General features: G+C 43.8%; 2 protein-coding genes across 2 annotated transcripts; one reads left to right on the top strand and one right to left on the bottom strand.

The window, feature by feature from the left end:
• Positions 1-23,397: 23,397 nt before the first annotated feature.
• LOC126236632 (SPRY domain-containing protein 7) lies at positions 23,398-111,209 on the bottom strand. Its single transcript, XM_049946079.1, has 5 exons — positions 110,751-111,209; positions 110,556-110,672; positions 56,065-56,225; positions 55,880-55,982; positions 23,398-25,241 (listed from the first exon to the last, which is right to left on the bottom strand). The coding sequence occupies exons 1-5, from the start codon at positions 110,860-110,862 to the stop codon at positions 25,144-25,146; spliced, it is 591 nt and encodes a 196-aa protein (XP_049802036.1). The 5' UTR covers positions 110,863-111,209; the 3' UTR covers positions 23,398-25,143.
• Positions 111,210-111,321: 112 nt separating this feature from the next.
• Positions 111,322-116,764, top strand: LOC126236633 (THAP domain-containing protein 6-like). The gene is made up of 3 exons (XM_049946080.1): positions 111,322-111,468; positions 111,571-111,769; positions 113,267-116,764. Exons 1-3 carry the CDS (start codon positions 111,392-111,394, stop codon positions 113,540-113,542), a joined length of 552 nt encoding a protein of 183 aa, XP_049802037.1. The 5' UTR covers positions 111,322-111,391; the 3' UTR covers positions 113,543-116,764.
• Positions 116,765-144,179: the final 27,415 nt, after the last annotated feature.

Below are 144,179 nucleotides of genomic sequence, written 5' to 3' on the forward strand. Positions count from 1 at the left end.
AAATTTAGCTTAACTTTCATTTCTTTTAAATACAAAGCATAGTTATTTTGCTTTTAATTTGTCTGAGAACTTGCCGCTGTCACTACTATTTACGTGAGAAGACGACACCGCCAACTGTCAGCTTGGTTTTCACGCGTTTGTTTGTTCCGAGCTTCCCTTGTTCACACGCATCTTCCACTTGACTGCCATCTGGCGGTCGTAATCATTCGGCACGACTCGGCATGATTCGGAAGTTGCCTTCGAAGCACAGCGTACTAAGAATCGATGAATCGTTGGAACTTGGAATCGTCGCGACTCGGAAAAGCGCAATCGTTCTTACGATTCTTTTGTACGACGATTCGTCCGTATCACGATTCGATTCTTACGATTCTTTATTTAGAGTCGTTCAAATGAACGACTCATTCACGAATCGCCACAACTCTACTACGTATAATGCCTCGTAGAAAATGTAACAGATCTACTACGGAGACTGCCTACACTACGCTTGGCAGTCTTGCAGAACAATGAAATTTTTGTCGGTTTGCTAAATAAATGTGGCTTTTATTAATCTTTTCCCCAGAGGCAGTCAATTTATTAGAAACGAAGTGTTTCATTGTGCACTATTGGCTAATTTTAACAGTTCACTGAATTTCAAGTGCACCTTTTTCATCTTTTGGCGCGTATGGCATTATGCCATAATAAAGAACCAAACATGAGACAGTACAGCACTGGTACTCCAAGAAAATTTAGATCCCGAAAACAGCACTGAAATCTTAATATCAGGGTGGGGCCTACTTCATTGTAAATCAGGACATATGATTGTGCACTTTAAGCCGAATTATGCATTTTAGTATTGTGTACGAAATTCCGTTGCTCTTAGAGTATCATATTTCTTTTATGCAGTGGTCTCCATAGTAGTATAGAGATCACTGCTTTTATGGCGTCGTGTAAGATCTCTTAATACTATATATGCACGAACATATGGGCTTCCTAGGCCTTTGTAGCTTCGTACACCATTGTAGCTGCCCACGCGCAGAGACGCCAACAGGTCGCGGGAAAACATTGCGAATGGTGCTTTGAAAATCGCTAGTTTCAAACTCATCTTCCTTTTACACAAGATGAATTATGTTACGTGTGCGAATGGGCAATGAATTTCTTATACCACAGAGCGTTTGAGTCTCATTTAAAACTTGACACATCGAGGACTAGACACGTAGAATAATTTCTAGTCCAGAAGACCAGACAATGTCATCATTTAAAATTTTACTGGCACATTTGTGTGGTGTATCTTAAAAGAATAACACAGGCAACAAGGACCAATATTATATGTGAAAGTTTAGCTTTTCTTGTAGCTACACTATGTACATCAATTTAAAGTTAACTTTTGCTTTTTTGTGTGTTTTCGTTCTCTGAAGTTCCACGTTGGTGTATAAAAATTTCACCATCCGAGGATTTATATTTTTAAAGCTACAAGGGAAAGTATACTTTCACTTATCAGTGGAAAAGTGTGTTTTTTCATTTTGGAAGAAATGTATTTTGACTAGGGAAAAGTGCGGTTTGAACTGGGAAATCCGGGATTTTTTTTTTATTTTTTTATTTTTTCCTCTTGTCCACGTATACGCCTTGTTTTAGCGCAGGTTGAAAGTTAAAGTCCACAATAGCAAACTAGCTAAATTAATGAGTGCAGATCACGTGCAAGATAACCATAGTTAAGTCTTATAGTTCAGAATAGCTTGCCTAATGCGAAACATTAACTAGTTGAATTCAGAAAAATTTTGACACATTCAAGACAGTGATCTACACCTACTGCCGATTCATATTTATTTGCCTGTAGACAACTGTTGTGTTGTATAGGCATCGTCAGATGGTTATTCAAATCATTATACATAAGGTCAGTAGTTACATAGTTATAAAGACTGTGTTACAAATGATTACACAAAAGTTAACATATGGTATATGATTATACAAAAGGTCAGTATGGTTGTATGACATAAATTAGTTTCTTTGATTACAATCACATTTATAATAATACAGAATCATATTTTTTTCATTATGTAGGAATTCACTAATGCTATAGAATGCTTTCTCTTTCAACCATGTCTCTACCACCATTTTAAATCTATTCTCATGCAATTCCCTCATTACATGTGATGTATTGTTGTAAAATGTTTTGCCAGCATGTAAAAAATTATTTTGGGTTTTATTCAATTGTGTCCAAGGAATGTCTAATAAGTTCCTATTTCTGGTTTCATATGAGTACATCCGACCTGCTTTCATACATGTGGGCATTCTCTTTGGCATGCTTAAGTGCTTTAAGTATTTATAGACTGGGAACTGTAAGAATTTTGTGCTCAATGAAGTACTGTCTGCTAGAAGTTAAATTGCTCACACCAAAAATACATCTAATGACTTTCTTCTGCCAGAGGAAAAATCTTTTGCCCCAGCAGAGTTTCCCCAAAGAAGTATTACATAATGCAGATGAGTATGAAAAAAGGCATGGTATGCCATAAGTATGCACTCCTTACTGACACAATCCTTCAGTTTCCTAAGGAGATATAGAACTCTTGCCAACTTACTGCACAGCTTTTCTGTGTGGGTATTCCAGCACAATTTGGTATCAAGATAAATGCCTAGCAATTTTACTGAATGTCGGAGTTAATTAGGTCCATCATTAATATCTCTAAGGGAAAAAGAGGATGTGTTCAGTTTTATTTTTATTTAATGACAGCCTATTTTCATGGAACCAATGAGCTGCCATTTCCATCATGGATTTGTTCATTTGTTTGACAACATTCACATCATTATGTGACGTGATAAAAGTTGTGTCGTCAGCATACATTACAGATTTATATGGTAATGTGTTGGGCAGGTCATTCACATACACAATGAATAAGAAAGGTCCTAGTACAGATCCTTGTGGGACTCCATATTTTACCTTGAGGTCAGATTTGTTGTTTGTATTTATATAGACCATTTGGTCTCTGTTTGTCAAATATGATTTCAGCAGTAATAGTTCTGTTTCTGTTATTCCATATTTTTCTAGTTTCTTAATTAAAATGCTATGTGAGACAGTGTCAAATGCCTTGGTTAAATTAACTAAAGTTGTATAGGTATGTTCCCTATTTTCAAAACCTTGTAATATTGATAAGACAACTTACTGAACTGCTTTTATTGTTGATAGCCCAGTTTGGAATCCATACTGAGCCTTATTGAGAAGGTTGTGACACTCAAAAGAATCATTAAATTGGTATGTCATTAATTTTTCAGTAATTTTAGATACTATTGGTACTATTGCTATAGGTCTGTAATTTTGGGGTGAATTTCTGTCTCCCTTTTTGTACATGGGCAATACAATTGTCAGTTTAAGGTGGTCTGGAAATGTTCCCTCTGTAAACATCCTATTTATTAAGTAAGACAGTGGAATGCATATAGTGTCTGTTATTTTCTTTATGGTAAAATTAGAAAAACCATGGATGTCCTCAGTTCTGGAGTTGCTTAGTGTTCTGACTACATCCAGTATATCCTTAGGATAAATCGTACTCCATTCAAATTTTGGCAAGTCTCCTGTCAACTCTGTTTCCTGCAATTTGAGAAGTCGGTCCTCACTATCATCTAAATTACTTTCATCTGTCATAGCTAATACTCCAGTATTTATGAAACTATTATTTAGTTCAACTGCACTTAGAGGAACAGGTAAATTTTCTGCAATTAGCCCTGTTTCTGCTTTATCTATTTTCCATACTGCTTTATATTTGTTGCTGGACTGATAAATACAGTTATCATTAGCTTTTTTTCTTTGCAGAAATGATTTCTTTTTTGTACCGCTTTTTTAAATTGGCATAGGAGTGTCTATACTCATTATTCAAGCAAGATTTATCATAGTAAATTCTTAACAGAATCCTTAAGTTATTCATTTGTACAGACTCCTAGATCTCAAAGCTGACTGCTCCACGAATCCGAATGCTTCGCGCAAGGTGGCTGTCACTGTCACTTATCCATCTCTCACTTTGGCGTTAGTCGAGCGCGCACACTTCCGCAACGTACTTAAAAAACTACAAATATAATGTCGTGCAATGTATCGTACATCATTTTGTGCGTACATGTTCTCAGCTTTCCATTGCTGTTCTTAGATTTTTTCTAAGTTAAATAGTGTGTACGAAAATAAAGATTTTGTCACGGTAAACAATTCTTCACATTGTATGGTTGTTAATAAGTATAAACCATTATATGTATGTTTACTTGTAACATTGCCGCTGATTTTACGTGAAAATTTGTTGCACACAGAATGCACAGTCTGACCTGTATTTTACAGTAGGCAATGTTTATTTGAATTCTACGATGATATACCAATTGTTTCCTGTCTGTAGACTCTTTGTTTGTGAAAATCGCTTAAGGTGGTGGGTTTTTTTTTTTTTTTTTTTTTTTTTTTCAAAGTTCATTTTATACGTAAAACATTTAACATTAAATAACTTAAAAACTATGTTTCCAATCAAGGGCATGTTTTTACCTTTGCTCTCATCTTTCTTTTTGCTCTTGCAACGATGTTGCCCCCTTCTCTGTAACTAGTCCCTCAGTTTTTTATTGGATTTTGTCCTATCTAATATTTATGCTGGTCACTCAGTTTAGCCATGGTAGTCCCTTTCCATGTTGCTCACCAAGGCCATAATGCCTGGGTTTTCCTAATCGCGCATTTAGCTAGTAGAGTCATTCCATGTCAAATCAACACACATATTTTACCTCACCCTCTTAGATTTTGCTGAAAGTTGGTATACTTATAGTGGGCACTGAGACTAAGAAAAAAAAATCAATTTTTTATCTGAAACCATTCCTGAAAGATGGATATGTAAACTTTTCAAAAACCAGCAAAAAATGTGTGAATGGGCTTTTTTTAAATTGTCCTAGGAGCTGCCCTAGTTGAGCTAGAGAACTGGGAAAGGTGTCATTTTGCAGCATTTTGCTTGCTCTTTCCAGGGATATACAACAAAACATAGTTTCTAATTAATAACCTTTTTCAAAATACTAATTAATATTTTGATTTAATTTTAATTTTTTTTACAAAAAGTACATAATTGAAAATTTTCAAAATATTTCCATAACTACTTCATACTGTTGTAAATCACATGGCAAAATATATATCTGGGATGATGATGGGTTCATTGTTTAAAAAAATTATTCCGGACTCTTTGTTTTTCACTATTGACCAAATTGACCTTTAACAAACAGGAATTTCTTTAAAATATACTGAAAGGTAAGTAAAAAAGGTATTAGAAATATCAAAACATCACCTTATTAAACCAAAACTAATCAGCATATTTTATAATTAAGTTGATTGCTTATTTTAATTTCATACAACTTCACTAACAGTATACTAACCGATATAACAAAAACAAGAAATTGAGCATTTATCTACAAACTGAAATAAAGTATGAATAAGTACAAGTATTTACATAATAGTTCTGGTCTAAATTGTTTGAAATGGAACTACTAAACAAATTAAATACGTTATGCTTGTTTTTGAGTAACAGGTATCTGTATATAGCTAAATTTAGCACAATAGGTACTAACAATAATTTTGAAACAACTTTCTATAAAATATACATTAACACTAACCTGAGACAAAAATTAAGTTTTGAGTTGAAAGCAGTTTCCCAATAAATTGTCTTGGAACTTCACATATTACATTTTAATAAAGCTGACTGGGTTTGGTTTACATCACTTTCATTAAGAATGTATTTTCTCCCTGTCGGAGTAAATGTATTCACTTTTGTGAGAACATCCACAACTGACACCCACAGGACATCTGCATGTGCAGGATAAGAGAATGACTTAGCAGGTCCACATGGATGAAGAAAAGTTATTTTCACTTCATCAAGTTCTTCGTTTTTTTCTAAAATGTACCCAAGCCACCAGTTTCTGCCATATACAGTGGTGACATAGCCTGATACATCTTGTAACTTCAGTTTGTCTGGTGATGTAGTTACTTCCCTCTCCCAACTCTGCATATCACCTGAGAAGTATTTGAGTATTAATTTTGATGTAGTGTTGGGAATGAAAGCGTGAAATTGCTGTGTTCCTTTGATTGTCAATGCCTCTTCAAGTCGGCTTTTTAAGAATATTTCTGAAGCAGCGTAGTCTTCTTGAGTGGAATATGCAAAATCAACATTTGTGATATTATCTACTGCCCACTCAAATAGATCTCGTGCGGTTTGGATCTAATTTTGGTATGGCCTTTGCAAACTTGCACGAGCTGCCAGTCTCTTTACTGAACCCCCTACTCCATCACAAGGCCCTTTCCCATGTGCTGTGGCTGAAAAGTGCCACTCAGCTTTTATGTTGAAGTCTTCCTTATGAAGGCACAGGTTCAGGAAGTTTTTCTTATTTTTATACTGAGCGGCAGAACCGTCAGAATAATAGTATATATTTTTTGGAATCTTTTGAAATTTATTTGTTAGATATGAAATTAGCTTCTTTTGAAAGGTGTAAACCGCAGTTGTATTGTGCTCCAGGCAATCAGAAACAATGACAAAGCTCATATGCTCAATTTTGTCTTCCTGTTTGTAATATATGACAAAAGGATGAATGGTAATCTGTTGTCTTGTCCAGTGGAAACTCTGAGATTCATCCTGCAGAACTATACTATAATTTTCTGAAAAATCACATATGGCAACAAATTCAGATTCCATAAGGTTTTCTCTTGTGGGGTTAAGGGATGTTCATTGTTGCTTGGCAAATCTATGAATTCTTCAGAAGTTTTCTGAACAATTTCCAGATTACATCTGTCAACTGACATCCACTGTCGGAACTGAACTTGTTCAATTAAGTTTTCATGAAAAGAGTCTTTTAAAATTTTACGTATGACAATTTCTCCTGGGAGTATTCACAGTTTCCCATGTTGTAATCAACTGATGAGGGGTTGCAAAGCATTTTTGCAATGCACTGCTTATAATTTTTTAAGCTGCTGTTTGTTACTGTATTTAGTTTGGCATTTTCTATCATTAATTTTATGTTTTGGTGAGTTGTGCACACGTAGACAGTGTGTGTGCCACTCCGGCCAGCTAATACACAATGTTTTGGTCTCAAATCAACAAATTTAGAGAAACCGATATCAATATAATAGAGGGAAACATTCCACGTGGGAAAAATATATCTAAAAACAAAGGTGATGTGACTTACCGAACGAAAGTGCTGGCAGGTCGATAGACACACAAACAAACACAAACATACACACAAAATTCAAGCTTTCGCAACAAACTGTTGCCTCATCAGGAAAGAGGGAAGGAGAGGGAAAGACGAAAGGATGTGGGTTTTAAGGGAGAGGGTAAGGAGTCATTCCAATCCCGGGAGCGGAAAGACTTACCTTAGGGGGAAAAAAGGATGGGTATATACACTCGCGCACACACATACATATCCATCCACACATATACAGACACAAGCAGACATCTCACAAGCAGACATATTTAAAGACAGACATATTTTTGGCCCAAACTCTTTGTCTTTAAATATGTCTGCTTGTGAGATGTCTGCTTGTGTCTGTATATGTGTGGACGGATATGTGTGTGTGTGTGTGTGTGTGCGCGCGAGTGTATACCCGTCCTTTTTCCCCCCTAAGGTAAGTCTTTCCGCTCCCGGGATTGGAATGACTCCTTACCCTCTCCCTTAAAACCCACATCCTTTCGTCTTTCCCTCTCCTTCCCTCTTTCCTGATGAGGCAACAGTTTGTTGCGAAAGCTTGAATTTTGTGTGTGTGTTTGTGTCTATCGACCTGCCAGCGCTTTCGTTCAGTAAGTTACATCACCTTTGTTTTTAGATATAATTTAGAGAAACCTATTTTTATGTTAGGAAACTTGTCTTTAAAATGCTTGTAAGCTTCTTTAAGGTTACACAAAATAAGTCTTTTTTTATATTTTTGTTTTATTTCCACTTGTTTCTGTAATTGTCACACAATCTTTAATACTTGGCATTGCCCTGCTAACTTCATCATTTTCATAAAATGAATGTACAGTTTTGACAGTTTCTGTTGGTAAACACTTCCCTGGTTTTGGGTTTGGACCTTCCATGAATCCTTTCTCTTTCAAAATTTTTTTGGACTGCCAAACAATGTAATTAGGAGCATTAAATTCCCTCATTATTTTCCTGACACTCCACTTTTCAGATAAACTTGTAAGAATCATTAGTTTTTTTGCTCTACTTATAGAATTTTTAAAGTTTCTTTTAAGATTTTCAAGAACGGATTCATCAGTATCTGACGAAGAAGTTTCAGGAGCAACAAAAAGTTTACGTGTCATTGATGAGATTTTCTTCACTTTTGATTTGGCGTAATGCCTAGATGTTAGTTTTCTCTTGTCAATTGGGGTTAACTTAGTTCTTGAAGTGTGTTAAATGTTTTAACAGCTACTGAAGTTGGAGTGAAGTCAGGGTCTTGGTCTCGGATGATCTCTGATCCAGAAGATTCTTCTTCAACACTTTCATCACTGATGGGCTCTGGTGTATTTTTCAATTTGGTTACATCTTTCCTACATTTATCACAAATCTTGGCACCACTTGGTATTTGAGGAAATAATTTGGGCATCCATGTTGTGACATTTCTCAGTTTTTTTCTGTCTCTAATAAAATGATTTGACTTCTTCAATGGATTACAACACTGCACTCTTACAACACTCCACTTTTTACTTTGTTCCATATTTATACAAAAACCACTTATAAACTGTCCTTCAATGTATAGATTTACATGAAAATTAACTATTAAATATAATAGATACAGACTGGTCAACACAGAGGTAACAATTTATTTGCACTAAAACCACAGTGCACAATAATGCTGTAGGCACACAAAGCCTTAGAAGGTAACAATGCAGACTACATCATCTCAGCAATGGCTCCAGTCTCTGAATTATTGTACAGACATCAAGCCCTATGTATACGGTCCTCTACTGACGTACTACCTTAAAGGTCAGTTTGGTCAAACTAGGGCCGTTAGTGAAAAAACAAGAGTCCGGAATAATTTTTTTTTAACAATGAACCCATCATCATCCCACATTTATATTTTGCCATGTGATTTGCAACAGTATGAAGTAGTTATGGAAATATTTTGAAAATTTTCAATTATGTACTTTTTGTAAAAAAATTAAATCAAAATATTAATTACCGTTTTGAAAAAGGTTATTAATTAGAAGCTATGTTTTGTTGTATATCTCTGGAAAGAGCATGAAAAATGCTGCAAAATGACACCTTTCCCAGTTCTCTAGCTCAATTAGGGCAGCTCCTAGGGCAATTTAAAAAAAGTCCGTTTACACATTTTTGGCCAGTTTTTGAAAAGTTTACATGACCATATTTCAGGAATGGTTTGAGGTGAAAAATTGAAATTTGGTATTTTTCTTAGTTTCAGCACCCACTATAAGAGGGTAAGGTAAAATTTTTATTTAAAGTGTGTTGATTTGACATGGAATGACTCGGTAGCCATTTTGTGGTGTTGGTAATACTTGCAGTATTGCTAATCACTGAGGCTCAAAGGATGTCACCACCTACTGATGACACCATGAGACTCGTGCAGCTCGCAGTGTTCAGCTCATTGTGTCCTTCATGCTGCCTCAGGTGACAAAACAAGCACCAGCCCAGCTGCACCTGCTCCTCATGTCACAACAGGGCACGAGTGCAAAGCCATGTCTGTCTTAACAGTTAGCGATCATTCCTATAAGGATCTACCCTCTCAAAGCTGGCATTTTACATTATCATATTCCCATTTTTTTTAGTTTCCATCATCATCTTAATGTGTGTTTATTTTAATTTTAGATTCTTCAGATCACATTACGAGCATTACCACGGAGGAATACGAACAACAGATTCAACCATCAATTTCCTTCATGACAGCTTTAATCTAGACTTGTGTGAGGCTTTAATGTCAACTAATGTGCCACGAAATGTGCTAAAGACCCTACTTTTAAGAGGTTCCTGGAGAGCATCACTGACCGTATTATAAATCCATCTACAGAGACCTGGTGGTATACCAGCTGGGTCGACAACGCTTAAGTCATTTGAAACAAGTGTATGAAATGGCTATTCCTGATATTAAAACAGATATGGGTGACCACTAAATCAGGCTTTCAGTCTGCGAGACCAGTGACAGATTTATAGTTAATGATGTGGTGGGGAAATTATATCCTCCGGCAACAGGAAGATCCCACCTACTACTGAGTCAAGAATTGGAGCAGCCGAACCAGAGCACTATAGCCCAGTGAGACGGATACCCTATGCATCCTATGGCCAGGAGAAGATGGATGAGAATTTTTTGCTGTAGATGACTGACTGTGCTATCTCTAAGTTAAAAGTGGTAGCAACAAAGAATTCGATCCAAATGTGATCCACTGCACCTGCTTTTCCACAGCCTACATCAGGCATGAAAACATTTGAAGATCCATGGGTTCTTTCACCATGTGACACAACAGCAGCACTCCTAGCACACAAAGTAATAACTGTAGCATCCTGTGACATGGTATGAGGCACCCTATGAATGGCACCCTTTTCCTGACTCGCCACGGCAACAAATTATTATGCCTCAAAACACTTTTTTTTTAAACAAAATGCAGACACACACACACACACACACACACACACACACACACACACACACACACACTGAAATAATTTTCCTCCGGGTTAACAGTATCATTTCCTCTGTTGAGGAAGTATTTCTCGAAGTTACTACCCACTCTCAGTCCTTTAAGGAAATAGCTCCATACATTCCCATCCCCCCTGAACCCTTACTTACACGTTGGTGCACCTGGCTCTTGGTAGCTTTATATTGTGCCAAACACTAATGAAAAGTCAGAGGCACAAGACAAATTTGGTCTAGTCAGTCAGCTTTGGTTGAAAAAGTCAACATGACACTTAAGAATAACAAGAATGTTGCATCCTTTGCATTTTTAAAGAGCTCATTTCCAACATCTACATGTTGAGATTCAATGCCTAGAACTACATCTCTGCCACTGAAAGATGCTGTAGAAGTGATCTCAGAGATGTAGATGTACCTGGTGCGAATACCTGGTTCATTAAGTACAGCGTGCATCAATAAACTGAAGAATTCTGGCTATGAGGAATGTGTCCACCTTTATCCAGGCAGAGAAGCTAGTAGGTGGATTGTATTGGGGACCATGAACAATGACATCTATGAAATATGCTGCCTTGTCTTCACACTGTAGAAAGATCTTGCTCAGCCTACAAAAATATATGGTGAGATAACAGAAAAAGTTCCACAGTTATCTGTTTATTTTCTATGAAGAATTAGGATAACTGTATCAAAATGATATTGAAATTTTCCATGTTAATATTAGTGTTAGTTGTATTTTTCATTAAAGTGCTTCAAAAAGGCTAAAACAGTTTGTTCAAACCTAAGGAGTTACTCCACGAAAATAAAGTCCAAAAGTCCATTTTATGAAAACCTAAAACTCTCGACCCTAGTTTACAAGTATTTTCCACCTTCCTCAGGGTCCTCCACATCAATCTGCTCTAACTCAGTAAAAGCCATACTGAAAAGGATACAATGTATATCCTGACCCCTCTTTTTTTTTTTTTTTTTTTTTTTTTTTTGTTAAAGACACAGCTGTTGGCTGTTAATAGCAGGAAAAGATGTCCAAATAGTAACGGCAATTTACCAAATGATTGCCAACCAGCAGATTGAAGTTGAGTAAAACAACAATTCAGTAGCAATATCGAAATAAATGATATGAAAAATATAAGAAATTTTCAACAATTGTGTAATCACAAAAACAAAAGGAAACGAGTTACACCACCTCCCACTCACAGTGTCTTGTCTGAACTGTTAGAGAAAGTAGCTGTGTTGCTATTTAACCTGGCAGAATCTCTCTCTGTTATATTACATATATGGCAAGTGTACTCATTATATTACAATAATTTTCAATATGGCATATGTACTCACAGATATGGAATTCACAGTGTGGACACACAAAATAGTCCTGTAATCTTTTGTATTTTCTTAACTGACTATGTATTATGTACACCAAATTACTGTTGATATGTATAGCTCATCCAAAGCAGTAAATTCTAACCTGACAGTTTTTCAAACAAATATCTAGTTTTCGAAATCCAAAAGCATTCACATGCAAGTTTTTATGTAACTGCCTCACCCAAAATTCTTCAGTCCCATGCAAGCTAACACATGAGCAGCCATTATGTAACAAATCTGCCATCCGTGGTCATATGATCAACATCCATGTAGTGACTTGTACTATCTTTTATTATCTTCTTCGAGTCAATTAGTGGATAACATTCATTCCAGTTGCGTCTTTCTGTAAACATCATGAATGCTTGTGCGTTAGTGTCATATACCTGGAAATCTGGTTTGGAAACTGAAACCAATGTGATAGTAATATATCAAAATTCAAATGTGAAAGTGCCTGCCTGTGAAAAAGATTTTTATATGAGAGCTGTAATGGCCATTGTGTTGCTAATAGTGAAAATAAATGTGTAATGAGTCACAATAAAATTAAAATTTGTATATTGTATGTAACTGAAATATTCCTCATAACACCAGTTTTACAGCAATCCTCAATGAGACACTGAGTGCAAAACAGAATTCACAGGTAGGTAAACTTTCATGTGGTGCCCTGGGTGACAAAGCATTCCTGTTTTAGCACAGCAGACAGTGCGTAAGTGAACATACAGCACACAGGATAATGATAGAAGTGAAAGTGCTATTTAGACTATCTACACATGACACGGAAAAGACAATCTACACGACACGGAAAGACATTGAAAGAAAGATGCCAGTTTGGGCCTCAGCCAATGGAAAAATTAGGAAGCAAGTGCCATGCTGGAGACAACTCCAGGTGAAAGAATGGCAAGAAGAACAAAGCCATGAGGAACCAGTTGGAAATTCAGATGGGAACTTTGCAAGCAAATGTGGACCTTTGGATAAACTGGCTGCAGTGGTGAAGTAACAGCAGTCGAATTGAAAAAGAATTGAAGGCTGTGGTGTAATGTGGTGATTCTACAGAATAATATGTACTTTTAACGACTTAGGGCAATGAAAGATGTTTGTGGAAACTGAAAACATAGTTTTAGGTAGTTGTTAAGTGTGGCGCATCCAACTTTGTGAACCCTCATTTGATGCATGTGCAGATGGATACAGAGAAAGCTAGCATAAAAGATGTGGTGACTGCAAATGCATATCTCCACCTGCTGTGGAGGACTGCTCATGGTTTGGCATCGTAGTTTTCTCGTGCCTTGGAAGCCACACAGCAGAAAGCACTGATGATAATGTGAATGCAAGGAAACAACTGAAGAAGCATTGAGACATGTAATTTGGTTATGTGCTGTCTATTGTGTGACAGGAGTACATGAATGTATGTTGTAATTCATTATGAGCTATGAAGTAAGAGATTTGTTTACCTATTGTTGTAACTGGAGCTGTACATGAAAAACATTGTGTATAAAATACAGAAGAGTTACTGCAAAGCTGTACTCTATTTAGTAGCTTGGAAAGATCAGATCTCTCTTTCAGCACCCACCCAAGCTGCAAAAAGTGAGAAGTCCCACATTACAGTCAACTGGCACTGCATAGCAAATCTTGAAAATAATTAACTTCAGGAATGGCAACTGAAAATTATTAATAAGGGAATGTTGGCATGTACACACACACACACACACACACACACACACACACACACACAAACTGGATGACAGATCACACACAGAGTGGAACACATCATAACCATCCCCTCGTAACATTCCATTTTGGCGCTCTAGTGGAGGACACTAATTAGTGCTACAAAAAGAAGAGAGCATTTGTATTTTCAAGAATTTCGATGAGAGTAATAGAAGAAGACATGATGTTGCTCACAGCAACCCAAGTCAATAACCAAGAAAATATAAGCAGGCACATGCAGTGCTGTTGCCGGAACTGATTTGTTTAATCAAGAAGAAATTAGTTAATTTTTTTTACAAGTGAATAAATATTAAATACTTTTAAACAATGGACAACAGGAACCAGTTGACCATAGCAATGGGGTCAACAGCTAACGATATTCGTGAGCTTAAGTGACCTTTGGCATGTAAATGAGGAAGAATCTCCTTAACTACATTGAAAAATTCCATTTTGTGACTACAACTGCAACAGAGATCTCCAGCAGCATCTCTGCAGTAGCCAGAAAGCACAATTGCAGTGCAGCAACACTTTGAGTGCAGTGGCAGATCAGCTGACGATGCAACAGCTCATTGCAAAGTCACTTTGCCCGTGCCTAATACATCCGCAGCACACTGAAGCTTGTTGTGCACCCATATTAAGTGAGTTGTGAACAGCCCCCAAACAGATTCTTTTTATTAGTAGTTCATTTTGTGAAAAGTAGTAAGGAGTGATACTATTTAAATACAATCAAGGATATACCGGTTACAGTTGAAGTTAGATGTCCATTTGGACTAGGAAAATGGAAGAATTAATAGCTTTTGTTAAGACTCAAGCTGAGGAGTTAAGTAATTAGCTGAATTACATAATAGTATGACAGCCATCAGAAAACAGTTGTCTAACAGTATCAAAACCCAAGGCAAGTTGTTTAATAGTATTACAAACTCAGGACAAGCATTAGAGGAAGTAGCTAAAAGATTAGATAAAATTTCTAATGTGCAAACAATAATATTAAATTTACCTAAGAAGTTACAGACTGAAGTAAACAAATAGTGTAACCTGGTAGGAAACAAAGTGAATGAACAGTTTGAAGAGATACACAATGAAACTACGAAGTTAAATAATCACATCACATATACCCAAAATGGAGGATTTGGTGAAACAACTACTGCCTCACACATTTTAATTAGTTTAGAGGAATAGCCACAGGAACTAACTGAACAGAAAGTACACGGGACTGTTGAGTCTACCAGCACTACACCTAATTTTATGGTTAATACAGCAGGAAACCAAAGAGAATTTATATGTCCTAGTAAATAAACTTAAATGTATGATGATACAAAACCTAGTTTCAAAAAATATTTGAAACATAATGAATATGATGACAACAAATTGAGCTTTGAAAGTATTAATTGACCACAATATTATTGCACCTGAGAGTGATGGACACTTTGAGTTGTTATTGTGATATTCCACAAGGGGATACTGAAACACTTGATAGCATATGCACAACCATCTTGAAATCATTCACAATATGATGCATTTTCCTTAGTCACAACTGTACTTGTTTACTGTGAGGTCACCATGTGTTTTGGATAACAACCACAGGAGGCCAAGTGCAATAACAATGTGGTCGGATAATAGTATACCTGGAGGTCGTATGAGTACATGTAGAGAGAACAGTAGGTGTTTGTGTTCTAAATTTTACTGCAATAAATGTGTGTGCCTTAGGTTATAATTACATAGTACGTAAGCTATTATGTAAAGTGATGTCTTGAGGAAGGAAAGTTGTTTGTGATAGTGGATGGTACATCATACCATGCTTACTATAATTTGCAGATACTATTAATTTCTAAGTGCAAAGAGTATTATTTCAGAGATGTGGGAGGTAAAGATTTAATAGTCCAAAACCTGGTGGTGGTTATATTACTTCCTGTTCAGAGCACATAGAATCATTGCTGATGTGTATCTCATGTAACCAGGGTCATAACTTTGGGCAAGACTTGTTTACTTTGTTAGTCAATTATTAAGATTTATACATTTTTCATTATTTTTTATTTACATAAGCCATACTAGCCTTATTATGCACTCATTTATTTACTGACAATTGAAGTAAATGAAGTTGTAGAAGTTTTATTAGTAATGTTATACCAAGAAAGTTATTTGTTTTGCAATTGTCTATTAACTGCTGCAGCAGAATAATGGTGTTGTAACAGGATCGCTAATTCAACAACACAATAAGATTAACATTCAATATATTCCTTACACGTGCTAAGGCATTTCTGCAAAATAGAATATCATATTCAGTTTACTGAAATCAAACATTAAATTAATATTATTAGTGTTGGGACAACTACATTCATTACTTTATTATATTATTAATTTAAATTTGTTGCTAAGTACCTGAGGCAATTTACTTACTTAATATTAAGTGACCCCCCCCCCCCCCCATGAACCATGGACCTTGGCGTTGGTGGGGAGGCTTGCGTGCCTCAGCGATACAGATGGCCTTACCGTAGGTGCCAACGCAACGGAGGGGTATCTGTTGAGAGGCCAGACAAACGTGTGGTTCCTGAAGAGGGGCAACAGCCTTTTCTGTAGTTGCAGGGGCAGCAGTCTCAATGATTGACTGATCTGGCCTTGTAACACTAACCAAAACGGCCTTGCTGTGCTGGTACTGCGAACGGCTGAAAGCAAGGGGAAACTACAGCCGTAATTTTTCCCGAGGGCATGCAGCTTTACTGTATGGTTAAATGATGATGGTGTCCTCTTGGGTAAAATATTCCGGAGGTAAAATATAAGATGAACATCAACAAAAGCAAAATGAGGATAGTGGAATGTAGTCGAATTAAGTCGGGTGATGCTGTGGGAATTAGATTAGGAAATGAGACACTTAAAGTAGTGAAGGAGTTTTGCTATCTGGGGAGCAAAATAACTGATGATGGTCGAAGTAGAGAGGATATAAAATGTAGATTGGCAATGCCAAGGAAAGCGTTTCTGAAGAAGAGAAATTTGTTAACATCGAGTATAGATTTAAGTGTCAGGAAGTCGTTTTTGAAAATACTTGTATGGCGTGTAGACATGTATGGAAGTGAAACATGGACGATAACTAGTTTGGACAAGAAGAGATCAGAAGCTTTCGAAATGTGGTGCTACAGAAGAATGCTGAAGATTAGATGGGTAGATCACATAACTAATGAGGAGGTATTGATTAGAATTGGGGAGGAGTTTGTGGTACAACTTGACTAGGAGAAGGGATTGGTTGGTAGGACATGTTCTGAGGCATCAAGGGATCACAAATGTAGCATTGGAGGGCAGTGTGGAGGGTAAAAATCGTAGAGGGAGACCAAGAGATGAATACACTAAGCAGATTCAGAAGGATGTAGGCTCCACTAGGTACTGGGAGATGAAGAAGCTTGCACAGGATAGAGTAGCATGGAGAGCTGCATCAAACCAGTCTCAGGACTGAAGACCGCAACAACAAGAGGACATGTTAGAACACTTGAGCTAATGAAGTTGAACGTAAAGTAATGTATAATGGATTAGCTGCAACTAGCTGCTTTCATAGGCATTTACTCTTATTTTCAGATGTTTACATTTGTGTGTCATGAACATTATTTAGTAACTAACTGAAGTTTACAACTATTGTAAAACATCACAAATAAAGAAACTATATTCATGATACGTAATAAGAAATATTTGTTTGTTTATTTTGCGTATCCTGGGTTTAGATAATACAAATTAATAACAAAATTCTTCCGGGCACTGCTGATTTTCTGTTACAAGGACCATAAGCTCCAGAATTCCAGTTTTGTGATTGATTTATCAGCTGCATACAGGTTTTCTGTGGTGCAATGATCAGGCAAGTTTCCGCACACCATATGATGTGGATTCTGCAGATCACCATGTTCACAGGACTCATCCTCAGTCATGAAGCCCCACTCCCTGAGGTTCACCTTGCATCATGACACTCCTGTCCTCAATCAGTTTAGTGCCTCAAGCCATAAAGGCAGATGAAAGTTGGCAGCAGGCTCCTCTTATGTTCTCCTCATCCCTTTTGGTTAATGAATTTCATCATAGCTCTTTCCAGGCACTGACGGAATTGCTAACGTCGGGCACAAGAAGCCCCTCCTCAACCTCAATCTAAGTTTTTGAGGCTCATATTCAAACAGACGTATCTGGGGTCAATTTCCTGCTTTTTCCCATTTCTGTGCACGTCATGTGGCACTAAATCCATAATTTGCTAAATTTTGGTGACAAGGATTGGTATTACACAGCCAGTCACAAAGTGTCCAGTCTCATTCAAAGCTTTATCCATTTGTTTGGCATGTGTAGAGTTTTGCCAAACTAGTGCTGCGTATTCTACTGCAGAGAAGTGCAGTACCATTGCAGGTGTAAAGACCTCTTTCAGCTGTGATCACCATGTGACACCAGTATGTTTATGGATAATGTAGACTTCTGAACATGGGTTGAACGTTAAAGCAATGTACGACCAAAAAAGTGGGTTTTGAGGAAAAATTTGCTAACATGGCATGTTGAGAAATGGGTGCCACTGATTTTAGCCTGTTATCACACCATGCAATCAGGTGGCCCGCGAATATAAGTAAATACATGAATCGAACCCGTAGGTCACCAAAGATTTACCATGTCTGATTAATCAAATGAAACTATATGGTTCCAAATAACAGTAATTCATTCAGAACATATCGTATCACATTACAGCAGTTTTCCAGTGCAGCTTATTTTACCTTATTTTATAAAACCTGACACCTAGTCAGAAGAAACTTGCCTTGGTGCGGTGATATTGCCTCAATGGCTACAAGGTTACCGCTGTGCAGTACAGCTTACTGCTGCCCTCGGCTGCCCTGGCTTCGCAACCCACGGGTGTGGGTCTTATTGTAAGCCACATGTTGCCACAATGGTAGCTACCAGTAGATAGATGGCAGTTAACTCAACACTCCATGGCATTTCTACACTACTTCTCATTACTTTTGCTAAAGATTTATAATCTTTCTCGAAGACTAGGTAGCAGCACTATGTATCCTTACCTAAAAATAGCTGTTAAACGATTTCCAACTACTCCTCTTGAGCAAGATGTAATATTCTCAAGTTTTATAATGTGGGAGACTAATGTCCGTTTGACTTAAGGTGCTCGGCAAAAGCAGAATAATGTTTAACCTGGCCTTTCTTAGTTAACAAATGCTCACTGAACCTAGTCAAACATTCTGCCAGTCTGGCCTATACAGGATGAGTCACGAGGTTTTCCCCTGGTTGCTCCTAATGTTATTTGGAGCAAAAAATGTAAATACAGTAATGTGATCAGATCCATAATTAAGGAGCTACAACAGAGTTCTGAAACATTGTGAGGTGTATGGACTGCTACACTTGTGTTCACAAGACACACTATCACTCTTAGGCAACTGCAGCGAGTGGTACGTTTGCATAACAACCACATTGCTGATACTGCAGCCACTGTTTACTGTTATTGTCTCCTGTATACAGTACACTTTGCTGAGCCATACACATTTTCATCTCAGGAGTATGGAGAGATGATGTACATTTTGGGCTTATGTGATGTTAAATTCGAAAGCTGCTATTGCCGAATATCACCGTTGGTATCCTAACCATAGGATTCCAATTGCTGAAACATTTAATTGAACATATCAAACACTGCTAGTAATTGGTACTCTTCGCAGTATTGGTATTCACCCCGAAAGACATCGTGACGTTCAAGAAGAGGAAAACATTCTTAATTCAGTAGAGTGCAGTCCTCATTTAAGTACTAGATCCCTAGCTACCCAATGAAATGTTTCACAATCTAAGGTATGTAGGATTCTTCATGAGAATGGACTGTATCCTTTTCATGAGCAGAAAGTTCACCGTTTACAGCCACATGATTGTGCGAACCAGTTGCATTTTCTGTAACTGGTTAAACGGAAATCGGCAGCTCTATTGCTTCATAATGTTCAGTGATGAGGCAACCTTTAGAAGAATAGGCATGAACAACTTGCATGTCTTAGCAGACGAAAATCCCCACCCCACGGTAGTATCTCAATTACAATGTAGATTCAGTAACAATGTTTGGTGTGGTGTTTTGTGTGACCAGTTACTGGGGCCATTTATTCTCCCGGGAAATTTAAATGGTCAGATGTACGGTAACTTTTCACGAGAAGACTTACCACAGCTTCTTGAAGATGTTCCTCTGGAAACAAGACACCACATGTAAGTCCAACATGACGGGGCACCTGTACACTTCCACCATGTGGTAACAGCTTATCTTAATCAGCAATTCCCACATCGATGGATAGGTCACAGGGGCTCTATTAACTAGCCTGCTACATTTAACACCCCTAGATTACTGCATCTGGAGGTGGATGAAATACATTGTGTACGAAGTGAAGGTGGAAACACGAGAAGAATTGATACAACACATTTTCGATGCCGCAACGTCAATAAGGAACGAGCATGTGAAATTACTAAATGCTACTTGCGTAGTTCATACCCGTACAAATCTCTGCCTTCGTTTTTTCAGCCCTTTTCCTGAGTTTTTCAATTACCGTAGCTCCTTAATTATGTATCTGATCCCATTACTTTATTTACATTTTCTGTTCCAAATAACCTAAGGGGTACCCTGCGGAAACCCGGGGGGGGGGGGGGGGGGGGGACACGTCATTTCACAAGCACTGCATTCCAATTTATAGACACCAAATCCTGGATATTCATCACTGCAGGGGCACTCATCATGAATTTACAATCTTTAACATGACTGATGTATCTTCATCAGAATAAGTTACAGACAGCTATATAAATTATTTAAACAACATATGAGAATAACAACAAAAGCCTTAAGAAAAACTAGTAGAATTAAAAGCAAAACAGTATTAGTTACAAAGAATCACATTGGATGGAGACGTGATAAAACGTGTGTTCAAGCACTCGAGGCAGATAATTAAAAGTTACCGTTTAATGCCAGCATTAAAACCTTGAGTATAGCAAGCCACTCGGACCGACAGCAGACTGAAAAGATTGTCAACTGACATCACTGCTATGTGGAGAATGCACAGTGTGCACCCCCTATGGGGCATGAATAGCACAAAGGGTTCAAATTAAGAAAACTGTTATATTATAAATGAAAATAGCTGTAACAGGACACCAAACTTAATAACAAAAGTATAGATGCACAGGTAATGCTGTAAAATGAAACAGCAATTTTACACACCATCCATCTAGTGCAGATAGCATTAAAGTGCTTAAAATGAAAAGGGAGTAAACAATTTTCAGATCTGTGTATAGAGACTTGAGGCAAAAAATGTCAAGTAGTTGCAAATAGCAGTTTAAAACCTATAAGCAAATTTTGCAATTTTAGTTGTTTATTGAGAATGAGAGCATCATTAACAGACAAATGCTTAAAAATTTCCAGTTCATGAAGAAAATCAAAGTTATAACCTTTCTTTTTTTTATGGAAGATAGTAACTTTATAAAGTCCCTTTGGTTCGTGGCCTGTGAGTAGCAAATGATCCACAGAGAATGGATTATGCACATCAGCACCCTTTCTTTCTAATAAATAAAATAAAAACATTATGAAAGTAATTGTGCTGATGTTGATAAGGACAATTCGCTCAATGATCAACTGATTAGTAAACATCGAGTTTATTATGATTCCATGTTACCAATTTTTTACCCTGTTGGTGCAATGGTGATTTCTGGTTTCTGTTTTAGGTCATCTCACAAGAGGATATTTTAATATTGCCCTTTTGGTATGATAGAAGTTGGGGGAGGATAGTTCTGGTTCTTTTAGAGGATTTATTTTATCATGTGATATTTTCTTTTTCACATTTTTACACTGCTCAGCCAGAACATTACGACCACCTACCTAACAGCCGGTACATCATCTTCGGCATGGATAACAGCAGCAACGCAATGTGGCAGGGAAGCAGTGGCCTTGCTGGTCATTGGAGGGAAGGGAGATGGCACCACATTTGCACACACACAACTAACCTAGTTCCCATAAATTCCGGGGAGGGGGGGGGGGTGATGAGTTCTAATGGCACGTTCAATCACATCCCAGGGAACTTGCCACTAGGGTCCTTGAACCACTCCTGGCATTGTGACATGGTGCATTGTCTTGTTGAAAAAATGCCACTGCCATCAGGAAACATGATTCTCATGAAGGAGTGTATGTGGTCGGCAACCAGTGTATGAGACTCTTTCGCCATCATGCTGCCTAGCACAAGCTCTGCTGGACACAAGGATGCCCACATCAATGTTCGCCAGAACATAATGGAGCCACTGCCAGCTTGTCTTTGTCCTGCATTTCAAGTCTCAAGGAGCTGTTCCCCTAAAAGACAATGAATTCATGCCCTCTCATCAGCATAATGTAGAAGATATCAGGATTCATCAGAAGATGCAACACACTGCCACTGCACCAATCTCCAGTGCCAATGGTCAAGTGCCCATTTGAGTCTTGGTTGCTGATGTGGTGTTACATTGGCACATGAATAGGTTGTCTGCTGCAGCAGTCCATCGTTACGGGGTGGTCAGTTACTGTGTGTTCAGACACAGTTGTACTCTGCCCGGCATTAAAGTCTGATGGTACTTCAGCCACAGTTCACCACCTGTCCTGTTTACCAGTCTGCCCAGCCTCTGATGTCTGACATCTGTAATGAGGAGTGACCGCCCAGTCTCAGGATGTCTAGATGTGGTTTTGCCTTGCTTTTGCCACATGTTAGATACTTGCCGTAGCACTTCTCGAACACCCGACAAATTGTGGAGTTCCCAAAATGCTTGTGCCAAGCCTACAGGCCATCACAATCTGATCTCTGTCAAACTCAAATAGGTCATGTGCCTTCCCCATTCTACACAGAGACAGCATGCTCACTGATACCGCATGCATCTTGCGCATGTGACTTACAGTCGCTCCTCACCATCTGATTCTGCTATTGCCTGGATGGGTTTATATCAATAATAGATTGGTGGTTATAATGTTCTGGATGATCAATGTATATTTCTTTATTTTCAGCGGCTATGGATAGAACCTTCTTCCTGAAACTCCTGATTCTGGTGCTTGATGTTTGTATTTGTTGGTTATTGAATGTGTGCGCTGTACGTTTTATCCAATTTATTGTGCATAACTGAGCCTTTATGACATACTTTACTTGCTATGTATCATGCTACCATCTCTGTAACTTTTATTTTGCTCGTATATGGGCACCTTAACCCATATTTGGCTTTATATCATTTGCATGATTTCTTATGTTTTGCACGTACACATTTTAATTATTTGTTTTGCATAGTTTTGTATTCATGTAAGTACCTATTGGCTAGTTTAGTGGGCCATCTGGTTATCTTCTGCCACACCAGCACTGTACGTGCTTAATAGTAAGTCAGTCAGTCGTAGTCATATTGTGTTAGCACTGAACCGACCTACTGTGCCACGAACAGCTGGTGCTGTGTTTACATGTTTGTAAGTGTGGTCCTATGTTGTGCTGCTATGGCAGTGTGTGCTTTGTGCTTAAGGCGACAATTTTTTGAGACTTTTGAAATTTTTCTGTCTTTTTCATACACGAGGTTGTTTATTGTTGTACAAAAGTATTTCAGTTTTTTTTCTACTGCTCCACACAAGGAGCAAGGGAGAGGTACCAATTGTTAGATAAATCAAAATAAAACGAAAAATCAACTGAAAATTAAGTAAAAGTACTATTTCAGCAGAAAATAATAATTATTAATTAATACTGTCTCCTAATTTGTACAGTACACATCAAGAAGTAGATTGACTTTGTCATTTTGATTTTAAATACATTATTTGTATAAAAATAAGGATCAATATTGCTGTAAGGTAATAAAAATAACAAACACAAAGATAACACAGCTGATTATATAAATTGTCATAACTAAGTTACAAACAATGTACATTGTTTTTAAATAAAAATGAAATTAATAGACCATAAATAATTGGACTGATAAAGCTAGTCAATGGCTACACATTGACAAATATAAATTATGTTACTGTTTAAATAATACATTTACTAAGAAGCAGAGATTCACTTTTGCCTGGCTACTAATCTGCAGATAAGAGACAGCTAGTCTACTGGAATGAAGAAGCTCTGCCATAGTGCGCAAACCTAAGAATACACACGGAATAATATGTAGAAAAATACTATAATAGAATAATTCATGTGGTAAGAGAGGATGAAAGATTTTGTTTAGAAATGCTGTGTTGAAAACAAACAACATTAATAGAATGTATACACATAGAAAAAATGTTAAAAAGAGAGTAAACCTTGAAGAGGCCTGTCTTTGTGTAAAGAGGAAATGAGTGAAACATAGGAGAAGGGTTTGTCACTGGATCTGGAAGAAATACACACATTCACAACCAGCCAAAACAACACACATTATGAAAAGAAGTGATATTCACCAACATGGTCATAGATGGAAAAAAATTAAATGAAAGTAAAATTAAGGTAATTAAAAATAGGTACATAAATTACTTTGGAAATTTGTAACCATAAAAGTGAAAGAATAATATTTCACAACAGGGGTGATAAGAAAAGATGTTATGTTAGAGAGAGAAATATCAATGTAGATAATGAACAACGTGAGAACTGAATTAAACACTAACACTGTTTTATAGTACACAGCAATGCGAATTGTTAGCTGAGGAACCTATTTGGAATGGCACGAGTGAGGGAGAGACTGGAGGGAAAGGTGAAAAATGAAACTAACAGAGTAACACTCAAAAGGCTGCAGGATTTTAGGGGGAAAATAAATTGTGTCTTTCCTGTAAAACTGTTTCTCTAGTTAATACTGACTGGTCATCACATCCAGAAATAGTAGGCTCAGTCTTCATTCCTTAGTTATGGGTACGTCGTATTTGTTCATTGCACTCTTAAGGCTACAATGTACAGTAACATATTGTCTGTATCACGGTGACTCACTGCACTTACCTACAGAACACTATTTTGTTTAAAAACTGCTTCACTGGCTGTTTTCCTCTACTTTCTATTCACAAATTATTTTGGTTTTTTGATCATCCTGTTATTTTCTCTTGCTCTTTTGTTTCAGTTCTTTTAACTCCTTACTTACAATGATCAGCCTATTTGTTTCATATACATGGAATGATATATTTAGAAGTTCATAGACTTAGTTATCTGAAACCTTACGTTTCTATTAACATAAATTTTCCTCTTATGTCTTGAATCACAATGCTCGTTTAAGCTGATTCTATTCAACTTCGGGGAAGATGTATTATGTTAAGTATATCTCCCCCCCCCCTCCTCCCCCCGTCCCACAGACACACATTCTAACAGCTTTAGCTAGGTCCCATTCTTTAAATTGTTGATATTATTTGGTAATGCAGTGGGCATTTCAAGAGATTCTCGTATCTGAAAAACTTAAGCTCGAATCATGTTCTCCACTTTATTAAAGTTCTCTTAACTCAATGAAGTCTTATTTGCTGTGTAAAAATGATGAATAAAGGTATCAGTGCTTCATGGCCACTTCTGAAGACCACCACTGGCACCAGAAGTGCTCTAAAGTAAGGACTGCTCCAACATAATTTTTTCAAAACCTTGAGGCGGAGGATAATTGAAGTTGTCCAACACAATGTCTAAAATGGCACCATCATCAACTGAAAAACATAAGACAAAATATTAATTTTAATGCACTATAATTCTAATGCCAGACAAACAGAGAAACAACTCATGCAGACTATCAAATTATCTTATATACAACCATAATGAATGTAATTTTAAAAAGTAACAACTTTTCATTTTAAGAGAGTCCCTAATTACTTCAGCATTTGGCAATCTTATCTCAAATTATTAAATACATTGAGGAAGATTATCTTGATTCACCCAGCGAAATGTGGGGAAAAAAGGACGGGGAGGGAGAGGACATTGTGTACTGTGTACTACATAACACAAATCATTCTTTAAAGAGGATATATATTTTTAACTTTTACCAGATTGCTATAATACCTTAGCTGTTTGATCTTTCTTAGCCTGTTGACTGTAACTTGGCACAAACCTCTCATTAAATTTCGGAAAATGAAAAGTTATTATAGACTCAAATGCAAAAGTTAGTGCCTATGGAACTAATAGTTTTGCACAATCAGGTTGTTCATTTGAAAGACAGAATATGAAAGGCACAGAAAAGACATAGGATGGATATAATAAAAATTCATGAGAGTGACACCAAAAAGAGTAATTTTTGTTGTATAAGGGGGTTGTAAAACTTTAAAGACATTACCAAAGTAAATGATGGATCTCTCATACTCTTACTACTTTCTTATATAGGAAAGAAATGCTTGAAAAATTAAATTTTGTTAATTAAAGCTGTAACTTAAAGTAAAAGTTTATTAAAACAAAGAACAAATATATGCATGACTGACTACTGTTCAAGCACATGACCACATAGTTACATAAAATTAAGTTATGTCTTGAAATAATGTTATGTGAAATTAAGGTTATCTGGATAAAAGACGCTAAACCTTTCCTAGAAATAAATATAGCTTGTTAACATCTAACACAAAAAATGAGTAGTCAGCCATTCAAACATTAATCTGCTCCCTAACATCTTAGCGAGAAATTCAGAGTCTTCACAAAATTTTAAAACTTATGCTACACTCATAACTGTCACTGAAGACAGGGAACATGTCTGTGATCGGACCTTTAATCTTTCTCTCATCAACATACAAACAACATCCATCTTAAACATGCCACACTGCAATACTGTTATGCATTCTGGAGGCTCTTCATGAGGCAGCAGGATTGGTTGATGGTTAAAGGACTAAACAGTGAGGTCATAAATCCCTCCATCAAAAGGTAGTTCAGTTGGAGTTAGTGACATTCACCAGAAATTTGAATTATGAAAGTCCGCAGGAGTAGTAAAAACGGAACACTGAAAGCAGTATCGAAGCTAGACCTGAGGAAGAATTTAAGTAGAAAAAGAATTGGGACAGGTCAGTACATAACTCAGAGCAGACAAGGCATCTCCCATGGCTCATCTGTTGACACACACACACACACACACACACACACACACACACACACACACACACACACACACACTACCTGCATCCAACCCCCCACCCCCTGGGATGCCAACATGACTTGGAACCCAGTGAGAGAGAACTTAGCAGGCAGTAACACTATGGTCAGAGAGAAGGCCATAAATAGCGGATATCACAGGATGAAGAGTGACACTGAACTGCTTGGAGCTGCTTAGAGTCACTACATATTAAAATGCGGAAAATAGGGGCATATTACTGGCAACAAAAGTTGTTCCTGACCAGCAGGAGATGTAAAAGTGTATCTTGTGCTATACAATGCATTCAGTGTAAATTATGGTAGCACCTTGATGCTCCTGAAGAATGGTGAGGAACACACATCAAAAGGTCAAAGATGCAACTGAAACTTTCAGTCCTTGAAATAGATTGGTACTAACAAAGGGCAGGGGGGGGGGGGGGGCAGGGGTGGTATTCTAATGGGGCTACGCTGAGGTTCTAGCAGAGGACCTTGAGGCACATTCCAACTGGAAAAACTGGCAATCCCACCTGATAGCAGGCTTCAGGAGACGGTGCACCTGCATGCAAAAAGAACTTGGTAAGTTGAATGATTAGGAAACTGTCTGAAGGCAATTGCATAAGTAAGCAACAGCTGGTACTGTTGCAACCGAAGAGAAAACATCCTCACTCCAACAAGGGGACTGTCTATGGAACTTGCCCAGAAGGCAACAGTGACCAATCTTACTCAACAATGATGGACTGGGCCCAACACTGTCAAAGCTGTACGCAGCTGTAAGCCACAATCTTCGCAACCACAGTCCACTCGGGATGAGACCAGAGCTCAGTAAATATGGGAGAGAGAAGCAGGATCAACATCCCAAAAGGTGTGGGCAATAAACAGAATGTTGATCTTTCACACTGTGACAGTCTTTAGTAGACAAAAATGTGTGAGCATTGTCAGCTTTCTATCAAAGGGATGGCCCAAAAATCTGGCCTGTGCAACAATGTCAAAGTGCTGGGTAGCCAGATAGGGATCTGGTCAAAATGGATTGTGGTACAGCAACAGAAATGCATAGACATGTTTTCGCAGAGGAGAACTGGAAGTAAGGGGAAGGGGTACAAGCAGAGGCCCTGTGGATGGTATTCAGTCCAGACTATAGACTGGGGTCTATACAAAAAGTGAAAAGCCTTGACACACAGTGTGGGGATGAGCAGTGATCTGACTGAGGCCACTAGCCCATTGATGCCGATGAGGACGAGTATTCCGACCTAACCAGATAGTCAATTTGGATCATCCCTCCCAGAAACAACAGTAATGGGGGGTGGGGGGGGGAGACAAAAGATGTCATGATTTGAGAACCTAGCATAATAGTCGGGCTACCGCCTTTTAAAGCAGGTTGCAGAGCACAATGTTGAGGCTAACTGGTCAGTAACTGTAAATGGATGTGGGGCTTTAGACTGGTCTAAGGAGTGTGAACACCCTCTAGCCACAGAGTTGAAGACCCCGAGTAGATGAAATCTTTGAGTAATTGTCAGATACTAAATCAAATCTGAGCCTTGGGCAGTACTGTGTGATCAGTCAAGAGCCTGAAGCATTTCCCAATCAGTGAAATGTTCATCATATAATTTGGAGTTGCTGGGGAGGTGTGAAGAATGGGAAGATGTCTTCAACTTGCCTTTCATGCATTCGAAATATGATCAGATAGGAAGAGGTGCCAATGTTGTCACAAAGTGGGCCGCAAGATGTTCAGCAAAGATCAATGCATCAGCACAAATACCACCATGAAGGGACAGACCTGGGACAGTTGATTCTTGGCAGCCCAGAACACTACAGAACCTGGCAGACACCTGGGATGAAAATGTGTATATTTTTAATGGGGAGACTAAGCACTCTCAGCTTTCCTTCTTACTGCATTGCAGGGACCTTTGAAAATTCTGAATAGCTGTTGCAATGTCTTTGGTCCATCATGGCACTGGCTGGTAGTGAAGTCATCATCATCATCATCATCATCATCATCATCATCATCATCATCATCATCATCATCATCGACAGTTTCCAGCCTCTGGCAGGGTATGTATGGAACATAGGCCTCTCCATCGTCTTCTGTCTTGCCACCATCTCTCCATCTTCACCTTGGTCCAGTCTTCTCCTTTCTTCTGGACGCATTCCTCTACTCCTTTCAGCCATCTGTCTCTCGGCCTTCCTCTTGGTCTCTCTTCTTCGAGTTTGACCCTGTGTATCCTTCTCAGTATCCTCTTCTCCTCCATTCTCAGCCTTTATATATCTACCTCCTCCTGTAATGTTTCCACCTTCATTAACTCTCCGATCCCATTTCTTAACCTGTCTATCTTTGTCACTCCAATACTGTTTCTCAGGAATTTCATCTCACTAGCTTGTACTTTGCTTTCCTCTCTTCCTTTCATAACCCAGGTTTCTAATACATATGTCAGGACTGAGACATATGACTGGTATATAACCTTTTTACTGATTTGGGGTACATACTTGCTCCATATCAGGCTTCTAACACTCTTCCGAAATGCTTCTGCTTTCCTCCCCTGCTCGTTTATTTCTCTGCCGTTTTTTCCCTCTTCCTGTATCAGGCTTCCTAGGTACTTTAAACTCTCCACTCCCCTCAATCGTTCCTCACCAACTGTTATTACAGTTGTTCCTCTCTCCTCCTTTCTTGTTGTTATAATCATCTCACTCTTACTTATACTGAATTTCATCCCATATTCTTGCACTGTTTGTTCCCATACATCCAACTGCTCTTGTGCTACTTCCTCCTTATTCCCCCAAATCATCAGCTCATCTTCAAACACCGTAGCTTTCATCTTCCTTTCACCAATTACTTGTGCTACTGTACTCATTATTTCATCCATCACTACAATGAAGAGTAATGGTGAAAGTGTACTTCCCTGCCTCAAGCAATTCTTCTGTTCAATCCAAGCTGATATCTCTCCTCCCACTTTCACACAGCTCATATTTCCATGGTAAATTTGCCTTATCCTCCAAATAATGTCTTACTGCTCCTCTGTTCTCCGGGGCTTTCCACACTTTGCTTCTACGCACACTATCATATGCTTTTTCCATGTCCAGGAAGCCCATTAGTAGATCTATTCCACATTCATAGTGCTGTTCCTGCAGTTGTCTTACAGCAAAAATTAGATTCACTGTAGACCTTCCTGTTCTGAAGCAATGTTGCTTTTCTCTCATTCTTCCTTCTAATTTTGTCCAAATTCGTGCTTCCAAAATCCTCAAAAATCTTTGCACAATGACTCATCAATGTTATCCCCCAATAATTCTTGCACTCTTTTCTATTTCCCTTCTTAAAGACTGGGACAATTATTCCCTTCTTCCAGCCTTCTGGGATCATCTATCTCCACACAATTGTCATTACTTGATACAGCCATTGTATCCGAACCTCTCCTGCTGCTCTCACCATCTCTACACTTAGCTCATCCAGATCTGGTGACTTCCCTCCCTTCATCTTGCCCAATGCCTCTTCCACTTCTCCCAATGTAAGGTCTTTTTCTATTTGCTGTGGCTACTCTTTTTACTCCTCAGCTTGTTCCTCCTCATCCAGGTCCCCATTCAGGTTCAGGAGTTCTTCAAAATCCTCCTTCCACATATTCTTGAGTTCCTCCTTATTCTCTACATCTTGTCCACTTTTGTTCACCATTCGAGCATAATCTGTCATATCGCACTTCTTCTTACATTTAATCATTCCATATAACACCTTTTTTTTGAACCTCCACAATCCTCCTCCATCATTCTGGTCCACTGTTCCATCCACTTTCTTCTTTCCTCCGCCACCACTCTTTTTGCTTCTTTCTTTCTTGTCTGATACTCTTCCCTTGTCCCTACTGCTCTCTTCTGGAACTGTACCCTAAAGGCTGTATTATTCTTTTGTACTATATCCTTTGTTTTATCATTCCACCAGGGGGTTTCTTTCCATCCCTTTCTGTTTCCAGAATGAGATTTTCACTCTGCAGCGGAGTGAGCACTGATATGAAACTTCCTGGCAGATTAAAACTGTGTGCCTGACCGAGACTCGAACTCGGGACCTTTGCCTTTCGCGGGCAAGTGCTCTACCATCTGAGCTCCCGAAGCACGACTCATGCCCGTTCCTCACAGCTTTACTTCTGCCAGTATCTCGTCTCCTACCTTCCAGGACGGGCGTGAGTCGTGCTTCGGTAGCTCAGATAGTAGAGCACTTGCCAGCGAAAGGCAAAGGTCCCGAGTTCGAGTCCCGGTCGGGCACACAGTTTTAATCTGCCAGGAAGTTTCATCTCTTTCTGTTGCTTGTCCTCCCACATACTGCTTCTGCCACCCTTACTAATGTTCCCTTGAATCTACCCCATTCCTCTTCTACTGTTTTTGGTTCATCCTTTGGGATGTGTTCCTTTACTACTTGTAGGTACTCTAGCCTGCTTTCTTCCTGTAATCCAACTTCCATAACCTTATACGTCTTTCCTGGTTTTCTGTCCCTTTATTATCCTTAGTCTCTCTCAGGTTCATTACCAGCAAACAGTGGTCGCTATCCAAGGCCTCTGATGGTAATACCTTAATGTCAATGATGTTCCCATACATCTCACTATCATAAAGGAAGTAGTCAACTATCGACTTTCTCTTTAAGTCTTGACTGTACCAGGTAATTTTGTGGCTCTCCTTTTTCCTGAACCAAAGTTCCCAACCAGCAAGCCATGCCTTTGACAGAACTCCAATAGTCTTTCACCTTCCTCATTTGTGCAGCCCCAACCCTCTGGTCCAAGCACACTTTCACAGGCTTGTCTCTCTCTTTCAACGTGTGTGTTTAAATTCCCCATTACTATCATATTCTTCCTTCCCATCTGCTTCTGCATTTCTTCAAACTCTTGTTTCCCCTTAGAAGTGCAATCCACCTGCAGTGCAGTGAAGTGTGCCTGTAGAAAACAGCACAATAGTTCCAGTGGCTTGGGTGATTGTGGCTAAGAGGTCTCCACCAACCTTACCAATGCAAGCTGAAAGGAAGTGGAGGTAACAGCAGAGGTATAAAATTGTCAGCTGGCTCTTAGAAGAGCCCGACATGGTAGCTGGGGTGAATAGATCTTAAGGTAGATAGCCAAAATAGTGCCATGGGCAGCACAGAAGTGGGCAGCAGTACTGTCACTGAGAAGCGACAGATCAAGATTGGTAAGAAACTAGTCAATCAATAAGTCTTTACCATACAAATTGGTACTTTGCCACAGGAGCTGGTGCACACTTAAATTTCCAAGAAGAAGAAAAAAGGGGAAGGGGGGGGGGGGTGAGTTGTAGTATGAAGGTGGTCACAGCCTCAGGAAAGTAAGTACCCAGCCTGAAAGTAAATAAACATCACAAGCAGTGATCACTGGATCAAAGGCACATGAAGCAAATGAATTGTGTAGATCTTCACCAAAGTGTTGAAATTACTCAGGTGATCATCCCATGTAGAACAGAGATTTTAGTGATTATGAATAAACTGAAGGGAACTTTCAAGGTGCTGTAACATCAAGCATTTTCATCTTCTCTGCAACAGCCCTTCAAAAACATGTTACCAAAATCAACGTGTCAATTCACTCATTAGAGTGACACAAATATATGTACATGCTGCTGTACCTGCAAAGGGAAAGCTTACCATAAACCTTACAGCACTCTGAAGTCAACTAATCTTGTAAACAAAAATATTCAGTACCAAAAAGCTAAACAGTCAGCATCCATGTCCATACAAACTACACTACCCACAACTAAACAGAAAAGTTCACAGGAAAGAGTATTAAACCCATTGGATTGTCCAGAACTGTCACTTTCTAATGGAGGTAATGTTGGGGCCATTGACGTCTTCATGGAAGAATCAAATAGTTCAATGACTTTTTACCCCTATCGCTGCTGCTGCACAAGAGTGCAGGTTGTGGGAAAGGGGGAAAATGTAAACACTCAATAATCAATGGATCCCCATAATGCAGTGGAATGTGAATGGATTCTGGAAGGACATAAATGATTTCAGAACTCATAACGAGAGGCTCAAACTATTAGTACAGTAAAAAGCACTGTGCACGTGTCTTCAGAAGACACACATGGAAACTCCTGATACCCTCGTGTTACAACGTACTCTCTCCAAAAGAAAGATGATTGTCACAGTGACAGGACTGCAGGTGGAGTGATGGTATTTGTTAGTAACACAGGCCAGCCTCACCTCTCATCACCAGCTTGCAGGCAGCAGCTGTTTTCATTCACGTATCATTGAAAATCACAGTATGCACAGTGTATGCTCTACTTCATGACCCACTTGGTAAAGAGACTCGCACCTAATTATGCGCACCATGCACATTACGATTCCAGCACTACCTGTCCCAGGGATAGGGCTCTCAAGAGGCTCATTGTACCAGAAGAGATCTCTCATCTGAACAGAGGCCAACTGATGTACTGTAGCTCAGCCACAGGTTTGTCGTCGGCCATTGACCTACGATCTGTTCACTGAACTCACAGATGTTAGAGCATGGGAAGTGGATACAGATCCATATTCAAGCAACCACTTCGGTCTTTTGTACTCTTCCCCAGCAGAAAAGAGCTCAAAAGAAACCCACTAAGTGGGTTCTACACATTCAGTTAGCTAGGTTTGAATGGAAAGAAAATGCCTACGACTTTATGGTTAATTTTAAAAATGTGGTCCACTGTGTGCACGAGACACCCAGACCAAATATCTCTGAACACTTTGAGGGGTGCTCTGTTCCTTGAAGGAACAATAAATGATGCACTGCCATCAGCGACTGGTGGGTGGCACTGAAGGCTCAAAACCTAGCAGCCTTTAGGATTACAGGAGAAAATCATGTCAAACAGTAGAAAAGCATTGTACCAAGAGCTTACTGAAATCCATCATTCATTCAACATAAGCCACAAGAGTATAATAATCAATTGAGAGTGTCTCTAATGCCCCCCTGAGCCTCTGATTCAGACCCTCCACTTGGCTCTGTAACAGAGGTCCGCAACCAGTCCTGTTGACTATGCTGCAAATGGTCAGCTCTGCTATCATCTCGCAAGCAAGACTAACAGCCTTTACTACTTCTGTTAGCCACTCGAAACCAGAGAGAATCTCTTCCAATATAAAGTGACACATCGTTGGTACTGGCGTGAGCCACCACCTGCAGTCCGCTAAACTCTGTGCTCTTCATGGCATTCGGAAGGACCCATTCCACATCGGGAATAATTCCACCCGGTATGCATATGGAGCGCACATTGGCTTTCTTCTTATCCTTGGCAGCCATGACCGTAAGGGGGGCCATAACGAGCCTAACATTTGTGCTCCCAACTACCAATAATACCACTCTTTGTGACTGCCCAGATCTTGCAGGCTGAGAGTCCTGGAGGAAATAACAAAATATTGTGGATTGCTACTCACCATACAGAGCAGGCATTGAGTCGCAGACACACAGAGTACTAAATGTTTACGCTTTCAGCCAAAAGGCCTTTGTGGGAAATAAAAAGCACACACACAAGCACAACTCTCACACAGATGGCCACTGTGGCCTAATGTGTGTCAGTTGCTCTTCCTATTTCTGAAGAACACCTTTGGCTGAAAGTTCAAATGTTTAGTAGTCTACAACTCGACACCCCTTCTACATGGTGAGTAGCACTCTATCCTTTTCAGAATACTGTTATCTTTCCAATTTCTATAGACAATGGGTGTACCATTTATGGTTAATCCTGAATATCATATTTAAGGATATTGGACACAATACACCATGCAGCCATCAGAATGACAACAGGAGCTTAGATAACTGTGCCAAAGTTAGTAAGGAAGCACTAAATATCAGACAGCAATTCCTGACCTATAACATGCTTCTAAATCTAAGTCAGTCAAAAAGTTTCCTGTGACCACTGAAATTGCTCACCCTCTAACAGACAGATTATTTCTGAACTGTAAACAAACCAAAAAAACCATTTGGGATCTGGGCACAACACTTTGTAACAGACAACTGCAATTATAGCATGTATCAAGAGTCTCCCACAATTTAGGAGCAGTCATCTTGACTGATAGAGAGACGAAGGACGAAATGTAAATTACTTGCATGCAAGATGAATATGGCAGATTTTAAACCAGTGTTGTAATAGAGTGATCCACACACAAGCATCCAATGAAGGTTATCTAGTTTCCTGTTCCATTGTTTTGCCTGCCAACAGATGTCAGCATCTATGACTTGTTATATATGATCTTGATGGCTGTCATGGATGAGATGTGCCCATACAAAGACCTTCCTAATCTGCTCCCTAGAGTGCCTTGTACAGCATCCAGATAATGTATCCAGCAGATTTTGTTCAGACATTTTGCACAGAAGTAAGTTCACGAGATATCATTCTGTTATATTCTGGGGCACTTCAGATCTTGAGTAAAAGAGACTGCAACCCAGTAGCCAAGGAGGCTTGTCGTGATAATTCACTGGAGTCATGGGACATGATCTTGCAAGCTGTTTCCTCTTGTCATTCCCCTAAGAGCCTTTCTATTCTTTTGTGAGTAGAGTGTGGCGCACATGGGGACCCAAGCCATTGCAGTATTTCTTCCTTTCTTGTGCTGCAAATTTACTCCTTGACTATATCTTTTTTCCAACTTTTTCCTCTAGGACAGATTCCAGCTGACAACCAAGCTCATTTGTAGGATATCAGTTCTGGCTTCATCCACTTTGTTCCCTGTATTTTACACCAATTAGAGGTATGACAAGTGAGAGATAGGGAGGACAATGAAACTGTATGGGAACATTGGTAAGGACATGAGAAAGAGAAGGAATGAATAAACAACTAAAACAAACATTTTAATTTCCACACGAGTTTGTAACATTTGTCAACTGTGTAGCATGTTTATATTCCACGTTACCATCATCGCTCAATGTGATGACTATCTGTATCCATGAGAGCTTGGAACCACACTAGAAATTGGTCTACCATTGCTCGAAACAATAATGGACCAAGGAATGTTCAGCTGTCATAACAAAGCTTGTGCACTGCTAGAAGACTGCACTCTGCATCCAGCATTCTCAGCCACAGCAGCAATAACTTCAATAATTTGTGGCGCAATTTGCTGTCTGTCTCTCCTCTGCTTCTCCCAAAAGAAATGCCAAAACTGCCAGTTCCATTTGAACTTTCAAATCATGTTCTTCAACCCCAGTGTGTAAACAGGACCTCCCCATTCTCCGTTAATGTGTCAATAATTATTATTGTTTCAATACAACAGCTTTACTCACTTTGTCCAGACCCATGGTGACTGACTGGAACTGTACCTAACAGCAAGTCATGACACTAACACTATTAACAATGCAGTTCCTGCAGCCCACAATCTGATCATCATTCCTATATAGTTGGGCACAAATATGGTAAATAGTTTTCCATCTACAATGACTCAAGTAGTTATAGTTTAATTATAACCACCCAGTATTTCAGTCAAATTATGTTCCATCCTCACATCCGAGTTTGACCTCCATATTCAAAACTTTACAGTGTTTAGGCCATGTGGGGAAGGTCACCTAATATCCAGCATTATAGCTGGTCCTTTTGGAGAAGTCATCAGATACCTATACGGTGACAGCCTCCTGACCACTCACTCAGGGTTTCATATTATTGATACCCGGGCTGTCGCCTCCCCGCATATGTTATTGAGTAGGTACCTATCCATTTGGGAACACTGGCCATCAGACTAGGTGGCTTTTTCTCTGGCTGGGTGACACCTGTGGAGAGTACCCTTGTTTGAAGCATGCAGCATCATGGCAGATATTTCATGTCATAAAACGACCAATTTTATCAACCAATGGCCACGAGGTTTTGGCATACTCTTCATATGAATCAAAATTTAGAACGATCTTTACGAGCCAACAAAACTTTCTCTCCTTGGCTAAGCCATGGAAGGAAAACAAAACAAAGTGATTTGCGGATATGAAACTTCCTGGCAGATTAAAACTGTGTGCCGGACTGAGACTCGAACTCGGGACCTTTGCCTTTCGCAGTCAAGTGCTCTACCAACTGAGCTACCCAAGCACGACTCACGCCCTGTCTCAGAAGTAAAGCTGTGAGGACGGGGCGTGAGTCGTGCTTGGGTAGCTCAGTTGGTAGAGCACTTGCCTGCGAAAGGCAAAGGTTCCGAGTTCGAGTCTCAGTCCAGCACACAGTTTTAATCTGCCAGGAAGTTTCATATCAGCGTACACTCCACTGCAGAGTGAAAATCTCATCCTGATTTGCGGATAGTTACTCTTCTTGGTTATCAGTTCACCCAAGCCAATGGTGGGTCCTATCTCTCTACTAAATGTATGTTCTTTGCAGGGAATATTGCAAACATATTTTCAGACTTTTTTCCCTTAGTAAATTATGAAGTGGTTCCATCTTCATTAACATGCAAATTCTATTCGTCTAAAGTGTTACTCTCTTGTAAACTAGGTAGTGGTGTACCTATTACCATCACACCCTGCAAGACCCTCAACATGGTACAGGGATTCAGTCTCCACCATAACCAACTGCTAGAGACTGATGAAGAACTAACCAATGAAAGAGAGGTCCTTGGGTGTGACCTCCTCCTGGCCCACTTCCCATTTAACAAGGACATCACCTATTGACAATCCAATTGAACTGCAAGCCAGAACTTCAAGATACAACACTAAATTATTCTTGTTCTGCAATTTGTGTTGCTGTCCAAGAAACACTTCATTGTTGATCATTCTCCAACTCTGAGGTTACTGCACAATGTCTGAGTGGATTTCACTCCAATGCGACATTACATTCTTTTTTCTTTTTTTAGTGATGCATTTAGTTTTTTCAAAATGTTCTTCACCTCAGTAATGCTCCCATCTGATCATTCTTCCTCCAATTCCTTGGGGGTTAATTTTCATTATATTGCAGCAGCAGGTGATTACCTTCTTCCTGAAATAAAGGGTGTAATGTATCTCACAAGGGAACCTCCCCATCGACCCCCCTCAGATTTAGTTATAAGTTGGCACAGTGGATAGGCCTTTAAAAACTGAACACAGATCAATCGAGAAAACAGGAAGAAGTTGTGTGGAACTATGAAAAAAATAAGCAAAATATACAAACTGAGTAGTCCATGTGCAAGATAAGCCACATCAAGGACAGTTTGAGCTCAGGAGCGCCGTGGTCCCGTGGTTAGTGTGAGCAGCTGCGGAACGAGAGGTCCTTGGTTCAAGTCTTACCTCGAGTGAAAAGTGTACTTTCTTTATTTTCGCTAAGTTATGATCTGTCCGTTCGTTCACTGACGTCTCTGTTCACTGTAATAAGTTTAGTGTCTGTGTTTTGCGACCGCACCGCAAAATTGTGCGAGCTATATTTGCTGGATTCATATTGCCCACGGAATACATCTCACGTATTTAATTCACTCTCATCCAAAGTAGCGAACAGTCAACTGCCAGCCAGGGAGCCTCATTAGCAGGAATACTATCTCTTCCGTGCACTGTAATCGACTGACGTCTTGTGTTTCGACGTTTGTTTAGGTGTAGCGTCCCCATACTACGGCGCAGTTGCCTCGCATCAGACGGACAGATAATAATTGTCTGAAAATAAAAAATTATACTTTTCACTCGAGGGAAGATTTGAACCAAGGACCTCTCATTCCGCAGCTGCTCACTCTAACCACGGTGCTCCTGAGCTCACACTGTCCTTGATGTGGCTTATCTTGCACATGGACTACTCAGTTCGTATATTTTGCTTATTTTTTTCATACTTCCACACAACTTCCTGTTTTCTCGATTGATCTGTGTTCAGTTTTTCAAGGCCTATCCACTTTGCCAACTTATAACTAAATCTGAGGGGGGTGCGATTGGGAGGTTACCTTGTCAGTAGCCACAAAACTTTTATAAATAATATGAACCAATCTGAAAATCATGATGAAACAAACCTCTATTTAAGTGATTTAATCAAAGTGGTTTTGTTTTGTGGTGCAAAAAACAACTGGGGTCATACATGACCAAGTCAAAACTATAGAACAAACACAGAGGTGAGGGAAACAACTATATGTCAGTCCCAATGGACAGAATAGGACACAGCTAAAAATGGCACATGGAAAAAGGGCTAAAAAAAACACCACACAAAGATGGAGGTCCAAAACTAAAAATTAAATGGCCTTTGCCATACTGCTTCTGTGGATAAAAAGGAAAATGTGGTCGACAGCTTGCGCGTCATTCACTGAAACGGCTGATAAATCGGATTGCAAACCCAAGCTGGAATGTAAATTGGAAAAAAAGGCATTCCAGCAGGAAATGGCGGACAGTTAAATTTTGGGCGCAATTCGTACAACATGGTGGAGCAGCGCCACTGAGCAAATGACGATGGCTAAAAAGACAGTGACCAATACGCCGCAGAGTTAAAATAATCTCCTCCTGGCGGGAGGGCTGAGAGGTTGTCCAAGGCGCCGGGAGAGACTTAATAAGCCGAAGTTTATTCCCATGAAGGGAGGACCAAGGGCGATAAAGGGACGCCACCTCCTGACAGATGGCAACGCAGAGATCATCGGTGGGAATAGAGGTACTCGCGGGCTGAGGTACAAGGACTGCAGCCTTGGCAGCAGCGTCAGCAGCCTCGTTTCCTGGCAGACCAACATGTCCAGGGACCCACAGAAACACGACATTGGCTCCACCAAGAGTGAGCAAGTGACAGTTTCCCTGGACCCGCTGCACTAAGGGATGAGTAGTGTACAGCACACAGACTTTGGAGGGCACTGAGTGAGTCAGAGCAGAATACACAATTGGGAAGGCTGTGTCGCTGGATGTACTCTCTGGTGTGATACAAGGTGAAAAGATTAGCTGTAAATGGTGAGGAGTGTGCCAGAAGCTGATACTGAAAGATACGAGTGCCAATAACAAAGGCACACCCGACCCCACGGTCAGTCCGAGAGCCATCAGTGTATACATAGGTACTATCGCTAAGTTCCATGCGAAGGTCGTGAAACTGAAGGTGATAGACCAAGGCTGGAGTAGTGTCCTTAGGAAGCGAATGAAGTCCAAGGTTAACATGGGCCGCTTCACGAAGTACATGTCAGAAAGAACGGACGACTCAAGATGACGGGCAAACTGGGCAGTGCAAAAGGATAGGTCCAAATGGGAATATGTGTGCGAGGAGTCAGAAAGGAAAGTGGGTGCTCCAGTGTTAAGGCAGAATGGCTTGAGTTGGTTAAGAAAGTCAGCCAAGAGGGCACGTATCTGGCAGGTCCTGGGAGAACCCCAAAGGAGATGATGCGCATTATGGTCACCGAGTATTAAAAACAGCAGAGGTAGCTGCCCAATAAGCTGAAGCAAGTCTGCCCTGGTGACATCGAAGGATGGAGGTACATAAATGGTACAGAATGAGAAAGTCAGGTGGGGAAGGAAAAGGTGAACATGGGTTGACCATTAAGGTCATCCCATGTGAGCATCATGACACCCCCATGAGATGGGATGCCAACCTCAGGGGGAAGGTCAAAACGAATCAGTACATAATGTGAAAGCTCAAAGCAGTCTCGAGGGCGCAAATTTGTTTCCTGAAGGTACAGTACAAGGGGATGCTGCAATGCTAGAAGCAGCTGTAAATCCTCTTTGTGGGACTGAAGGCCACGAATGTTCCACTGAAGGACAGTCTTGAGAAGGAAGAGATGTAGGGGTGTCAACTAGGTGGCCACTGAGGGACAGCCAGTGGAGAGTCGCTGCTACAGGGCACAGAAGCAAGAGGATCCTGCTCCATGGGGACCACAGAAGCATTGGCGTGCTTGTGCGGTCAGTCTGTGGAGTCCAACGCTGAAAAATGGTTGGTGGTGTGCACCAGCGAGACAGAGGCTGGCTGGGCCAAATGACGACACTGTCGAGCAGGATCTTTGAGTTGGCAAAGGAGAAGAACATTTGTCTTTAGTGGACTTCTTTGAGCCCTTCTGGTTAGAGGAAGACATGGGTGTTGTTTGACTGGCGGGATGAAGGAAGTCTTCTCGGGAGAACTACTCCTGTCCTATCCTGCCTGCCAGTTGTACAGTGTGTAACTTCACCCCTTTAGGCGAGAGGCTGACAGTTTGTTGCACAGTGGGATGGGGGGATGACGATGCTTTCTTGACACTGGGCGACTTCGACTTCACAACCTCAGAGCCAAATTTTAGGTCGCATGTCCTTCATGAAGCGAGGGGTAACAAGAACTAAATTATAGGTGCCAGACAGGAGAAAACAGGGTTTGCGACTAGCCAGTAACTTGCGAGCTACTGGGTAAGGCACTTTTTCCTTTACCCGAATCTCTTGAACAGCCTGCTCATCTAGATACACGGGACAATCCTGGAAGGCGGAAGCATGGCCGCCATTGCAGTTGATACAGCGGGTGGAGGAGGCGGACATTTGCCCTCGTGTGCAACCCTGCCACAGGTTACGCATGTGGCTGGGTGTCGACAAGACATCCTAGTGTGACTGAACCGATGACACTGGTAGCAGCGTATCAGATTCAGAATGTACAGCTGGACTGTGATGATTTCATAGCCTGCTTTAATCTTGGACGGCAGCACCACCATATCAAAGGTGAGTAAAAGAGTGTGGGTGGGCACCAAGGAGGAATCGATCTTTTTCATTACACGATGGACAGCAATGACATCCTGATCAGAGATGAAATTGTATTTCAGCTTCCGTTAGACCATCGAGCAGCCTGGTGTAAATTACACCACGGGAAGAATTCGAAGTTCTATGTGCCTCAACACAGACAGGGTAGCCGCAGAGAAGCGAGGCAGCAAGTAGTAGTTGTACTTGAGAATCAGAAGCCATCTCCAAAAGCAAAGTGCCATTCCGTAAGTGAGAGCAGGATTTCACAGTGCCAGCAATGGCATAAACACTTTTCTGAATAATAAATGGTTGACCTTGGCAAAGGACTGACTGTCTTCAGTATGTGATACCACAAGGATCCACAGTGCAGTGGGAAGTGTCTTCGAATCAGTAACCTCATTATGTTTATGTTTCATCAACGTCAATGGAGAGGATGATTGACACACTGTGAGGAAATCCCACATGATTGTCAGCATCTCTGATTGTGTGCTCCTTCCAACTGGGGGTCCCCTTCACAAGGGGGTGCACCCACCTTAGGTGATTGTCCACACCTCAGGTCACACCTCCCAAACACCTGATGGAGGGACCAATCCACAATTTGGGAAGGTTACAGTTCAGGCAATCACCCCTCCCTGGGCCTGGCCTGTACCAGGGGGTACGTGCGAACCCTACCTGTCGACCTGGGGCTGGGAATTACGCATTACCCGGTCACCTTTTATGCGTCAGATGCACAGGCCGGCCTTCAGGTGTGCACATGGAGGAAGAAGGAAAAAAAAGAGGATCCTCAAACAATGAAACGGAGGAATGAGACGAGAAGGGAAAAGAAGAAAGGAAAACGGAGCCAAAAAGAAAGTTGAGACTGTTCGCACATCAGCGACAGAATGCAGAACATTCCCAATAATACCCCACACATGTTCCCCAAGGGAGGGGAAAAAGAATAGTAAGAGGAGGGACATACAGCACGGAAGGGAAAAAGTGCTGCAAAGGCTGGGGGCCCATGATAGCCAAGCACGAACCCGCCCAAAGAGTGGTGAGCCCCTTGAGGGACACACACATCAGTGAGGCATTGGATCATCAAAAGAAAGTATCCGGAAGTATAGAAGGGAAAGAGTGCTGCAAAGGCTGGGGTCCCATGGTAGCCAAGCACAAACCCGCCAAAGAATGGTGAGTCCCTGGGGGGAATCAAAGAAGTCCCTGTACAGTGCAGATGTTCTAGAAGAGAAGAGCAGGAAGCACAGTTTTGTGATGCATCTTATAGATTCTGTGTTTGTATTACCCTTAATGGTACTGTCAAAGAAATACATATATTCACGCAAGAATTTATGTCATTACATGGGATAAAGATGGTCAAGGTAGATCATTTACTAAAGAAACAAATCTGGAGACCAACCTCTGTGAGATGGCCGAGGGAAACATAAAACCCACCCACAGGCTTTAATGGATGAGAGACGTGAAATAATAAGAGGGCACACTGTTTGATGACAAGTGAAAAAAAATTACATACTGGAGCCTCTCAATATAAAAAATTATGTTCACTATGTTGAAGGAGAAATTTAAGGATCAGAGTTGCATCATAATAAACAGCACAATATTAAATTCCAATTTCACTATAAGTTTCAGATATTCAAAATACTTGTGCTTTCTGCAATGAGTATCCAGCCACGAAGAAAAATTTGCAGAAGAAACTGACTAACATCGCCTGATGAAAATAAAGAAAAGCTCCATTCTGAACTTCGATCCAATGAAACAGCTCATGAACTGCATCTAAAAAAAAAAAAAACAAAAAGTGTTCTATAACAGGAAGGAAAAAGCAAAGAAGGAATTTAAAAAAAATCCATCAAAGGTTACAATAGCAATGGAGTACAGAAAAAATTTCCCTTGTCCAAATAAAAGAGAAATGGAGTTTATTATAAATGGCAGTTGTCTGTATTTACTTTTAATGTTTACATTTTGACAACAGGGGACAGTTGTTTTTTATATGTATCCAGAGACCACAGTCAAAAAGGAGCAAACGAAGTTTCATCATTTCTTCTTAATTTAGTACACAATTTTCTAAAGCTGTAAGTCAGAAATCTGGAGATCTTTTCTGACTCCTGTATAGGGCAAAACAAGAATGCCACTGTGTTCAGATGCCTTCACCATATTGTCCATACAGAAAAACAACCGGATTTTGTAAGGATGGCATTTCCCATACCGAATTGACAGCACTGGTTCGATTTAGCAGCTACAATAGAGTGTACAAGCAACCTTCATTACTTCTTCCAGGAAAAAGAAGGCGAATTCAACCTCCCATATGTTTGTTATGACTGTACAGCAATTCCTTTACAACAAGGTGTATTGGTAGCATTTTTAGTTCTTAAAGTAAGTTTTTTTTTTTTGTATTAGGTATATTAATATTTGAATTTAGGTGTCCTGATTGCTTTACAGGTGAACTTAAACATCTACTGAGAAATAGAGAGATCTATGGGACTTGAAGATTTTGCTGTAGCGGATTACAAGTGTAGTTCTATCATCTTCAGCATTAGTCACACTCACTGAAAGAGGTCACAATATTTCATAGTGTATTATTGGAAGATTATCTAATCTGTTATAATGAAATTTTAAATAAGTGTAAAGTCTTTGAAATCTTGCAGCTACATGCAATATGTTATGGACTTGACATACTGTTCTTCCGTACGAGCTGTATTCATGATAAAAATCATCGTAGCTGTAAACCTTAATCAGATGTGTATAATTTCAGCAGTTCCATTTGTCTGGAGTATATGTTAGTACCTTACACAAAAATAAAAGATAACTTCAACAACCACAATTTTATGAGTCTCTGAACTTTCAGTTTTGTCCCCTGAATGAGTCTCACTTTTCTTACATTGATCCTCGATTTGAAACTTTTTAATTGTATGGTACTGTGCAAGGTAACTGTTGTGCCATGCATCACTACTGTTTTGGGCTCAAATTAATTGTAGTCATAATTTTTAATCTCTAGAGAATTTTCAGCCATTAACTTAGATTTAGTTTTTTTTTTGTTTTTGGTTTTAGGGCGCAAAACTTCTATGGTCATTAGCGCCCAGCCCGTGACTTAGGAAACAGTAAAAAACCGAAATTGAAAACCAGCAGCAATGGGAACAAAGTCATAAAATTGGAGAAACTAAAAACAGAAGGAACACTTAAAAATCCACTACAGAAAGGGGTTGGTTGTCCCCAAAAAAGGCTTCAAATGACTGACGTCATTTCACTGTCACTAATAAACTGGAGAACGCGGTCGGCTGAGCGCGTGTCGTCTGCTAAAATCGACGAGAGATCAGGCGATAGCTGTAGACGGGAGCGTAACGGATTAAAATAGGGGCATTCAATTAAAAGGTGTCGTACCGTCCACAGCTGAGAGCAGTGGGGACAGAGTGGGGGAGGATCGCCGCTTAAAAGATGTCGATGGCTAAAAAGACAGTGCCCTATCCGGAGTCTAGCTAAAATCACCTCCTCCCGACGACGCATTCGGGAGGAAGAGGTCCAAGCGCAAGGAAGGGCTTTCACTTCCCGCAATTTATTATGGGGAAGTGTTGACCAATGTGCATGCCATAAATGAGCAACTTTGCGACATAAACCGCTCCGTAGATCGGTGAAGGGAAGAGACTGAATAGCTGGCCGAGGAAGAGAGACTGCAGCCTTGGCCGCTATATTGGCCGCCTCATTCCCACAGATACCAGCATGTCCCGGGAGCCAGAGGAACGCCACCGAGACGCCCCCCAGGTGGAGCAAGCGCAGACAGTCCTGAATCCGGTGGACCAGAGGGTGCACAGGGTAAAGAGCTTGGAGACTGAGGAGTGAGCTGAGAGAATCTGAGCAGATAATGTACTGTATCCGCCGATGGCGGCGGATGTAGTGGACAGCCTGGAGAACAGCGTAAAGCTCCGCAGTATACACCGAACACTGGTCGGGAAGCCGAAATTGATTTGGGGTGTCGCCAACAATATAGGCACTCCCTACACCTAACGATGTTTTCGAGCCGTCGGTGTAAATAAATGTGGCGTCCGTCATTTGTGCACATAGAGCAGCAAATGCCCGACGATAAACAAGTGTAGGGGTACCATCCTTGGGAAATCGACAAAGGTCACGGAGCAGGCAGATCCGGGGACGGAGCCAAGGCGGTGCTGTACCCCAAGTTGTCAAGAAGGTTTTAGGAAAGCGGAAGGAAAGAGAATGGAGCAGTTGACGGAAGCGGACTCCCGGGGGTAGTAGGGAGGAGGAGCGGCCTGCATACCCTACATCAAAGGAGGCATCGAAAAAAAGGTCATGGGCTGGATTAGCAGGCATGGAAGACAGATGGCTAGAAGGACTGCTCGCCGATTGGACAGCGGAGGTTCAGCAGTCTCAGCATAAAGGCTTTCCACAGGGCTGGTGTAAAAAGCTCCAGACAGTAAACGTAATCCACGGTGGTGGATAGAGTCGAGATGCCGAAGAATAGATGGCGGAGCAGAGGAGTAGACTATGCTTCCATAATCTAATTTCGAGCGCACTAAGGCCCGATAGAGGCGAAGAAGGACCACTCGGTCCGGTCCCCAGGAGGTACCATTCAGGACACGGAGGGTGTTAAGCGATCGCAGACAGCGAGCCGAAAGATAGGAAACGTGGGAGGACCAGCACAGTTTTCTGTCAAACATAAGACCCAAGAATTTAGCGACATCTGAAAACGGAAGGTTGACAGGTCCTAGATGTAAGGAGGGCGGAAGAAACTCCTTACGTCACCAAAAATTAACACAAACGGTCTTACTGGGAGAGAAACGGAAGCCTGTTTCGATGCTCCAAGAGTGGAGGCGATCGAGACATCCTTTAACACGTCGTTCAAGAAGGCTGGTCCGTTGAGAGCTGTAGTAGATCGCAAAATCTTCCACAAAGAGGGAGCCCGAGACATCAGGAAGGAGACAATCCATAATTGGATTTATAGCGATGGCAAACAGTACAACACTCAGCACGGAGCCCTGGGGTACCCCGTTTTCTTGGGAGAAAGTGCGGGAGAGAGTAGTGTTCACCCGCACCCTAAATGTGCGCTCTGCCATAAATTCGCGAAGAAAAAGGGGCAGCCGGCCTCGAAAGCCCCAAGAGAACAGTATGCGGAGGATGCCTGTCCTCCAACAGGTATCGTATGCTCTCTCCAGATCAAAAAATATTGCTACCGTTTGGCGTTTCCGGAGAAAATTGTTCATGATATAAGTGGAGAGAGCAACAAGATGGTCAACTGCAGAACGATGCTTTCGGAATCCGCATTGGGCAGGTGTTAAAAGACTGCGGGATTCCAGCCACCACGCTAAACGGTAATTCACCATACGCTCCAAAACCTTACAGACACTACTCGTGAGAGAAATGGGGCGATAGCTAGAGGGGAGATGTTTGTCCTTTCCAGGTTTCGGAACAGGAACGACGATAGCTTCCCGCCATCGTCTGGGAAAAGTACTGTCGGTCCAAATTCGATTATAAAGGCGAAGGAGGTAACGCAGACTATGGGTTGATAAATGCAGCAACATTTGGACGTGGATACCATCCGGTCCTGGGGCGGAGGAGCGAGAACAAGAGAGTGCATGTTGGAGTTCCCGCAAGGAGAAAACAGTATTGTAACTTTCGCGATTTTGAGAGGAGAAAGCAAGATGTCGCACTTCCGCTGCACGTTTCTTCGGGAGAAACTCTGGCGGGTAATTTGAAGAGCTCGAAATCTCGGCAAAGTGCTGACCCAACGAGTTAGAAATTGCGACGGGGTCCACTAATGTGTCATGCGCGACAGTGAGCCCAGAGACCGGGGAGAAACTAGGCGCGCCTGAGAACCGTCGACGCCGACTCCAAACTTCCGAGGAGGGAGTGAAGGTGTTAAATGAGCTAATAAAGAATTTCCAGCTTGCCTTCTTGCTATCGCGGATGACGCGACGGCATCGCGCTTGGAGCTGCTTATAGCGGATACAGTTGGCCAAAGTAGGATGGTGGCAGAAAACGCGGAGAGCACGTCGCCGCTCACGTAGTGCATCACGTCATGCCTCGTTCCACCAAGGAGCTGGGGGGCGCCGGGGCAATTCGGAGGTGCGTGGTATTGAATGTTCCGCAGCTGTAAGAATAACATCGGTAATATGTGTGACCTCATCGTCGACGCTGGAAAAGTGGCGGTCATCGAATGTCGCTAGAGACGAAAAAAGTGTCCAATCGGCTTGGGCAAACTTCCAGCGTCGCGGGCGCATATATGGCTGTTGAGGCTGCAGTCTAAGGACACATGGAAAGTGGTCACTTGAGTGTGTATCATCAAGGGCGAACCATTCGAAGCGCCGAGCTAGCGGAACAGTACCGACCGCAAGGTCCAAATGAGATAAATTTGTCGTGGAGGCAGACAAAAACGTAGGGACCCCAGTGTTGAGGCAAACTAGATCTGCTTGGTGGAAGACGTCTAGCAATAGTGAGCCACGTGGACAAGGATGTGGAGATCCCCAAAGCGGGTGGTGGGCATTGAAGTCCCCAACCAGCAAATATGGGGGTGGAAGCTGACCAAGAAGATGAAGGAGATCAGCTCGTGCCATTGGTGTGGACAATGGAATGTATACAGTACAAAGAGAGAACGTGTATCCGGAAAGGGAAAGACGGACGGCGATAGCTTGGAAGGAAGTGTTTAAATGGATTGGGTGATAATGGAGAGTTTCATGGAGAAGAATCATGAGTCCTCCATGTGCTGGAGTGCCTTCAACAGAGGGGAGATCATATCGGACGGACTGAAAATGAGGGAGAACAAAGCGGTCATGGGGACGCAGCTTTGTTTCCTGAAGACAGAAGATGACCGGCGAGTAGGATTGTAAGAGGATCGACAATTCATCCCGATTGGCTCGAATACCGCGGATATTCCAGTGGATAATGGACATAGGGTGAACAGAAAATGGAGGAATGTGACCAAGGTCGCTGTCAACTCAACGACTGCTCTGAGCTTGCGACCGACAGCATGGAATGGCATTCAGCCGAAGGCAGAAGAACCTGATCCATAGGTTGGTCAGGAGCAGCTCCTGCCACCAGCGACCGGCCGGTTGATCGGTCGCCAGCAGTGCGCATCGGCGACACAGAAGACGGCCGAGGGCGACTTCCGCCAGGTGGTGCTGTAGATGGGACACGCCTTGGCGGAGAAGGAGAGGAACTGGGTTTCTTGGTAGCCTTCTTGGAAGTATGATGTTTAGATGAAGGAGGAACCGATGGTTGGGAAGTGGCCATACGTAAAAACTCTTCACGGGTATGCTCTTTTTTCGAAGTCTTGGTGTCTGACTTTTGGGCTCGAGATTTAGCAGAACTCGACGAAGGGGGAGCCAGAGAGTGAGCAGGCGAAAGTGGTGAGGTTGAACGGGCGATCTTTGCGCTGGCCGATCTGACGACCGTGGCACTAAAGGTGAGGTCGAAAGTCTGCGTGGCCGCCTCCTTTGTTGGCCGAGGAGAAGCAAGGACAGTGCTGTATTTTCCTTTCTGAGGCACGGTGGGCTGTCGACTGGCGAATAATTTTCGAGCAGCAAAGGTCGACACCTTTTCCTTTACTCTAATTTCCTGGATGAGCTTTTCGTCCTTAAAAACGGGACAATCTCGAGAGGAAGCGGCGTGGTCACCCATACAGTTGATGCAGTGAGGGGATGGAGGTGGACAAGCACCCTCATGGGCATCCCTGCCACACGTAACACATTTGGCCGGATTGGACCAGGACTGGCTGGTGTGATTGAACCGCTGGCACCGATAGCAACGCGTAGGGTTTGGGACGTAATGGCGAACGGAAATTATCGCATAGCCGGCTTTGATTTTCGATGGTAGTTGAACTTTGTCAAATGTCAAGAAGACAGTGCGGGTTGGAATGATGTTCGTGTCAACCCTTTTCATAACCCTATGAACAGCCGTTACGCCCTGGTCAGACAGGTAGTGCTGAATTTCTTCGTCAGACAGTCCATCGAGGGGGCGTGTATAAACGACTCCACGCGAGGAATTTAAGGTACGGTGCGGTTCCACCCGGACAGGGAAGGTGTGGAGTAGTGAGGTACGCAGCAATTTTTGTGCCTGGAGGGCACTGACTGTTTCTAACAACAGGGTGCCATTCCGTAATCTGGAACAAGACTTTACAGGACCTGCAATTGCGTCGACACCTTTCTGAATAATGAAAGGGTTGACCGTGGAGAAGTCGTGACCTTCGTCAGACCGAGAAACAACAAGGAACTGTGGCAACGATGGAAGAACTGACTGTGGTTGAGACTCAGTGAACTTACGTTTGTGAGCAGACATAGTGGAAGGTGAGGAAACCATTGTGGAAGAATCCCCCATGATTACCGGCGTCTCCGATGGCGCGCTCCTCCCTTGTGGGGGCCCGGGCCCTCTCTGAGGGCACTCCCGCCTTAGGTGATTGTTCACACCTCAGGTCACACCTCCCGACAAACGGACGGAGGGACCAATCGGCACTTTTGGAAGGTATCAGCTCAGGTAATCACCCCTCCCTGGGCCTGGCCGTTACCAGGGGGTACGTACGTGTCCTACCTGTCTACCCGGGGCGGGGAATTACGCGTTACCCCGTCACCGGCTACGCATGGAAGTGCGTGGGTCGGCCTTCAGACACGCACAGGGAGGAAGAAAGAGAAAGGGAAAGGGAAAGGAAAGAAGAGGCCTCAAACGCCACAACGGAGAAAAGGGTAGAGAGAAGAGGTAAGGAAAAGAGAAGGACAAAGGAAGGATGAAGACTTACAAGCAAGGAAGGCGAAGAATGTGGTACATTGACAAGCGTCCGTCTCCGGACGTAGGCACAAACCATACCCCCAGAGGGGGAGAAAGGGAAGGAAAGAGCCAGAGGTGAGGGGGGGGGGGGGGGAGGCGAAGATGGGGGATGGGGAAGGATGCGGAAAGGGAAGGTATGCAGCCCGGAAAGGAAGGAAGGCCACATCAGCTCGGGGTCCCGTGCTCGCTACGCACGTGTCCACAAAAGAGTTGTGGACCCCCTGGGGGGTTAGATTTAGGTCTACACATGCTAAGTGCTTCATGATAGTGACCTACCTACTTACCATCAAGTAACAACACGAAACTCTCAATACAAGTATATTTTTCTAACTCCAAAATTCATTTGACCGATTCAGTACTTCTTGGAAACTATCAACTGGATGTGCACAACTTTGAACCTTATTTAAACCTTGCCATAGGATGAAATCACATATTTAGGTATTGCCATACTGGGTAATTGATCATTTAAGCAATGGTTTTCCGATCCCGTTGACTGCAGCTATTCTCCAGCCCGAAGGTAATGGGCTCAGTTCCACTAATCTGGCTAAAGTGTGGTGGCCTAGCCCAGCTGGGTGGTCTTCAAAGGCGAGTGTTTTTCTCACAGAATGGTTGATGTTCCCTAGTATCTTTTAGAAACAAACTTCTGAAAGTGTCAGCAAATAGCAGCATGTTACAGATGAACTGACAAGGGGAGGCCGCCAATTGTGAAATTCAGATTCGATTCATACTGCGCATAATAAAAGCTCATGGCCACAGGTGTAATGTGGCAAAGCACGAAGATGCACTTCTCAGCCGTTGTTGAGAAAATCGACAGTTAAAAGAAACGGTTGCGGTTAAATACTCTCTACGATTAATAATTTTCCATAGCGTCGTGGCGCAGCGGTAAGCGCTCGGGTTTGTAATCCGAAGTTACAAAAAACAAATACTAAAAAAAAAAAAAAAAATTGCATGGTGCGAGATTCTATCCGGCGACCTTCGGATTACGGACCCGAGCGCATATATAATTCCCGGCAATCAGTTGCAACAATTATGCATATAATAAGTTGTTGAAAGTCGTTTGTCGTGGAAAAACTGGCGACTTCTAACATCATTATGTTTTCCGCAAAGAAAGTTGTATTTCACAAATGTTATTAATTGTCTTCATAATGTTAACCACGTATAGTTAACGGAAGACATAGAAACGATATTCCGAAACGAATACGTATAGCGTAAGTCGAGCGTTCGAATTAGAATAGAGACCCCACGAACACAAATTCGCTGTGGCAGGTATGAAATATAAACTCCGTTACTCGCTCGTTACACTTGAAGGACAGATGTTGAATGGGCCGAAACGAGCCGCCGCATAACAGCGTAGTTGCCTGCTAACTTCGAAAGTAGGTAGATGCGGTCCCTAGCGCAACTTATAACATCGTCGAAAATCAGTGCGGACGGGAGAGCTTCGGTACACCCTGTCAAAAAAACGGAAAAATGGAGGCGGTACAATTGGAGAGCGATCCGCCTTCACCAACATGCATAAGCAATTCATTATATATATATATATATATATATATATATATATATTCCACGTGGAATGTTTCCCTCTGTTATTTTTATATATATATATATATATATATATATATATATATATAATGTGACTTACCAAATGAAAGTGCTGGCAGGTCGACAGACACACAAACATACACACAAAATTCAAGCTTTCGCAACAAACTGTTGCCTCATCAGGAAAGAGGGAAGGAGAGGGAAAGACGAAAGGATGTGGGTTTTAAGGGAGAGGGTAAGGAGTCATTCCAATCCCGGGAGCGGAAAGACTTACCTTAGGGGGAAAAAAAGGACGGGTATACACTCGCGCGCACACACACACACATATCCATCCACACATATACAGACACAAGCAGACATATTTTACCGCTGCGCCACAACGCTGTGGAAAATTATTAATCGTAGAGAGTATTTCACCACAACGGTTTCTTTTAACTGTCGATTTTCTCGACAACAGCTGAGAAGTGTATCTTGGTGCTTTGCCACATTACACCTCTGGCCATGAGCTTTTATTATGCGCAGTATGAATCGAATCTGAATTTCACAATTGGCGGCCTCCCCTTGTGAGTGTTAGTAGGAAATGGCCAACCGCAGTGACTACTTTCTGCTCTGGAGGCTGATTGGCTGATATGTCAGCATGTGTAATAACATTGTGGAGCTGCGGGCAGCTCGAGAAATTGAGAGTCGGACTGCAGCAGTGGTAGGGTGGAGGAGCCAAGTTAAGCCCTCTGGGATGGAGGTGGTGTGGAGGCTTTTTTGGAATTCTTAGCCAAGGAGGAGTAAGGTTGTGGAAAATTTGAAAGTGTTCAGAGGTATGTTCTCTTTAGCATGTGTGAGAAATGTCTTAACCTATCGCTAGTTTTTGAGGTATGTGTTGATGTCAAGGAGCGTACAATGACTTACGTAAGAGACTACCTAACAGTGTGTTGAGCAAGTGGCTAGCTGGAGACGTGTGTAACGAATGAAGCAGACTTTGTGAGGGTTATTCGAAGAATAAATTTAATTTTGTTCCAATATAAATTTGAAGTGTGGAGTTCTCATGTATGTCCTTATCCTCTTTGACCTTAGACTGTGTTGTTTGCACAAAACATGGGAGGAATTGGCTGGTGGCGGTGTGGTGACCAACTGCAGTGCTTGTTGTCCAATCTCTTGGTCAGACTTGTGAACTTCTGAAGGTGCTAAGATGGCTTCAGGGTACAGAATAGTGGTATAGTGGAAGTGACTGTTTTAACCCTGTCTCCTGAGTCTAAGTGATGCTGGCAACCATCAAACAATGGAAGATCCAGGATGAAATGTAACAATATTATGAAAAGGAAAGTTGCAACTCACCATATAGAGGAGATGCTGAGCCGCAGATAGGCACAACGAAGAGAGACTCTCAGAGCTTTCGGCTGATGGCCTTCGTCAACAATACCGTGCACACACAACTGAAACCACACTCAGTTGTCTGAGACTGCAGTCGAGTGTGAGCATGACCATCATTGACAAATGCCGATGGCCAAAAGCTTTAATTATGAGAGACTTTTTGTTGTGCCTATTTGTGACTGGGCATATCTGCTATACGGTGAGTAGCAACTTTTGTTTTCATAATATTGATTCTGGCAACCCGTATTCGGCTTTATAGCATAGATGTAGCATGGGCCGCAAATTATCCAGGTCTGCCGACAAACAGTTGAGTGGAAGTCTAGCGAACAATACATCGCACGATTCGTCTTGTGCACTGCACAGCACTAAGAGTTCACAAACTCTAGCCATGACCACAACAGGACTTCAGATGCTACAGGAGGTCCAAGGTGACAGACAGTGAGGAATGTTTCAACTGAGTATGCTATGACAAGTTGCAGTCATCGAGAGACCCTACACACTACGGAAGTGTGTTCCTCATTCAAGTATTTATTCACCTATACGAAGTAAGTTCTTCAAATGTCTTTGCTTTATATAGCCTCAATAACTTTGGATAAATTCTCCTGCACTTTCACATGATCCTGCTCTTCACAAAAATGCTAAGTTATCTTTGATTCCAACTTAGTCTCTTGGCCTCATATACATCAGTATGACCCAATTCAGAGGTGGCTCATAGTTTCTATACCAGACAAGGGTATAAATCTGTTAGCAATGTGGTCAAATCCTAGAGTGGCAGAGTGTCGTCTTGATTTTTGGGTCTCAAAATAAATGTTTCTGGCAGTTCCATCCAATGCACACATTGCGAAAACCATCAAATGCACAAAAAGGACACCACACTTTTTTAGCAAAAAAGGATATTGTTAACAATTTGAAGTAATTGAATATGTTTTGTGACATTGTTTCATCTTCATTCATGAAATCTTACTAGGTGGTAACAAATTACTGTATTCTCCTGCACTCTAGCAAACAGTAAAAAATTTAGCATGGCTTTGCTACAGTGGACAGGTGGACAGAACTCCAAAGACTAGAAACAAAAAAGTATATTTAACACTATCAAAACAGTTATATTAAATGTCAATGACACATCAAAACATAACATGGAGACAGAGGCAAGAGTGTGACAGAGATGATGTGCTGCTCTGTAGAACATTGTAAGCAGAAAATACGAAAATTGTGTGAAAGTTGGCATGATTCTCTTAAGTTCAGCTCACCAAGCCTTCTGAGAGCCCTTACGAGCTCTCTACTCCACTAAAGTCTAGCTACCACCCATTTACAAAATGCCCCTCAGTATCAACAGTTCTAGAAAATTGACTGTCAATGTTAAAACTGTGTAAATGTAATTGACTGCTTCCTGATAATTTAACTTATGTTGTAGGTTATTAAAATATATCTTTTGGAGTGGCTCATCCTCAGAGCTTCTAAATAAAAGCCACAATTGATTTACCATTAAAAAAAAATCAACATATTTACGAATCTAAAAGGTTTTTCTTTTAGAAGATGAAATAAAATACAGGGTGATTCAAAAAGAATACCACAACTTTAGGAATTTAAAACTCTGCAACGACAAAAGGCAGAGCTAAGCACTATCTGTCGGCGAATTAAGGGAGCTATAAAGTTTCATTTAGTTGTACATTTGTTCGCTTGAGGCGCTGTTGACTAGGCGTCAGCGTCAGTTGATGCTAAGATGGCGACAGCTCAACAGAAAGCTTTTTGTGTTATTGAGTACGGCAGAAGTGAATCGATGACAGTTGTTCAGCGTGCATTTCGAACGAAGTATGGTGTTAAACCTCCTGATAGGTGGTGTATTAAACGTTGGTATAAACAGTTTACAGAGAATGGGTGTTTGTGCAAAGGGAAAAGTTCTGGACGGCCGAGAACGAGTGATGAAAATGTAGCACGCATCCAGCAAGCATTTGTTCGCAGCCCAGGAAAATCGACTCGCAGAGCTAGCAGAGAGCTGCAAATTCCACAATCAACTGTATGGAGAGTCCTACGAAAAAGGTTACTTATGAAACCTTATCGTCTGAAATTGGTTCAAGCACTGTCTGCAGTTGATAAGATTAAAAGAATCAATTTCTGTGATTTTATCCTTGCTCAAATGGAAACAGATGAATCTTTCGTTTCAAAGATTGTGTTTAGTGATGAAGCAACTTTCCACACTAACGGGAAAGTCAACCGTCACAATGTCTGTATATGGGGCACTGAGAATCCGCGGGAAACAACTCAGTATGAACGTGACTCGCCTAAGGTGAACGTTTTCTGTGCCATTTCAGCCAATAAAGTTTTTGGTCCCTTTTTCTTCGAAGGTGCTACTGTAACTGGACTACAGTATCTGGAGATGTTAGAGAATTGGCTGTTCCCTCAGCTCGAACAAGAAGCACAACAATTCATATTTCAGCAGGATGGAGCACCACCACATTGGCACTTATCTGTCCATAACTACCTGAACGTCAACTATGCCGAAGCGATGGATCGGCCGCCAGGCAGCCCGTGACAGAGCACTTCATCACTGGCCTCCAAGAAGCCCTGATCTTACCCCCTGCGATTTTTTCTTATGGGGGTATGTTAAGGATATGGTGTTTCGGCCACCTCTCCCAGCCACCATTGATGATTTGAAACGAGAAATAACAGCAGCTATCCAAACTGTTACGCCTGATATGCTACAGAGAGTGTGGAACGAGTTGGAGTATCGGGTTGATATTGCTCGTGTGTCTGGAGGGGGCCATATTGAACATCTCTGGACTTGTTTTTGAGTGAAAAAAAACCTTTTTAAATACTATTTGTAATGATGTATAACAGAAGGTTATATTATGTTTCTTTCATTAAATACACATTTTTAAAGTTGTGGTATTCTTTTTGAATCACCCTGTACAATAGGAAATTTTGTTAAATGAAAATCATTTTCCACAGGATTAAATGTTAATATTTTTAACTTTGTTCTTTAGTAATTAAAAACACATTGTGAGTGAATAGGTATTGTCCTTTACACAAATTTAACTGTCAGTTTTTTTAATAGTACAGCAAGACTCTTAACTCACCAAATAATACTGGAAAAACATGTCCTTTGACCCCTGTTACAGGACTGTCCATATTTTTTCCATTCAGATAAAAGTTGAGTTCCACATGATCATACGAGACACCCTGAAAACAATTGCTGGTTATAATGTACATAACATACATTCATGACTAATGAATAATTAACTAACTAATACTGCCAGCTCACCAGAATATCACCTTCATTAGCATGCTGCAGAGCTTTTTGTATTTCAGTGTTGTTATGTCTGAATACTCCATCCCAACAAAATACCCATGATCCTGCATCCATTCCTCCAGGTGACCTGTTTAAGTCAGTGTTGAGAGTTGCCAACCCTACGCCCCATACACCTAGGGGGGAGTAAAATTTATTATTGTATGAATAACCAAGCATTTTTTAAAAACAAATAATCTCAATACAACAAAGGCTGCCACAGAAACTAAAGTATAAATTAACTCAGAACACCTACTAAATGCAGAAATAATGTGTATGCTAACAGCAGCAACACAGACAAGAGAAATTAAAATATAATAAATAAGTCTCACAGTGCAGCAAAAGAAGCTGCACTACAAGCTACTGGGATATGATGACAAAGGAATGGAATGGATTGGAAAGGAAAGCAAACATTTTATGCATTTATTTGACACGCATTTGCAAAGAAATTAAGACAATCCCTAATATTACAAAAATAGTTCTTAGAATTAACACCCATGTCGCTCCTGTATATTTTCTAATGTTATCTACACAGAAGTCTGGCCCATTTGTTTGTTTTCCAATCTTACTAGTAATTCCCAACAAGCATCTTGTTATTGCTATAGTCAAGTTGGTGTATGAACTTCCCCGACATCTAAAAGCACTAATGCCAGCTTTCAACTACAATGTACTAACTGCTGAGGGCAAACACAGTAGCCATCTATAGAGCTGTGATAACACTGAGGCACTGCCATAGACAGATTTACAGAACCAAGTTACACAATTGGTTGATGTAGATGCACAAAGCTGACACACCCAGGTCAATCAACTTCCGCCAACTCAACTACAGGTGAACAATCCTTGGTCATGGACTGTAGCAGCACCCGAGCACAGTAAACAGTTTTGCGTTAGACGGTCCTAGTCAAAACTGGTAAGATGCTGATTGTAAACTTTCTTTTCCATGCATGATGAAAAAAAAATCATACAGGATATTTCTCATCAGTACACTAAGTAAAATTCACACCAGTGAAGCGTTATCAGTATAAGGAACACACACACACACACACACACACACACACACACACACACACACACACACACACCACATTTTGACCTCAGAGACAGTCCGGTAACGAGAAATAACAAGGAGAGCATCCATCACCGTCCACACACGGTGATAATGTACCACAACATCACCTCAACTGTTAGTCACCCGCTGAGGCATCACGAAGTGGTACAATGTGACAATGAGCATCACAGTGTAAAGGCTCCCCTGCTTATGAAGTTTAGAACAAATCTCATTCAACTATATGCTTAAGTAAACTCAACTGAATTAAAAATGAAAAACAATATAATTTGGAATTACTGAAAGAAAAAACTAACATTTAGAGAGAAACTGACAAGCAAATTAATTTAAATATATACCAAAACACACACACACACACACACACACACACACACACACACACACACACACACACACACACAGAGAGAGAGAGAGAGAGAGAGAGAGAGAGAGAGAGAGAGAGTGTACACAAACAAAAACAAACAAATAGGGAGGAATAATGCTAAAAAATGGGTCGGGAAATCCAGTCAAAATAATTGTCCGTCCTGGTCACCATTTACATTTTTTATAAGTACGCTTATACACTAACGCATTTCAGCCACAATCACCGTCAAAATCTGTCAAACAGGATAAATGATACACAATTGCTACAATTATTACACTAATACATTTACACAACAAACCAATGACATACCACATTTAAATCTTGATACACAGTATCTCCTCAGTTCACATGTTCACTTGTACCATGACTGATGCAGCTGACTACCGCAGATGAACTCCGGCAACAATATGGCTGTCAGGTGGTGTTAATGTGTTTGGACTTGTCAAGTTGAAATGCAAATTCATGTATACAAAATTAGCATACAGCCATTTCATAAAATAATCTATAAAAATAATAAACTGGAACTCTTATGCTAAAATTCAAATTACCATTTACAAACTGAGCATACAGTTATTTTATGTAAAATAATCTATTAAAATGGATTGGGCTTATGTTAAAAATTGAAATGACCTATAACATAAGGCACACAGCTATTTTGTAAGACAAAATCTATAAAAATAATAAAATGAACAAATGAGAATGAAAATATTTAACAGGTGGCTTTAAAATTATTGAAGGCAGAGCTTTGCTTAACTTCACTGCAAGCCATGTAAGGCTATACATCAACCTCTTTCTTTTTATAAAATGAGAATATAACAATGATATTATAGTGCGAAAGGAGGACATTAATATTTGAAGAAATGTACACTCTGGTATCCTCTCCATCTAGTGACTTGTGTTTACTTCGGATTAATGATCTAAAACAGGTCCATTTATATTGCACCTATTTTTTTTAACAAACTGGAGAACAGATTTTTTATTCAAATCCCGACATTTTTGACAAAGTTATTTATTATGGAAGATGTGTCGATTATGTCATATGGCTCTATAAAGGGGATAAGAACAAGGTTTGCAATATAGCTTGAAAGATGAGCATAATCCATCCAAAAATTACATTCAGGACACAGTCAAAAAAAGAAGATACTACCAATTTTCTCAATCTTATTGAGGCCCAAAAAGGTGCCAAACATTTATTTTGAATGTCTAGAAAACCAACAAATGCAGATACATTTATAAATATCAGCTCTAGACATCCAAGTAGATATAAGTGGGCTTAGTGTAGATAAGCGATCCATATTATACTTCAGCTTCCACTCGAAAATGATGAAATCACGAAAGAACTCGGCTTAACTAAAACAATAGAAAGATATCGTCAGTAAACTGCAAGGCATGTTTGAAAAGCAAGTACCATTTTGGAAAAAAAAACTCAAAAACATTTTCAAACCAAAACTTATTTTCCCGAGAAAGAGCATTTCTTAAATTATTTGTCTACATAGTTGCCAACACTGTTCAGATATTTGTCACATCAGGGAATCAACTTTTTTATGCCCTCTTCACAGAAACACACACCAGTGAGGACATTCACAGCGGAACACTGGTTTCTGTACTATCACTGTCGTCAAAACACCTTCCTCCAAAATCGACCTGATCAAAATGCTCCCAACCAAACTTTATAAAGCTTTTAAAAGACACAAACTGGAGGAGATGTGCACTGATTGAACATTCCACAACTTTTCTTTTGAATTGTGTGCCAAAGTTTTCTTAATGTTTCACAGAATCTTAACACACTGACAGTTTCACCTCTGGGAAAGAACTCAACAGGCAGGCTGTTCTGTCGGTCCAAGAACACAGTGCACATGATAGATTGTGCTGGCAATGCTGTTTTGAATTTTTGCTTTTCTGGGGCTCATGAGTGCCTCCACTTCATCAATTGCTTTGAGTCTGGAGTGACATAACAAACCATAGTTTTATCACTGGTGACAATTCTGTTTCATCTCCCACATCACTGTATGAGCAAAAAATTTCAAGGCACTGTCAAGTCTCTTCCTTTTGTGGGCATCTGTATCCATTTGTGGAACTCAAAGGAAACAATTTGTGAAAATTTAATGATTTGTGACAATCTCATGTTACACAGTTTTTGAAATTTGTGGAAACTCATTGCAAAGCATTCTTTTTGTGAACTTTGTTTTCATGACTTTTCTCACACACTTACTTAACCAAACCATCATTGACAAGAGACTGCCACTCTCTATGCTTCAGCATCAAAACTGGTTTGTCCATCAGATATTTGCAGATCCAACACCCCAGCAACCATGATCACATCCTGAATGATACAAAGGGCTACAAGGTAGGTTTCAAATTATTATTATTTACCAGAATGGAGTTTTCAGGGGAACCGTTTTCAAGGATGAAATTGTCATGGAAGACAATTTTTATGTCCATTCTGAACCCCAATGACCATCATCCAGTATTGATTGATGTGAACATGATTCCCAACAAATTGCTTCAGGATTTCCTTAACTGACCTGATCTCTACTAGATTTTGGAGCTCACAGGCAATGGCATCAGCCTCATTACCACCAAAACCAACCTAAGGTAGTGAGATGTGCCAATGCTCTTCGTAATTTAAGGAACTCGTTCCAGAAACCCCGATATCTTTCTCTCTTATGTCACATTGATCCAGAGCTTTTTTGTTCTTTACCTGTTGTCCACTTTCTGAGTTTTGCAACAGATTTAGATCATCATTCAGACCTATTTTGAAGGTCAATCACATCTATTTTAAACGCAATTTGTTTCTATAAAACTTCCCATTTGACAAATTTTCTCATTAATTCTATGACCACAGATGGGAGAGAAGTGTAGATGAAAGCAGTCAAACTTGCATCTGTCTGAAATTTAATCAGAAATAACAAACTGAGCAGCGAGTCTCAAAAAGGGCAATATGAGCTCTCTGCAGCCTTTCCTCAGAGACATTTATCTGTTTTTTTTATTTTTATTTATTTGACGTTCCCAACATATACTATGTGATCAAAAGTATCCAGAAACCCCAAAAACGTACATTTTTCATATTAGGTGCATTGTGTTGCCACCTACTGCCAGGTACTTCATATCAGTAACCTCAGTAGTTATTAGACCTCGTGAGAGGTATGGGGGCTCTGCAGAACTTATGGACTTCAAACCTGGTCAGGTGATTGATGTCACTTGTGTCATACATCTGTATGCAAGATTTCCACACTCCTAAACATCCCTAGCTCCACTGTTTCCGATGTGAGAAAAGTGGAAACGTGAAGGGACATCTACAGCATAAAAATGTACAGGTCGACCTCGTCTGCTGACTTACACAGACAGCTGACAGTTGAAGAGGGTTGTAATGGATAATAGGCAGACATCTATCCACACCATCACACAGGAATTCTAAACTGCATGAGGATCCATTGCAAGTACTATGACACAGGTGAGAAAACTTTGACTTCATGGTTGAGCGGCTGCTCATCAGCCACACATCACGCTGCTAAATGCCAAACGACACCTCGCTTAGTGTAAGGAGCGTAAACATTGGATGACTGAACAGTGAAAAAACTGTTGTGTGGAGTGGCGGATCAAGGTACACAATGTGGCGATCCGATGGCAGGGTGTGGGTACGGCAAATGCCCAGTGAACGTCATCTGCCAACGTGTGTAGTACCAACAGTAAAATTCGTTGGTGGTGGTGGTGGTGGTGGTGGTGGTGGTGGTGGTATGGTATGGTGTGGTGTGGTGTGGTAGTGTTTTTCAAGGAGGGGGCTTGCACCCCCTGGTTTTGCGTGGCACCATCACAGCACAGGTGAACATTGATGTTTTAAGCAGCTTCTTGGTTCCCATTGTTGAAGAGCAATTTGAGGATGGCTTTTATTGCATCTTTCAACATAATCGAGCACCTGTTCATAATGCATGGCCCATGGCTGTGTGGTTACACGACAATAACACCCCTGTAATGGACTGCCCAGCAGACTGTCCTGACCTGAATCCTATAGAACACCTTTGGGGTGTTTTGGAACACCTTTGGGGTGTTTTGGAACACCTTTGGGGTGTTTTGGAACACTGCCTTCATGCCAGGCCTCACTGACCGACATCAATACCTCTCTTCAGTGCAGCATTCTGTGAAGAATGGGCTGCCATTCCACAAGAAACCTTCCAGCAGCTGATTGAACATATACCTGCAAGAGTGGAAGCTATCATCAAGGCCACGGGTGGGCCAACACCATATTTAATTCCAGTATTACCAATGGAGGGCACCGCGAACTTAACTCATTTCCAGCCAGGAGTCCAGATACTTTGGATCACGTGGTACATGTTGAAATACACAATTTTACATCACATTTAATGTTTCACATCTTATTGTGAGAAATTTGCTTAGTATTGTCAAATTATTGATGTGCACTTGGAACTGCACTATACACACTATGTTTTTTTGCACACACATTCTGAGAAATAAAAAATATTGAAATTTTATTTTCTTCTCAGCTTAATTATACATTAAGTGACGAGTTTGAACAATACATGGGGATGAGAAGATTTACTGTGTACAATCAAATTCCTTAACATTGTAAATACACTTAACTAACAATTTTCAATTCTTGTGATTGATGCTATACTGTAGCTTTCGTCGGCCACAGCGACACAGTCTGAGTACCAGGAGAGTTGCCATGTAGTTTTATTGCATGTTGCAGATTAGATTGAAGAAAATCACATAGTAAGAAGACAGTAGTAGTTTATTAACTGTGTTTAATTCACTAAACAAAAATGACAGCTCTAGATAGAGGGTGTGATCAATAAGTAGTAGGACTTAATTTCTGTTGTGCGAACGGAGTGGTGGAGGGGGTCGGACCGCCTGGGCACGATAGTGGGGAGTCTTCCAGAGTACCAATATTTTTTCCATTCACCTGCAGGGAAGTGGAGAGTGAGAATGTCTATTTTTGAGGTCCACCATTCAGTAGAGCAGTTGCATTTCAAGATTAAGAAAAATCTCCAGCAGCGCTATGCCATCAAATTCTGTGTGAAGCTCAGGAAAACTGCAACGGAGCCCCCTGGAATGATTAAGGACTCCTACGGGGATGCTGCCCTGAGCTGCTAAACAGTGTGAGTGGCACAAGCTGTTCGAGGAGGGACCGGAGCTCGTCGATGAAAATGTGGCCAAAGTGAAGGTACTCCGACTGGTGCTTAAACATTCGTCTGATAGTTGTTGAGTTGGGGATTTCATATGGTACCATGCAAAAAATTGCTATCCACGATTTGGCCATGCAAAAGGTGTGCACCAAGTTTGTTCCTAAAATCCTGAATGACAAACAAAAACCGAATTGTGTGCAAATTTCCCAGGAAATTTAGAACTATGCCTAAGGAAACCCAAATTTTCTTCACACTGATTACTGGTGACAAATCGTGGTGTTTCGAGTATGACCGACCAAATGCCAGAGCACTGTGTGGCAAACTGCCAATTCACCACGTCCGAAGAAAGCCAAAATAAGCAAGTCAAGGGTCAAAACCATGCTCATCTGCTTTTTCTGACTGTTGTGGCATGCTTCACAGGGAGTTTGTGCCCCCTGGACAAACTGTAAATGCTAAATTTTACATGGAAGTCTGAAAGGTTGTGCAAACGCATCCTCCAAGTGTGGCCAGACATAGCTGTGCTATGACACCACCACTGTGTGCTGCGGGTGTTGGAACACCTGGCCAAGTACAGGTTTGCCACGTTACCTCACCCTCCCGACAGTCCAGATCTGTTACTGGTGGACTTCCTCTTTCCTAGGACACCGATTCGGCTCCGTAGAAGACATTCAAAACGCCATGATGGCATCTCTAAAGAAGATCACGAAAAAAGTTCCAGAAGGCATTCATGTAATGGGAATCTCATTATAAGTGTTGTGTCAAAGCACAAGGGTGCCACTTCAAGGAATACTAAGGATTTGTACCTGTTAGTTCAATAAAAATTTAAATTAATTCAGTTCTACTACTTATTGATCACACACTGTAATTTAGTGCATAACTGTTTGGTGTGACTGTTCCAAGTCAGTTTGGGATCTAGATAGCTTTCAAGAAGTCTAACGGAGTCATACTCACTTTTTCATTTAGTTTGTGCAGGAAAAGTACATAGTTTCTGTCTTGATTTTATTTACAATAAGCTTGTCATTATTAAGATATATGACACACTTTTCGAAGCATTGCTTTTGTTTTTTCCTCACCTCTGAGGTAATCAGGGTAATGTATCAGCATCAACACCACAAAGGAATTGTGTAACAAACTAAAGTTGGTAGGCATGTTTCTACATCTGAAAGATTATGTCTATTCACATTTCACATGAGGGTGGCACTGGTAGAGCGTCATCACTTTGATAATGCAAATCAGGTTTGCTTTAAATAATGTTGCAATGGTTATGAACATTAGTTATCTTTGAGATTAGACCTGGTGAGTTGACATTAGTCAAGAATGCATCCAAAATAATAATGATGCCATTATCAACAGCTCAGCGAGTTTCAATGAGGTCATGTAATAGGTTACAAAAAGCCGAATGTTTCTTCTGTAATATTCCTGAAATACTTGGTAGGAATGCAGCCACTATACATGACTGCTGGCAGCAGTGGTCATGAGAATGTACGGTCGCAAGAAGACAGAGCTCTGGGCAGCAACGTGGCACTAACGAGAGGGAAGACAGTCATGTTTGGTATATGGCTCTGGCACATCATACTGCATCTGCGGTAGTAATTTTGGAGCAGTTGGCACCAGTGACAATGAACTGTTACAGACTGGTTACTTCAAGGACAGCTCTGAGCCAGATGCCCTGTAGCATGCATTCCACTGACCCCAAACCACCACCATTTGAGACTTCAGTGGTGTCAAGTGAGAGCTCATTAGAGGGCAGGGTGGAGGTTTGTTGTGTTTTCTAATGAAAGCTGGCTCTGCCTCAGTGCTAGTGATGACTGTGTGTTGGTTAGGAGGCGGCCAGGTAATTGTCTGCAGCCAACCTGTTTCTAGCCTAGACACACTGGGGACCCACATTTGGAGTTATAGCCTGTAGCGCAATTTTGTATGACAACAGTAGCACTTTGGCATTATCCCACACACCCTGACTGCAAAATTTTGTATTAACCTGGTGATTCATCCTGTTTAGCTGACATTAATGAACTGCTTTCCACAGGGTGTTTTCCAACAGGATAATGCTAGCCCATATACCACTGTTGTAACCAAAGATACTCTACAGTGTCTCGATACATTGCCTCAGGCTGCTCAATTACCCAATCTGTCTCCAACAGAACACATACGGGACATCAGATGACTACTCCAGCATCCTCCACAAATAGCAGTAAGCATCCCTATATTGACTGACCAATGGCAACAGGCATGGAATACCACCCCACAAACTGACATCCAACTTCTGTAGGACAATGCATGCATGTTTGCATGCTTCAATTCAGTATTCTAGTGGTTACACCAGTCATTAATTTACGATCATTTCACATTTGCAATGGCTTACATATCTCACTCCCATTAACGTATGATCTTGCAATGCTAATCACTGAAAAGGTATTTACAAGGGGAGGCCGCCAAATGTGAAATTCAGATTCGATTCATACTGCGCATAATAAAAGCTCATGGCCAGAGGTGTAATGTGGCAAAGCACCAAGATGCACTTCTCAGCCGTTGTCGAGAGCCTGGAGCCACGGTGGTGTCGGGCTCTCACCCTCTCTGAAGGTGGTAGGGAGGGCAAAATCCAATTGTCGAAGCAGGCGACAAAAGCAGACTCCAGGGGGCAGCAGGGCAGACACATACAACCCATACTGACGGTCGAGAGAATCGGCGAAGAAGGACTGATAAAAGGGGTGGTCAGGCATTGACAACAGCCGGCAGGCATACCGGCAAAGCAGTACGTCGCGCCGGTAGGTCAACGGTAATTCGGCAGCTACAGCATAAAGACTCTCGACGGGACTAGTGTAGAACGCTCCGGTCGCAAGGGGTAACCCCCAATGGTGGATGGAGTTGAGACGGCGTAAGAGGGATGGCCAAGCAGACGAGTACACGAGGCTCCCATAATCCAGCTTCGATCGGACTATGGACCGATACAAGCAAAGCAGGACAGTGCGATCCGCTCCCCAAGATGAACCACTAAGAACTCTGAGGACATTAAGGGAACGTGTACAACTGGCCGCCAAATAAGAGACATGCGGAGACCAACAAAGTTTCCTGTCCAATGTGAGCCCTAGAAACTTAGTTGTTTCCACGAATGGGAGAACAACGGGACCGAGATGTAAGGATGGCGGAAGGAACGCTTTATATCGCCAAAAGTTGATGCAAACCGTCTTCTCTTCAGAGAACCGGAAGCCATTTGCCATACTCCACGAGTATAGGCTGTCTAGACAACGCTGAAGGTAGTGCTCCAGGAGGCATGTTCTCTGCGCACTGCAGTAGATCGCAAAGTCATCGACAAAAAGAGAGCCTGAGACATTAGGTGGAATGCAATCCATAATTGGATTGATCGCTATGGCAAAAAGGGCTACGCTCAAGACGGAGCCCTGAGGCACTCCGTTCTCCTGGAGGAAAACGTCGGACAATACGGAACCCACACGTACCCTAAACTTTCGATCTGTTAAAAAGGCATCATTAAAAAGCGGCAGGCGACCGCGTAGACCCCACCTGTGCATAGTGCGGAGGATACCTCCTCTCCAACAGGTATCATAAGCATTCTCCAAATCGAAGAACACGGCTACCGTTTGGCACTTTCGCAAAAAGTTGTTCATGATGAATGTCGACAAGGTCACAAGGTGGTCAACAGCGGAGCGGCGGCGACGAAAGCTGCATTGAACATTGGTAAGTAGCCGTCGAGATTCAAGAATCCAAACTAACCGAGCGTTAACCATGCGCTCCATCACCTTACAGACACAGCTTGTAAGAGAAATGGGGCGGTATCTAGAAGGAAGATGTCTATCCTTCCCGGGTTTGGGTATAGGAACAACGACGGCATCACACAAACGCATGGGGATTCGACCTTCGGTCCAGACGCGATTGTAGGTACGAAGAAGGAAGCTTTTGCCTGCCGGAGAAAGGTGTGCCAGCATCTGAACGTGAATGGCATCTGGCCCCGGAGCAGAGGACCGGGACAGCGCAAGTGCACGTTCGAGTTCCCGCATAGTAAAGGGGGCATTATAATTTTCCAGATTCAGCGAGTGGAAGGAAGGTCGCCGAGCCTCTTTTGCCTTTTTTCCTGGGAAGGAAGGCAGGGTGGTAATGGGCGGAGCTTGAAACCTCCGCGAAAAAGCGGCCGAAGGCGTTGGAGACATCCACAGGATCAACAAGGGCCTCATTACCTGAAGTCAGGCCAGGTACCGAGGAGTGGGCCTTAATGCCCGACAGCCGGCGCAGGCCACCCCAGACGACAGAAGAGGGAGTAAAACTGTTAAAGGAGCTGGTGAAAGAGGCCCAACAAGTTGTTTTGCTGTCTTTGATGACTCTACGGCATTGCGCTCGGAGTCGTTTGTATCCAATACAATTCGCCAACGTAGGATGGCAGCGAAAGGTGCGTAAAGCAAGTCATCGAGCACGTATAGCGTCTCTACAAGCCTCATTCCACCAGGGGACGGAAACGCGACGTGAAGAAGAGGTAGTATGAGGAATGGAACGTTCGGCAGCATTGATGATAACAGCCGTGAGGCATTTGACCTGACTGTCACAACTGAGAAAATCGTGGTCCGGAAAGGTCGCCAGGGAGGAGTAAAGTCCCCAGTCAGCTTTCGGTATGTTCCAGCTCGAAGGACGTGGGGATGGGGTGTGGTGCAGGAGACGAACGACACAGGGGAAGTGGTCGCTCGAAGAGGTGTCAGGAAGGACATACCACTCGAACCGACAGGCAAGAGTGGTAGAACAGATCGAGAGGTCCAAGTGGGAGTAGGTATGAGTAGAGTCCGAGAGGAAAGTCGGGGCGCCAGTATTGAGGCAGACAAGATTGAGATGCTTGAAGACATCCGTCAAGAGGGAGCCTCTCTGACAGGATGCAGGAGAGCCCCAAAGGGGATGATGGGCATCGAAGTCACCAAACAATAAAAACGGCGGAGGAAGCTGAACAATCAGGTGCATCATGTCAGCCCGACTAACTGCGGATGACGATGGAGTGTAGACGGTACAAATGGAACAAGTAAAGGCAGAAAGAGTAATACGGACAGCTATTGCTTGGGGTGGGGTGGTCAATGGGATGGGATGGTAATAGACATCGTCCCGAACAAGCAACATGACCCCACCATGAGCTGGAATACCGTCCACAGGGGTGAGGTCAGACCGCTCTGAGGTATAGTGGGTAAAAGCAATACGGTCATTTGGGAGCAACTTGGTTTCCTGGAGACCAAGGACGAGTGGACAGTGCAGGCGGAGGAGCAGTTGTAATTCCTCCCGATTAGATCGAATACCTCTTATGTTCCAATGTAACAAAGCCATCGCTAATCAGAAAAAAGGGGGAACGAAACGGGTGAAGAGCTGGTCACCTCGACGGCCGCGGAGGGCCAGGTTTCGAGGGAACAACGCTACAACTGGCGGGAGATGGATCCTGTTCCATCGAGTCGTCGCCAACTGCGGCCGCTTTCCCTGGTTGCGTAGGAGGGGCAGCATCATTCGCCGACGAGAGGCCAGCTGAGCGCCTGGCAGCAGAGCATCCCGGCGAAACTGAGGACGGCCGGGAGCAGTGACTCACGGATGGAGCGTCAGACGAAACACGTCGGGGTGGAGAGGGGGATAGAGACTACTTATTGGAGGCCTTCTTGGAAGTCCGATGAGGCACGGGGATGGTGGGCTGGACCTGAAGAAGGTCCTCACGTGCGGGGTCCGTTTTGGAACACCGGACCTCGGTAGCCAGGGTCCGGAACGTTTCCCCGATGGACGCCTGAGAAGAGGATCGCTTCTCAGGCGGCGGAGGGGGAGGAGGAGGAAGGGTGGCCCCTGGGGCAGAGGGGGCAGGGGCCGCGAGGGAGGAGGATTTGGAAGGGAGGGATTTGGGAGGTGGAGGAATAGACCCCAGATGGGGTGAGGAGGTGGAGGGGGGACAGGATACGGGTGAGGATACTGTGGAAGGAGTGGACACGACCGAGGCAAACGAAGTTGTCAACGTCATGGGATGGAGGTGGTCATACTTCTTCCTGGCCTCAGAATAAGAGAGGCGATCCAAAGTTTTTAATTCTTGAATCTTCTTCTCCATCTGATACGCGGGGCAGTCTAAAGATCTAGGCGAGTGGATGCCAGGACAATTGACGCACCGAGGTGGTGGGGTGCATGTATGTTCCTCACGAAGAGGACGTCCACAATCGCCACAAAGGGGCTCAGCCTCACACCTTGACAACATGTGCCCAAAGCGCAAACACCGAAAGCAGCGCATAGGAGGTGGGACGTAAGGTCGCACGTCGCACCGGTAGCACATCACCTTTACATTCTCCGGGAGAACGTCCCCCTCGAAGGCGAGGATAAAGGCCCCGGTGTCGATGCGACGGTCTTTGGGGCCGCGCTGGACTCGCTGGACGAAATGCACGCCTCGGCACTCCAGGTTGGCCCTGAGCTCCTCATCAGATTGCAGCAGGAGGTCCCGATGAAAAATAACCCCCTGCGTCCTATTCAGTGCCAGATGCGGGACAATGGACACTGGGATGTCCCCTAGTCGGTCGCACGCCTTGAGCGCCGCCGACTGAGTTGCGGAGGTGGTCTTTATAAGAACGGACCCCGAACGCATTTTACTGAGAGCCTCGATTTCCCCGAAGATGTCCTCGATGTGCTGGACAAAGAACATGGGCTTGGAGGTGGCGAACGTCCCCCCATCGGTCCGAGAACAGACTAAATAGCGGGGGAAGTACTTCGCCCCAAGACGACGGGCCTGTCCTTCCTCCCAGGGAGTGGCCAAGGGGGAAAGGGCAGGAGAACCAGAACCAGAGACAGTACCTTTCTTTTTAAAAGACTCGGCCGCAGAGCGACCCGATACATGTTGACGTTTCATCTGCGAAACGTCCGCCCCGATACCACCCACTCCGACCAGGGGCTCTCCCCACGGGCGCCACCCAGCCTCAGCAAGGGCCACCTGGCAGGATGACCGTTGCCGGGAGTCTTGATGCCCCAAGGAGATGGGCATCTACTCCTTGGCCGACATGGGGAGGGTGCAGCTCAGGTATCGGCAGTACGATCCCTGTGTTGTCAGGGGGCTACAACCTAGAGGGTACATGACGACCCCATCACAACGGGCTGGCTACCGTGCTGGATTTCGGGTGCCATGGAAAGTCCATCATGATCGTAGGTGCAGATGGGGACGCACTATGGGTGTAACTTGTACAACCCATCAGGTGTTTAGGCCCAATTTGAGGAATAGCGGGTGTGGTTACAACGCCGTTACAATGCTGAGTGACAAGGTCTTAGTGCACTGAGGACCAGTGAGACACCACGTAAGGTGTCCTTCCCCAGAAGTCTCGTACTTCTGTAGAATTTTGAAAAATGGAGGTCAAACCCCAAGGGGGACCATCACATGGAAGGCCGAAACGGTTGAAACTCCTTTTAGTCGCCTCTTACGACAGGCAGGAATACCTCGGGCCTATTCTTACCCCGGACCCGCAGGGGGGAAGAGTGAACAGTGATCACAGCACTGCATCAAGCCATGCACAAGGCAAACAAATGCCTCAGCCAAAAATCAAATCAGGTATCATGCCTGTTCCAGAGTTTTTAGCCAAATGCAAAAATTCTCCGAGTTTTCCAGAACAAAAGAGCTCCCTGTTTTTTAGGACTCTGTACAGTCCTTGCTATGAATTTTAGTAATACAATCAATGTTTTATATCTTCATTTTACAAAAAGAGAGATAGCAATACAGCTTGCTTACCTTACAGTACAAGTCACGTTATGTTAAGATCTGCCTTGTAAAATTTTAAATCCACAAGTTAAATCTGCTTTTACCAACACAACTGTCCATTTTATAGAGTACGGTTTATTAAGCTACTGTTTGATTTAGTAGATAATATTTTGAATTTTTAACATGAGTAAAATTCATTATTTTTGTAGACCATTTTCACACGAAGCTACTGTATGCTCAATTTGTAGATATTAAATGGAACCTTAACATGAGAAGTCCAGTTAAATTAACACCACCTAATGGCCACAGCTTGTTATTTAACATAGTCTGCCTCACTCAACAGCATTGGTCACACTAGAAGAACCAATGTGAACTGAACAGAGAGAGTATCAAGATTTAAATGGGGTATGTCATCAGCTTCTTCTATAAATGGAATATTGAAATTCTTACAGAAATTATTTCTCATTTGTGTTTGTGTGAGATTCTGGTGATGGCTGCAGACGAAATGGGCTCACAAGTTGCCAAGGTTGTTTTGCCTATGCTGCAGAAGTTTCGCATGAAAGCCCTTACACATCCTTAATACAACACTGATCTTTCCCCATATGATTTCCATATTTTTGGAGCCCTCAAGAAAGACATTTTTGTGGCCATCTATTTGCTTCAGATCCCTGGGTACAATCATGGTTCTGTAGACAACCACAAACATTTTTTCATTAAGGCATTGACCGTCTTGTCTCACTGGGATAAAGATATTAACAGCTGTGTAAATTACTTCTGAAATAATAAACAGTTGACTTGCTTGATTTCCACCCATGTCTGTCTTCTGACTGCACCTTATACATGGATGTGAATTTTTATCGAAGTGAGACTGCTGAAAATCGCATCATGGTCCAAACTTCGAATCACGAGGTATTTGAAGGTTGATTGACAGTGTAGTAAACAAAATTCACGGTAGCCAGCATCGGATATGAGAAGTCATTGCCATGTAAGATGGCTTAGGTAGGCATAAAAAATGCACGTCAGCACAATGAGTGTTCAAAGTACTGTGTCCAGAGGCCTGGTGTAAGAGTACTAAAAGGACCAAAAATAAAAATAAGGCACAGGGTGCAGGGGTGGACAGCTTCCAGCTACGACATTTTTTAACAGTCCTAAGTAGTGCAAAAGGGAGGAAAAACGGTCCATCATAAAATTATGTACTGTCAAGAGTTAGATGTAGGAGAAATTATACCACGTGTCATTCAGAGAGTCTCCATTCGAGCCATTGGGTTAAGCCAATACATTACAAACAGCACCAACACTCCTCAAAGAGGATTTACTGATGTCACTGCAGACCAGAACTGCTAGCAGAGGCGTGGAAAGCCACTGTTCAGAGAGAAAATGTCGGGTGTTGGAAGAGGTTGGATATGTAACAGATTGCAGATTGACCTCTATGGCATAAGCAGCTTCATTTTCGCTCATGCCGAGTTAACAATGTCCGAGTACAGTCATGTCTGAAGTGAATATGGTTGGTGCTGATGCAATATATTTTGGTTGGGGACAATCTACACAGACAATGATAAACCGAGCAAAACTTATGCCATGTGATACACCATCACACCAACTGATGTCAGTAAGTGGGGTGATGTGGCCTGTCTAGTAGTTTAATGTTTGAATGTTGTGATTATTTTGTCACTGATTACCTCTTTCTTGGGTTAAGACTATTTTTGTGTCTCTGAGAATTATAGGATTATTGATTGCCAGTAGATCCTGAAGCATCCTGACGTGGTGTTAAGTCCCACATGGCAGAGAGCATAAAACATATGCCACAGAACACAGCAATGCTGTGGTAGTTTAGAATTTTAATTCATACACGAGCAACTGTTTCATTCAAGGGGGGTAGTGCCAAGTTGACTGCAGGTAGCTACTGGTGTGTGAGCTCAATTTCTGATAAATGCACTTTTAATTTTGCACAATTGATGTAATGAATGTACACTGAGCAAATTGGACACTGAACCTCACCAATATGTTAAGAATTTACCAGATTTGTTGGCTACTCTTCCTTGGTCATGTTAAGAAGCAAAGCGTACTAGCAACTGCACTACAGGTCAGGGCAGGTAACTTTAAGAGGACGAAGATGTGCATATGGACTTTGAAGATGCAGTACTAACAAGCAGGTCTGCATTGTAATTGAGTCATGCACCCAATATGCTTTTGCTTCCTGGTACATTGTTGGTTAGGATTCATGAAGTTATTTTCTCTCTATGTAAACTGGAGTGTTTTGTTCCAATTATCATCCAAAAGACAATCAACTGATTTCAAACATGAAAGGAAATAATGGTAGTTCAGAGTCATCAAGGAAGTAACTGGCTATGGCAGGCTAGAAGTAAACTAATACTGACAGGCCACATCGGCAACATAATTAAGATTAAAATTTCACATTTAAGTTGTTTTGGAAAAATTTTCTGCTGCACTATCATCTACCAGAGAGCAAGTCAATGATGGCTAGCCAACGAAAGACTAGAAAACATAAGCCAATTGTTTGTTTGTTGTTCGTGGATTGAGCTCACTCAGCAGCATAGTCATAAATGTCCGTCCAAAATTAGCATCCAATTACAAAACAGACATTAATAACAAAAATAGATAACTGTAGAAAAAGTAAACTGAATCAATAGCAAACATCAAAGTAAAACGAGTAGAAAAATAAATTATGCTACCCAAAATATGCATTTCAATTCAAAACTATGTTTGTAAAAACACCGCAATTGCCTGCCCAAAATTTTTAAGGATGAATTTTATTCTCCACATAATTTTAAAAGATATCCAACACCTGTAGTGTCACAATCCAAAATAAAGGGAGTACCACCAGCTAATGTACTTATTGTCTACTAACCAAAATGCGGCACACACATCAAGCACTGGTGGCGCCTTTAGACAGACAAGCAAGATGTGCCCCATACAAATGTGATCTAGACTTACCTTGTACCATCTACGTGAGTAAATGGAGGCATACCATGATCATTTAGTTAGTGTAACAGTATAATAACAGCCAATCTCTTTCTCTAAAATCAACAACTATCATTTTCAAGAAAGACATATTACTGAATGAAAGCAAAAACCATATTCATCCATGACACTTCCCTTACAGACCTCTGTAGTTGCTATCTTGTTACCATAAATTTGATATGCCCAGTACCACACAAAGTGATAACACTATCCTTTTACAAGGGAGAAGGTGTCCTGAACAGATTTTTCTCCTGGTAATTGTGCCAGATACTTTGAAGAACACTCAGAGAATCCAAGCTGATGCAAAATTTTATCTCCTTGAAAGTTCTCACTCATAACTACGCATCAAATACAGTGAATCCCCCTAGGCAGATGTATTCTTATGATTTTATCTGGCAAAATCACAAAACTGCATAGAAAGTACTCATGCTTGAGGTCATCATGCTGTACCATTGAACAGTCAAGATGCATACTGAAAAAATAATGGAAAGCATTCTGACAGCACAGTCCACCTCTGCAGCTGTGTGGTCAGCACAGATGGCTGCCATGCTTAGAACTTGGGTTCAATTCCTGGTACTGCTAAGGGTGTTTCCTTTGACTGATACGGAGTGCACTCAGCCTCGTGATACCAATAGAGGTGCTAGTTGATGGGAGTAATAGCAACTCCATGGTTTGGGAAGTCTGCAAAAACGACCGGGAGACAACTGGGGAGATTATGTGGCCAGTTAGTTTTTAATCTGCATTTCTTGATGATAACCTTCCACCAGTTATTTAAGAAATTTCTCACTGGATCCTACACAAATGCTTGGGTAGGGCTTGTCCTAAGAGTCTGGTACAACTGTGCTTGCTTCATCACCACTAAATTAAAGATTTTTGAATAAGATGTTGGGCAAGCCCAAGATGCTACGTGCATCCTCCACTTGGGAGTAAACAAATAATCAGGAAGGAAGTAAGTCAGAGTTTAATGTCCCATCAATGACGTCACTAGATGATAGAGCCCAAACTCAAAACAAGCTCTGTTCTTTTAAAGAAAGCCATCCCAGCACTCACTTGAAACTACTTAAGCAATCTTTTATATTACTTATGACTAAATCTCGTACCCAGACCAAATTGCAGACTGCTTATGTTAACAGTTTCCAGAGGGTAACAAAAATTTGATTTGAATATTTTATACAATTACTGAATAATATTTAAAATGTTGTCATAACTTGCTCGTTAAGACGTATAATGTTATGCTAAAGGTTTAACACAGTAAGATAACTATTGCAGTCAGAAACAGTGTGCATGCCTAGAGGCAGCATAACTCATGTTGCACAAATTTCCAAGATTATATTCATCCAGTATTTGAGAATGAGATCACTTTGCAACTACCAACAAAGTTTAAACATGAAACTTTCTGGCAGATTAAAACTGTGTGCCGGACCGAAACTCTAACTCTGGTCCCGAGTTAGAGTCTCGGTCCAGCACACAGTTTTAATCTGCCAGAAAGTTTCATATAAGCGCACACTCCGCTGCCGAGTGAAAATCTCATTCTGAAACTTTAAACTTAATTTTGAACCTTTTCTTTCTTACAAACTTAATATCAAATATTTAACACATAACTACACTGTAAAGCAGTAAGATTTATAAATACCTGGGAGTTCAATTCTTTAAAGAAACAGGGGCGGGGAGGGGGGGGGGGCAGTTACTGGTGAAAACCTAACTATAAATAGCTGAGTAGGTATTTGAAACCCACTTCTCCCAAATGAGATTCTGAACTACTGAGCCACACTGCACAATAAAATTTTAGTACTTATGACACACCTGCAGTCCATCTTCTCCCAATGATTATAGTGTAACAAACCTCTCTGTTAAAGCTGCACAAGGTATTTAGGAACGATGAATGATGATCATTAACAGCTGAAGAAAATTTATTTAATGTAGTTTGGAAAGCGGGGAAACCCTTGCTGAGCTGACAGGCTAACATCTGAATGATTAAAAGTATGAGAATAAAGTACTAATATGTACAACAAATGATGCATAGAAGTAATAAACAGGAACAATGGATAGAATGGATGAGATCATAGGAGTGCAGGGTAATTTCAGTCCTGTGAAACATAATTTGAGCAACAGGAGTGAGTCAATTAAAAGAGCATTTAAGGTAGTGGAGGATAAAATATTGGGCAGGGCAATGCACCCATATCAGGAGAAGGATTGAGTGTGTGGGGGAACCAAAAGTAATAGGTGACACAAACTAAAAGGAGAGTATGTGTAAAGAATATGTATCAGGACACTATCTGTGTCAGGCATTTATATAAGGATGTAGGAGTTGGCCTTCTGTTGAAGGCAGTGTATGGCTGATGTCTACAGAATTAGGCTGCCAACAATTCGTTTGACTGACTCCCGAATTGCGAGGTATAAATGCATTTTACTGATTTTTGTAGTTCACCTGTAAGTCCAGGTACTCCATGAATGATGTGAAGGAATGTGTCTGAGCCTTGTGTGTACTAGTAATAATGTCAGAAGAGGAATTTGGCAAGTAGGGGCAACAAGTGGTGGTGGTTGGTTAGAAGCATGCAACTCCTTGGGTTCAGTGTCTAAGGGATTGAAACCGACTGACGGCATAAGAGTGTGTACCGAAATGCATGACTTATAGTTACTGGATGACGGCAAACAAAGAGAAATCTACCTTCATCCTAGTGTAAAGTTTTATGTGGCTTTGTGGTCAAGTAGCATATTGTGCATTTGTAAGGAAATTTTATACCATGCCCATGGATACCTATAATTATTCGTTTGTATTTTAAAAACACCATGACTGGTTTGTAGTGGAGGTTAGTCTAAGATGAATTCAGTTAGAGGACTGGAAAAAATCTGAACAGCTTAAGCTCATTGTGCCACACATATAATCAGAAACAGTCATTATACATATGAATGCATGAACTAAAATTTAACAAACATGTTGTGTAATGGATTAATTAAGAATTTTCCGACAAGAATTGTTCGTCTAATGGTTATGTAGATTTGTACATTTTATAATGGAAAGGACATTTATTCAAGGTGGGGCATATACAGGGTGGTCCATTGATCGTGACTGGGCCAAATATCTCATGAAATAAGCATCAAACGAAAAAACTACAAAGAACGAAACTTGTCTAGCTTGAAGGGGGAAACCAGATGGCACTATGGTTGGCCCGCTAGATGGCGCTGCCATAGGTCAAACGGATATCAACAGCGTGGTTTTTTTTTTTTTTTTTTTTTTTTTTTTAAATAGGAACCCCCATTTTAATTACATATTCATGTAGTGCGTAAAGAAATATGAATGTTTTAGTTGGACCACTTTTTTCGTAACAACTCAGGACAGCTCGCCTACTGGATAGTGGAGGTTCAGCAGTCTCAGCATAAAGGCTCTCCACGAGGCTAGTGTAAAAAGCTCTAGATGCTTAATGCAATCCACTGTGCTGGACAGACTCTATACATCGAGGAATAGACAGCCATGCAGAGTAGTAACTTATGCTTCCAACATCCTATTTTGAGCACACTAAAGCACAATATAGGCGGAGGGGGACCACTCAGTCCATTCCCCAGGAGGTACCACTCAGAACACAGAGTGTTGAGGGATTGCAAACAGCGAAACGGAATATATGAAATGTGTGAAGACCAGCAGTTTTCTGTCAAACATAAGTCCCAAGAATTTGGCAACATCCACAAATGGAAGGTCAACAGGGCCTAGATGTAGGAAGGTGGATAAAACACGGATGGTCTTACTGGGAGAAAATCTGAATCCGGTTTCGATGCTCCGCAAGTGGAGGCGATCAAGACATCCTTGAAGACGTCGTTCAAGAAGGCTGGCCCATTGAAAGTTGTAGTGGATAGTAAGATCGACAAAGAGGGAGCCCAAGACACCTGGAAGGAGACAATCCATAATTGGATTTATGGCGATGGCAAAAAGTACAACACTTAGCTGGGAGCCCTGGGGCACCCCATTTTCTTCGGAGAAAGTGCGGGATAGAGCAGTGTTCACCCACACCTTAAATGTGTGCACTGTCATTAATTCATTGATGGAAAGGGACAGCCAACCTCAAAAGCCCCAAGGGAACAGTGTCCGGAGGATGCCTGTCCTCCAAGTATCGTATGCCCTCTCCAGATCAAAAAATATAGCTACCATTTGGCATTTCCTGAGAAAACTGTTCATGACATAAGTGAATAGAGCAACAAGGTGGTGAACTGCAGAACAACACTTTCAGAAACCATATTGGGCAGTTGTACAAGGTTTCGGGATTCCAGCCACCAGCCTAAACAGCAATTTACCATACACTCCAAAACCTTACAAACATTACTCGTGAAAGAGAGTTTTGTCCTTTCCAGGTTTCAGAACAGTAAAGGTGATAGCTTCCCGCCATCTTCTGGGAAAGGTACTGTCGACCCAAAGTCAACTGTAAAGGCAATGGAGGTAGCACAGACTAGGGTATGATAGATGCAACGACATTTGGACATGGATACCGCCCAGTCCCAGAGCAGAAGGGCAAGAGGAGGAGAGTGCTTGTTTGAGTTCCTGCATAGAAAAAAACGGCATTATAGCTTTCACAATTTTCAGAGGAAAAAGCAAGAAGTTGCTCTTCCATTACCCGTTTCTTCACGAGAAAGACTGATGGGTAACTGGAAGAGCTTGAAATCTCAGCGAAGTGTTGACCCAATGAGTTAGCGATTCCGAATGGGTCCACTAAGGTATCCTGCATGAGAGTTAGCCCAGAGGTCAGGGGAAAACTAGACGTGCCAGATATCTGTTGGATTCAACCCCAAACAACTGATGAGGGAGTGAAGGTATTAAAGGAGCTGGTAAAGAAATCCCAGCTTGCCTTCTTGCTTTCATGTGTGACGCAACGGCATAGCGCACGTAACTGTTTATAGTGGATACAGTTGGCAAATGTAGGATGGTGGCGGAAAACGTGAAGAGCATGTCTCCACTCACGTATCGCGTCATGGCACGCCTCATTCCACCAAGGAACTGGGGAGCACCAGGGCAAAGGGAAGGTATGAGGTACTGAACGTTCTGCGACTGTAAGAATAAACTCCGTAACATGAGTGACATGATCGTCGATGCCAGGAAATTGATGGTCAATCAGTGTTGCTAGAGAGAAGAAAAGTATCCAACCGTCTTGAGAAAACAAAGCATCTTGGGCACGTAGATGGCAGTCGCAGCTGTAATCTAAGGACACATGGAAAATGCTCACTCAAGTGTGTATCAGTAAGAGTGAACCATTCGAAGCACCGAGCTAGCCGAACAGTACTGACCGAAAAGTCCAAGCAAGAGTAGGTTGACTTGGAGGCAACCAATAAATGTAGTTTCCCCGTGCTGAGACAAACAAGACCCGCTTGGTGGCACAGGTAAAGCAATAAGGAGCCTCTCAGATAAGGATGTGGGGATTCCCAAAGTGGGTGGTGGGTCATGGAGTCTCCAACCAGGTAATAGGAGGGTGGGAGCTGACCAAGGAGATGAAAAGAGATCGGCTTTTGCCATTGGTGTGGATGATGGAATGTATATCATACAAAGAGAGAAGGTGAATCCAGAAAGGGAAAGACATATAGCGACAGTGTGGAAGAAACAATGTAAGTGGATTCGGTGAAAATGGACAGGTCATGGAGAAGAATTCTAAGCCCCCACATGCCGGAATGCCAGCAACAGAGGAGAGATCAAACCGGACTGATTGGAAATGAGGAAAGACAAAGTGATCATGAGGACATAGTTTTGTTTCCTGAAGACAGAAGATGACCAGGGAGTAGGATCGTAAGAGGATTGACAGTTCATCTCGACTGGAGTGAATTCCGCGGATATTCAAAAGGATAACTGACATAAGGTGAACAAAAAAGGAAAAATCTCACCACGGTTGCCATCAACTCTGTGACCACTGAGAGCCGGCGGCCAATGGCGAGGAATACCATTCAGCCAGAGGCAGAAGATCCCGATCAATAGGTTGTTTGGGGGTAGCTCCTGCCGCCAGTGATCGGCTGGTTGATAGGCCGCAGTGAGTCTTTGTGACATGGAAGACTGATGAGGGTGGCTACTGCTGGGGGGCACTGTAGAAGGGACATGCCGTGGCAAAGGAGAGGTGGTGTTTCTTAAGAACCTTCTTGGAAGCAGAATGTTGAGATGGAGGAGTTGATTGTTGTGAGGTCTGGGGGACGTAAAAAATCTTCACAAGTAGGCTCTTTTTTGGAAGTCCAGGCATCCGATTTTGGGGCCCTTGATTTAGCAGGAGCCAATGAAGGTTGATCATTAGAGTGAGTGGGTGGAAGTGGGGAGGCTGAACGGGCCCTCTTTGGGCTGGCCAATCTGGCAACCGTAGCGGTGACATCACAAATCTGCATGGCCACCTCCTTAGTAGGTCGAGGAGAGGTGAGGACAGGTGAGGACAGTGCTATATTTACTCGCTGGCAGCACAGTTGGCTTTCTACTGGCGAACAACTCATTTGCAGCAAAGGTAGAAACCTTTTCCTTCACTTAGATTTCCTGAATAATTCGTTCATCTTGAAAAATAGGGTAATCTGTAGAGGAAGTAGCATGGTCGCCCATACAGTTGACGCAACAAGGGGATGGGGGTGAACAATCACCCTCATGGGCATCCCTGTCACAGGTAACGCATTTGGCTGGATTGGAACACGACTGACGGGTATGATTAAACCTCTGACACTGATAGCAATGCGTAGCATTGGGGATGTAAGGGCAAACTGAAATTATCTCATAGCCTGCTTTAATGTTCAATGAAAGCTGAACTCTGTCAAACATCAAGAAGAGAGAGTGGGTCGATACCAATGCCTTTTCAACCCTCTTCATTACTCAATGTACGTCCGTTACTCCTGATCAGACAGGTAATTTTGAATGTCCTCATTTGATAATCCATCTAGTGATCTTGTATAAACCAGCCCGCGCAATGAGTAAAGTACGGTGCACTTCCACCCAGACAGGGGAGTTGTGTAGCAGTGTAGTTCGGAGCAATTTGTGTGTCTGGACGGTACTGTGTTTCTAACAACAAGGTGCCATTTTGTAACCTGGAACTAGACTTTACAGAACCTGCCATTGCATCGACACCTTCCTGAATAATGAAAGGGTTTACTGTTAAGAAATCTCGACCTTCGACAGATCAAGAAACAACCAAGAACTTTGGCACTGATGGAAGAATTTTCTGTGGCTGAGGCTCATCTAGATTTCTCTTGTTGGCAGAAGTTGAAGTAGAAGAAACAATTGCGAATTTACCCCCATCCCCAATGATTACCTGCATCTTCGATGGCACGCTTTTTCCTAGAGGGGGCCATCTTCCAGAGAGCACTCCCATCTTAGGTGACTCTCCACACCTCAGGTCAAACTCTCCACCCCACCTCCCCTCCCCGAGAAACGGACAGAGACCAATCGGCATGTCAGATGTTTGGAAGGTACCAGATCGGGTAATCACCCCTCTCTGGGCATGGCCTTTACCAGGGGTATGAAAGTGTCCTACTTGTCTACTCTGAGCTGGGAATTATGCATTACCCTGTCACGGGCTGTGTGTGTGTGTGTGTGTGTGTGTGTGTGTGTGTGTGTGTGTGTGTGTTGGTCTTCCGACATGCACAGGGAGGAAAAAAAAGGAAATTGGAGAAACAAAGAAAATGAAAGAAGAGAAGAATTCTCAAACTCCAGAGCAGAGAAGAAGGTAATGAGAAGAATCACAGAAAGATAAGGACAAAGTAAGGACTGATACTTTACATTGTAGAGATAAAAAGAAGAGAAATCACTTCATTCATTCACAAGTGACCATCTCCGGACGTAGGTGCAAAACATACTCCCAAAGAGCGGGAGAAGGGGAAGGGATAGGGCGCAAGGGGGGGGGATCAGAGACAGGGAGAAATGTGGAAAGGGAAGGTATGCAGCCCGGAAAGGAAAGAGACCCCTCATGGGTCCATGGATTCGTGACATCTGCACCCACTAACCCTACCATCAGCTCTACCAACTGAAATCAGGACTCATCTGACCAGACCACAGTTTTCCAGTCATCTTAGGGTAGAACCAATATGGTCACAAGATCAGGAGAGGAGGTGCAGGTGATTATGTGCTGTTAGCAAAGGCACTCACATTGGTCATCTGCCGCCATAACCCATTAACACCAAATTTTGCCGCACTGTCTTAATGGGTACATTAGTTCTACATTCTATGTTTATTTTTGCGATTACTTCACGCAGTGTTGCTAGTCTGTTAGCACCGACAATTCTACACAAACGCTGTGCTCTCTGTCATTAAGTGAAGGTCATCTGCCACTGTATTGTCCATGGTGATATGGCCACTTCATTGTCTGTGGTGATAGATAATACCTGAAATGTTGTATTCTTGGCATACGCTTGACACTGTGGATCTTGGAATACTGAATTCCCTAACGATTTCTGAAAAGGAATGTCCCATGCATTTAGCTGCAACTACCATTCCACGGTCAAAGTCTTAATTCCCATCGTGCAGTCATAATCACAACAAACCTTTTCACACAAATCACCTGAGTACAATTGACAGCTCCGCTGATGCACTGCCCTTTTCTACCTTGTGCACACAATACTGTCATCTGTATATGAGCATATCACTATTCCATGACTTGTCATCCCAGTGTATATGTGCAGCTGTCGATATAATGTTTCGAGATCAAATAGGAGAGGTTCCTGATTCGAGCAATTCTGGCTGGCTTTATGGGATACTGTGCTGCTGACATACTGTTGGTGTTATCCTATTTGGCTGTGTGCACTGAGACTGGTATGAGCAAAAGGTGTGTTGGACCAGTTTTTTTGTCATTAAGTGTGTGCCGAGTTTGTTAAGTATAGCTGTTTGGGTGAGCTGATGATAGCTGTAAAAACTGATGACTCTTAGGTTAGAAATGCTAAGAATGTGTCTAGATCATCCTATGGGAACATAGGTGAGGGAGACTGTTGTTTCTGGGGGTGGGTATTTTATGTGGTTTTTAGGATGGTGGGCAGATGCAAGGGGTTAATAGAGTTGTGTGTGTGTGTGGGGGGGGGGGGGGGTTACCTTAACTGATTTCTGATTGTCCTCTTGATGGGGATTTGGACCTTAGAGGTTTTTGCCATCCGACTGAACTGTAGCGTAGAGTTTAAGGATTATTCAACAGGGGCTTGCACTAATACTGCAGGGGATTATTTGGGGGGAGAGGGGGCTGGTAAGTCTGTTATAGGGAGGGGGAAGAGGCACACTTCAACACTACAATCTCATTCTGACTGGTATTGTTGGAGGAAAAGTGTACCCAATAATTTATGTTGGTTTTTGTTGGGGTTGGGCATTGATTGGGAACGACTGAGGGAGCATGGTTTGGGGGTTAGCACCGAGTTGTATGTGGGACGATCACATCACTAGCTTTGTTGAGATACACAGATTAAGCTAAACATACGATACCAACAGTGTTTTTCTTGAATTTTTTGGTTCTGTTAACCAAAGAATTCGCATATATCATTTTTCAGTTAATATTTGTTTTAGTATGACTTATTATCGTATATTTAGTTTACCTGCCCAGAACTATCAACTTCCCGTAGCTGTCCCATGAATTTAATTTTATTGTTTGAGTTAAATATTTTGCATGTTATTTATGTTTGCTCGCAGGTGTAATGAGTGATGGTGTGGTTGCTAGAAATATGGGTGACTGCCAGCTTGATGATGCCATGGGTGAAAGTAGATAGGAAGAGGGAACTTCCTGTAATCCCAATATTTAGATTACTCTATTTTTATAATTATTTTAAGTTACTGGCACACTATTGTAGAAAAAATACTCATTTCTTAAAACTTTAAAAACAAAAAGTAACTTTGGTAATTAGGTAATAATATATCAATTCATTAAGCGTAAAATATGCATTGTTACGATAACTGTGAAATTAAAAATGTTGAATCAGAACAGCTGTGGACCCAAGGAGTGGTTTTGGGAAGAAGGGCATCACATTTTGCTACTGGCTCCATTGTGCCCCCTCCTCTCACCTTACACATATAACTCGCTGTCACCCCAATATTCAATGTGTCACAGAAGCCTGTGATTTTAATTACAAAAGTAAAATAATAACTATAATTTGTTTAGAGTGATATTTTTTTACATTACTGTAATATAGCTCTTAAGAAACTGCTGATCACAGAAATACATATTTCAAAAAGTGTTTGTCAGAAAATCTGAGAAGTTTGCGTATCATACAACCGAATAAAAACTGATAGTGACAAACACACTTAATTTTGACAATGTCTTAACTTACAAGATAGAGGGTACCTCAGGAGGAATGGTCAACATTCAGGTGTATGACAGGAATAATCATTTGAATCAAAGAAGTCTAATAAGCATTGGTTTTAAGATGCATACCTTAAGGGCTAAGAGCACTTTTTCATCTTCACTAGTCTGAAACACCTCTCCTGCTAAACAAGTGTTCATAGCTCATAACATATGCATTTTACAGTCTATGTTCACTAGACAATTTTTTTTCTTGCTCTGGCCCACATTACCAGAAAAACAGAGTTTGCAGTAGAAGATATTTTTCACTGTTTGAAGATGAAGTGTTCATAGCTCTTCAGATATGCATTTTAGAGCCCATGTTTACTATTCTTTTTACTTTGAATGATTGTTCCTGTCATGCCCCTAATTATTTCCTTGGGACATGCTGTATGAAGTCTAAGTGCGCATTCACCATTATCAGTATTTCATTAGTCTGTGCAATAGTAAACACGGGTCTGAAGTCTACGCACAAACATAGGAAATGCAGCTACTTTCATTCATTCCCATCTACATTTAAGAAAGCCAGTCTTTATTACTAGGTTTTTCTTCATGGAGGGTCTTTTATGGTTTCTGTCTGGCTTGATTTACTGTGAATTGCCAGTTCTACTTCTGGAACACACAGAGTGTGCAGAGCTTACTGGTGGCAGAAGCCATAGTTACCCTGTGAAGGTGCAATAGCTTGTGACAAATCTAGATATGCTGAAAGTCAGTAGCTACACAAGAAGTTTTTAGGATATTATAAGGACATACAGTCTCCGGTTTCATGTAACACAGAAACAACTAGCACATTACTAGACCACGTTCGATCAAATACATCAACAGACAGACAAAAGGTACATGTTATAAATACCATTGTTGCAGACCATTTTGGACAAACAACTGAACTGCGAAACTGAGAATAATGTAGTGACTGAATTCAGACAAACTAACCTTAGAAATTTGAGCAGGCTAGAATTTTTGCTAAACGAAGAAAAGTGAGATGATATGCACATAGAGGACAGTGTAGAAAAGAGCTGGGAATCTTTCTGTGGTGTATTAAGACACCACATAGATACAGATTGTCCTAAAATATGCAGAGCTATCAAGGGCAAACCAAACAAAAAACTGTTCACCACAAAACCTAAAAAAAGCAAATGATGAACTGATTGAAGTCTTTGAAACATATAAGAAAGGAAAAGTTCAGTTTTTTTCTTTTTTTTTTTTTGTGGGGTTTAAGGGCGCTCAACTACTGAGGTCATCAGCGCCCAGTCACAGTAGTTAGAGCACATGGAATCTAGTAAAACTCAAGGGGAGGGGGGGACATCAGAAAGTCCTGACAAAGATGCAGATAAAGGACGTAAAAAAGCTAGATGTCTTTGGACAAGCCAGTCAAAGTAATAAAACGCAGAACACGAGCAGCTGCTCGAGCGTCATCAGCTAAAATATCCGGTAAAGTAGATGGCAGGGACAAGGACAACACGAGATTGACTAAAACGGGGACACGACAATAAAACATGGTGCACTGTTAATGCTTGACCACAAGGGCACTGCGGGGTTGGGTCACCGGAGAGCAGGTAGCGGTGGCTAAACCGGCAATGCCCAATCCGCAACCTGGTCAGAAGGACCTCTTCTCGCCGAGATGGTCGGGAGGAGGATGTCCAAGCAGTTGGGAGCGGTTTTACTGCCCGGAGCTTGTTTCCTTGGCGGGATGACCAAGCATCCCACCACAACGACACAAGCCTCTTACAAACAACCCCAAGAACGTCAGATGACGGGACACAATGGGAAGCTGGCCGAGGCAGGAGGACTGCAGCCTTGGCTGCAGCATCAGCAGCCTCATTCACAGGCACTCCTACATGTCCGGGAACCCACAGAAAGCTGGCAGGAGAACCATTATCAGCGAAAGAATGGAGGGACTGCTGGATCCATTGCACCAAGGGATGGACTGGATAGGGAGTTCCAAGGCTCTGAAGAGCACTGAGGGAATCAGAGCAGAGTACATACGATGAATGGCGGTGGCGGCGGGCATACTGAACGGCCTGATGGAAAGCAAAAAGTCGAGCACGAAGTTTGACAAACCGTGAGCAATACACTGCAGCCGGAGTACCCTCCTTCGGGAGTGAGCTGAGGTCGAGATAAAGATGAACCGGAGCCTGCAGCCAAGGTGGTGTCGGGCTCTCACCCTCTCTGAAGGTGGTAGGGAGGGCAAAATCCAATTGTCGAAGCAGGCGACGGAAGCGGACTCCAGGGGGCAGCAGGGCAGAGACATACAACCCGTACTGACGGTCGAGAGAAACGGCAAAGAAGGACCGATAAGAGGGGTGGTCGGGCATTGACAACAGCTGGCAGGCATACCGACACAGCAGTACGTCGCGCCGGTAGGTAAATGGTAATTCGGCAGCTTCAGCATAAAGACTCTCGACGGGACTAGTTTAGAATGCTCCGGTCGCAAGACGTAACCCCCGATGGTGGATGGAGTTGAGACAGTGTAAGAGGGATGGCCGAGCAGACGAGTAGACGAAGCTCCCATAATCCAGCTTCGATCGGACTATGGACCGATACAAGCGAAGCAGGACAGTGCGATCCGCTCCCCAAGATGAACCACTAAGAACTCTGAGGACATTAAGGGAACGTGTACAACGTGCCGCCAAATAAGAGACATGCGGAGACCAACAAAGTTTCCTGTCCAATGTGAGCCCTAGAAACTTAGTTGTTTCCACGAATGGGAGAACAACGGGACCGAGATGTAAGGATGGCGGAAGAAACGCCTTATATCGTCAAAAGTTGATACAAACCGTCTTCTCTTCAGAGAACCGGAAGCCATTTGCCACGCTCCATGAGTATAGGCTGTCTAGAAAACGCTGAAGGTAGCGCTCCAGGAGGCATGTTCTCTGGGCACTGCAGTAGATCGCGAAGTCATCGACAAAGAGAGAGCCTGAGACATTAGGTGGAATGCAATCCATAATTGGATTGATCGCTATGGCAAAAAGGGCTACGCTCAAGACGGAGCCCTGAGGCACTCCGTTCTCCTGGAGGAAGACGTCGGACAATACAGAACCTACACGTACCCTAAACTGTCGATCTGTTAAAAAGGAATCAATAAAAAGAGGCAGGCGACCGCGTAGGCCGCACCTGTGCATAGTGCGGAGGATACCTCCTCTCCAACAGGTATCATAAGCCTTCTCCAAATCGAAGAACACGGCTACCGATTGGCGCCTTCGCAAAAAGTTGTTCATGATGAATGTCGACAAGGTCACAAGGTGGTCAACAGCGGAGCGGCGGCGACGAAAGCCGCATTGGACATTGGTAAGTAGCTGTCGAGATTCAAGAATCCAGACTAACCGAGCATTAACCATGCGCTCCATCACCTTACAGACACAGCTTGACCTTACAGACACAGCTTGTAAGAGAAATGGGGCGGTAACTAGAAGGAAGCTGTCTATCCTTCCCGGGTTTGGGTATAGGAACAACGACGGCGTCATGCCAACGCATGGGGACCAGACCTTCAGTCCAGACGCGATTGTAGGTACGAAGAAGGAAGCTTTTGCCCGCCGGAGAAAGGTGTGCCAGCATCTGAACGTGAATGGCATCTGGCCCCAGAGCAGACGACCGGGACAGCGCAAGTGCACGTTCGAGTTCCCGCATAGTGAAGGGGGCATTATAAGTTTCCAGATTCAGCGAGTGGAAGGAAGGTCGCCGAGCCTCTTCTGCCTCTTTCCTGGGAATGAAAGCAGGGTGATAATGGGCGGAGCTTGAAACCTCCGCGAAAAACCGGCCGAAGGCGTTGGAGACATCCACAGGATCAACAAGGACCTCATTACCTGAGGTCAGGCCAGGTACCGAGGAGTGGGGATGGGGTGTGGTGCACGAGACGAACGACACAGGGGAAGTGGTCGCTCGAATAGGTGTCAGAAAGGACATACCACTCGAACCGACGGGCAAGAGTGGTAGAACAAATCGAGAGGTCCAAGTGGGAGTAGGTATGAGTAGAGTCCGAGAGGAAAGTTGGGGCGCCAGTATTGAGGCAGACAAGAGTGAGCCTCTTTGACAGGATGCAGGAGAGCCCCAAAGGGGATGATGGGCATTGAAGTCGCCAAACAATAAAAACGGCGGACGAAGCTGAACAATCAGGTGTATCATGTCAGCCCGACTAACTGCGGATGACGATGGAGTGTAGACGGTACAAGCTGAAAAAGTAAAAGCAGAAAGAGTAATACGGACAGCTATTGCTTGGAGTGGGGTGGTCAATGGGATGGGATGGTAATAGACATCGTCCCGAACGAGCAACATGACCCCACCATGAGCTGGGATACCGTCCACAGGGGTGAGATCATACCGCTCCGAGGTATAGTGGGTAAAGGCAATACGGTCAGTTGGGCGCAACTTGGTTTCCTGGAGACCAAGGACGAGCGGACAGTGCAGGCGGAGGAGCAGTTGTAATTCCTCCCGATTAGATCGAATACCTTTTATGTTCCAATGTAACAAGGCCATCGCTAGTCAAAAAAGAGGGGGAACGAGACGGGGGGAGAGCTGGTCACCTCGACGGCCGCAGAGGGCCAGGTTTCGAGGGAACAACACTACAACCGGCGGGAGGCGGATCCTGTTCCATCGAGTCGTCGCCAGCTGCGGCCGCTTTCCCGGGTTGTGTAGGAGGGGCAGCATCATTTGCCGACGAGAGGCCAGCTGAGCGCCTGGCAGCAGAGCGTCCCGGCGAAACTGAGGACGGCCGGGAGCAGTGACTCACGGATGGAGCGTCAGACGAAACACGCCGGGGTGGAGAGGGGGATAGAGACTACTTATTGGAGGCCTTCTTGGAAGTCCGAGGAGGCACAGGGATGGTGGGCTGGACCCGAAGAGGGTCCTCACGCGCGGGGTCCGTTTTGGAACGCCGGACCTCGGAAGCTGGGGTCCGGAACATTTCCCCGATGGATGCCTGAGAAGAGGATCGCTTCTCAGGCGCCGGGAGGGGGGGGGGGAGGGGGGGGGCGGGGAGACCGAGGAGGAGGAAGGGTGCCCCTGGGGCAGAGGGGGCGGGGGCACCGGGGGAGGAGGATTTGGAAGGGAGGGATTTGGGAGGCGGAGGCATAGACCCCGGATGGGGGGAGGAGGTGGAGGGGGGACAGGATATGGGTGAGGATGCTGTGGAAGGAGTGGACTTGACTGAGGCAAATGAAGTGGTCAACGTCAGGGGATGGAGGCGGTCATACTTCTTCCTGGCCTCAGAATAAGAGAGACGATCCAAAGTTCAGAGTTCTTGAATCTTCTTCTCCTCCTCCTGATACGCGGGGCAGTCTAAGGATCTAGGCGAGTGGATGCCAGGACAATTAATGCACCGAGGTGGTGGGGTGCATGTATGTTCCTCATGAAGAGGACGTCCACAATCGCCACAAATGGGCTCAGCCTCACACCGTGACGACATGTGCCCAAAGTGCAAACACCGAAACCAGCGCATAGGAGGCGGGACGTAAGGTCGTACGTCGCACCGGTAGCACAACACCTTTACCTTCTCTGGGAGAACGTCCCCCTCGAAGGCGAGGATAAAGGCCCCGGTGTCGATGCGACGGTCTTTGGGGCCGCGCTGGACTCGCCGGACGAAATGCACGCCTCGGCGCTCCAGGTTGGCCCTGAGCTCCTCATCAGATTGCAGCAGGAGGTCCCGATGAAAAATAACCCCCTGCGTCCTATTCAGTGCCAGATGCGGGACAATGGACACTGGGATGTCCCCTAGTCGGTCGCAAACCTGGAGCGCCGTCGACTGTGTGGCGGAGGTGGTCTTCATAAGAACGGACCCCGAACACATTTTACTAAGAGCCTCGATTTCCCCGAAGATGTCCTTGATGTGCTGAACAAAGAACATGGGCTTGGAGGTGGCGAACGTCCCCCCATCGGTTCGAGAACAGACCAAATAGCGGGGGAAGTATTTCGCCCCAAGCCGGCGGGCCTGTCCTTCCTCCCAGGGAGTGGACAAGGGGGAAAGGGCAGGAGAACCAGAACCAGAGACAGTACCTTTCTTTTTATAAGACTCGGCCGCAGAGCGACCCGATACATGTTGACGTTTCATCTGCGAAACGTCCGCCCCGATACCACCCACTCCGACCAGGGGCTCTCCCCACGGGCGCCACCCAGCCTCAGCAAGGGCCACCTGGCAGGATGACCATTGCCGGGAGTCCTGATGCCTCAAGGAGACGCGCATCTACTCCTTGGCCGACGTGGGGAGGGTGCAGCTCAGGTATCGGCAGTACGATCCCTGTGTTGTCAGGGGGCTACAACCTAGAGGGTACATGACGACCCCACCACAACGGGCTGGCTACCGTGCTGGTTTTCGGGTGCCATGGAAAGTCCATCATGATTGTAGGTGCAGATGGGGACGCACTATGGGTGTAACTTGTACAACCCATCAGGCGTTTAGGCCCAATTTGAGGAATAGTGGGTATGGTTACAACGCCGTTACAATGCTGAGTGCCAAGGTCTTAGTGCACTGAGGACCAGTGGTACACCACGTAAGGCGTCCTTCCCCAAAAGGCTCGTACTTGTGTAGAATTTTGAAAAATGGAGGTCAAACCCCAAGGGGGACCATCACATGGAAGACCGAAACGGTTGAAACTCCTTTTAGTCGCCTCTTACGACAGGCAGGAATACCTCGGGCCTATTCTTACCCCGGACCCGCAGGGGGAGGAAAAGTTCAGGTCAGTCATGAGGCTTGCAGGTGTAAGAAGAAAGCATACACTACAATAAGAGAAGCAAAGGCCAGCCACCAAAAACCTGAAATACTATCTTCTTCTAACATTTCTAAAACAGTTTGGAACTACATAAATGAAATCAGAAAAGAATCACATACCTTGAAAGACAAATATAGCACTGACAAGGGAAGGGAAAGAAGTGACCGATCTGCAACAAGTGAGCAATATTTTCAACCAGCACTATATAGCTATAATGAGAAACTTTTAAAACAAAACATATTAGTACCAAAAAGACTGGAAAGTCCTAAAAAGGTGGCCAAGAGTTTGTATCTCCTGCCTACAGATGAATCAGAAGTTCTTAAAAAACTGGGTGGTATCTCTGCAAAAAACAAACACTGTGCTGGATATCTTGCTATGCCTCTAGCATTCATGATAAATTTAGTAATGAAGCAAGGAGTATTCCTGAAATATTTAAAGATGAGTAAAGTTGGGCCAGTTTTCAAAGGAGCGGATAAAGGAGACCCTGGAAACTATATGACCATAACAACCACACCTGTTCTGCCGAAAATAGTAGAAGCAGTTATTAAATATAGATTTATAAACTTCATAGAGAAGCATAACATTTTAAATGAAGCACAACATGTATGTAGAAAGGGAAGATCCACCAAGACCACAGTGAGAAACTTCATAACACACGTCAGTTTTTTGTTTTGTTTTAGGGTGGAAAAAACAACGGGGGTCATACGCACCCAAAAAAGAGATGAGGGAAACGGCTATATTCAGTCCCAATGGACAGAATAGGAGACAGCTAAACAAGGCATGCGGAAAAAGGGCTAAAAACATCATACAAAAATGGAGGTCCAAAACCAAAAATTAAATGGCCTTCGTCATATTGCTTCAGCAGATAAAAAGTAAAACAGGGTCGACAGCCCGCACATCATTCGCTAAAACGGCTGATAAATCAGATGGTAAACCCAAGCTGAAATGTAAATTGATAAATAAAGGGCATTCCGGCATGAAGTGGCAGACAGTTAAAATTTGGGTGCAGTGGGTACAGCATGGTGGGGCAGCGCCACTGAGCAAATGACAATGGCTAAAAAGGCAGTGACCAACACACAGATGAGTTAAAATAATCTCCTCCTGGCGCGAGTGCTGAGAGGTCATCCAAGCCGCAGGGAGAGACTTAAGCCGAAGTTTATTCCCATGAAGGGAGGACCAATTGGCGATACCAAAGGGACACCACCTCCTGACAGACTGCAACACAGAAAACATCAGAGAGAATAGAGGTACTCGTGGGATGAGGTACGAGGACTGCAGCCTTGGCAGCAGTGTCAGCAGCCTCGTTTCCTGGCAGACTGACATGTCAATGTATCCACAGAAACAAGACATCGGCTCCACAAAGAGGGAGCAAGTGACATTTTCCCTGGACCTGCTGCACTAAGGCATGAGCAGTGTACAGTGCTCAGAGACTTTGAAGGGCACTGAGTGAGTGAGCACAGGACACAATTGGGAAGGCTGTGTCACCAGATGTGCTCCCTGGTCTGATACAAGGTGAAAAAATCAGGTGTAAATGGTGAAGAGTGTGCCAGAAGCTGATATCTAAAGACATGGGTGCCAATGACGAAGGCACACCTGACCCCATGGTCAGTGAAGGTGGTAGACCAAGGATGGAGTAGTGTCCTTGGGAAGCGAATGAAGGCCAAAGTTAACATGGACCGCTTCACGAAGCCAAGGTGGTGAATGGTTCACACCCACCCAAAAGTTGCAGGTAGTGTGACGTTAAGCCGCCGTAGCAAGTGGCAAAAGGGTACTCCAGGAGGTAACAGAAGAGGGACAAGCCCCATACTGACGACCTATGGATTCATCAAAAAAGGACGCATAGGAGGGGTGGTCACAAAGTACAGACAAACAGCATGCATAACTGCTGAGGAGAAAGACATGGCAGTATGACAGTGGTAGTTCAGCAGCTTCAGCATGCAGACACTCAACCAGGGTGCTTTAAAAGGCGCCTGTGGCCACAAAGATGCCATGATGATGGCTAGTGTTGAGACGGCGTACAAGGGATGGACATGCAGATGCATAAACGAAGCACCCATAGTCTAGTTTCGAACAGACAAGGGACCGGTAAAAACGGAGGACAGTGGTTCGATTGGCACCCCAGGAAGTACCATTGAGGACACGTATGACATTGAGGGACTGCGTACAGCGGGCTGCCAGGTAAGAGACATGAGAGGACCAAGAGTGTTTCCTATCGAGCATGAGTCCCAGGAATTTTGTAGTGTCAATGAACGGAAAGGCAACAGGCCCAAATGCAGAGATGGTGGGAGAAACCATTTGTGCCTCCAGAAATTCATACACACAGTTTTGTAAGTGGAAAAGTGAAAGGCACTGGTGATGCTACAAGAGTGCAGACAATCAAGACAGCGCTGAAGACGCTGCTCAGTGAGACAGGTCCATGGAGAACTGCAATAGATGGCAAAATCATTGACAATAAGAGAGCCAGAGATGCCCTGCAGGAGACAGGCCATTATAGGGTTAATGGTGATAGCAAAGAGGATGACGCTCAGGACGGTATCCTGAGGCACACCATTTTCCTGAATAAAGGTGACCGACAAGCCAGAACCCACATGCACCACGAAAACTCGGTCTTGTAAAAATGCCTGAAGAAAACAGGGCAGGTGCCCACAGAAGCCCCAGGTGTAAAGAGTATGGAGGATACCAGTTCTCCAGCAGGTGTCTTAGGCCTTCTCCAAATCAAAACACACGGCCACAGTCTGTAGAAAACCATTCATGACATGAGTGGACAAAGTAACGAGACGGTCAACTGCAGAACGCCGTGGTCGAAATCCAAACTGTGCATTCATGAGTAAATGGCGAGACTCGAGCCACCACACCAGCTGGGCTCGAATCGTATGTTCCATCACCTCGCAAACACAGCTGATAGGGAGATGGGTCAGTAGCTAGAAGGAAGGTTTTTGTCCTTATTAGGCTTAGGTATAGGTATGACGGTGGATTCACGCTAGAGTCCAGGAAATGTGCCCTCAGCCCAGATGCGGTTGTATGTGTTAAGGAGAAAGTGCTTGCCCGCAAGAGAGAGCTGCTGCAACATCTGAATGTGGATAGCATCTGGCCCTGTGGCGGAGGACCGGGACAAACAGAGCATGATCTAGCTCCCTCATAGTGAAGGCAGCATTGTAACACTCACAATTTGGAAGAGAAGGTTATCACCCGAGCCTCCTCCACTCGTTTCCAATGGATGAAGGCAGGGTGATAGCGGGAAGAGCTCAAAACTTCCGCAAAATGGCAGCCCAAGGTGTTGGAGATAGCAACAAGATCCATGATGACATCAGCACCTACTGTCAGGTCGGAAATGGGTCCAAAGAGCCGTCTGAGGCTGGCCCACATGACAGAGGAAGGTGTGGAACTGATAAAAGAATCAGTGAATGAAATCCAACTAGTTTTTCAGCTATTCCGAAGAACTCGACAATACTGTGCACCCATCTGTTTATAAAGAATGCAGTTTTCCAGCAGAGGGTTGCAGTTTTAAAAAAGCAGAGAGCACATGTTTGTGCACGAATTGTGTTGTAGCATGCCCCAGTCCACCAATGGACTGGGACACGAATGGTAAAGAGGTGCGAGAAATGGAATGTTCTGCAGAAGTAAGGATAATGTTGGTGAGATAGTCCACCTGGTCATCACAACTGAGGAAATCTTGTTCTGCGAAGTTTGCCAGGGAGGAGTAAAGCTGCCAGTTAGCCTTAGTAAGCTACCATTTGAGCATGCATATGGATGGAGGAGCCAGCAGACGGAGAGCACACGGGAAATGGTCGCTCGAGTAGGTGTGAAAGAATGGATGACTCAAGATGATAGGCAAGCTGGGCAGTGCAAAAGGATAGGTCCAAATGGGAATAGGGGTTGTGAGGAGCCAGAAAGGAAAGTGGGTGCTCCAGTGTTGAAGCAGAAGGAGTAGAGTTGGTTAAGAAGGTCAGCGAAGAGGGCACCTTTCTGGCAGGTCCTGAGAGAACCCCAAAGGGGATGATGTGCATTAAAGTCACCAAATAGTAAAAACAGCGGAGGTAGCTGCACAATAAACTGAAGCAAGTCTGCCCTGGTGACATGGAAGGACAGAGGTACATAAGTGGTACAGCAGGAGAAAGTCAGGTGGGGAAGGAAAAGGCGCATTCACCTTTTCCTTCCCCACCTCACAACTTGAAGAGATGGGTAATCAGGGAGATGGGATGACTATGAATGTCGTTCCGTATGAGCAGCATAACGCCTCCATGAGATGGGATGCTGACCTCAAGGGGAAGGTCAAAATGAATTGGTAAGTAATGGGAAAGCTCAAAGCGGTCTTGAGCATGCAGTTTCGTTTCCTGAAGGCAAAGTACAAGGGGATGCTGCGATGCTAGTAGCAGCCGTAAATCCTCTTTGTGGGACCAAAGGCCACGAACATTCCATTGGAGGACAGTCATGAGGAGGAAGAGATGTAGGGGTGCCAACTTGGTGGCCGCCGAGGGACAGCCGGTGGAGAGGCGCTACTACAGGGCACAGAAGCAGGAGGATTCTGCTCCATGGGGTCCACAAACATCTGCGTGCTTGTGTGGTCGGCCTGTGGAGTCCAACACTGAAAAACAGTTGGTGATGCGCACCAGCAAGACAGAGGCCGGCCATAATAAGTGACCACATGGTGACACCATTGAGCAGGATCTTTGATAATCTTTTTTTTTTTCTTTTTTTTTTGTGGTTTTAGGGCGCACAACTACAGTGGTCATTAGCGCCCAGACTAAGTTATGAATGCACTGCGAGGCACAAGGTTAAAACAGCAACTAAAAAGGACAACACTATAAAAGGCACATTAATAGGCAAGGTATTAAAAGAAAACAGCATAATCAAATGTCCTTAGACAGGTTTGTCAAGTGGATAAAACGAAGAACGCAAGCAGCTGCTCCTGGGTCATCCGCTAAAATGGCGTCCAGAGTACATGGCAGGCCAAGATCAATGCGCAGTGTATTAAAATTCGGACAGGACGTTAAAATGTGGTGTACCATCAGCAATTGCCCACATGGGCAGAACGGCGCCGGTGCAGCCATCAGCAGATGGCGATGGCTGAACCGGCAGTGTCCAATTCGTAACCGGGCCAAAACAACCTCCTCCCTCTGAGAAGGGCGTGAAGAGGTCATCCAAGGCGTGGGGAGAGGTTTCAAGGCCCGAAGCTTGTTTTCAGTAAGTGTAGCCCAATCGGCATGCCACAGCGATAAAATGTGCTGACAAATGACCCAGCTAAAATCAGATGAAGGCACACAACAAGAAGCTGTCCGAGGCTGGAGGACCGCAGCCTTGGCTGCGGCATCTGCAGTTTCGTTCCCAGGGATACCAACATGGCCAGGAACCTACATAAAGGTAACCGGAGAACCATCGTCTGCCAGCTACTGAAGAGAGCGTTGGATCTGGTGCACGAAAGGGTGAACCGGATACGGATCACTGAGGCTCTGGATGGCACTCAGGGAATCAGAGCAGATGACAAACAGAATGTCTGTGGCGGCAGATGTAAAGAACAGCCTCGTAGAGGGCAAATAGCTCAGCTGTGAAGACCGAACAATGGCCATGCAGCCGGTATCTGAAACTGTGTGTCCCAACAATAAAAGAACACCCGACACTGTCATTGGTCTTAGAGCTATTTATACAAATGAAGATCGTATTAACGAAGTTCGACAAACCGGGAGCGGTATACCGAAGCTGGGGTAACATCCTTTGGGAGCGAGCTGAGGTCAAGGTGAACGCGAACCTAAGCCTGGAGCCAAGGTGGCATTTGGCTCTTGCCCACTCGAAAGGTTCCAGGGAGTGAAAAATCAAGGTGCTGAAGGAGGTGACAAAAGCGAACTCCAGGGGGTAGCAGGGCAGATACATACAATCCGTATTGACGGTCAAGACAGTCATCAAAAAAGGAACGATAAGACGGGTGGTCGGGCATTGACAATAGCCGACAGGCATACTGACAAAGCAGTATATCGCGCTGGTAGGTTCGTGGCAATTCACCAGCTTCAGCATGAAGACTCTCGACAGGACTAGTATAGAACGCTCCAATCGCAAAACATAACCCCCGATGTTGTATAGAGTTGAGGCGGCGTAAGATGGACGGCCGTGCAGAGGAGTATACAAAGCTCCCATAATCCAGCTTTGAGCAGACGATCGACCGATATAGGCGAAGTAGGATGGTTCGATCCGCTCCCCACGACGTACCGCTGAGAACACTGAGGACATTTAGAGAACGGTTACAACGGGCAGCCAAATATGACATGTGGAGACCAGCTAAGTTTCCTGTCAAATGTAAGACCTAAAAATTGTGTTGTCTCCATGAATGGGAGAACAACGGGACCGAGATGTAAGGACGGTGGGAGAAACTCTTCGTAGCACCAGAAGTTAATACAGACCATCTTCTCGGCAGAAAAGCGGAAGCCATAGCCATTGGCGACACTCCAGGAGTAAAGACTGTCAAGACAATGCTGAAGACAGCGCGCTCCAGGAAAGATGTACACTGCGCGCTGCAATACATGGTAAAATTGTCCATGAAAAGGGAGCCAGATACATCAGCTGGGAGGCAATCCATTATTGGATTGATCGCTATGGCGAAGAGAGCGACGCTCAATACTGAGCCCTGTGGCACCCCACTCTCCTGGCGAAAGGCGTCTGACAGGACAGAACCCACACATACCCTGAACTTGCAAACCATTAAAAATGCATGAATAAAAAGAGGGAGGCGACCACGAAGGCCCCATGTATGCATGGTGCAGAGAATGCCCGCCCTCCAACAGGTGTCTTAAGCCTTCTCCAAATCAAAGAACACAGCCACGGTCTGGCGCATCCGCAAGAAGTTATTCATAATGAAGGTTGACAAGGTAACCAGATGGTCAAAAGCAGAGTGGCGTCTACGAAATTCACATTGTACATTGGAAAGTAGGCATCGAGATTCGAGCAGCCAAACCAAACTAGAGTTAACTATTCATTCCATCACCTTACAGACACAGCTGGTAAAGGAAATGGGTCGATAACTGGAAGGCAAGTGTTTGTCCTTCCCCGGCTTAGGAATCGGGACAACAATAGATTCGCGCCAGCATGTGGGAACATGACCCTCAATCCAGATGCGATTATAAGTATGAAGAAGAAAACCTTTACCCGCAGGAGAAAGGTTCTCAGCATCTGAACAGGAATAGAATCAGGCCCCGGAGCAGAGAACCGTGACCGGGCAAGTGCATTTTCCAGTTCCCGCATGGTGAATGGGGCATTTTAACTTTCATGATTAGACGAGCGGAAGTTAGGTGGCCTTGCCTCCTCTGCCTGTTTTCGGGGGAGGAAGGCAGAGTGGTAATGAGCTCGGCCGAAGGCATTGGAGACATCCTCAGGGGCCACAAGGACGTCATTCGCGACTGTCACGCCAGAAACTGGTGAGTGGACCTTAGTGCCAGATAGCCAGCGCAGGCTACCCCAAACAGAAGGAGTAAAACTGTTGAATGTGCTTGTGAAAGCAGCCCAGCTGGCTTTCTTGCTTTCTTTAATAACACGACAACACTGCACACGTAATTGTTTATAATTAATACAATTCACCATCATAGGGTGGCGTTTAATGGTGCGTAAAGCACATCGACGAGCACGTAAAGTGTGTCTACATGCTGCGGTCCACCAGGGGACCGGTACGCGACATGGAGAAGAAGTAGTATGAGGGATGGAATATTCAGCAGCAGTGAGAATGACTTCCATGAGGTGTACGACCTGACTATCGCAGCTTGCGAAGGTTTGATTCTGAAAGGTCGCCCTGAAGAGAAGAGCCCCCAGTCTGCTTTGGAGATGTTCCAACTAGTTGAGCATGGAGAGGGGGTATGATGCAGGAGATGGATAACACAAGGGAACTGGTCACTCGACTACGTATCAGAAAGTGCGTACCACTCAAACCAGCGTGTAAGTTGGGTAATACATATAGAGAGGTCTAAATGGGAATAGGTGTGAGTTGTGTCCGAAAGAAAAGTATTGAGGCAGATAAGATTGAGGTGGTTGAAAAGGTCTGCTAACAGGGAGCCTCTTGGGCAGGATGCTGGAGAGCCCCAAAGGGGATGGTGGGCATTGAAGTCTCCAGTCAACAAAAATGGTGCAGGTTGCTGAGCAATAATTTGCATCATGTCTGCCCTAGTAACGGCAGATGACGATGGAGTGTAAACGGTACAAATGGAAAATGTAAAAGTGGGGAGAGTAATACGGACGGCAACTGCCTACGGGTCAGTGTGCGATGTGATGGGATCGTAGTAGATATCATCCTGGACCGGCAACATAACCCCTCCGTGATCCGGAATACCTGCCACGGGGTAGGTCAAAACGCACATAGGCATAGTGTGCCAAGTCAATTTGATCGCATGGGCGTAGCTTCGTTTCCTGGAGTGCTACGACAAGGGGACAATGCAAGCGTAGCAGCAACTTTAAGTCCCCTCCGTTGGAGCGGGTGCCGCGAATATTGCAATGAAGAACTGCCATCATGAGAAGAAAAAGAAAAAGGAGAAGCAAGACGGGGTCACCTCGAAGGCCGCTGAGGGCCTGGCTTCGAGTGAGCACTGCTGCCGCTATCAATAGTCATCGTCCATTTGTTCAATAGGTTCGTCGGCCATCTTGTTAAGATGGCCAGGAGGGGGCGCTTCCTCCGCCGGTGAATGGCCACCAGCGGTGCAGCCAGGTGAAACGGATGACTGCCTGGGGCGGCAACCACTGGGTGGCGCAGGAGAAGAAACGCGCTGTGGTGGAGAAGGAGAACTTTGCTTCCTATTAACCTTCTTGGAAGGTCGTTTAGTCGAAGTACTGGTCAATGGCTGGGAGTTCGGGGTATGTAGGAAGCCTTCATGGGACGGTTCCTTCTTGAAGGCCCGTGCATCTGACTTCTGGGTCTTAGTCTTGGCAGAAGCTGATGAAGGCGCTTGTGCCTTATGGGTGACGGGAGGAAGAGGAGACGTTGACCAGGCGATCTTAGCACTGGCCGAACGGACGACCGTAACGCTAAAGGTTAGATCGCATGTCTGCGACGACACCTCCCTGGCAGTCCGAGGAGAGGCGAGGACAGTACTGTATTTCCCCGCTGGGAGCAGCGTGAGCTTCCTACTAGCAAATTGCTTGCAAGCAGCCGAGTGGACACTTTCTCTTTGACCCAAATTTCCTGTATACAGCGTTCATCCTTGTAGATGGGACAGTCGCGAGAGGGCGCTGCATGGTCACCTTGACAGTTCACGCAACGAGGAGACAGAGGTGGACAGTCACCCTCATGGGCGTCCCTGCCACAAGTGACGCATTTAGCCGCATTAGAACAAGACTGGTGGGTGTGATTAAAATGCTGACACTGGTAGCAGTGCGTAGGTGTCGGGACATAGGGACGAACAGAGATAACCTCATAGCCTGCTTTGATGTGCGACGGCAGCTGAACACTATCAAAGGTCAAAAAATTGTCCAGGTCAGTACAAGGTCATTGTCAACCTTTTTCATGACCCTATGGACAGCCGTCACACCATGCTCAGCAAGGAAAAACTGAATCTCCTCATCAGTCAACCCCACCACGTGACGAATTCAGAGTGCGGTGAGCCTCCACCCGCACAGGGAACGTGTACAGGAGTGTGGCCCAAAGGAGTTTTTGTGCTTGAAAGGCGCTCTCAGTTTCCAACAACAAGGTACCGTTACGCATCCTGGTACAAGACTTGACAGGTCCGGCTATGGAATCTACGCCCTTCTGAATAATGAAAGGGTTGACAGATGAAAAATCCTTTCCGTCCTCAGATCTAGAAACTACTAGGAACTTTGGGGCAGGTGGTAATACTTTTGTCACTGGTGGTTTCCATTTTTGGGCAGAAGTCTAGAGAGAAGAAGGAGAAATCCATTGCGGATGAATCCCCCATGATTGCCAGCGTCTCCGATGGCACGCTCCTTCCTTGTGGGGACCCTCTCAGAGGGCGCTCCCGCCTTAGGTGAATGTTTACACCTCAGGTCACACTCCCCGAGAAACGGACGGAGGGACCAATTGGCATGGTCAGAAGGTGTCAGCTCAGGCAATTACCCCTCCCCAGCACTGGACTTTACCAGGAGGTACGTGCATGCCTTACTTGTCTACCCAGGGTGGGGAATTACGCGTTACCCCGTCACCGGCTACACATGCTAACGCGTGGGTCGGCCTTCAGGCATGCACAGGGACGAAAGAAGAATAGGAAAAAAAAGGGTGAGAGGGAGAGAAAGGACTGCCTGTCTCAAATGTCGAGGAAGAGACCATAGGCAAGAAGAAGAGGGGTGTGAGAAGAGGGGTGGGCCGGGTCAAGGGAAGGGGAGAAGATGTGGGGGGCCGGGGCAAGGGGAGAAGAGAGGAGGGGGGGAAGGGAAGAAGGGGGGGCAACGGGAGAAGTTTTCTTTTTGTTTTGGGTTAAGGGCACTCAACTACTGAGGTCATTCGCGCCCAGTCACAATTGTTAGAGCACATAGAATCAAGTAAAACTCAAGAGGGGGGGGACACCAGTAAGTTCTTACAAAGGTGCAGATAAACTAAGTGAAGGAGTTAGATGTCTTTGGACAAGACAGTCAAAGTAATGAAACGAAGAACACGAGCAGCTGCTCGAGCGTCATCAGCTAAAATATCCTGTAAAGTAGATGGCAGAGACAGGACAACACGAGATTGACTAAAACGGGGACATGACAATAAAACATGGCGCACTGTTAATGCATGACCACAAGGACAATGCGGGGCTGGGTCACCGGAGAGCAGGTAGCGGTGGCTAAACTGGCAATGCCCAATCCGCAACCTGGTCAGAAGGACCTCTTCTCGCCGAGATGGTCGGGAGGAGGTTGTCCAAGCAGTTGGGAACGGTTTTACTGCCCGGAGCCTGTTTCCTTGAAGTGATGACCAAGTATCCCACCACAAAGACACAAGCCTCTTACAAACAACCCCACTAATGTCAGATGACGGGACACAATTGGAGGCTGGCCGAGGCAGGAGGACTGCAGCCTTGGCTGCAGCATCTGCAGCCTCATTCCCAGGCACTCCTACATGGCCGGGAACACACAGAAAGCTGACAGAACAGCCATCAGCAGCAGAAGAATGGAGGGACTGCTGGATCCGTTGCACCAAGGCATGGACCGGATATGGAGCTCCAAGGCTCTGAAGAGCACTGAATGAATCAGAGCAGAGTACATACGATGAATGGCGGAGGCGGCGGGCATACTGAACGGCTTGATGGAGAGCAAAAAGCTCGGCCGTAAAGCTGGAACACTCGTCGAGGAGCCGGTATTTAAAGGTGGAGGCCCAGACGACAAAGGCACAGCCGACACCGTCGTCACTTTTGGGGCCATCAGTGTAAATAAAGGTGTGACTGGCAAGTCACACACGAAGTTCGACAAACCGTGAGCAATACACTGCAGCCGGAGTACCCTCCTTCGGGAGCGAGCTGAGGTCGAGATAAATATGAACCGGAGCCTGGAGCCACGGTGGTGTCGGGCTCTCACCCTCTCTGAAGGTGGTAGGGAGGGCAAAATCCAATTGTCGAAGCAGGCGACAAAAGCGGACTCCAGGGGGCAGCAGGGTAGACACATACAACCCATACTGACGGTCGAGAGAATCGGCGAAGAAGGACCGATAAGAGGGGTGGTCGGGTATTGACAACAGCCGGCAGGCATAATGACAAAGCAGTACGTCGCGCCGGTAGGTCAATGGTAATTCGGCAGCTTCAGCATAAAGACGCTCGACGGGACTAGTGTAGAATGCTCCGGTCGCAAGACGTAACCCCCAATGGTGGATGGAGTTGAGACGGCGTAAGAGGGATGGCCGAGCAGACGAGGCTCCCATAATCCAGCTTTGATCGGACTATGGACCGATACAAGCGAAGCAGGACACTGCAATCCGCTCCCAAAGATGAACCACTAAGAGCTCTGAAGACATTAAGGGAACGTGTACAACGGGCAGCCAAATAAGAGATGTGCAGAGACCAACAAAGTTTCCTGTCCAGTGAGAGCCCTATAAACTTTGTTGTTTCGACGAATGGGAGAACAACGGGACCGAGATGTAAGGATGGTGGAAGGAACACTTTATATCGCCATAAGTTGATGCAAACCGTCTTCTCTTCAGAGAACCGGAAGCCATTTGCCACACTCCATGAGTATAGGCTGTCTAGACAACGCTGAAGATAGCGCTCCAGGAGGCATGTTCTCTGGGCACTGCAGTAGATCGCAAAGTCATCGACAAAAAGAGAGCCTGAGACATTAGGTGGAATGCAATCCATAATTGGATTGATCGCTATGGCAAAAAGGGCTACGCTCAAGACGGAGCCCTGAGGCACTCCGTTCTCCTGGAGGAAGACGTCGGACAATACGGAGCCCACACGTACCCTAAACTTTCGATCTGTTAAAAAGGCATCATTAAAAAGGGGCAGGCGACCGCGTAGACCCCACCTGTGCATAGTGCGGAGGATACCTCCTCTCCAACAGGTATCATAAGCCTTCTCCAAATTGAAGAACACGGCAACCGTTTGGCGCTTTCGCAAAAAGTTGTTCATGATGAATGTCGACAAGGTCCCAAGGAGGTCAACAGCGGAGCGGTGGCGACGAAAGCCGCATTGAACATTGGTAAGTAGCCGTTGAGATTCAAGAATCCAAACTAACCGAGCGTTAACCATGCGCTCCATCACCTTACAGACACAGCTTGTAAGAGAAATGGGGCGGTATCTAGAAGGAAGGTGTCTATCCTTCCCGGGTTTGGGTATAGGAACAACGACGGCGTCACGCCAACGCATGGGGACTTGATCTTCAGTCCAGACGCGATTGTAGGTACGAAGAAGGAAGCTTTTGCCTGCCGGAGAAAGGTGGGCCAGCATCTGAACGTGAATGGCATCCGGCCCCGGAGCAGAGGACCGGGACAGTGCAAGTGCACGTTCGAGTTCCCGCATAGTAAAGGGGGCATTATAATTTTCCAGATTCAGCGAGTGGAAGGAAGGTCGCCGAGCCTCTTCTGCCTTTTTCCTGGGAAGGAAGGCAGGGTGGTAATGGGCGGAGCTTGAAACCTCCGCGAAAAAGTGGCCGAAGGTGTTGGAGACATCCACAGGATCAACAAGGGCCTCATTACCTGAAGTCAGGCCAGGTACCGAGGAGTGGGCCTTAATGCCCGACAGCCAGCGCAGGCCACCCCAGACGGCAGAAGAGGGAGTAAAACTGTTAAAGGAGCTGGTGAAAGAGGCCCAACAAGTTTTTTTGCTGTCTTTGATGACTCTATGGCATTGCGCTCAGAGTCTTTTGGTATCCAATACAATTCGCCAACGTAGGATGGCGGCGAAAGGTACGTAAAGCACGTCGTCGAGCACAGATAGAGTCTCTACAAGCCTCATTCCACCAGGGGATGGAAACGCGACGTGAAGAAGAGGTAGTACGAGGAATGGAATGTTCGGCAGCATTGATGATAACAGCCGTGAGGTATTCGACCTGACTGTCACAACTGAGAAAATCGTGGTCCGGAAAGGTCGCTAGGGAGGAGTAAAGTCCCCAGTCAGCTTTTGGTATGTTCCAGCTCGAAGGACGTGGGGATGGGGTGTGGTGCAGGAGACGAACGACACAGGGGAAGTGGTCGCTCGAAGAGGTGTCAGGAAGGACATACCACTCGAACCGACAGGCAAGAGTGGTAGAACAGATCGAGAGGTCCAAGTGGGAGTAGGTATGAGTAGAGTCCGAGAGGAAAGTCGGGGCGCCAGTATTGAGGCAGACAAGATTGAGATGCTTGAAGACATCCGCCAAGAGGGAGCCTCTCTGACAGGATGCAGGAGAGCCCCAAAGGGGATGATGGGCATCGAAGTCACCAAACAATAAAAACGGCGGAGGAAGCTGAACAATCAGGTGCATCGTGACAGCCCGACTAACTGCGGATGACGGAGTGTAGACGGTACAAACGGAAAAAGTAAAGGCAGAAAGAGTAATACGGACAGCTATTGCTTGGAGTGGGGTGGTCAATGGGATGGGATGGTAATAGACATCGTCCCGAACGATCAACATGACCCCACCATGAGCTGGAATACAGTCCACAGGGGTGAGGTCAGACCGCTCTGAGGTATAGTGGGTAAAAGCAATACGGTCAGTTGGCGCAACTTGGTTTCCTGGAGACCAAGGACGAGCGGACAGTGCAGGCGGAGGAGCAGTTGTAATTCCTCCCGATTAGATCGAATTCCTCTTATGTTCCAATGTAACAAAGCCATCGCTAGTCAGAAAAAAGGGGGAACGAAACGGGTGAAGAGCTGGTCACCTCGACGGCCGCGGAAGGCCAGGTTTCGAGGGAACAACGCTACAACCGGCGGGAGGCGGATCCTGTTCCATCGAGTCGTCGCTAGCTGCGGCCGCTTTCCTGGGTTGCGTAGGAGGGGCAGCATCATTCGCCGATGAGAGGCCAGCTGAGCGCCTGGCAGCAGAGCGTCCCGGCGAAACTGAGGACGGCCGGGAGCAGCGACTCACGGATGGAGCGTCAGACGAAACACGCCGGGGTGGAGAGGGGGATAAAGACTTCTTCTTGGAGGCATTCTGGGAAGTCCTAGGAGGCACGCGGATGGTGGGCTAGACCCGAAGAAGGTCCTCACGCGCGGGGTCCGTTTTGGAACGCCGGACCTCTGAAGCCGGGGTCCGGAACGTTTCCCCGATGGACGCCTGAGAAGAGGATCGCTTCTCAGGTGGCGGAGGGGGAGGAGGAGGGGGAGGAGGAGGGGGAGGAGGAGGGGGAGGAGGAGGGGGAGGAGGAGGGGGAGGAGGAGGGGGAGGAGGAGGGGGAGGAGGAGGGGGGAGGAGGAGGGGGAGGAGGAGGGAGAGGAGGAGGAGGGGGAGGAGGAGGAAGGGTGGCCCCTGGGGCAGAGGGGGCAGGGGCCGTGAGGGAGGAGGATTTGGAAGGGAGGGATTTGGGAGGCGGAGGCATAGACCCCGGATAGGGTGTGGTGGTGGAGGGGGGGGGGGGACAGGATAGGGGTGAGGATACTGTGGAAGGAGTGGACACGACTGAGGCAAACGAAGTTGTGAACGTCAAGGGATGGAGGCGGTCATACTTCTTCCTGGCCTCAGAATAAGAGAGGCGATCCAAAGTTTTTAATTCTTGAATCTTCATCTCCATCTCCATCTGATACGCGGGGCAGTCTAAAGATCTAGGCGAGTGGATGCCAAGACAATTGACGCACCGAGGTGGTGGGGTGCATGTATGTTCCTCACGAAGAGGACGTCCACAATCACCACAAAGGGGCTCAGCCTCACACCGTGACGACATGTGCCCAAAGCGCAAACACAGAAAGCAGCGCATAGGAGGTGGGACGTAAGGTCGCACGTCGCACCGGTAGCACATCACCTTTACATTCTCCGGGAGAACGTCCCCCTCGAAGGCGAGGATAAAGGCCCCGGTGTCGATGCGACGGTCTTTGGGGCCGCGCTGGCACTCCAGGTTGGCCCTGAGCTCCTCATCGGATTGCAGCAGGAGGTCCCGATGAAAAATAACCCCCTGTGTCCTATTCAGTGCCAGATGCGGGACAATGGACACTGGGATGTCCCCTAGTCGGTCGCACGCCTGGAGCGCCGCCGACTGAGTGGCGGAGGTGGTCTTTATAAGAACGGACCCCGAATGCATTTTACTGAGAGCCTCGATTTCCCCGAAGCTGTCCTCGATGTGCTGGACAAAGAACATGGGCTTGGAGGTGGCGAACGTCCCCCCATCGGTCCGAGAACAGACTAAATAGCGGGGGAAGTACTTCGCCCCAAGCCGACGGGCCTGTCCTTCCTCCCAGGGAGTGGCCAAGGGGGAAAGGGCAGGAGAACCAGAACCAGAGACAGTACCTTTCTTTTTATAAGACTCGGCTGCAGAGCGACCCGATACATGTTGACGTTTCATCTGCAAAACGTCCGCCCTGATACCACCCACTCCGACCAGGGGCTCTCCCCACGGGCGCAACCCAGCCTCAGCAGGGGCCACCTGGCAGGATGACCGTTGCCGGGAGTTCTGATGCCCCAAGGAGACGGGCATCTACTCCTTGGCCGACGTGGGAAGGGTGCAGCTCAGGTATCGGCAGTACGATCCCTGTGTTGTCAGGGGGCTACAACCTAGAGGGTACATGACGACCCCACCACAACGGGCTGGCTACCGTGCTGGATTTCGGGTGCCATGGAAAGTCCATCATGATCGTAGGTGCAGATGGGGACGCACTATGGGCGTAACGTGTGCAACCCATCAGGCGTTTAGGCCCAATTTGAGGAATAGTGGGTGTGGTTACAACGCCGCTACAATGCTGAGTGCCAAGGTCTAAGTGCACTGAGGACCAGTGGTACACCGCGTAAGGCGTCCTTCCCCAAAAGGCTCGTACTTCTGTAGAATTTTGAAAAATGGAGGCCAAACCCCAAGGGGGACCATCACATGGAAGGCCGAAGCGGTTGAAACTCCTTTTAGTCGCCTCTTACAACAGGCAGGAATACCTCGGGCCTATTCTAACCCCCGGACCCGCAGGGGGCAACGTGAGAAGAGAGGGGTGGCAACATGAGAACAGTGGGGGGGGGGGGGGCAACGTGAGAAGAGAGGGGGGGGGGTAACGTGAGAAGAGAGGGGGGGCAACGTGAGAAGAGAGGGGGGGGGGCAACGTGAGAAGAGAGGGGGGGGGCAACGTGAGAAGAGAGGGGGGGGGCAACGTGAGAAGAGAGGGGGGGAGGGCAACATGAGGTCTCATGTCTGCATGGCCATGTCGTTCATCGAGCGAGGGGTAACAAGATCTGGCCTACAGATGCCTGACGGGAGAACACAGGGTTTGCGACTAGCCAGTAACTTGTGGGCTAATGGGTAAGACACTCTTTCCTTTACCCGAATCTCTTGAACAGCCCGAGGCGGACTTTTCCCTCGTGTGCAACCCTGTCACAGGTTACGCATGTGGCTGGGTGTCGACAAGACGTCGTGTGACTGGTAGCAGCGTATCAGATTCAGAATATACGGCTGGACTGTGATGATTTCATAGCCTGCTTTAATCATGGACGGCACCACCACCCTATCGAAGGTGAGTAAAAGAGTGCGGGTGGGCACCAAGGAGGAATCGACCTTTTTCATTACACGGTGGACAGCAATGACACCCTGATCAGAGAGGCAACATTGTATTTCAGCTTCAGTTAGCTCGTCAAGCAGCCTGGTGTAAATTACACCTCGGGAAGAATTCAAAGTTCTATGTGCCTCGACACGGACAGGGTAGCTGTGGAGAAGGGAAACAGAAAATAGTTGTGCTTGAGAATCAGAAGTTGTCTCCAAAAGCAAAGTGCTATTCCGTAAACGAGAGCAGGATTTCACAGGGCAAGCAGTGGTATCAACACCTTTCTGAATAATAAACGAGCTGACCATGGCAAAGGATTGACCATCTTCAGTATATGATACCACAAGGAACTGCGATGCAGCGGGAAGAGACTTCGAGTTAGTAGCATCATCACGTTTACGTTTCATCAACGTCAATGGAGAGGATGATAGACACATTGCGAGGAAATCCCCCATGATTGCCAACATCTCCAATGGTGCGCTCCTTCCAACTGGGGGACCACCTTCACAAGGGGGCGCACCCACCGTAGGTGATTGTCCACACCTCAGGTCACACCTGACATAGGGACCAATCTGCAATTTGGGAAGGTTACAGCTCAGGCAATCACCCCTCCCTGGACCTGGCCTGTACCAGGAGGTACATGCGAACACTACCTATCTACCCAGGGCTGGGAATTACGCATTACCCAGTCACCTTTTATGCATCAGATGTGTGGGTCGGCCTTCAGGAGTGCACAGGGAGGAAGAAGAAGAAGAAAGAGGATCCTCAAGCGCTGAAGCGGAGGAACGAGAGAAGGGAAAGAAAGAAAGGAAAAGGGAGCCACAGAGAAAGTTGAGACTGTTTGCACGTCAGCTACAGAATTCAGAACATTCCCAATAATACCCCACAGATGTTCCCCAAGCGAGGGGAAGAAAGAATAGCAAGAGGAGGGACATACAGCACCGAAGGGAAAAAGTGCTGCAAAGGCTGGGGGCCCGTGATAGCCAAGCACGAACCCGCCCAAAGAGTGGTGAGCCCCCTGAGGGACACACACATCAGTGAGGCATTGGATCATCAAAAGAAAGTATCCGGAAGTTATATTTAGATCTTTCAAAAGCTGTTAACTGTGTCTGCCATAAAACCTTTCTACAGAAAGTGGACTGCTGTGGCGTAAGATGGAAAGCTGCTGATATTATAAAAATCTTTGTTGAAAACAGAGAATAGGGTTTTGAAATAAAACAAATCTGAAATACAGAAATGTCTACTCACTGTATGCAGGTAAAATATGGAGTTGCTCAGGGTTCAGTACTAGGACCCCTGTTCCTTAGCTTGTACATAAATGATATGCCCACTGCTGTAAACGAAAAAATTATCATGTATGCTGATGACAACTGTACTAGTATATAGTGACTCAATGAAGAAGTTGGAAAAAAGAGCCAGTGAGAACTTGCAAATGGCAGAAAGGTATTTTACAGGAAAAAACATTGATCAACAGGAAGAACATTGTTTACAAATTTTGAAAAACAGAACCAACAGAGTGGAGATATTTACTCTCTGTATTGGGATGTGCACTTTGAACCAGTGGACTGCAATAGGTTTCTGGGTATAGACATGGACAAATTTGTAACATGAGGAAACCACATTGACAGGATCTATTCCAAAATAAGAAATATATTTTTAATGAAAAAAATATGCTATACAGTGAACACAGAAACCTTGTTTAAAATGTACTAAAGACATTTTCCGACATATTGTACTGCATCCCAACATGGAATCCTGCAGCAGATGTACATGTACGAAGAATCCTGGAACTTAAAAAGAAAGCCATTAGATGCATAGCTAAACTAACACTTCAGGAATCCTGCTAAAACAAATTCAAGCAATTTAAAACACTAACTGTACCAAGTCTGTACATATATGAGACAATACTGCTTCTAATGGTAAATTGTACAGCACCTCTTAGACCGATATTTTTATGGCCACTACACAAGAAAAAGAGTACCACATCTGCAGCAGAAGATTGAAAATGACGGACAGGGACACTACAATTGCAGGAAGCTTACTTTGTAATAGACTACCATCTAGCATCAAGAGCATAAAGGAACTGAGCACCTTCAAACAAAAACTTGAACACCTCATCTCTGGATACTGGTATAAGGTGAAGTAGTACTTGGTGGCAAATTCATAGGACAAATGTAAGTTGGAATGTCAAGTTCTCTTGAAAGAAGGAAAAGGGGAAACAAAGTATAGCAATGAAAATACAGAAGAAAACATACAGACTAAGATGCAGTGTTGCAGTAATGTATAAACGTCTTAATATTTCTATGCAGCGAGTTTAACACGCACAAACTAAAAAAAAAAAGTCTTCAGTTCTTCTACATGTATTAGATTATTATTATTTGCCTATTATTATTAGCAGTATGACTTTCCCTGTGTGTGCGCGCTAGACTGCTACATAAAACAACACAGGCTATGATATGTCACTGAGTAAAAATATTATCAGTAAACATTAGGCCAACTATAGAATTATTTATTGTATCAAATGGCAAATTTAAAAGAAATATGTTTATTTCTGTATAAATTTGCGACATAATATGTCTAAAATCATTGTAAAACTGATCAGTGGACAAAAAATTAACTGTATTCCAGAGACAGTCAGGCGGCATGTCTATCTCGTGAACAGGCTCTCAGGCAAACTAATGGATAATATTGGGTAATATCCTGTGTTAGACATGGCTTTTAATTTACTAGTGTATTTGACAGTTTAAAGACTAGTTTTCATTCTACTCTATTCTCCATAACTTTACTGGGAAATTTCGAAATTTATGTATAAACGTAGTCTTAGAAGACTAGTCAGCATTTTTAATAGTCACAGTATTCCCCCATATTGGGCACCACTGTTGGTCAAAGGAAGCAGCATGTTTTCCGTATCTGATATTCCAGTCAAGACTCTCCGCTAGCAACTCCTGTTATGCAGCTTACTGCACGGCCAGCACCATTAAGTAGTTTTTAAAGAAGTTTGTGTGCGGTTCATTGCAATTCTGTATTACGGAGTAGTTTGGTATTATAAAAAAATGTCCTAGAAAACAGTAACAACATCAAAAACAAATATACGCGGAGGATGTGGAAAAACGCGCAACCTATAAACAGAACATAATAAAACTATCTAATTTTGTACCGTTAATACTGGTACTGTGGCAATCTGTACTTTTCCAATAAAATGATGAAAAACTATCAATATGTGCACAGTATAGTTACCAGACTGCTGAATTTTCACTTCAAAGTATGATTTGCTCTGTACTAGCGGTGCATTTGTGATAGCACCGCCACTGCCGCATATTCGCAATCCGTTTTTTACAATCACAACTTCATGACCTAAAAGAAAGAAGCAAGATTTTTATCGTTTCTACAGCTGGGAACACTCGCAACAATCTTTACATCTATAATACTAACCAATGTGATTAGTATCTAGCGTGATGGGATTAGTTTCTCGCCTAGGCGCTGGTGTTGCTGAAAATCCCATCCCATCAAAACAGTTTTTCACACAGCAGAATACAATCGCCATCCTCGCTTTCAGGCTGTCAACATTGTCATCGTTTCAACGTGACTTTTGAGCACATTCCTTGATTGAAACGGGTCTAGGAAAGCTGTAGCTGCATTAATTCAGTATAACTTAACACTTTTCTAAACATTATTACGTAAACTCATCAACGATTTAAGTAAACAACATAGGTTTAGCCCTACGACCCAATTGCTCACATCAACATCACATCCCAACCTCTTCTCCAATAAGCAATAACTGTCAGCACGGTTCTCGTGTCAAAGTAGTTACTCGTGAAAACATTTCATTCAACGAGTTTACATTTCAAGCATACATCCATGATTTCGAGAGTGGCTATCCACAGATATACATAAGTGGTGATATCATGGAGGTAGAATAGAGGGAGACGCCGTGACGTCACAGCTGCGAAGCTATGTGAAGCCGAGGGTAGCCATCTCAGTCTATGTTCCTTGCTCAGTCCGACCAAAACATTGCTGCTGTAAGCTTGTGTGCATAGGCTTGTCGCTCGCTTTTGGAATGATTTTGCGTTATTATGGTGACTTGTGTGGTGTTCGGATGTACGAATCGTTGTGATTGTGATGCGAAATCGAAGGGAATAACATTTCATGTGTAAGTTGTCTCGTTAAGTTTGATTTTACAACTTCATTGTGAATGAACGTGTGCTACATCGGCACTTGTACTATAGCGTGTTTTTCTCCTGTGTGATTTTAGATTTCCTAAAAATGAAAGTCGGAAAGCTCTGAGGGAGAATGCCGTGAGGAGGAAGAATTGGCGTGCGTCTAAATGGAGCACTATATGTTCTCAGCATTTCCGAGACGAGGACATAGACCGAACTTCCCTTTCAACAGTAAGGCTCCGAGAAAATGCTGTACCATCAGTTTTCCCTACACACCCAGAACATTTGCAAAAGGTATGTTAATTCAAAGAATTAAATTCTTAGTTTTCAAGTTCACGTTTCAGTATAATACGTACGTATCGTCGATAATCGAAGTGTTGAGTAACTCACTTTGTCTTCATCATGTACCAAATTAAAAGCTAACACTACATTAACTGGCGTAAAGTTTAGCCCTAAACAGGACACTGTGTAGATTTGCCATTCTATGTACTGTATTTCAGTAAATATTGGTGGTAATGAACAATGTTTCCCAGTAGAGTAATGTAACTGAAATGTCCCAGTACGTATTACAAACAAAATGTATTTATGGGGCTCTGGAGGGAGGGTATAGCTAACTTAGTTTTCAGTTTCTATTATTTAGCTCTAACTCCGAAAGTAATGGAATACACGTGTGAAGTAAATTAAATCAGTTATGTGAATATTTAAGGCAGTAGTTTGTGAACATCTCACTTTATCTGGTCTACTGTGTTGTACAACATTTTTATTGCACTGTCTTTGCTAGTTAATGGCAGTTATGTTTTAGGAGTAATTGATACAGCTCTAGTTTTACTTATATATGTTGATTTTGGGAGGATTCCTTCAGGTCATTTGAATACATTAATTTCACTTTCCACCTGATTAGGTCCTTACACATATCTTTTGCCTAGGAATGATTCCATGCTGTATATAGAATTTAAGAGGGGAGGTGCTGGAACACTTAAATGTTTCTGCAGCTACACAGTATGTTATAAAGAGATAATCTGGTTCTCCACATTGTCATGTAGAAACAAATTTATGAAACTCCTTTTTGATGAGCATCAGCCTCTGCACGCAAGAGAATATTTGAGAAGAAAATTCAGGTTCACTGTTTAGATTATGAGACTACTGAAGCTAACAAGTTTGTCTGGTATAATTATTTAGTGAAGTCACAGAAATTAACACTTGGGCTGTGTTAAATATAACTCTGTATTTGGGTTAAGCACAGCAAATGAACATTTCTTTTGTTTGATGCACTATTCATTAACATTCTCCATTGAAAGATATCATTGATTAAAAAGCTTTGGCAGTACCTTCTTGTTAACATTATCCACAACTGTGGAACATTGAATATGCACCAACCACTAATGCAAAATTAGATGTAACACAACAATTTTATATCAACTGTTGGACCGGTAACTTGTTAACTGACAGCACCATAGCAATACAGTGTGATAGTTAAACAAGACACTCCAGCAGAAATATTTTACATGTTCAAAGTTTATATTTTTTCAATAAGTGTGTATTAATTGTAGCTTCGCACATGGGAGGCATTTCAAGTTGTCTGCTGAACACAACAACAGTTTTTGTTAGAGTAATGAGTATTTTATGAACAAGATAAATAGTTGCTGGAAAAATAGAATTTATATTTCTGGAAAGGACTAAGAATAGGAGTAATTAGTGGGCTATAACATGCTGTTCATGACAAGACTGTAACACCTTCAACCATCTGTTAAAAACTGTTCCTAATGTTTTCCATCCGTTTATTTCATTTAGGGAGACAAGAAGAGAAAGCCACCATTGCGGAAGGAGAGCTCTTCCCTTCCATCTTCAGTTTTGGCTGCCGTCAGCAGAGTGCAGGATGAAGAAGTTCCTGCTCTTGTTCCTGAGTACACTGCAGGACCACCAGAATGTAGTCAGACATCCTCTGAAAGTGAGGAACTGAAGACGAAGTGTGAACACCTCATAAGAAAAACTGATAAGTACAAAAAAAACAAATTAAAACTCTTCAGCAGTCTAAGCGATGACTTAAGAAGAAAGTGGCTTCTTTGAGTGCTATCATTAAGGTACTGAAGGACAAGCATCTTGTGGATGAAAGTTCACAAAAAAATATACTAGAAAGCATACCTGGAATGCAGAGAGACTTGCTGCAGCGACAAACTGCGAAAGCTGGGGCACAGGCTGTACCTAGGTCGTACAGCCCAGAACTGTGCTCCTTAGCCTTAACACTGCATTTTTTATTCCCACAGGGTGTATAATTATGTTAGGCGCTGTTTTAATACATGTTTGCCACACCCCAGAACATTAACAAAGTGGTACCAGTGTGTGGGTGGAGCATGTGGCTTCACATCCGAGGCGTTTAAGGTAATCACGGCAGAAGCTTGTCACCATGAAACAAAGTTTCCAACCATATGTAATTTGGTAGTTGATGAAATTGCCATCAGGCAACATGTAGAATTTGATGGTACATGCTATTTCAGTTATGTTGACATGGGGTCATCTGTAGACACAGATAATTTGCCCATTGCCAAAGAAGCATTTGTACTCATGCTTTTGGCTATTAATGCTTCTTGGAAGCTCCCAGTTGGGTATTTCCTGACTGCTGGTATAAGTGGTGAGCAAAAAGCCGAGATAGTTAAACAGTGCATTGATCTTGCCAATTCAAGTGGTGTGAAAGTTAAACAGTGCATTGATCTTGCCAATTCAAGTGGTGTGAAATTTGTTTCGCTCACATGTGATGGTTCAGCTAGCAATTTGTCAATGGCTGGATGTTTAGGCTGCAATCTCAATTGTGAAACTTTGAAAAGTACTTTTTCAGTTGAAGGGAATGATCATGAAATGTCATTTTTCCTAGACCCTCCACATATGTTGAAGCTTGTGCGCAACGCTTTAGGAGATAAAAAATTTCTTTGGGATGAGCAAGGTGGTGTAATTTCTTGGCACTTTTTGGAACTGTTACATAAATTACAGGCCAAGGAAGGGCTCCACATAGGCAACAAGATCACTGCCAGTCACCTTAATTTTTTTTTTTTTTAATAAAATGAAGGTGAAACTGGCTACTCAGCTGCTTAGCAATTCTGTGGCAGATGCCATACAGTACTGTTGTGATATGAAACTCCCAGGTTTTGAACAGGCATCTGCAACAGTAAAATTTATACGCATTTTCAACTGTCTCTTTGATGTCTGCAATTCCAGAACACTTTTACAAAGTGGTTTCAAGCAGGCATTAAATACAGCAAATTTTAGTGCTGTAGAGGGATTTCTTTTAAAGGCACAGAGGTACATCAAGGAACTCACTGTTGGTCCAAATCCTCAAGCAATGAGAATTGTTGACTCAAATAGAAAGACAGGGTTTTGTTGGATTCCTGGTGTGTATATCCAGTGTTTTACACATGTATAGCAAAGTAGTGGGGACACAAACTCATGCTCCTCTATTGAAGTTTCTGCCTCTTTACAAATGTTCTCAGGACCACTTGGAAATGTTTTTTTAGTGCCATCCAAAGTCGTGGTGGTTGGAATAACAACCCCACTGCTCGCCAGTTTGTTGCAGCATACAAGAGGCTACTAATTCATAGTGAGATCCGTGGATCAGAAAAAGGGAATTGTATAACTTTGGAAGATATTCCCATTCTTACTGTCAGCAGTTCCGATGTTGACGATCACATAAATAACACTTTGGAACGGTGGCAGTTACTAAGCACGGAAAATAGTGCAGTGACAACTGACGACAACTATTACTTTGCTACTGGAATTTATCTCTGAAGTGGCAGTCCATATTGTAGTATATATAGCTGGATTTGTGGTGCGTCACTTAGAGAAAACCTTAAAATGTGAAGCATGTTTATCCGTGTTGAGAGGGGATGGTAGCCATGTTGCTTATTCTCTCATTCATAGAAAGAGTAGGGGATGGTTGATTTTACCATCGAATGATGTTGTTGACATCTGTGTGTGTGTGTGTGTGTGTGTGTGTGTGTGTGTGTGTGTGTGCAAGAAAAGTGTTCAGGTGCTATACTACAGGTAATTCTAAAGTTCCTCTGAAAAATCAGTTTTCCAAATGTGTGTCCGAGGTGCTTAGTGAATTCATATTCAAGCCAGTGTTTAAGGAGTTAGCAGATCACATGGAAAAATCAGCATCCCTTGGACAATCATATGATACTGCTGATTAAAGCAATTGCCACACGATACCTCCTGACACGGCAAAAACATGCAGCCAAGGGAATAAGTGATGCATTGCATGAAAATAAAATCAGGCCAACCTATACAAAACTGGTACTCTTTAAATGTCAGTAACTGATATTTGTACACAGAGGTCTAGTGTGTGAGGCATCTTTTATAAAGCACTCACTATATTGAGGCAAACTGGGAATGTAACCTTATTGTAATTAATAAATGATGCACATTCTTCCTTTTCCGTTATGTCTATGTTGTTATAACCAGCTACAAAATGTTTGTGATGTCTGTATCTTAAAACTATTAGTACTAGCATATTCAGTGTATCTATGAAAATTTGTTCCTGGTGTGTGATGGAGTCAGACCATTATAATTTTATGTGTGTGTGTGTGTGTGTAATACCTTTCAAATATATCTTCCTCAAACCAACATTTGGAACTACATTATATGTAGAGTGTTTCCAAGTGATTGATACTCCACCATACCAGTATGCAGTACTGGTTCTGCAATAGCTTGTGATCTGTGTGCTTCCAAATGGGACATACATTTCTTTTTGAAATATTTAGCCATTGTTTGGCAGAGTATGCTGTAGTATGTTCTAGCCAATGTTGTCAATTAAGTTTCCACGAGTGACAACATATTAATGAGAAATAGAATTGCCTCATTTTTGTCACATTGAAATACATTCCCATCATTGTGTGGTATGTTATGGTTTTTGCTTGTGTGTCATTACAAATTATATTTTTTTGTGATCTAGTCCAACAGTGGTTTACTCTCAAAAAATGAGAGATAGTAGTGTTCGCAGGTGGGCGTTATTGGTTTTTCACTGCTTCATTGGGCACTAAATTTTCTAGCAGTCTCTCACGTAATCCATTGAAATGTAACCCATGTGTTGTACAGGAACTACAGCCCACAACGTTTATATCTGTAGTAAGACATATTTTATAAATGATTGCATATTTTCTTATGTTTGTTTGCTTGACTACTTTCCTGGTTTACGCAAGACCACTGTGATAAATCATATGTATGTGGAATGGTAAATAGTATTACATTTGTATCAGTCAGGAGACTGAGACATTTCTTTCATTCTCAACAAGCAATGATGTGGACTTTGTTACAATTTCATTTTTTTTTACATAGAACTGTGTTATTTTTAAATTCCACAATCTTGTAAAAAAGGCAGTTAACTGAAAAGTCACATTGTAATAATTTTTCTGTATACGTGTAACAAGCAGTTCAACAAAGTGGATAACAACAGATCAAGAAAAGCTTTTTTGCTGGAATAAAATTCTGAATATAGTACCTAATATTTATGCTTTATTTCATTCCCAGTTCCCATACTTTTTATGAATGAATAAGGAATATATAGCCTATATTTTTATTAGGACAATGATTTCAAAAGCAAATCCTAGTTTCAATGTTAGTAAAACTTTGTCGTTGGCAAGCAATGAAGCTTCTGCTTATTGATTGAGACATTCCACACTTCTCAAACTATGATGTAAAGTTTTGCTCCATGATCTGTCTCAATCCCTTCATCATTTCATTTTGTACCACTGTAAATACCTGTCAGCTTGAGAAGAAAGGCTTGCATTTAAAAGAATGAAAGTTGTAAAATAGGGAATGACATAAACAAAGCTCAATGAAGAACGGTTTATGCCTAAGTTACCTAAAAACACTGGGGCATTGTTGCCCTGTTAACAAATCTCTTCCATACCAAAATAAGAAATTGGAACCTAAGGTAAGTAAGCAATAAGTAGAACTCCTTACTAATATTAAAATGAGTCCCATAGCAGATGAAAATTGGAACAGTGTTATACTGCCTTGGCTAACAGACATGTCATTTAAGTGCTGCTGCTGCAGTTGATTTGTTAGTTACTAAAAAAAGTGCCCTAGTCTCATATTAGAGCTGCTGCATATCACTTAAGAGAAGAAATGTGGGTATGTATTGAAGTGTGTATGAACTGTATGGCGGAGTGTTTTGTTTTCTTCCTCAGGGTCAATGTTATCCAAACTGAAAGTACCTGTTTTGTGTATAACAAACACCAAATTTATAATTCTTGGGATTCTCCGCACTTATATTCCACTCGACAACAGAATGAGGTTGTGCACAGTGTGACAGGTTGTTGGCTAAACATTAACTCACATTGAGTTATTTTATCAGACTTATTTATCTGCTGCTTCATTGTTTAAATAATTAACAACAAAGACAGATCATTTGGTTACCTCTTCAGATATAGGTGGTGGTCAGAACCGCAATCAGTCTGTTACACATTAGTAAATAGCTGCTACAATACATCATTCTGAACTCAAACAACTGAAAAGTTTTGGTTTGTATGTCACGAAAATCGGAAAAGACGTCACTTTTCGTAAATCTGGCATTGCTTCGTCCAATCAGATAATCGTAAGAATAAGTAAAGAAAGAACCCTAGTTTGTGATACACGTTGATTACTGAATTAACAAAATTGTATCGTTTACATTGAAGACTAGCTATTCTTAATATTACATTAAAAACTATTTTTAATCAGAAGAAACGCGGAATTTAGCCTTTACAAGGTTTTATTTTAAACAAAAACTTTGAAACAACCAATCTGATGACGTTACATGCGTATATGGTGCAATTAGCGACTTTAATACATGCAGCGCTATCGCACACTGGCAATGTTTTGGTCAGAGTGTCATGGCAGCGAGCCACGCCCCCATGGTTTCAAAACGTAGTACGGCTGGGATACGTAGCGCCATCTCCCCTTATTCTCACCTCCATGGGTGATATCGACCTCACCCACGATGGGAACTCCTCTGATGAGACTGTAAGGAAGAACTTTGACTAACACTGGGGATGCGCCAAATGGTTATTTTGAAGTTACAGTCATCAGGATTCCAGTTATTTTTTACATCAGTTATTTTCATGGAAGTGAAAAAAGACGGGAGATGGCATTACGTCACAAACTTGAAGCCGATGTCCGCCATCTACACTAAAACATTTAAGTTCCCCTTATTCATATCCCCATGGCCCCACAGTTCACCGTGGTGACACTCCCAGTGACGTCACTCTGACTGTGTCGTATTACTAGTGCAAATACGCATTCAAGAACAGAAAACATTTAAAACTGCCTTCTTAACATTATGTTATTCATGTAAGCTCTATAATTTTTAGCATTGCGCGCACAAAACAGAAGTAATGAACAAGAAGCACACGTAAATAGTTGTCTGCCAATGTTTTGAGCTACTTAAAATGGCGCATGCCTCATCCACTCTGGTTTGAAAAAAATGTACAGCGTAAAACTGCAGCATCACTGCCCCTCTTCTTTATCTCCATGGTTATTTTTAACCATTACAAACGACGTCAGTTATTTTTCACTGCCAAATTCTCCAGACGTGGTTACATTTAAATAACTAGGTGTAATCCATCAGTTTTGTTTGTTAGTATAATTGTGAGTCGTGCGAAATGGTATAATTATAGCCATAACCTCCAGTAAATTTCAATTGAAGTTCGACCGGTTACTAGTGTTTCATATTATATGTATACAGGTTACCGGTCGCTATTAGAGATATTATTCTCGCAGCTCAACAGAAACTACACAGAACTTTGCTACAGCATTGTTAAAGTGAAATGTTAAAAACGCGTTTTTTCAAGTATGAACTAATATGTAAACTGTATATTGTAAGTAAGATTCGAAGCTTCGTTTCTGGTACTGGTCACTTAATAGAATAAGTGTACTGCCTTGTAATCCAACACAAAAGTATATGCAATGTGACATTCATTTACTCCTGTGCAAGATAATCCATTTGAGGTAAGCTTTATGAGACCTGGAAAACTGCCCGATTTCTTCAGCTTCCGAGATGGTCTTAATTTTTTGGTGCGAGAATGGCTAATTGAATTTCTTCATGTCTTCAATTTGTTGTCTATCTCTTATTGCATGCAGAATTCCGGTGGATGATTGGTTGTGTTAACATCATATGAGTAACGTATTTTAACACACCATGTGTCATTACTATATCCTTTTACTTTGTTGATCTAATTCTTCCTTGGGTATCCAGACTGTGAGATTCTGAATTAATAGTGTTCATGTGGGGAATACAAATTTGCAGCAAGTTCTCAGAAATTTCTCAACAACAAAATTTCCTCTCCTGAGGAATACTGCACCTCTCGATTTTATGTTTTGCCTTTTTTTAACTTAAATTGATGATAGAGTACACATTCGGTCAAATATATAAGACAATAATATCCACCCTTTCCAATATGCTTCATCTTTCAATGTCACCTGCCTGCTTTGATTATTTTCTTTCTTTTTATAGTTTAATATCATGACAGTTGACTGTCTAAATATATAACAGTTTATTTCATGAATAAGACAGATGACCACTCAAAATAAAGGGCTAAGTTTTGTATACAATAAAACCTCAACATCGTAATGAGCGCAACTGGCAAAAAAATTTTCAGTGTTAGATAAAATAATAGAAAGTGAACTGTCTTGAGCTCCTTGAAAGCAAAAAAGCGTATATCATTCTAGTATGTTTGCAGTATGAGCAAGCATTAGTATTCCCTAATGTAAGTAAATCTATACTTTTATTTAAATACCACTGACAAATATCTGACATGATTATTATTGTAAATACTTATATTCATTCCAAATGCGCCTACATGAAATGTCTAATTTGTAAATATTCCATTGTACAAGTTTCCTGTATAAAACTCATGTGCTTAATACTTTGTAGAAAATTTTTCCAAGTCAGTGGCCAAAGACTAATTACGTGAAAAAATCCCTTGTGTAATGGGTGTGTCTAAATTGAGAAAACTCGTTTTTCGTTGAGTAATGCAAAAGCAAAGTATCGCCAAATTACACAAGCTCTTTGTACTCATTCAACTACTTTCCATTTCAGACCACCTATAATATTCAAATACTTCAGTGAGTGTAAAATCTCTTAAAAAAATTTAAAATGTTGCATATTCTTTACAATACTTCATGCTTTTCTGTACTATACACGAGATAAATCAAAGTGTTTTGTCTCACAGTAATGCCACAGTCTGACTGTAGTAACACTGTTCACGTTTACGTCGCACTTCACTTAGCGTAGACCGGGACTGTGTCCTAGGCATGCCCGATGTTGACTGAATGGGCACGGCCCGTGCTGCTGGAGTTGTTGTTGTTCTTGTTCTTGTTGTTACGCCGGCAGAGGTCGCGTCCGAATTCTCGCGTGCCCTCTGGTGGACGGGACTCTACTTGCGGCAACTACCGACCGTGACGCACCGTGCCAATGTGCGCCTCCCGCGATCTTTCTGGTGGCTACTACACTCCTCCTCCTTCGGGGGGTGAAGCCACTGTGATCCACTGCGTCGGAAAGTGGAGCGTCGGGCAGGAGCGATGACCTCCACATCCATTGGATGGCCGGAGTCGAGGGGATCTGCCAACCCTCGAGCTGGAACCTTCGAATACGGCTGGAAGTGACCCACACGAAGAGGCCCCCGTCGTCCCACAACCGGAGCTCGGGACAGAACGGGTGACAAGCTGTCGAACTCCGGATCCAGTTCCACCTCAGGAGGGGCAAGACCCAGTGGCGGGGACGAAGGGGAAGGGACGACCACAGGTGAACTAGCCCCCTGAGAAACCGAGCCTGCTAGGGGGGCCGGCTCTCGCTGGGGCATCTCGAATGATGGCGATGCCAGTGCTGGAGCTACTGGAGGCTGCCAAGGCTGAGAACCATCGCAGTGCGGCAGAGTCACAGTGGGGAGAGGAGGTAACGTCCCCTGTGAAACCAAGACAGGTGCCGGCAATGGGGAAGCCGGTGTCCGAGAGGTCGGAGGGTGGGTGCCCGAACGTGGATGTAGCTGATTTTGGTGACGACGTACCACCCGATCCCCCGCCTGCAAGGTATAGAGCCGGCGGCCATGTCGGCGCAGGACCACCGCCGGTATCCAACGTGGATTGCGACCAAACCCACGGGCCCAGACTGACATACCCAGTGGAAAACCAGGTACTCCGTTTTGTGAAGACTGGCGAGGACCAGGCCGGAGGAGGTGCAGCAGAGTCCGAGGTTGACGCCCATGGAGGAGCTCTGCGGGGCTGCGGTCGCCCATTGGTGTGGTCCGGTATGCCGTCAAGAAAAACGTCAAGGCTTCCTCTGCAGGAAATTCGTGCACATACTTTTTCATCTGCATCTTAAATGTGCGCACCATGCGCTCGGCTTCCCCATTCGATTGTGGATGGAAGGGGGGAGAGCAAACGTGCCGAATACCAAAGCGCCTACAAAAATCCTGGAAGGTCTGCGAAATAAACTGCGGTCCATTGTCTGAGACCAGGGTGATTGGCAGACCTTCCACAGAAAAGATTTTTGCTAGTGCCTGGATTGCAACTTCTGAAGTGGTTGAGGAGCAGCGAACCACATATGGGAATCGGGAATAAGCATCAATGACAATGAGCCAAAAGCCATTGAGAAATGGGCCCACAAAATCGATGTGAACACGTTCCCATGCTTGGGTTGCCGGCGGCCATGAAGAGAACGCTGCCCTGGGAGATGCTTGTTGGCTCGCACACTGGGAACAGGCGGCCACCAAGTGCTCAATTTCTCTGTCAATACCGGGCCAGTACACATGTCTGCGAGCCAAGGTTTTAGTACGAGAAACACCCCAGTGCCCCGCATGTAATAACGTGAGGACCTCCCTTCGTAAACCTGCAGGAACAACCACTCGAGGAGCTGTATCATCGGTAGCCAGAAGGAGAACTCCTTCCAAGACCGAGAGGCGGTCTCGTAGAAGAAAATAATTACGAAGAGGGTCCGAGGCCTGGCCCGGAGGGCGGGAGGACCACCCCTGCTGAATGAGGCGAACTACTTGCCGGAGAACTGGGTCAGCCGCCGTTTCTCTGGCGACTCTAGAACTAGTGATCGGAAAGCCATCAACTGCTTGGCGGGATGCCACATCCAAATGAAAACACATAATCTCCTCTCGGTCGAACGTAGGATCCGGGCCCACCGGAAGACGGGAAAGAGCGTCGGCGTTGGCATGCTGTCCTGTAGGGCGAAAATGAATGTCATAATGGTACTTAGAGAGGAACAAGGCCCAGCGCTGTAGTCTGTGGGCCGCCCTATCCGGAATCTGAGAGGCGGGGCCAAATAATGATATTAACGGCTTATGGTCAGTGATTAACTGAAACTTCGTGCCATACAAGAAAGGGTGAAACTTGGTAACAGCGTAGACAATGGCCAAAGCCTCTTTTTCCACCTGGGAGTAATGGGCCTGCGCGGGACTAAGCGTTTTAGACGCAAACGCCAGTGGTTGCTCGGAACCGTCGGCGTTGCGATGGGCCAGGACCGCCCCCACCCCATACTGCGAAGCATCTGTAGCCAGGACCAACGGCTTACGGGGATCAAAAGTAGCCAAACAAGGGGCTGAAGTGAGGAGGCCCTTCAACGTGGTGAACGCTCGCTCGCATGCAGGCGACCAATCAAAAGGAACACCCTTGTGCAGAAGGCAGTACAGGGGGTGGGCTATAGTGGAAGCCCTGGGAATGAACCGGTGGTAATAGGCTATCTTGCCTAAAAAAGCTTGTAACTCTTTCAGCGAAGTGGGCCGAGGAAGGTTGACGATACCTTGGACCAAACTTCCTAGTGGCTGGATGCATTCCGAGATATGGTGTAGCCCACATACTCAATGGACGGTTGGAAGAAGGTTGACTTATGCAGGTTGCAACGCAAGCCCACAGACCTGAATTTGAGAAAGAGGGTGCGAAGGTTTTGCAAGTGTTCCTTCGTGTTGCGGCCTGTGACAATTATGTCATCCAGGTAATTAATACAATGAGGGATTGTCGACGTGACATGCTCAAGATAACGCTGGAATATCGCCGGGGCACTGGATATTCCAAGAGCCAACCGCTGGTATTGGTAAAGGCCAAACGGGGTGTTGACGACCGCCAGCCGTTTGCAGTCCTCATCAAGTGGTATCTGATGATAAGCCTCCGACAGATCGATTTTCGAAAAATATTGGCCTCCCGCCACGGCGGAGAACAATTCATCAGCACGAGGCAAAGGATAGGTGTCCACCACCAATTGGGAATTAATGGTGGCCTTGAAATCGCCACAAAGGCGTAAGTTTCCCGAGGGCTTCTTGACAATAACGAGGGGCGAAGCCCACTCACTGGAAGAAACGGGAAGAACGACCCCTAGGGCTGTCAGCCGGTCGAGCTCTTCCTTTACCTTAGGGCGGAGAGCCAAGGGGATCTGTCTCGCGCGTAGAAAACGCGGCCGAGCCGACGCCTTCAACGTTAAGTGAGCTTCAAAATCGGAAACACGCCCCAGACCCTCCTCAAAAATATCTGGAAAGTCTGAGATCAAAGATTCCAATGAGTGATAGGGAACATCGTCGGAGACCAACTGTATGGTGTCAGCAATAGCAAAACCGAAAGCTTGAAAGGCATCCAGGCCAAAAAGGTTAGCGGAGCTCGCATCACTGACAACAATAAAAGTAATAGGCCGAGTGACTGATTTGTAAGTCACGTCGGTAGTGAATTGACCCAGTAGGGGAATGAACTGTTTACCATAACCGCGTAGACGCCGGTAAACTGGCGCCAAGGGGGGCGATCCAAGGTCAGAATAAGTTTGTGCATTCAACAACGAAACTGCCGCGCCCGTATCTACTTGCAGTTGTAACCGGCGCGACCGAACCGACACCTCGATAAAGAGTTTGTGGGCCGATGCGTCGGGAGCCTGGCCCGATGAAACTTCCTGAATGTCAACGTCCATGTCCGCTGTACTTGCTTCCTTCGATGCTTTGGAGGCTGAGCGGCAAACTTTAGCAACGTGACCTTTTTTATTACATTTGCGACAAACGGCCCAACGCTGGGAGCACTCTGACCGATCGTGATGTATATAACACGACGCACAGGACGGCAACAGGGGCCGGCGGCCGGAATTCTGTTTACGCGCCATGCGGGAGCGGCCGTAACGGCCGGATTGTACCGCTCGCACGTCGTCCACCCCGGACACAGTGGACGCGGCCGCGCCACCCTGAACCTCCGCGACGTCGCACCACGCTTCCAGCTGTTGACCTGCCGCGTAAGAGACTTCGTACGATTGAGCGATGGACAGAACTTCCTCGAGGGAAGGGTCTTCTAACTGCAGGGCCCGTTGCCGGACCTCCCTATCAGGGGCCGAACGAACAATGACGTCGCGTACCATAACGTGGGCATACGACTCTCGCGACTGCTCCGTGACAAAATGACACTTGCGACTAAGACCGTGCAGGGTTGCGGCCCACGCCCGGTAAGACTGATGGGGCTGTTTCTTGCATTGATAGAACTCGACCCTAGCCGCCACAACATGCGTGCGGCGGCGATAATATGAAGACAGCAACGAACACAATGCGTCAAAAGGCAAGGCCGAGGGTTCCTGCAACGGCGCTAGCTGCCGCAAAACTTGATACAGCGAGGGAGAAATCCAAGACAAGAAGAGAGCACGACATACCTCCGCATCGGCAACATGAAACGCCTGGAAATGCTGCCGAAGGCGATGTTCATATGCGTCCCAATCCTCCGCTGTCTCGTCATACGGGGGAAAGGGAGGAGGGAACTGCGCCGGAGCAGACGGCGTGGAGAGCAACGCCGGAAGCACTTGTTTCATGGTGGCCATGAGTTCCGTCTGCTGCGCCACCAAAACTCGCACCAAATCCTCCATGCCGTGGAGAAACTGCGAAACCGGAACAACGACGCAACACGCGAAAGAACGACCCTACTCGTCGCCAATTGTGCAGTAACACTGTTCACGTTTACGTCGCACTTCACTTAGCGTAGACCGGGACTGTGTCCTAGGCATGCCCGATGTTGACTGAATGGGCACGGCCCGTGCTGCTGGAGTTGTTGTTGTTCTTGTTCTTGTTGTTACGCCGGCAGAGGTCGCGTCCGAATTCTCGCGTGCCCTCTGGTGGACGGGACTCTACTTGCGGCAACTACCGCCCGTGACGCGCCGTGCCAATGTGCGCCTCCCGCGATCTTTCTAGTGGCTACTACACTGACGTCACGGTCGGGACCCTCTGCATCGATTGTGTTACCTACTGCGCCAGCAGCGCGTCAAGCGGCCAGTAAGTAAAACCAATGCCATTGAAGGAGAAAAGTGCTGCAAGATGGAAAGACGAAAATAAGCTGTTTGCTCTAAATTTATTATACAGGGTGTATCAAAAAGGATAGCGCAAACTTACACAGCTGAAAGTACACGATGATAGAAGCACAAATATCCCAGTAAACATCGGTCCACAAACGAGCCACTTGCGAGATAATCACGACTGTATGGTTCCACACCGCCACTGACGGCATTGTTTGTAACATCGTCCAGTTTCCCCCTTGCGCACTTGAGGCCATCATATGTTCGCTGTTTACACAACGGAACATTGCGGAGAGGTAGAGTTGGGATCACACCATACATGCAGAATTTACAGGACGGATGCAGTACACAGTCTCAAAGGGTATCAGTCGCGTCTGAGGAGTGCATATGTGCTGTGTTGTAGTTACAATGGAACCACACAAAGAGCACGCGGATATGCATTTCATGTATGGGAGGGCTAATGGCAATGCACGGGGGGCTGCATGCTTGTACCAAGAAACATATCCTGATCGAAGAAATCCCAAAAGTCATATATTTACAAGGGTCCATCAGCGCCTGAGAGAACAGAGGGTTTTTGCACATGACAGAGCAGGAGGTAGGCCCGCTCGCATTCTGCCTGAGTTTGACGATATGGTGTTAGAAGCTGTACTGTGCTCTCCAGGAACCCTGACGAGAAGAATTGCCACACAAGTACCCTTACTAAGCCACAGTAGTGTATGAACAATTTTACATTACAATTTACTATACCCTTACCACCTCCAACGAGATCAATGTCTCAATGATGCGGACTTTGTTCCTAGAGTGATGTTTTGTCAGTGGCTGCAACAGCAGGCTGTAGTCGACCCTCGTTTTGCATGCAACATTTTATTTACAGACTGAGCAGGATTCACATGCAGTGGTGTGTTTAACTATCATAATACACATTTGTGGTGTGAAATAAACCTACAAGCTGTTCATGAGTCACCACAGCAGCAACGTTTCTCACCAAATGTGTGTTTAGTAGTACTAGGCGATCAGCTCATTTGGCCACACATGCTTCCACCACAACTTAATGGACAGAGATCCTTAGCTTTCTGCGGTATCATCTTCCAGGAATGCTTGAGGATGTTCCCCTTCAGCAACGTCAACGTATGTGGTACGTGCATGATGGAGCTCCGGCACATTTTGCTGCTAGTGTGAGACGGCATCTAGCACACTGATATGGTCAAAGATGGATAGGTCGTGGCGGACCTGTATCTTGGCCTCCAAGATCAGCTGATCTAAATTCTTCGGATTTTTGTGTCTGGGGTAACCTCAAAAGCAATGTGTACAGGACAACCGTTAACACGGTTGAAGAACTGGTGCAGAGAGTCTTACACGCTCGTCAAGAATTCCGGAATGATCCTGGGGTTTTCAAAAGGATTCAAAATTCATTGCAGAGACAAGCACAGCATTGCATCCAGATGCAAGGAAAACACTTCAAACACCTCTTTTAACAGGTAGCCCATACGTGAAATGTGAACTAATTGCGATGTACAATGCAATAGTAAAGTCTAAATTTCAAATTAATATGTACTATTGTAGTGTATGGAACTGGGAACCTAGAAACGATGGAGAGGCTTCGTCCCCATCATAGTAATGATGGTGTACGAGGACATGGAGAAAGTGTCTGCACAGCAATCGCCGACATAGTGTAACTGAGGCAGAATAAGGGGAACCAGCCCGCATTCGCCGAGGCAGGTGGAAGACTGCCATAAAAACCATACACAGACTGGCCAGCACACTGGACCTTGGCACTAATCCGCCAGGCGGAACAGCATGCCTTCCCACCTGGAAAGCAGTGTGTTACTCCACATGGCTAACTGGGCAGGCTAATGCGTACTAACTTAGATGATGTTTACAACAGTGGTGGCGTGAAACCATACAGTCGTGATTATCTCGCAAGTGGCTCGTTTGTGGACCCATGTTTACTGGGACATTTGTGCTTCTATTATCGTGTACTTTCAGCCATGTAAGTTTGCGCCATCCTTTTTGATACACCCCGTATTGCAGCACTCAGGCGTACAGGTTTTGTCAGAATGTTTTATGCTTCCATCAGTGCGTACATCACAGATGGATGTGGCAGGCATACGAATAAAATGTGGGATATCTGACAATATATTCCACCTTTTAAAAAGAAGTTACAGCATTTCTCTGCTACTGATAAGCTAGTGAATATGTCATTGGATAAAATGTCTCTAATGGCAAATTTAACTTGACAGCAATTCTGAAGTGTTATTGGCTTTGAGGATAACACCCACAGTATACTTCTCCCACTATTTGGCAGTTGCTTGTCCCACTTAGAATAATATAATTTGACAACAGACGACAATGACTAAAATGACACAGTAGGCCTACGGAATGACAAATGGGGCGTCAATCCCTTTTGCAGGTAGAGGTACATGTCTGTGCTTCTTATGTGTGAATCTGTGTGTTTATATTCTTTTGATACCAACGCAGTAAGCTGCAGTTCTATCCAATGCCGCAAGTGTTTCTCCACAAATGTGTTGTACTTTGCCACTGGATTCATGACTTTTATCCCTACTTGCTTTTATTTTAGAATCATTTTTAGAAACATCTATGTCTTCTGTTATTACACACACTCTTGGAAGCAAAAAAAAAATAATTCACATATTCTTTTACAGCAGTGAGTGTTGCGACTGTTATGTTGTTTGTTGTGGTCTTCAGTCCTGAGAATGGTTTGATGCAGCTCTCCATGCTACTCTATCTTGTGCAAGCTTCATCATCTCCCAGTACCTACTGCAGCCTACATCCTTCTGAATCTGCTTAGTGTATTCATCTCTTGGTCTCCCTCTACGATTTTTACCCTCCACGCTGCCCTCCAGTACCACATTGGTGATCCCTTGATGCCTCAGAACATGTCCTACCAACCGATCCATTCTTCTAATCAAATATCTAACTTTAACCTATCCATTTCCCTTTTTAAATTTTCTAACCTACCTGCCCGATTAAGGGATTTGACATTCCACACTCTGACCCGTAGAACGCCAGTTTTCTTTCTCCTGATAACGACAGCCTCTTGAGTAGTCCCTGCCCGAATATCCGAATGGGGGACTATTTTACCTCCAGAATATTTTACCCAAGAGGACGCCATCATCATTTAATCATACAGTAAAGCTGCATGCCCTCGGGAAAAATTACGGCTGTAGTTTCCCCTTGCTTTCAGCCGTTCGTAGTACCACAACAGCAAGGCCATTTTGGTTAGTGTTACAGGGCTAGATCAGTCAATCATCCAGACTGTTGCCCCTGCAACTACTGAAAAGGCTGCTGCCCCTCTTCAGGAACCACACGTTTGTCTGGCCTCTCAACAGATACCCCTCCATTGTGGTTGCACCTACGGTACGGCTATCTGTATCGTTGAGGCACGCAAGCCTCCCCACCAACGGCAAGGTCCATGGTTCATGGTCCATGGTTCATTTTAGAATCATTTTTAGAAACATCTGTGTCTTCTGTTATTACACACACTCTTGGAAGCAAAAAACTAATTCACATTTTCTTTTACAGCAGTGAGTGTTGCAACTGTTATGTTAGATTGTGATAATGCCATAAGTTATTAAGCACATTTTTTGGAGAAGGTTGGAGATGCACTGGAGAGGGGTCGGTCAGTGTGCAATTGGTTGACGTTGTCTCACAGCCCTCTTTGCTCTAACGTTCCCGCCCAACGTGCCAGCACTTGATTTTGCGCCGGAACAAGGGGTATGACACAGCAGTTCACACAACATCAGGAAAATATAGGACAACAGTTTACAACAGGCATTCAACGGTTTGAAGAATAGTATTAGCCAATAGTTCAGTGAGGTTAGCAATACTATACACACTGAATTATCTGGGAAGTTGACAAAGCTAAGTAAACAACTAAAACAAGAGATAATTACCGTCATATCCCGCAATATAAATACTTTAACGGAAAAATTACCATCTGTAGACGATAAACTGGAACAACTTGCAGGTGAGCTACAAAACCTTGGTGAAGCATATCCTCAAATTCAGTAGATGAAATCCCAAGTGGATGCATCAGTAAAAAACGTGACGGACCCAGGCAGCGAGCTGCAAGACGTCTGCAAAAACTTACCTTCAGGAGTAAAAAAGTTAAGTGTAAGAGTCGACCAGTTATGTTTAGAGTCAAAATATGCCAGGAAACAGAGATATAAGATATGTGCAGATGTAAAGGAAAAGACTGAAGAAGCTTAAACCGGGATGCTGGATAAGGGCAGCACCCTAAGTGAAAAGGTAGTATTAGAGTGCAAGATATATGTAGATACAGTAGAAGAAGCTTTAAAAGAGAAAGAAAGTCAATGTATAGCTAAAATAGATTCAGGTTTAAAGTAAGCAGTGGAAAGGTTACTAGGCAGTATTGCTAAAACTACTGACATTCCAAAACAACATTTGACAGAATACAAACCCATCTTTTAGAGAAGTTCGATACTTTCACTGGTTATCCACAGTACGTGGCTAGCCTGTCGAAGGAAAATAACGACGGTCGCAGAACGCAATAACATTTGCCGGCAGCTGTACCCGTCAAGCAAGCGCTATGCCACATATGAACATGAACACCCCTCCCTGTCACTGACAGCGCGGCGTGTTTGTCAAGGCGTGTTTCTCAACATTACTTGCAGATGGAGGATTCTGCATCTACATCTGCGTGATTACTCTGGTACTCAGAATAAAGTGCCTGGCAGAGGGTTCAATGAACCACCTTCAAGCTGTCTCTCTACTGTTCCACTCTAGAACGGCGCGGGGGAAAAACGAAAACTTAAATTTTTCTGTGCAATTCCTGATTTCTCTTATTTTATTGTGATGATCATATCTCCCTATGTAGGTGGGCGCCAACAGAATGTTTTCGCAATTGGAGGAGAAAACTGGTGATTGAAATTTCATGAGAAGATCCCGTTGCAACGAAAAACGCCTTTGTTTTAATGATTGGCACTCCAATTCACATATCATGTCTATGGCACTATTTCCCCTCTTTCGTGTTAGTATAAAACGAGCCTCCCTTCTTTGAACTTTTTCGATGTCATCCACCAGTCCCACCTGATGTGGATCCCACGCTGCACAGCAATACTCCAGAATAGGGAGGACAAGCGTGGTGTAGGCAGTCTCTTTAGTAGACCTGTTGCACCTTCTAAGTGTTCTGCCAATGAATCACAGTCTTTGATTTGCTCTACCCACAACATTATCTATGTGATCGTTCCAATTTAGGTTATTTGCAATTGTAATTCCTAAGTATTTAGTTGAATTTACAGCCTTCAGATTTGTGGGACTTATCATGTCATCGAGATTTAGTGGATTTCTTTTAGTACTCACGCGAATAACTTCACACTTTTCTTTACTTGCCACTTTTCGCACCATACAGATATCTTATCTAAAACATTTTGCAATTTGTTTTGGTCACCTGATTACTATACAAGACGGTAAATGACAACATCATCTTCAAACATGCTAAGATGGCTACTAAGATTGCCTCCTATATCATTAATATAAATCAGGAACAATAAAGGACCTATAACACATACTTGGGGAAAGCCGGATATTACTTCTGTTTTACTCGATGACTTTCCGTCTATTACTACGAACTGTGACCTTTCTGACAGGAAATCACGAATCCAGTAGCACAACTGAGGCGATATTCCATAGGCACGCAGTTTGGTTAAAAGACGTTTGTGAGGAACAGTGTCGAAAGCCTTCTGGAAATCTAAAATGTGGGATCACTTTGACTTCCCCTGTCGATAGCACTCATTACTTCATGAGTATAAAGAGCTAGTTGTGTTTTCTGAATCCATGCAATGTTATAATAAATCATTTTCTTCGAGGTACTTCATACTGTTCGAATACAGTATATGCTCCAAAACTCTACTGCAAATCGACGTTAGTGACTTGAGCAATTTCCCAGTCTTTAGGTACGGATCTTTCTGTGAGCGAGCGGTTGTATATAATTGCTAAATATGGAGCTATTATATCAGCATACTCTAAGAGGAAAGTGACTGGTATACACTCCTGGAAATTGAAATAAGAACACCGTGAATTCATTGTCCCAGGAAGGGGAAACTTTATTGACACATTCCTGGGGTCAGATACATCACATGATCACACTGACAGAACCACAGGCACATAGACACAGGCAACAGAGCATGCACAATGTCGGCACTAGTACAGTGTATATCCACCTTTCGCAGCAATGCAGGCTGCTATTCTCCCATGGAGACGATCGTAGAGATGCTGAATGTAGTCCTGTGGAACGGCTTGCCATGCCATTTCCACCTGGCGCCTCAGTTGGACCAGCGTTCGTGCTGGACGTGCAGACCGCGTGAGACGACGCTTCATCCAGTCCCAAACATGCTCAATGGGGGACAGATCCGGAGATCTTGCTGGCCAGGGTAGTTGACTTACACCTTCTAGAGCACGTTGGGTGGCACGGGATACATGCGGACGTGCATTGTCCTGTTGGAACAGCAAGTTCCCTTGCCGGTCTAGGAATGGTAGAACGATGGGTTCGATGACGGTTTGGATGTACCGTGCACTATTCAGTGTCCCCTCGACGATCACCAGTGGTGTACGGCCAGTGTAGGAGATCGCTCCCCACACCATGATGCCGGGTGTTGGCCCTGTGTGCCTCGGTCGTATGCAGTCCTGATTGTGGCGCTCACCTGCACGGCGCCAAACACGCATACGACCATCATTGGCACCAAGGCAGAAGCGACTCTCATCGCTGAAGACGACACGTCTCCATTCGTCCCTCCATTCACGCCTGTCGCGACACCACTGGAGGCGGGCTGCACGATGTTGGGGCGTGAGCGGAAGACGGCCTAACGGTGTGCGGGACCGTAGCCCAGCTTCATGGAGACGGTTGCGAATGGTCCTCGCCGATACCCCAGGAGCAACAGTGTCCCTAATTTGCTGGGAAGTGGCGGTGCGGTCCCCTACGGCACTGCATAGGATCCTACGGTCTTGGCGTGCATCCGTGCGTCGCTGCGGTCCGGTCCCAGGTCGACGGGCACGTGCACCTTCCGCCGACCACTGGCGACAACATCGATGTACTGTGGAGACCTCACGCCCCACGTGTTGAGCAATTCGGCGGTACGTCCACCCGGCCTCCCGCATGCCAACTATACGCCCTCGCTCAAAGTCCGTCAACTGCACATACGGTTCACGTCCACGCTGTCGCGGCATGCTACCAGTGTTAAAGACTGCGATGGAGCTCCGTATGCCACGGCAAACTGGCTGACACTGACGGCGGCGGTGCACAAATGCTGCGCAGCTAGCGCCATTCGACGGCCAACACCGCGGTTCCTGGTATGTCCGCTGTGCCGTGCGTGTGATCATTGCTTGTACAGCCCTCTCGCAGTGTCCGGAGCAAGTATGGTGGGTCTGACACACCGGTGTCAATGTGTTCTTTTTTCCATTTCCAGGAGTGTACAATCTGGACCAGAATCCTTGCCTTTATTAAGTGATTTAAGCTGCTTTGCGACACCGCGGATATCTACTTTCGTCTTGGCAGTTGTTCTTGATTGGAATTCAGGAATATTTACGTCGTCTTCTTCGGTGAAGGAGTTTCGGAGAACCGTGTTTAATAATTCTGCTTTAGTGGCACTGTCATCAGTGACTTCATCGTTGTTATCACACAGTGAAGGTATTGATTGCGTCTTGCCACTGGTGTGTTTTATGTATGACCAGAATCTCTTTGGGCTTATGCCAGATTTCGAGACAGAGCTTCATTATAGAAATTATTAAAAGCATCTCGCATTGAATTAAGCGCTATATTTCGAACTTCTGTAAAACTTGGCCAGTCTTGGGAATTTTGCGTTCTTTTAAATTTGGCATGCTTTTTTCGCGGCTTCTGCAACAGCGATCTGACCCGTTTTATATACCATGGGGGATCAGTACTATCACTTATTAATTGATGTGGTATATGTCTCTCAATTGCTGTCGATACTATCTCTTTGAAATCATTCCACAACTTTTCTACACTCACATGATCAGATCGGAAGGAGTGAAGACTGTCTCTTAAAACGGCGATAACAGCATTATTATCAGCTTTTTTAAATAGATATACCTTGCATTTCTTTTTGATGGTTGTAGGTGTTAAGGCATTCAGCATAGCAGCAACTGACTTGTAGTCGCCAATCCCTCTATTCGTCACGATACTCACTATTTGTCCAGGATTATTTGTTGTTGAGAGGTCAAGTATGCTTTTGCAACCATTTACGCTTCGAGTGGACTCATGAACTAATTGTTCAAAATAATTTTCTGAGAAAGCATTCAGTACATTTTCGGATGACGTTTTATGCCTGCCGCCGGCTTTAAATGTATAATTTTTCCAGCATATCGAGGGTAGATTGAAGTCACCACCGACTATAACTGCATGAGTGGGGTACATATTTGAAATGAGACTAAAGTTTTCTGTGAACTCTTCAGCAACTATATCTTCTGAGTCAGGGGGTCGGTAAAAGATCCAATTAATAGTTTAGTCCGATTGTCAAGTATAACCTCTACCCATTCTATTTCGCAGGAACTATCTACTTCAATTTCACTACATGGCAAACTACTTATGACCGCAATAAATGCTCCACCACCAACTGTATTTAATCCAACACTGTTAGATCGTTTGAAAAAAATTCGGCTGAACTTATTTCTGGCTTTAGCCAGCTTTCTGTACCTATAACTATTTGAGCTTCAGTGTTTTCAATTAGGGCTTGGAGCTCTGGTGCTTTCCCAACACAGCTACGACAATTTACAACTACAATACCGATCGTGTCTACAACTACCTTACTGTGTTTTACCCGTCCCTTTTTAGACGGACTCCCTTTCTGTGGTTCCCTGAGACCCTCTAACCTAAAAAACCGCCCAGTCCCTTCCACACAGTCCCCGCTATTCGTGTAGCCGCCTCCTGTGTGTATTGGACTCCTGACCTATTAAGCGGCACCCGGTAACCCACCACCCGATGGTGAAAGTCAAGGAATCTGCAGCCTAAACGGCTCTGCACCAAAGGACCACAGTCCGTTCTATCGACAATGCTGCAGATGGTGAGCTCCGCCTTAATCTTGCAAGCAAGATTGGCAGTCTTTACCATTTCCGCTAGCCACCCGAAACCAGAGAAAATCTCCTCTGATCCAAAACGACACACGTCATTGGTACCGACATGAGCCACCACCTGCAGTTGGCTGCACCTTGTACTCTTCATGTCATCCAGAAGCACCCTTTCCACATCCAGAAAGACTCTCCCCAGTATGCACACAGAGTTCACAGTGGCTTCCTGACCCTCCTTGGTAGCAATGTTCCTAAGCAGCCCCATTACGCACCTAACATTGGAGCTTACAACTACCAGCAAACCCACCCTCTGTGAATGCCCAGACCTTGCAGGCTGAGAAGCTTCCTCTGGAACAGGTTGGACGACTGCATCCAGCTCAGAGACATCACCAGCCACAGGTAACGCTCGAAACCTGTTCGTCAAACTAACCAGGGAGGCCCTATGATCGGTCCCTTGGAAAGATTTTAGTTGCCTGCCAGACTTTGGAATGATCTCCCACTCGATCACGGGTGAGGGGTCAACCTCAGTTCAGCTGCCACAGCAGTGGACCGGTCAGGGGACACGTGGACGTGCTCTATGTCCCTTGCATCCCCGCATCTGACCCCGCACAATGATGCCCCTTGGGAACAGCCTCAAGATGTATGATGGAAGCCAACACAGCCTGGGGCTGCGATTGAAGGGTCAGCAACTCAGCTCGCATCTGTACACAGCAATCACAGTTCCTATCTGATATTGCCGTCGCTCCTGTCTGAAGCACGTGAAAATATATAACAAACGAATGGTGTACTCAGCTTTTCAGCAGCAGGAATTCGAAGTGCTCTCCCACTAAAGCTCTAAACGAGACTGAGCTACACGAACAATCACAGTTCATATCTGATACTACCGTCACTCATGTTTGAAGCTTGTAAAAACATGTAAGAAACGAATGGTGTACTCGGCTTATCAGCAGTAGGAATTCGATGTGCTCTCTCACTAACGCTCGAAACAACACTTAGCTACACTAACAAAAACAAACAGAAGCCTATACGATACGAGGGTCGATAACAACGGTGATAATGTATGCTACGCTGTTATTAAAATAAAGGCTTGTGCCTAGTAAGCACTCAAACACGCAAGAAATTACAAAAATAATCTAGTAACTACACAGGTATCTGCAAATAAGTCGCTCCTGTTGGAAGCTCGAAAAAATGTGTAACTAACGAATGGCGTACGCGCCTTATAAGCAGGAGGAACACGAGATGCTCTGTCGCTGACGGTCTATCCGACACTGAGTTATACTAACCAAAACAAAAAAAAAAAAAAACCTGTACGACATGAGGGGCAACGATGGTACTGTACGCTACACTGTTATGAAAATAAAAGCTTACTTAGGCATCGACAGTTTCCTCTGAAGGGACAAGAACAAACCCTGTGGTGAAACTTCCTGGCAGATTAAAACTATGTACCGGACAGAGACTCGAATTCGGGACCTTTGCCTTTCGAGGGCAAGTGCTCTTCCGGGAGCCAGAAAGTTTCATATCGCGCACACTCCGCTGCAGAGTGAAACTCTCATTCTGGAAGCATCCCCCAGGCTGTGGCTAAGCCACGTCTCCACAGTATCCTTTCTTTCAGGAGTCCTAGTTCTGCAACGTTTGCAGGAGAGGGGTTGGGTTGTTTGGGGGAGGAGACCAAACAGAGAGGTCATCGGTCTCATTGGGTTAGGGAATAACGGGAAAGGAAGTCGGCCGTGCCCTTTCAAAGGAACCATCCCGGCATTTGCCTGGAGCGATTTAGGGAAATCACGGAAAACCTAAATCAGGAAGCCCGAACGCAGGAGTTCGCAGGAGAGCTTCTGCTAAGTTTCGAAGGTAGGAGACGAGGTACTGGCAGAATTGAAGCTGTGAGGACGGGGCGTGATTCGTGCTTGGGTAGCTCAGTTGATAGAGCACTTGCCTGTGAAAGGCAAAGGTCCCGAGTTCCAGTCTTGGTCCGGCACACAGTTTTAATCTACCAGTAAGTTTCATATCAATGCACACTCCGCTATAGAGTGAAAATCTCATTCTGGAGACCCTGTGATCTTTATCAGAGTATTTCGAAATGTTTTACCTCGTACCTGGACCGAAGCCCAGAAAATTAGATTTGTTTTAGATACACAGAGGGTGAAGTTCTGCTATGGCCTACGGATGTGGCGGAACATTGCCACTGCTTTCAACAGTTTGAGAGAGCCTTTCTGGATAAATATTGGTCTGAGGCCGTACAAGAGAGAGTCAGACGTGAAGTATTCAACCCAGCTCCTTTCAATAGTAAACATGGGACCTTAAGGTGCTATTTTGAAAAATATTTTAATATAACCAGATACTGGACGAACCCGCTATCTCAAGTAGACGTGCTGAAAATTTTAAAGCGGTGTCTACCTGCCCACATTAGGGAAACGTTCATTACTATTCTGGAACACGACACCGAATACTTTCTTTCTGTACTGGACTCAATAGATTTGATATACGAAGAGAGACCAGTACAACCTAAGCCTGTTAATGATGCAGATAATGCCACAGGGATTTACGGAGCAACAAGTGAACAACGGATTTGTTGCAGAACATGGATGGCAACCTTAACCTACACAGACCTATGTTAAAGGTAACGGTAATCACAACGGCAATGGCAAAAGCAGTAAATTCAAGGGTGGATATAAAAGAAATGGGCAAAAATTTAAGAAAAACAACTACAATGGGCAAGCAGCGTATTGCAAGCCTGTACAATATGTACAGACACAAGCTCCGGCAGTAATCAGCCGATCGCTTGGCAAACACAAAACAATACGACAGCCGAATAAACCACAGACAGCGGAACTCGGCCAGCACAGTAGTGCACATATGCCGAATAACGTGCGAAGGCAAAGAGAATTTGAGTCGAGAGACTCACAGGATACTACCTGGCGTAATAAAACACCAACAGTCAATATAGTAGAAGTCACGCAAAACCTAGAGACTGATGCCATCGCGACGCCAGAGAAATTGAACCAGTCACGGTAGGCAGCCGTTCTTTGACCTGGGAGTAGAATGGGGGGGGGGGGGGGGGGGGGGCACGAGTTTGAGCGACACTTGCTTCATCAGATACATCAAGGTAGTAATGTGAAAGATGATCACAGTAATGAGGGTATGTAGGAAAACTTGGCAGAGGGCAAGGTACAAGCTACTGTTAAAGCCAAAATATTTAACCTTGATGTACTCATTGTGCTTGACAATGGGGCTAAAACTAATTTGATGTCACAGGTATTCTTTCAAGAACTGAAGAAACGTGGGCGTATACACACACTGCCGGTGCAAAATTACAAGGTACGAACTGTGACAGGTCAGAAATCGAAAGAAGTAAAAATACAAGGTTTAATTTCCGTCCATTTATGACAGTTTTCTGGACGATGGAATTTTTTGAAAGCAGAGAAATTAATAGTTGACTGTTTAATCGGTACGGATACATTTAGGACATACCAAGTACAAATTGATATAGACAAGGGCCAATGTCATTTCACAGTAAATAACCAATTATTTGCAATAGACCTGATTAGGGGAAGTACTAATAGGTGTAAAATGGAAGTTACTCACAACTTTGAGGTTCAATTGGTGAACCTCAAAGTAATTTTTATCAACACTTACAACAACGAACAGTCGGCAGTAGAAGAGGTAAATGAAAACAAAATAAACATGAAGGTAAGTGAATCAAAGTGGTTGTCTCAAGAACAGTAAGCGGAAATTAGGGAACTGATACTTGCTTATATACACTACTGGCCATTAAAATTGCTACACCACGAAGATGACGTGCTACAGACGCGAAATTTAACCGACAGGAAGAAGATGATGCTGTGATAGGCAAGGCTTTTCAGAGCATTCACACAAGGTTGACGCCGGTGGCGACACCTCCAACGTGCTGACATGAGGAAAGTTTCCAACCGATTTCTCATACACAAACAGCAGTTGACCGGCGTCGCCTGGTGAAACGTTGTTGTGATGCCTCGTAGAAGGAGGAGAAACGCGTACCATCTCGTTTCCGACTTTGATACAGGTCTGATTGTAGCCTATCGCGACTGCGGTTTATCGTATCGCGACATTGCTGCTGGCATTGGTCGAGATCCAATGACTGTTAGCAGAATATGGAATCGGTGGGTTTAGGAGGGTAAAACGGAACGCCGTGCTGGATCCCAACGGCCTTGTGTCACTAGCAGTCGAGATGACAGGCATCTTATCAGCATGGCTGTAACGGATCGTGCAGCCACGTCTCGATCCGTGAGTCAACAGATGGGGACGTTTGCAAGACAACAACCATCTGCACGAAGAGTTCGACGACGTTTGTAGCAGCATGGACTATGAGCTCTTAGACCATAGCTGCGGTTACCCTTGACGCTACATCACACATAGGAGCGACTGCGGGACTATACTCAACGGCGAACCTGGGTGCACGAATGGCAAAACGTCATTTTTTTCGGATGAATCCAGGTTCTGTGTACAGCATCATGATGGTCGCATCCGTGTTTGGCGACATCGCGGTGAACGCATATTGAAAGCGTGTATTCGTCATCACCATACTGGCGTATCACCCGGTGTGATGGTATGAGGTGCCACTGGTTACATGTCTCGGTCACCTCTTGTTCACACTGACGGCACTTTGAACAGTGGACATTACATTTCAGATGTGTTACGACGCGTGGCTCTACCCTTCATTCGATCCCTGCGATACCCTACATTTCAGCAGGATAATGGACGACCGCACATTGCAGGTCCAGTACTGGTCTTTCTGGATACAGAAAATGTTCGACTGCTGCCCTGGCCAGCACATTCTCCAGATCTCTCACCAATTGAAAACGTCTGGTCAATGGTGGCCGAGCAACTGAGTCATCACAATACGCCAGTGACTACTCTTGATGAACTGTGGTATCGTGTTGAAACTGCATGGGCAGCTGTACCTGTACACGCCATCCAAGCTCTGTTTGACTCAATGTCCAGGCTTATCAAGCCCGTTATTACGGCCAGAGGTGGTTGTTCTGGGTACCGATTTCTCAGGACCTATGCACCCAAATTGCGTGAAAATGTAATCACATGTCAGTTCTAGTATAATATATTTGTCCAATGAATACCCGTTTCTCATCTGCATTTCTTCTTGGTGTAGCAATTTTAATGGCCAGTAGTGCACATGTATTTGAAAAAGGACCATGTACCATGAAGAATTTTATGTACAAAATGGAAGTTTATCGTCAGGAAACTTTTTGTTCTACTTCATTCCCTATATCATGGACAAAGAGGTAAGTAGTAAGAAAAGAGATTAACAGGATGCTTGAATGGTGCATAATTAAATAATCATTTTCCGAGATTAACAGGATGCTTGAATGGTGCATAATTAAATAATCATTTTCCTCTTATTGTAGTCCTATTTTGGCAATGAGTAGGCCAGACGGCAATGTGCGCTTGATCCTCGATACTCATAACAGTAATAACATCATTGTACCAGAACGAACACATCCAGACAATTTAGAGGAAGAGCTTATGAAATTTCATGGTGCTAAAGTTCTTACTGTAATCGATCTCTGGTCTTCTTATTGACAAATAAAACTACATGAAGAAAGTCGGAAGTATATCGCCTTCATATGCGGGGGCAGGAGCTTTGACCTACAAGTATTACCATTTGGATTGATCGTAAGTGCAGGTGTATTTATCTCTGCTCTGGACAAAGTGCTAGGACCTGAAATTTTTAGTAAGGTATATGTGGACGCCACACCACTTGGGTAGAACACTTAAGATTAATTGAACTAGTATTGAACTTATTTTCTGAACATGGAGCAACAGCAAATCTCAAGAAATCTAATACCATAGAAGAAAAGGTAAAACTTTTAGGACACATAATCTCTTTGGAAGGCATACTACCAGATCTTAGAAAACTTGATGCCATTAGGAACTGTCCTGTTATTGGCCGGCCGAAGTGGCCGAGCGGTTCTAGGCGCTACAGTATCGAACCGCGCGACCGCTGCGGTCGCAGGTTCGAATCCTGCCTCAGACATGGATGTGTGTGATGTCCTTAGGTTAGTTAGGTTTAAGTAGTTCTAAGTTCTAGGGGACTGATGACCTCAGAAGTTAAGTCCCATAGTGCTCAGAGCCATTTGAACCATTTGTCCTGTTGCTCAAAACAAGAGGCAATGAAAGGCATACTTAGGCCTAGTCCCATTTTTCAGGATATTCATCGCTAACCAGCTTATGAACAGTGATGCTTTACTCAATCTTCTCCAGAAAAACAGACCTTGGTTATAGGACAAGCGATGTCAAACAGATTTCGAGAACATCAAGCAAGTCTTATTAAATGCTAATATTTTATCTCAACCAGACATGAAGAAGGACTTTTGCTTATGAGCCGACGCGTCTTCTCAAGATTTGGGTGCACGCCTTTTTCAAATGGTAGAAGAAGAGGGAAAACTCATCCCTAAAAGTAATTAACTTCACCAGCCGGTCCTTATCCGAAGCTGAACGTTCATATTCAGTTATGAAGTTGGATGGTTTGGTTGTAATTTGGTCCTTTAAGATATTTGAATATTTCCTTTGGGGTAAAGACACAAAAGTATACTGTGACCATCAGTCCCTAACGTTTTGGTATCTTGTAAATTGCTGCACCAACGGATAGCCAGGTGGTGTATGTATCTTCAAGAATTCGATTTTGAAATAGTGTACATAAAAGAAAACCAGAACATAATAGCCGATGCTCTTTCTCGATTACCACAAGGCTTAGAGGAATTTAACGATCTTTTAGAGCAGGATGATGAAATAAGAGCTGTGTTGATGGAAGACAAAACATTCGGACCATACTATGTCCACATGTGAAAACACATGGAGCAATTAGAGCAGAAAGACATACACTGGAGTAAGACAAGAGCGTAATTTATGCAAAACGGTGATGAGAAGTTAAAAAAAGTTTTTCACTATTCACAAAGGTGTTCTGCTCCATAGCAACCATCCCATACAAGAACAATGGCACGTGTATTTGCCAGTGGAATATGTGGATGAGTTTATCTTGTACACTTACAATACTTAGCGCCATTGTGGCTGTAGGTAGCCGCAAAACGCTCGGTAAATTCTGTGCTGCCTCGCTCCCTCCACAGTCCAAACGAATGCATATCATTCGTTGCAAAGGAAGGGCTGTTGAAATTAAAGTACATACATGATTGAAAAAAGTGGACTTTATTTGGAGACTACGCTGAGAAACACAGTTACAGAAGCGTGCGCGCTGCTTGGCGGTCACGGCCCGTCTCCCCTGTCCCGTCCAGTTCTGCCGTGGATTGTGTGGACGGGCGGACAGGAAAAATCCTTACTTGCAGCGAGCGTCCGGTCGCTGCTGCACCCTTGTGGCACGTTGCACCATACAGAACATTCCGCACACCTAATTTATATAAATTCCACTAAATACAAATAATCACATGCAGCACAAATTACACAAACAAACAAGGAAATAAAATGATTGAATAAATTGTCCACTGTAAACAAAAGAAACACTTCAGTTAGTAATTTGATAGTGATGTGAACTAGAGTCTATGTTTCGTGTGGAAAAACACAGATCTTCGACAGTGGTCGTTTATAGGTTCCCGTTGCTGTGCGCACTGAAACAAGTCGTACCATACCATCAGGACCAGGGTGCGTATCAATCTACCTGGCTGTAGATTGTCCTTTGTTGGTCACCAGTCAGTTCTCTGTTGTAGTTGTGACAGGTAATCCCTTGACCACCGTTTCCAGATGTGCTGCCTGCACTGCTGGATGAGCTGCCATCCTGATGGCTCTGAAAGCAAGCCTGGCTCTGGGATAGTTGCTTATGGTTCACCAATAAGAAAATGGCATGGAGTAAGGTACGAGAGTTCAACTAGGTTGTCAGGAGGCTTGCTAATAGCAGCTGAGATTGTGCATGCAACAAACGAAGATGCTCGCTCATGACTATCAGTTTAGTGACATGACGCTTAGGAGTGCTACTGACTGTAAGAAATTTTTGATTGTTCCAATCTGCCACCCACCCATAACAACTGTTCTTCGTCCAGAAAGGGATGAAGTGAGTTCAGTTTTCCTTTCTTGGGGGATTGGTCGGTCATGTTGTAATTCTTCAATTACCTTGTAATAATCTTGTAGTTGCACCATGCGAATTACTGCCTCCGATGTTGTGGGAAGTCTCCTTCTGTTAGGTTTGCACTATGCTTCTCGGTGGGTTGCCAACTAAGATTGTTTATACATCTCACATTAAGTATGGAACGTCATGGTCTGAAGAAACTGACGAGTTATAGCTTCTCTGGAATATTATGTTAATAATAAGCTTCTAAAATTTATCACTAAAATGAAAAAGATTCCGTTAATAAAAGTAATCTAAAACTGCTCTTAAAAGTATACAGTTCTGTTAATGTAGAATGTTGAAACATTGAAACAAACATGCACACTTCAGTAGACATCTGCACTCATTCCCATGGTATTTCTATTGAAGTTTTTTGGTTTTGCACCTGCAAGAGATTGTTTCTTGTTACTTTAGATACCAAATCAAATAACCAAGTCAAACAACATTCTCTTGATGTGGTCATTTTTATTTAAAATTGCATAGTATTCTGCAAGATGCATGTGAAGTGGAAGTACAATAATCACTAAAACTTGCAGCAGCATATTCTTCATGTAGATATCAATGATTTTACTGTTACTTTAATGAAATCCTTCTTGTGTCCAAGGTCAGAATGTAGATACGAGCATATACTTGTTTACAAACAGTCTTCATTGTTATTTCTTCGCCTTCCAAAAATTCCTTTACGTACGACTTTTTCTTCATCTGTAGGTGGTTCCTTTGCCTTTTGGTATTTCAATTGCCTCCGTTTCTTTAAGCTCATTGAAGTCTTCTGTGAATCTTTCCATCTTCTTTCTCTCTCTTGCACCTAATATTTCGAGGGTTTGATCCAGCAATGGAACTGTTTCATCCCCCAACTTGTTTTCTCCATCAATATCCTCGTCATCCTCACCACCATCCTCTTCTTCACTTTCTTCTTTTTTTTCACAGAAACAGACTACATATTTTCTCGCTGCCAAAATCATTCTACCTGAATGTTAAGTTTGGTATTGCGTGCAAGGCTTGACAGTACTCTTCGAGCATTAGACTTAACTGAATGAGGAGGTATCTTTCCTGAGACAATCCAACCAAATGATGTTTCCTGTAAGGTTGGGTGGTTATTCCTTTTCAGTTGTCCTGACTGCAATATATAAAAAAAGATCGATGCTCCAAGCAGAAGATCAATCTCACCAGGTTTGTTAAATGATGGGTCTGCTAACTTTACGTGCATAAGAAGTTGCCAGGTGGAGGTTTAAAGGGCTGCTGTTGGGAGTGGTCCTGTTATA

The sequence above is a fragment of the Schistocerca nitens genome, chromosome 2, assembly GCF_023898315.1.
Source record: "Schistocerca nitens isolate TAMUIC-IGC-003100 chromosome 2, iqSchNite1.1, whole genome shotgun sequence".
In the NCBI taxonomy this organism is placed as follows: Eukaryota; Metazoa; Arthropoda; class Insecta; order Orthoptera; family Acrididae; genus Schistocerca; species Schistocerca nitens.

Excerpts from the sequence above, each read along its gene's own strand:
- LOC126236633 (XM_049946080.1), top strand. The coding sequence starts at position 111,392 with ATGGTGACTTGTGTGGTGTTCGGATGTACGAATCGTTGTGATTGTGAT. Across the intron at positions 111,469-111,570 it reads AAGGGAATAACATTTCATGT|ATTTCCTAAAAATGAAAGTC; the intron begins GTAAGTTGTCTC and ends GTGTGATTTTAG. Across the intron at positions 111,770-113,266 it reads ACCCAGAACATTTGCAAAAG|GGAGACAAGAAGAGAAAGCC; the intron begins GTATGTTAATTC and ends TATTTCATTTAG.
- LOC126236632 (XM_049946079.1), bottom strand. The coding sequence starts at position 110,862 with ATGGCGATTGTATTCTGCTGTGTGAAAAACTGTTTTGATGGGATGGGA. Across the intron at positions 56,226-110,555 it reads AGTGAAAATTCAGCAGTCTG|GTGTATGGGGCGTAGGGTTG; the intron begins GTAACTATACTG and ends ACTCCCCCCTAG. Across the intron at positions 55,983-56,064 it reads CTAATGAAGGTGATATTCTG|GGTGTCTCGTATGATCATGT; the intron begins GTGAGCTGGCAG and ends AATTGTTTTCAG.